This window comes from Protopterus annectens, chromosome 3.part0 (genome assembly GCF_019279795.1).
Source record: "Protopterus annectens isolate FY-2018-M chromosome 3.part0, PAN1.0, whole genome shotgun sequence".
NCBI lineage: Eukaryota > Metazoa > Chordata > Ceratodontiformes > Protopteridae > Protopterus > Protopterus annectens.
In genome coordinates, this window is record NC_056731.1 from 189,298,425 (window position 1) to 189,442,603 (window position 144,179).

A 144,179-nucleotide genomic window follows, 5' to 3' on the forward strand; every position below is an offset into this window, starting at 1 on the left:
GGTGGGGTAGACGAGCAGTGCGAACCCAAGCATAGCAAGTGTGAAAAGAGTGGGGCCCAACCACTATATCAGCAAATTAACATCATTAGGAAAAATAATCAGTAAGCTTTGGCTATGATAAAAGCTAAGAAGGTTTCCAGAGATGGGTAACTGTATGAGTTGAACAGTGTGAAATAGAAGATGAGATGGGGAAAGAGAATTACAGGAAGCAAAGGTTCTGACCCTAAATAATCATAAACCGATATCAAAAACATTTCAATCCCGTCCAAAATTGAATAAAAAGTACTTCATATGCTCATACCTAACTCTCCTCTAGCTTTAAATTACCTGGGATATCCAACTATATCCTGGTCTAACCATTACACACCCCATCTTTCCTTCAACTTGTGCATTAACTGCATTGTAGCAAGCTCTCCCTTCCAACCAAACAAGGACAGGACTTTGAATAGCTGTCTAGAAATATCAGACAATCAAAGGCAAATTGGTATTCTTGAAGCCTAAAAAATACTCAACTCTGATATATTAGCAAAACAGAAACATGGCTAATAGAAAATGTATACTCCTTATCTGTGTTCACCAATAATTATACCCAATACTTAAACAACCAACCAAGTCCTACAATTAGAGGAAGAACAATGATGCTTAATAAAAGTGACATAAAACTATCGAACAGATGAGGAGAATTTTTTGAAGGTGGCAGGTAGTCACATGCTTGAAGGGTTGAGATACTTTTCAGACAAAAGTGAAATGTTACAGATAAACATTACAGATTTCACTATACAGGCTGAAGCCAATGTTAGGTAGGCAGGATGGATGAGGGATTCTTTTTCTGCCTAGAGTATATATATATAATTTCCTAAGAAATTACAGGCTGTATGCAAATAGATGCCACTGAAATGGAAAGGGGTATTGTAACTAGGGTTTATTGAAAATTCAAACATTATAAACATTGACAGAAAATATACAGCAGAAAAGCAACAAGATAAATATAAATAGAAATATAATATATATGCAGCATGAAAATAAAACAACTAATCACAAATCAAGAAACAAACAAATGGGAAAAAAAGAATGGCAATGTATCACCATTGTGACCTCCCCTCACCCTTTGAACCACAAACATTGTTTAATATTTTGTAAAACATCTGGCAAAGCCAACTTCTTTTTAAAAAAACACAAAAGCACATCTGGCTTTCCAAATGTGCCACATTTTTAAGCACAGCAGTCCATGGACATGAATATAACCCATAAAACAATTTACTTAAAATCAAGGTAAAAAATAAGGAAGTTAATATTGAGTGGCTAATGCCTGCCATGTAGGTGCAACCTCAGAACATACAAAAATATGGTCCTCATCATCAGTACAAGAACAATTTGCCTTAAGACAAAACTGAGGACCAGACTCGATATGCTTATAAATATTAACTGGAAGACGATGTTGACACAGTTGCAAAAGAAAATCAAGAAGTTCTGGTAATTTTGATATCACAGATTGACTTCCTTGCAGGACTTTCTTTTCTACTTCTGAATGGGAAGCATAACCATTGAAAATAATAAAACTTGCCATAATTTGTTGATAAAAATCTTTCTTGTAACAAGACAAATCAGAAAAAATAACTTTGGAAGGAAAAAAAGTCTATATCTAATACGATACTTTTCAGGAGACAAAACTCTGAGTCCTTATTGCTAAAGGAACATTCTGCCAAAAATAAGAACAACAAGAAAAAAAATCACTTTCCAAATGGGGAGGGGACTCCATTCTTTACATGAGACAAAATAGGAAACAAAATAGAGATGACAAAAAAAAACCAAGATGCGATGAATTCATACCACCATATTCAGGAGAGTTATTTAAAATGCCCCTATGTACAGGATTCAAATGAGTGCTCCCCCCAAAACATTAAAGCATATGATGCATCAAAACAGTGTCCATAGAACGGGGCAGCAAATAATCTCTTGCTACATAAGAAAATAAAGGGCAGTGTATGATCAACAAGGGGGTGATGGTATAAGAACTGGTTAGAAGGAGGCAGTAGAAGTGATATAACTAAGATGAGAAAGACATCATTAGAAATTAGGCTAGACAGTATTTAGGTTTACAAAAGTTAGTAGACAGCTCCTTGGTTATTTTTCAAAACACTTTGGCTGCTTGACAAGATGTGATTGTTTACCTCTGATAAATCCAGGCTTGGCTATGTTGGATTGCTTACCTCTACTTAAAAAAAAAGACTTGGCAGTGTTGGTCTCCATTACACACTCTTTTTCTTCTTCTTCTTTCGGCTTTTCCTGATTAGGGGTCGTCACAGTGGATCACCTGTCTGCTCATGATTGGCAGTAGAATTTTATGATGTAGAGTTGCCAGCCCAGCACCCAACCTTCTACAGAAGGCACACACACATGCATGCACTCATGCCTAGTGCCAATTTAGAGTGTCCAATCAACCTTTAGCATGTCTTTGGGATGTGGTAGGAAACCCACCTGGAGGAAACCCATGCGACCATGGGGAGGACATGCAGAATCCACACAGAAGGCACCCCAGCCGAGGATCGAACCGGAGAACCTCTTGCTGTGAGGCGACAATGCTAACCACTGCACCACGAGACAGAGAGAAATAATTCTGGTAATTATTACAGTCTTTTAAGTAATTCCAACTTGATACTTACTTAAGCTTTAATACCAGAGGTGATCCATGAACAATTGTAAGCTTTTAGCCTCTTAAGTTTACAGGGGAATAATCTGTCCTAGACTATGGCTAATTGAGGATAAAGCCAAGTGCTGCAGACAAGCCATTCTCTCTGTAAAAGAAGTTTCAGTCAGTGTTTTCTAATTCAAAGACTAGCTCCTTTCCTTAATTCCTGGAACAGATCTGCAGCTAACATATAACAACAGGGACCAAGAATGCTTGAAGGACCAATAAAAGATAACAGGGCAGTGATCACTTATTGGATTTACAAGTAAGGACATAGCATATGAGACAGGTGCATTGGCAAAGATTTTTCCAAATAGGATCAGTAGTTATTTGAGACAGGTTGTGAAATGCATGTTAAAATTAGCCTTATTAAGCCCAGACCAGCTAGGGTAAAGTCCCCTAGCATAATGACCTTACTACTTGAACCACATACCTCAATATCTTTCTACATATCTTTAGGTAGCTTATGGAGGAGGGACAGGGAGAGGGACAGGAAATATATATATATATATATATATATATATATATATATATATACATACATATATATATATATATATATATATATATATATATATATATATGGCATTCTGTGGTAGGTTGCATAACTAGCCATATATGTGCAGTTTCATAAAGACTGGTACTATTTTATGTAATAAGAGCTTGAATAATATGTTTTTTTTTTTCACAAGGAGGACTCCTCTCTTACTCTTTCGTCTTATTGACTCAGTCTATAATTCTTATGGAAATACCTGAAAAACAAAGATCATCTTTAAGCTAATACCTTGTTATGTATAAAATAACAGGGCTCTCAGACAAAACCCAGTGTTTTATTGTTTATATTACTGATGTTTATCCTCCCATTTAAGTACCTGAGTAAGGCTGGTAGAAGGACTATGACTGGGGTTTAGACTGACAACACTATATCTAATCAGTTTTAGGAATGGGAGATAAGACTTCTATGGTCTTTTTAAAGGTCCTGTAGGGGGAGCATTCATTGATTAGTAGAGATAATATAATACAGAACTGCTTTCATGAAATCCAAATCCCTTTATTAACTCAGCCAAACCACCATTTACATAGTGAAATATGCCATTTTCATGGGGGGTGGGGTGGTGTAATCATGTATCTGTCTAGTATAATTTAAATAAAATATTCTAAGAACAGTTATAAGACAACTATGTACAGATCCATGAGAGGGTTAATGGAGGAAATCATTATTGTCAGTGTCTTCTCCTTAAAGATCTAAAGATACAGTTGTGTCTTACACAACTGTAATACCTTCCTCAGGGAGGGTTACTGTAACATTAAACTGTAATACTTGTGTAGTTTCCCCAGCACTATAATACATTCTTGACAGGTAGATATTTATAGAATCCTCTGTAGCATAGTCATGCCAAAACCCATCCAAACTCAAGAATGTACTTGTAACTTGTAGTTTTTGGTAAATATGTGGACTGTAGTCCATGTGGAAACTTCCAAAATATCTTGTGCAGATTCAGCCTTAACAAATGCTTTTCATGTTACTTCTGATGCCGCCCAAGTAGAACATGCATTGACTGTGCTTTGCAAAGGTTTGTTATATTTGTCAAAGCAAAAATAATAGAGTGGGTCAGCCATTTAGACAGAGTTTGTTTATTGACATGCAAACCTTCTTTTCTTCCTTTAAATCAAACAAAAATGCTGATTAATTTTTAGTTCTGGTATAATATCCAAGTTGTCTTTTTACACTGAACATATGCAGATGTTTTCATTCATTTTAGTAGTTTGGGTAAATGTCTGATAGTTGTATAGACTAATTAGCATCACTGCTGGTACAGGCTTTGACATGAACATTGGATTTGTCTGCAACGAAGCTCTTTCTTTATGAATGATTGTGAAATGCAGTTTATAAGTGAGACCTTGTAACTCTGAAATCCTACTGACTGAAATAACAGCAATAAGAAAAAGTGTTTTCCATTACAGGTATTTTATATCTACTTTATATGTTGATTCAAAGAAAGAGAAAGTTAAGTTCTCTCCAACATAAGGTTCATATCCCAGTGTATACATCTTCCTGATGTTTTTAAGTAATATTTTATTTTAGAAAAGCGTTAACAAAGTGTACTACTGCTATAATTGAAAAAGGTGGTACATGAGATTGCACTAGCAAGAAATTTTATTGAAGAGATAAGCTAAACCTGAATCCAATAAGTGAACTAAATAATAGAACCTTAGTATAAAACTATGTGAAGAGTCTATATGTAGTGAATCAGTCCATGTAATAAACCAATTTTACATTTGTAGGTAAGATTTTCTTGTATATAGTCTCTTGACTTCCTTTAAGATGTTCAGGATCTGTGTAGAAAAAAAAAACGCTGTTAAGAATTAACACTCTGTCATCTAGGCTGATAGAATCAAAGTTTTGAGACTGGGACTTAATAACTTAACCTTATTATTGTGCTATGAAGAGCCTTTATATGGGCAAGGGCCATGGTGGACAAGTGGTCAGGTTAATTGAAACAGAAAATATTGTTGTCTCAAGCAAGACAATGCTGTCACTATTAAGTTGATTTGTTTTGTTTTTCTTGGCAAAATGGAGGGAAAGCATATATTAAAATCTGGGTCAATGGAAAGGAGAAAATATCTGTCCTTCAAATTGTCTCGTAAAGAATGAGGGAGCAAACAATTTTGTCTTGATTAATGAGGTGTGACATATTGAATATTTTTTTTTTTTTTTGAGATCCACGCATCTGCAAAATGTCTTGAGAATAATGTTTCTCTAGTTACCATTCATGAACTAAACCTATCTTCTTGCTTAAAACGTCTACTGACTGATTCTGTAAAACTGGAATATGAACTGAGAGCTGATAGCTGTATTGCTAGACTTATTTCTTAACCTAAATTATCTGTCTGTACAGTTGAAAAGATCTGGTGATTCTTGCTTGTTTATTTACTGTTACTGTAGTATTGATTTGGGGTGTCCTGGTTGAATATTATATCGAAAGGCTGTCAGGGACTTTTAAAATGCTTTTGTCTCATTCAGGCTGAAGTGAAGTGATCTTTCTTGCTGGGATAAGTTGCCCTGTAATGATACGTTATTGAAAGGGATTCCACAAGTGAAAACCTAAAGAGTCAGTTTTTAGATACAGAACTCTTGTTAGAGGAAGTAAGGTCATTCTTGTGAATATATTTGCCATATCTCTTCACAACAGGAATTCTTTCTCCGTGTATCATATGTCCACTGGATCTATAGACTGGTTCCAGAGATTACTAGGGCAGCGTTGTGTCTTTTTCATGGGTTGCCTTACATGAGAGAATATGAAGATATAAGATAACATATATGCAGAGCTCTCAGAAGCTGACTTGCTGTGATGGCTTTTTTTTGCTGAGAGATAATTCTTGTCCTGAAATGGAAAAAAATTGCCTTAAGTATTTACTCTTTGGCTGCTCCTAGAAAGTTACTAAGGATGAGGAATTAACTTCTTTCTTTCTCTCCACTGGCTTTCAATAGCAAAACAATGCTGTGAATTTTTTTTTTTAATTTGCACTGCCTTTCCAAAGAAAAGGAACGCTGTGTTTTATGTTAAAGATAAATTTTTCACAATATGTAACGTAATTGCATAGCATTTAATTTTTCAGCACTTCTTTTCAAAATACAGTGGTACTGAGTTAGAGCACCAGTCAGTATCAATTTAAGAATAAAGCAGTACCACCTGAGTAGATTAAATGAGAAAGCGTCACAATGAAATAACTTAGTACACAGTATCACTTTAAAATATAACTCAGTGGTTAGCTGAATTTATGAATAACTATGCAATGACACATCACCATTACTTATGAAGAGAAATGCATTAACATGTCACAAGTAAAATGATACAATATCAACGAAAAAAAATCAATCAAGTGTGCAAATTTAGTAATTCATTACAAAAGTATGTTATAACAATCATCTTAAAACCTGCACTCTCTATAATCGACTACTCAGAGAATACATCAGATAAAATACTATAACAATAAATTCCTGTTAGCACAGATATGGAGTGCAGGCTACAGTTTACCTAGATCTGACTCATTCTCAAATGCTGATTACAAGTGGTTGTTGTATGTGTGTGGGTGGGAAGAGAGGGTATTTAGGCTAAGTGAACATTAGGCAGAGCCATCTTTCATGTTGGAAGAGGAAGATAAGATGGCAGGGTACTTTCTTCAATCTCTTGGTTATGTAAAGTGCACATTTCAGTAATGGGGCTACTTCATGTACATAATAACCCTAGTCGCTTGAGGTGGGGTGGGGGGGGATACAGTAAAGCAGGGAGACCCAAGGGCTTCCCACAGATATTATATTCAGTGGCTTTCCTAAGACTTTCTGCTTCAGAGTGGATCTATTCTACACTGCCTACGTTAGCTGTATTGTACAGTGCCTAGAGAAGAGTAACTCTACGCAAGACTGCAATGTTTTTTTTATCAAGAAAGATAGTGTTTCTCCTCAATGGTATGGGGGCAAGACTGTTCAGCAGGTAATAGGAATAAAAGGGCAGGGCAACTAGCATATTTTAGCTAGCAAATACTGGAGCTGATGGTTTTGCAAACAGGTAACAAATAATATCCTTAAACAGTGAGCTGAGGTGTGTTTTTGGCAAACATCTGGGAAGTATTATAATTAATTGACCATTCACTCTTATAAGCTCTGATGGAGTGTACTTCTCTTTGTCCCTTTGGTCGTCAAATGTATTTGTGCTTCATTGTTCCCCGTCCTCTAGTTATTACTGCAATATTTAAAGTAAAACTAAAAATACATTGTTCTACTACTTCTGGTATGTATCTGTTTTTGCTTATAGGCTAAATTTCATGTGGGTTTAGCAATTTCTGCCTTCTTCCATTAAGGTAAGCATAATTTGAAACAGTTAATCTCTGCTGTGTCACTTCTGAGAGGAGAGACATATTTACAACCCATACTTTCCACAAATTTTATATATATCTGTGTAACACTGCATGTGCCCTCCACCTGTTTGCCATCTATCTTTGTGAGAAAGCTATTCAAGCTAGCAATTTATATTCATTTGTGATGCATTCCCAAGTTCACTGCTACTCTTGTGAGATTTTTTTTTGAATCTTCAACCTGTGAACATTTGCTATAAAGTACAATACTGCCAAAAACTTACCATTGTGGTCACCTCCTATTTCAGTTTTAAATGTTTTCTCGTCCCTGTTTCACTCTCTTTGTAAGGGAGCTGCTTATACTATGCTACAATATGTACTTGATGATGCACATTCACTTCAAGCAAAATAACCTGTTTTTAGACTACATAGTTTGCTGTTTGCCCAACACAAATTCAGACTAAAAATATGCAACGTTATGTCAGCTGACATGTTTGCTAAAGTAAAACCTGGTGAGAGACTTGATTCAGCAAATTGTGCAAAACTAGTTGCTTATGGTTGTAAAGATTCAAACTAAAGGCACAATAGTTCTTTCATGCTATTCTGCTAGAAACAGCTATGATTTGCAGTTTTACATAGTCAAAAGACACGTGAAGTCAGGCCTTAAAGACAGTTTGAGAATGGGACTGATTTAATTTTCTAAAGAGGTCCACCATATAAGCATGAGTAACAATGATAGTTTTACACAGAATATTTTTAGTGAATATGCTTATATTTTTAAAGATGAGGTTGTTAAATTCCCAGTCATATATTCCATGAAGTTAAGCCATGAAGTAAGTCCAGTTATCAGACCACCATGGAAGATTCCAGTAGCAATGCAGAGTAAAGTAAAAGCAGAACTAGACAAATGGTGGATTTAGGTGTAATTACTCCAGTAGAAGAACCAATTGAATGGGTATCCTTCATGGTCGTAGCTCATAATGAAAGCTCAGATGATACTTAGATATGCAGTGCTCTATGAGACATAAACAAAGGATTTAAGCGTCTTCATCATCCAATGCGTACAGTAGAAGAAGTAGTCGCTCTCATGCCAAATGCCACTATTTTTTGTCTTAGATGCAAAAAGTTCCTTATGGCAAATTTTGCTGGATCGCAAATCTTCATTGTTAACCACATTCAGTAAACCATTTGGCAGATACACATTTTTGAGAATGCCATTTGGAATCAATTCTGTTAGTGAAGTTTTTCAATGTGCAATGAAGCAAATTTTTTCTGGTTATCATTGTGCTATTATAGTAGACGACATTATTGTAGGAGGCAATGGTGAAGACGAATATGATAGAAACCTCAGGAAAATTTTAGACCATGCAAGTGAAGTAAATCTTAAAATGAATCCTCAGAAATGTAAATTCAGGCTGAAAGAAGTTACTTATGTGGGATATTTGTTAAACAGCTCTGGCTTACAACCAGATCTGTCCAAGCAAACAGTAATTCTTGAAATGCCAGTTCCAGAGAACGTTACATCTTTACAATGTTTTCTTGGTATGGACAACTATTTATAAAAGTTCATCCCGGACTTGAGTGAGCTTTCTGCACTGTTACATGAGTTGACAAAAATATACACTGGTCCTGGCTGGGACAACATCAAAGAGCATTTGATATTCTGAAGAAGAAAATTGCCAGTCCACCAACATTGAGATATTATGATGTTCACAAACCAGTAACTCTTTCTTATGATGCTTCAAAGTATGGCCTTGGTGCACCATGTCTTCAAAAAGGCATAGCAGTAGGCTATGCATAAAGAATTTTAACCCAAACTGAGATACATTATGCACAAATAAATAAAAGATTTTGGCAGTTGTGTTTGCATGTTCGAAGTTCCATGATTATATTTATGAAAGACCTATCCAAATAGAGACTGATCATCAACCTCTAGTGACAATGTTGAAAAAGCCAATGCATATAGCCCTAGCACACTTGCAACACATGATGTTAAAAATTGTAAAAGTACAATTTCAATATTGTTTATAGAAAAAGGCAAATATCTTTCCCTTGCTGATGCTTTGTCACAAGCACCTAGACAAATAACTGAACAGCATGAAAACAAGAAAGCAGACTTTGAAGTCATGGAAGTCAGAAATTTTTCATCATCACATCTTGATGAGCTCAGAAATCACACAGCTAAAAAATGCTATAAGTTAAAGAAAGCCAGCAAGTCAAACCAGTTTAGCACTAGACATGCAGCAGTATTTTCCTTACCCTTACCGAAACAATCTCATGATGGAAGATGGAATCATCATGAAAGGTTCAAAAGTGATAATTCCTAAATCCCTATAACATGAATATATCAAAATCTTGCATTGTTGTCACTCAGAAACTGATTCAACCAAAAGAATGACAAGTGATATTGTATTCTGGCTTTCTATGTCAAAAGATATAGAGAAGGAAATTCTAGCTTCTTCAATTTGCAACAGCATTAAACCGCATCAACAAAAAGAACCACTTCCGCTAAACCAGATTCCTGAATTAGCATGGTCGACAGTTGCTACAGATATTTTCAAATGGAATGGTCATTGTTACCTCATATTAGTAGACTCTTACTCAAATTGGTTTGAAATTGACCTACTTCCTAACTTGATGTCCAGTACTGACATTACAAAATTGAAGAGACATTTTTCTGTCCATGGTAGTCCGTACAAAGTCATTTCTGACAATGGTGTACAGTTTACAAGTCAGCAGTTCAAAAGATTTGCTGAGACATCTGACTTTGTTCATGTTACTAGTAGCCCTGAGTATCCACAGTCCAATGGGTTGGATGAAAGTGCAGTTCAAAGTGCAAAACGTTTGTTGGAGAAATCCAAGAGAGATGGTACCAATGTTTTCATTAACTTACTCAATCTCAGAAACATTCCTCAAGATAACTTACTTGGTTCACCCGCTCAGAGATTGATGTCCAGACAAACTAGTACTCTCCCAATCAGTAAGCAGTTTGTAGTACCAAACACAAAAAACAACAGAGCGGTCAAAGCTCAACTTTCGAGAAAACCTCATTCACAAAAGTTGTACTATGATAACACCAGTAAACCTCTTAGACCATTAAGATAAGGAGAAGTTGTGATAATGCAAACATCTAAAGGATATAACTGTGGGAATCATCAAAAATATTTGTGAAGAACCAACAGCTTAACATTATTCAATCAGAGGGAATGGATTTCAGAAGGAATCGGAAACATTTACTTCCAGTCTCTGAAAAAATGATGCAGCAGATTGTCTGTGGCAAAGAGTGTAGTTCTCAGCGCTATTCTACACCTGTCCCAGTTCCTGAGGACAATGTACTTTCCTCAAATAATCCTGATGTAATCCCCGAAGTTCCAGTTATAAAAGAATCCCCAGAGACTGCCCCTGTTGCTAAACCCGGTAAGAATTTTTATATTACCAGATTGGGCAGAATCTCCAGACCCAGCCAGAAATGCACAGCAATTTGAACTTGAGTTCCTATGTTAAAATGTTATCTAGGTTGTAAAATGCCTTTGTTCTTTATTGCATGCTGAACAAATTAAAGAGGGAGGATGTAGATCAGTGTGTATGTTGAACCTAGTCAACCGCTGTAGCTAGACAGCACGTGCATATAAGTTAATGAGCACATGGAAGATCAGTGCCATTTTGTATAGTCAGTCAGAGGAGTGCAGGCATGGATGGAGATGCACATGTGAGAGTGTTTGAAGTAACAAGTCAGTTAGTTCAAAGTATAAATCCTAGTTACAACTCCTGATGTGTTTATGTACAATAAACGACTTGAACGCATACCCAGCTTCATTGTCTCATTTGAATGCACGAGACATAACATACAGGTCAGGAATATTTTTATCAACTAGAGGACAAGTTGTGGACAGTAATTAATAAAGAGTTCAAGGAATTTATCTGGGAGGGGAATAGGGCAAGGGTCAAGAGGGATAAGATGATCCTTCCAACATAACAAAGTGGTTTAGAATTACTAGATTTGAAGGGATATTTTAAAGCTACACAGTTAAGGCTCATATACACAACACAAGCAGAAAGCTATACTTCATAGTGGAAAAGGATGGTGATAAAGTAGAGGAAATTCAAGAAATAAGGAAATAGATGAATTTTTGGATGCAGATCCTTAAAGAGAATAACTACAGCCATAGAGTATATTATAATATTAATACTAATTTTATGAACTTTAATCGTACTTTGACTTAGGAATGGGGTCCGTTCCCGTCATGGTATTAGAAACCCAAAAGACTTGGAGAAATTAAAAATATTATATTCATAAAGCAGCATAAAATATTCTGAGAACTAAGCCAGTATGAGAATGGACAAAGGAGAGTTTGCCAATAGGAGTAACTGCAATTAAGAGTTCACCGAATAGGCAAGAGGGGAGCTGGAATTTATTGGAGAAAACAGGCAAAGGAACAAAGGTATTGGGAGCAAATACTAGACAGGAGAAGGTAATAGAATGAGGAGAGGCCAGGAAGATGTTTGGATTGCAAACTAGAGACTGTCTTCCCTGACAGGGACTATATCAGGGTACAGGCAAAGAGAAAATAATAGGGGGATCCTAAGTGAAATGCCTGCTCTGGTAGAGTTTTTAGATGACTCTAAAACAGAAACTGCTGCTAAAATAGGGATAATTAGTATGGCATTTAAAATATTGTGTAATAACTATAGGAATCAATCTCAGGACGTTAGAAAAGACTGGGAAGAGAACTTGGATAAACAAGGAGAAAATGGAAGTACAAATATATGCCTCCCAAATATGCAACAAAGTCAAGAAGATTTAGGATTTTTGATTGAAAGTGTTTGCACAAGTATTTTTATACCCCAAGCAAACTCCAAATCATTTTTCCTCAGGAATATGGCAAATGTTGGAGCTGTGATGGGGAAGAAAGAGGTAACTAGGTACATATGTTTTAGGAATGTAATGAGTTAGCAGACTTCAGAAATTCCATACAGAATACTCTGTCAGAAATATTGGGTGAGCAAATGGATGTAACTTGTTTGTTTGTTTCTTTCGGCTTTACCCAGTTAGGGGTTGCCACAGCGGAACTCCGGTCCTCTAATGATTGGCAGTCGATTTTGACGTTCTGGCTTGCCGGGCCTAAAGCACAACCTTCAACGAAGGAATGCCCATTCACGCATGTCGCCACACAGCAGATGCTCTAACTGAGAATCGAACAGGCACCGTCTAACTGTGAGGCGACAACGCTACCGCAGCACCATCAAATGGATGTAACTAAGAAAAAAAATTGTTTTGAGCTAAGATACAAGATCTGAATTGCCTAGACATAGTAAGGTCTTGTTAAGTTTCATTCTGGTGGCTGTTAAAAAAACAATTACTTGCAAATGGAAATCAAAGTCTAAACCAACTATAATTGAAGTACTGACTAATGTAACAGAGGTAAAAGAACTAGAAGTGGGATCTTTAAAAAGGTACAAGCAAATTAAATAAAAAAATATAAATTGCAGGTGCAATACATCCAGTATAACATTTTGGGGTAGGAGTGAGATTTAAGGGAAGACATACATTGACCAATTTTGTTGGATCGATGAAAGCTATGCAAAAAAAAAAAGAGTCGAGGATAAAGCCAAAAAATAATGATGGACTAAGGCCCAAAACCAGGGACAGATTTTTAACTATTGGTCTTATATACTTAGAAAGTTGATAGAATAACAAATTGCCATGTATTCTCTGAAACTCATATTCTCAATGCCTAGCTAGAAAAACAAATTCTGTGAGGTACAGACCTAAAATATGAGGTAAAATCAGGAACAGTGCCAGTCCACATCTACTCACAACTGGTAGCCTGTTTAAGCAGGAGCAATCCCCTCCAAATCAAAATCACTAGCATGCTACTGCCCAGCTGTTCACAAAACTTTTTTTTTTCTTCTAAGAAATGTACTAATTGCCAAATCACTACCCTATGACCTGCTTTTTCTGTTATCTCTCTCCGCCCTATGGTATCTCTTGACTTGCTTTCCAACTTTAAATGCAATATTAACTCAAGTGAAGTTGTGGCTGTCTCTCTACAGAGTACTTGTTAGAATTTCTGTGTAGCCATTGATAGCAGTGTGTGTGTGTGTGTGTGTGTGTGTGTGTGTGTGTGTGTGGGGGGGGGGTAGTTTCACCTCATCAGTGATATTCTGTCCTGCCTTATATAAGTGGTACATTTTGAATTATCTCTGCTTAAAATCTGAGCTTTGGCCGGCTAACATCTACCTGAAATCAGCTGGACGTATAAGTGAATTTAAGTACACTTTTATCTGCTCTTTTTCATATAGTACTGTATTTAATTTATTTATTTGTGTTTTTCACTGAATATTAACTCATTCTGAAGTTGTGACTGTCTCTCTACAGAGTACTTGTTAGAATTTCTGTGTAGCTATTGATAGCAGTGTGTGTGTGTGTGGGGGTAGTTTCACCTCATCACTGATATTCTGTCCTGCCTTATATAAGTGGTACATTTTGAGTTATCTCTGCTTAATATCTGAGCTTTGTCCGGCTAATATCTACCTGAAATCAACTGGACGTATAAGTGAATTTAAGTACACTTTTATCTGCTCTTTTCCATATAGTACTGTATTTAATTTATTTATTTGTGTTTTTCACTGAATATTAACTCAACTGAAGTTGTGGTTGTCTCTCTACAGTTAGTTCCTCTCCCACCCTCCCTGTTCTTGTTTTGGTGTTAATGTTGGTGGCTTTGAAATTGCCCGCCCCTCTTGTAGATTTGTATTTGGATACTCCTTCTGGGCCCATCTCATTTGCTCACTCACCTGAGTGGAGTGAGATCATATTCTGATTTCAGGCACTCCTAATGTGTACAAAGAGAGCATTTGGGAAGGACAACCCCTGTAGCCTCTTAATCCTGCTCTGTTCCCTCCCTCAAAAAATATATATATATATATATATATATATATATATATATTTATTTTTTATTGAGCTGCTCTTACTGTAACTGTCCTAGTTGCTCTTCTGCATGTTATCTGTTCAGTCGCTCTTGCTTGTTAGTAGCCTTCTAATTTACTGCCTTCTGCACTTGTTTTTTAGTCATTTGTTAATTTAATTGCATTTATTTGAACTGTATTTGCCGTAGTGTTGCTACACACTCGGGTGTGCTGGCCTCCACTGCAGTTTGAATTGTATTTACTGCTGTTTTAGCTGCTTTTCTGTATAAAAAAAAAAAAAAATTCTAAGCTTGTTTACCGCCTTTCCTATAACTAGTGTAGTCCATGTACAGATTTGCTGTATCCAGGACTGTTGGTAAGCTTCTGAGCCCCACAAGCCTTTCTGTGTTGGAGGGAAGCCTTCTAGCTTATCAGTGGGACTGGTAAGCACTAGGTAACCTATCTACCAAAGGAGGAGTGGTTTCTGGCCCAGAAATTGTAGTTTATTGGCCGCTTTGGCAGTTTTTCCATCTTTTTCTACTTTCTGGTTAAAAGCCTGTGTTTGTGCTTGTTTCCTGCCTTTCCTGTTACTAGTCTAGTGCAGGTACAGATTTGTTGTATCCAGGACTCTTTGTAAGCTTCTGAGGCCCCCAAGCCTTTCCGTGTTGGAGGGAAGCCATGAATCAGTCTTTGGTTAGACACCTCTGCCTCCTATCTTAACAGCCAACTGGTGGTAATCTGTTCCAGGACTGCATGCAAGCAGACCTGGAAGACAGATGCCACGTCTTTTCTCTGGACAGGAATGTTCCTGCACACCTTTCCATCTGAATCTTCCAATCTACTCTGGATATTGGTGGAATCCCCCAAGATCATTGGGGTGACTCCCCTGTGGCCCAATCAGCCATAGTTCTCCCTTTTGTGAACAGCACGGGGCAGTTACTACAAGCTTCTTCACAGATTGGATCTACTTGCACAAGTAATATGGGTGTTAAACTCAACATCAGCCGTCTTCACTTGACTGCCAGATGATAGGGTCTTAATTCCTTTTAGGCACCTCCTTTTTCTGAGCACATGCCGGGCACTAATGGGAGAAAAGACTTGTACTAGAAAATTAAGTGAGAAAGATTTTCTAGTTGGTGCCAACATCATAACCAGTACCCATTCAGGTTGTTTAGTCACACGTTACTTGTGGGGTTACTGTCCCATTGGTTTTCTTAAACAGTCATTTCAGCATGTCTGCCCACAGCACCTGTTTCAATCCAGCCTCCTTTCAGAATGTTCTAAAACGGGTTTTTGCATAAGAGGTCACCATGAAAACTGGTGGCCTGTTTTTGTTTGCTTACACTTCCTCCATTTGAACCAGCTAATCTGTCTGACTTTAGGTTCTTAACATGGGAAACAGTTTTACTGATGTACTCTAAGTTGCAAGCTCTTACAGGGTTGATTATCTTCATTTTCTATAGGGACAGGATTTCTTTGAGAACCTTTGTCTTGTATGTCGGTGGTATAAGAGGTTACTTTTAAGCCGAACTATCCATTCCCCAGTGCAGTAGTGATCCATTATGAACATGGTACAGTTGTGAAACTTAAACCTTACATAACTGTAGCTGTTCGAATATCTGAACACTGCTACAGTAGCCTCTCTTAGTCCTCTTCTTTTTTGGTGTGTTTATGCCAGGGTGCCGGTATTTTATTTTTCTATTCTAACATTGTTCTTTTAGGGTCTCCGTCAGCAGGAATGCTCTCAAGGGCATTGTTTCCAGACACGTGTTTTAGTCTGCTTAGCTTGACAGTTTTGGTGTATGGAAGGTGTCCCAATACTCTCATGCTATTTTATCTTTAGCATAATAACCCACGTAGTGAAGGCGGCAGCAGCAGTGATTTATAAATTTATTTACATAACAGCACTTTCATCTTGTGCACAAATGAGGGGAAAGATTGTATACCAAGCAAGTAATTTGTAATAAATTACCAGCTTCATAGTTTGCCATCATGCATTATACTGCCCAGCAAAAGTGCTTTATAAAATGTTACTCCTTACTAAAGGAATGGTTGCTCACTTTACTAAGCATCTTCATCACCACCACAGCTAAAGGAGCCTAGCTTTCTTTGTATGCAGTAAAGTTAAGGATGTTCACTGTTTGATACCGTGTGTACTTCAGATTGAATACTGCTGGCTGTAGTAATTTGAGAAATGCCAGTACGCAATATTGGGGTTCAAGATGGAGTTATAGAAGTGACATTTCCTTCCCTCCTAACTGTAATGCATTTGCAGCATGCTTTCCTGGTAAGCAAGTATAGTTTACAAGCTAATGAGAATTTTCATTGGTTTGAAAACTGCCTGAGAAATGGATAACATTTTAGGTAATCTAAGGCACCAAGGGAGGGGACTCAAGTAATTGTAGACTAGTACTGCATAGTATTACGGTCTGCTTAAGTGATGTTACTAAAGTAGTTTGCTGTGTAAATTAAAGTTTTAAGTGGATTGCCTCTTTGATCCCCACCACTGGGCTAGAGCCTTAAGTTAGAACAGCCTTGTTTTGCTGCTTCATAACTTTAGCTTATAGCTCACACATGATGGAAATTTATATAAATGCCACGTAACTATATTTTTGTAGCAGTTTAACCAAATCCTTGGTAAAGGCTGCGGCTGCTGCTGCTGTCTCCCCCCCCCCCACATTCAAAATGTCTGAACTCAAGTTAAGTCCTGAATTATTGTCTTCAGAGCGGTTGACTCATTGCTTGCTATGACCAGTCTATCTGATCTATAGCCATGGCAAAGGTCCTGCTTTTATGACATATCTGACATCTGGCCCATAATTAAGTATAATAACCTGTTAAGCATGTACTGTACAAAGCACCTACAGGAATTGGAGAGACCCGAGAGGTTTCTAACAAAGAAGATCGAGGGACTCCAGCATGTGCCATACACAGACAAAATAAAGTCCCTGTTACTACACTGTGTATCATACAGACTTGGGGCCGACTTACAGAGCAATCTCAGACCTAAACCTAATGAACTTGCTGCATATCCATAAATCAAGCAGTACTAGGGCTCACCATTCCAGGGACCTAAATATGGCCTGTGACTTAAACAGGACATGCTAGAGGAACAGATTGATCTACCAGCAACTGCTGCATCTTTGGAGTAGGCTATCTCCATGTGAAACAGTATCTCAGTGCCACTGTTCAAGAGGAACCTGGACGAGTGGATGGGTCACCGTAAATTCTTACCAAGAATGGCACCCACACCCCTCCTGGACATGGGCAGCTATTACTAAAAATCTTGGGTATTGGCTAACATTTCTATAGTATTACATTGGGATGAAATGGCTAGGCTTGAAATGATCTCCGGGTCAGTAGCCTAGTAACCTCCTATGATCCTATGATCAGGTAGCCTATCTACCACAAGAGGAGTGGTCCCTGGCTCAGAAATTGTAGCTATTGGCTGTTTGAGCAGTTTTTTTCCATCTCTTTCAACTTTCTATTTGAAAGCCGCACTTGCACCTGTTTCCCGCCTTTCCTATAACTAGCCTAGTCCGGTTACAGAGTTGCTGTATCAAGGATTGTTAGTAAGCTTCTGAGCCCCCCCAAGCCTTTCTGTGCTGGTGGGAAGCCTTCTAGCTTATCAGTGGGAGTGGTAAGCACTAGATAGCCTATCCTCCACTGGAAGAGTGAGTTTTGGCTGTGAAATTGTAATTTATTTGGCTGTTTGGGCAGTTTTCCATCTCTTTCAACTTGCTGGCTTAAAAGCCTGCATTTGTACTTGTTCCCCGCCTTTCCTGTAACTAGTCTAGTCCAGGTACAGATTTGCTGTATCCAGGACTCTTTGTAAGCTTCTGAGCCCCCTAAGCCTTTCTGTGTTGGAGGAAAGCCTTCTAGCTTATCAGTGGGAGTGATAAGCATTAGGTAGCCTATCTGCCACAAGAGGAGTGGTTCCTGGCCCAGAAATTGTAGCTACTGGCCGTTTGGGCAGTTTTTTTCCATCTCTTTCAACGTTTTGGTTTAAAAACTGCACTTGCGCATGTTTCCCACCTTTCCTGTAACTAGCCTAGTCCAGCTACAGAGTTGCTGTATCCAGGACTGTTGGTAAGCTTCTGAGCCCCACAAGCCTTTCTGTGTTGGAGGAAAGCCTTCTAGCTTATCAGTGGGAGTGGTAAGCACTAGGTAGCCTGTCTACCATGAGAGGAGAGATTCTTGGCCCAGAAATTGTAGTTTATTGACCATTTGGACAGTTTGTCCATCTCTTTCAATTTTCTGGTTTAAAAGACCACATCTGCCTTGTTTCCCATCTTTCCTGTAACTAACCTACTGGGTAGCACTAGAAAGCTTTAAACTGATACAAGCCTTCTAGCTTAGAAGAGAGACTTTGGAGTGATTAAGTATCAGTTTTCTGTACTTTCTTGCTGTACTTAACTGTTTTCCGCCTAAATGCAGATTTTCCAGCATTTATTGTGATTTAAAAGCTTGTTTTTTTCACATATTGCACTTACTTGACTGCCTGCACTTTTAGAAAGTTGTTTTTTTGTTTAAATAATTTGTTTAACTGTTGTAGGCTACACACTAAAGTGCAATAGCCTTTTCTGATCATTTGTAGTTGTTTAAAACTGTTTTAAGTGTATTGTTTATGTTTTTGCTTTATCTTTTCAAAAAAAAAAAAAACCCCAAAAAAATCCTTGTTTCCCGACTTTCTAAGCTAGTATAGTCCAGTTTTCAGTCTAGTGCTGAATTCAGGGCTGTGATACTAGTTTCTGAGTTGCCTATACCTTACTTGGATAGAAGGAAGTTTCTCTGTTCACCTGTGAAAGAGGGGAGCTTTGAGCAGCCTATCTGTCCCTGGAGGAGTGGTTCCAGCCCAGATGTTAGTAGTTTAAAAACCACGTTTGCACAGTTTTGTGCACCAGGCAGCATTGGTTAGCTACGGTGAAATTATTCCTGGCTCCACTAAGTCTAACTCTCAACCTAAAAACTCAAAAAGCATCCTACAGCCCAGCACTTGCTCAGACCTAATAGCAAGCACTAATATACCCTGACACTGGCAAGGTTCTTTATTCACCCCTCACCAACCAAGCAGCTAAGCAGCTCACCCTACTATTCAGGCATGACCAAAGGGCAATTTCAGGTGTACTCTCCAGTCCAGCTGGTGAATCTGGGTATCCTGAGGCAATACTACAACTGCCTCATGTACACAGACAACCCTCTCCTCCTACCACAAAACACTATCATATGCAAGAGGTGAAATTATACAGCCAAACTGGAAGATAAGCTGTCTCCACCTAAGACTGGAACAGACAGTCAAGAGGAGAAGGTTAACACTTGCACCACACCTCCAGTCGCACACAGACCTACTAAAACAGCACTGGCAAAAAATACACATAAATACACAAAATCATACTCGGAGGCTCTAAATAAAAACCTGCAAAAGCAGTAGAGACCTCCAAAGCAGACACCCTAACAACCTGCACCTCCGGTCACAAACCAGACAACACATAAAACACAAAATCAGTGTGCCGCACAATCACGGCCCTTAAGGCGAAATAACATACCTAACACACTAGTAATAGGTGACTCTAGTCAGGCACACTGATGTCCCACTCACTAGGCTGGACAAGCAGAAGGTTACTGTTAGCTGCTCGTTGGGAGCCAGATTCCACCACATACCACAAGCACTCAGGTCACTCCAGAACAAGTACAAATATGACTCTGTCATCGTTCATGTTGGTGTGAATGACCTGAGATGTACCTCCCTGGACTACATGGAAAGAGACATGGAAGAGCTCTCCGATCATGTAATCCAGGCTGGTATAGTCCAGTTTTCAGGCTAGTTCTGAATTCAGGGCTGTGATACTAGTTTCTGAGTTGCCCATAGCTTACTTGGATAGAAAGAAGTTTCTCTGTTTACCTGTGAAAGAGGGGAGCTTTGAGCAACCTATCTGTCCCTAAAGGAGTGGTTCCAGCCAAGAAGTTAGTAGTTTATTGGCCATTTTGGGCTAATTTCTATCTCTTTAATTTCCTTACTATAAAAACCACTTTTGCACGGTTTTGCACACTGGGCAGTGCCGGTTAGCTACGGTTAAATTATTCCTGGCTCCACTAAGTCTCCTCTTCACTTTTTCCCTTGAAACTAGTCTAACTCTCAACCTAAGCACTCAAAAAGCATCCTACAGCCCAGCACTTGCTCAGATCTAATAGCAAGCACTAATATACCCCGACACTGGCAAGGTTCTTTATTCACCCCTCACCAACCAAGCGGCTAAGCAGCTCACCCTACTATTCAGGCATGACCAAAGGGCAATTTCAGGTATACTCTCCAGTCCAGCTGGTGAATCTGGGTATCCTGAGGCAATGCTACAACTGCCTCATGTACACAGACAACCCTCTCCTCCTACCACAAAACACTATCATATGCAAGAGATGCAATTATACAGCCAAACTGGAAGCTAAGCTGTCTCCACCCAAGACTGGAACAGACAGTCAAGAGGAGAAGGTTAGCACTTGCACCACACCTCCAGTCGCACACAGACCTACTAAAACAGCACTGGCAAAAAATACACATAAATACACAAAATCTTACTTGGAGGCTCTAAATAAAAACCTGCAAAAGCAGTAGAGACCTCCAAAGCAGATACCCTAACAACCTGCACCTCCGGTCACAAACCAGGCAACACATAAAACACAAAATCAGTGTGCCGCACAATCACAGCCCTTAAAGCGAAATAACATACCTAACACACTAGTAATAGGTGACTCTAGTCAGGCACACTGATGTCCCACTCACTAGGCTGGACAAGCAGAAGGTTACTGTTAGCTGCTTGTTGGGAGCCAGAATCCACTACATACCACAAGCACTCAGGTCACTCCAGAACAAGTACAAATATGACTCTGTCATCGTTCATGTTGGTGTGAATGACCTGAGATGTACCTCCCTGGACTACATGAAAAGAGACATGGAAGAGCTCTCCGATCATGTAACCCAGGCTGGTATGACCCTGACCCTGAGTAGCATCCTGCCCTCACCAAGACTGATACCTAAGTATAAAGAAAAAATGATCAATTTCAACAATTGGCTAAGCTTCTGGTGTCATTCAAAGGGGATCCAGTGTCTGTCAGCCTGGGACGACATGCTCGACAAGCCACGTTGCTTTGCAAGATATGGCTTGCACCTGTCACCTCTAGGCTTTTCAATACTGGCCAAGGCTTTCATTGTCCCCATAGTGCCTTTTTTAGGCAAGGCTCAAGAGTCAAACCCACCTCCATAAACAGCACAATTAACAAAAAACTGAGGGTTATGCTACTCAACACCAGGAGTTTAAATCTCAAAATGCATGGGCTCGAAGCACTCCTCATTATGGAAAACGTCGACATCTATGCAGTAACTAAAACCTGGTTCAAGGCTCCACAGAGCACACCAGCACTACTGGGCTACAACTCATACCACACGTTTCGGCCACAGAACATGGACCAAAACACAAAAGGAGGGGGTGTATCCATATTCATCAAGGATACCTACACCTCCAGGTTAGTGGCGCAGCATGATACCTCTGAGATCATCCATGTGCAACTAACATCAGGCAAATCTGCAATGGCCTGCTACTGATCACCCTGCATGACCCTGGACCACCACTCCACCTTTCTGGAGACACTGGAAAACATGAAGGTCCTACCAAACACCCTGATATTGGGCAATTTCAATTACCCTACCATTCACTGGGAAAACTACTTGAGTACAAACTCCCAGGCCCAACGCTTCCTGGAATTCATCAACTCAAATGCCCTGGATCAGCTGGTAAACTTCCCTACCAGAGGTGAAAACATATTGGACCAGGTCATCACCGACATGGGCAACATGTGTTCCACACTGGAGGTCAGCCCATCACTGGTTAGATCAAACCATAAACTAATCACTCTGGACGTCCACACTCCACCACCACCCCCAACTAAGGAAACCACAGTAAAAAAACTTTTCTAAAGCAAACTTCACCTCACTTAAGACAGAGGTGGTAAGTTTCACAGCCCCCACGCTAAAGGATAATGCTGCCCAAGATGCAGAAACCTTTACAAATACACTCTATGAGCACCTACAAGGATGCATGGATCATGCCATCCCTAGCAAAACCAAGACTCACTCCTCTAAAAGAAGGAAACCAGTTTGGTGGACCCCTGCCATAACCAAGCTATACAATAGAAGGAGGAAACTAGTTCAGAAAAAAGCAAATCCTAAGAAGGAAAGACATCCCTGATCAGTATCAGTAAGAAACTAAGGTCCTTCATGAAATCATCAAAGGCTAACTTCGAAAGAAAAATAGCCAAGGATTCAAAAGATAACCACAAAGCCTTCTTTAGCTATGTTAAGAATATAAGTGGCAAATCGCAGATATGCACTGAACTAGTGCAAAACAGAACAATATACTGAACCTGCTGATATTGCCAACATCCTGGCAGATAGATTTAGTGCAAACTTCACCCCCCTCTCACCTCCAAAAGGGCCCACAACAATACCACAAAAGTGTAGTGTCCCAAAAATCACAGACGCACAGGTGAAAACAGCCCTTTCAAAAGCCAAAAACACAGTGTCAGTGGGACCAGATGGTGTCCCAGGCTGCGTCTTGCACGAACTACAGGATAAACTAACCCCCCACCTAAACACGCTGTTCAACCTCAGCCTCTCCACAGGCTATGTGCCCATATAATGGTGCACAGCAACAGTTATTCCTCTCCACAAAGGAGGAGCCACAACTGACCCTGGTAACTATCGCCCCATAAGCTTGACTAGCCTGGTCTGCAAGGCTATGGAGTGCATCATTGTGGAACTCATTAACAAAGACATTAGGAACCTCCAAACACATGACCCGACCCAGTTCGGCTTTGTTAAGGGCAGATCAAGCCTACTAAACCTGGTTGATTTCTTCAAGACAGTCACCAAGGCCATAGAAGAGGAATAGGTGGTTCACGCAGCCTACCTTGACCTTGTCAAGGCTTTCAACACCATTTCCCACTTGGGTATTACAGAAAACTCACCAGCCTGAACAAAACCCCCTTTGTCACGAGATGGGTTGCCATCTGGCTTACAGACAGAACTCACACGGTAAGAACAGCAGGCTCCAGGTCTGACTCTAAACCAGTCACAAGTGGTGTCCCGCTGTTCGGCATATACCTCTCAGAAGTACAGGCAAACACAGGACTATGGCTAACCAAGTATGCCAATGACTGCAAACTGGGAGCCATAATTGACTCTCCGGCTGACATGGACATCCTCCAAAAGGGCCTTACTGAGATGGACACCTGGTGTCAAAGTCATGACCTCAAGCTAAATGCCAAAAAATGCATAGTCATCCCGTTTGAGAAACACAAAACACCCACGAATTACCACATAGGTGGCAGCCCCCTTAATACAGAAGAGGTAATAAGAGATCTGGGGACCCAGGTAGATAGTAATCTCTCCTTTGACAATCATATTTCCAAAGAAGTTAGGAAATCCTTCTATCTGACCCATCTAATTACTAAAGGGTTTGCATCTAGAAATAAGGAGGTTATAGTGCCCCTCTACTCATCACTCATTAGACCAATCATATAGTACAAAGCCCCATTTGGGATGTACCTCACAAGACTCTTCCAACAGCTGGAAAGACCACAAAAGTACCTCACCAAGAGGATTACTGGCCTCAAACATATGTCCTATGTAGCCCGACTGAGAAAACTCTGGCTGTACTCAGCGGCATATCACTTACTCAGAGGTGATCTCTGCCTGACTTACAAAGCCATGTCCAAATCAGAATTGATGGACATGCTCCACCTAAAGAAATCCAAGTCACTGTGAGCCACGTGCTCTAGTGAGCTAAACCTTGCCACAACAATAAATAGAACATGCTGGAGGGATAGATTCCTGTCACAGAGACTCCCCATGCTTTGGAACAAAATTCCAAACTACATTAGGCAAAGCCCCTCACTAACACTCTTCAACAGCAACCTTGACGAGTGGATGGTTAACAGAAAATACCACCCTGGGATCACTTCATTGGCTCTGCCTGACAGAGGATCAGTTAATTAATCAATGGGGTGGCGAAAGCCGACACACTCTGGCTAGGCTTATAAATGCCCTCAGGCAGATAGCCTAGTACCTACCTATGAACCTATAAGAATACAAGTAGAAATGAGTGTATGACAGTCTGCTACTTGCTTTCAAAGTGCTCATGCAACAATAGTGGCATAAAAGTTGTAACCATTTGTTTTTAACGCTAAAGAGAAATGAAAGTATGGTGTCAGACAACCATATCAAAAATATCAACTTTAAAAAACAACTAATAAGGTTGGGAATAACAGACTTAACCCAGTATATTTCAACAGGCAGGCCAATCAACAGATGTTTCTCAGATTATCAAAAGATATTATTAAAGTACTTTTGGACATGTAACAAAGAAGTCATATTGAAGCGTGGGTCACAGTGCACAAACTAGACATAATTTCTATCTTAGATATTTAGCTCAGTGATGAGGCCACTTTCTCAAGTCCTTTACTTGAGCTCTATCAGCAATTTAGAAGTAAAAGAACAACTTTTCATGCAAGAGGTGGGCCCCTGCTATTTCTACTCAAAGACATTTACACCACATTGCTAACCAAAGATAAACATCATTCTAGTTATGGCGCTAGACAAGTTCTAGTTCATCTCCAGTGGGGTGGCTGCACTAATTTACATATTTTACCTTTAAATATCTCTCTGTCTTTATATAGTATACCTAAAAACAATCTCAATTGGGTAAAGACAACAAATTAAAATACAAGTAACTCCATTTCCAACTAATATGAATAAGCAGCTCTAGTTCTATCACCTTGCAAATTAATTGGATAATATTTAGGCAAGGCTCAAAAGACAAACCCACCTCCTTAGACAACACAAGGAAAAAGAAACTAAGGGTAATGCTGCTCAATGCCAGAAGTCTAAACCTCAAGATGCACGCACTCGAGGCTCTCCTCAGTATGGAGAATATCGATATCTGTGCAGTAACAGAAACCTGGTTCAAGGCTCCCGAGAGCACCCCAGCACTACCAGGCTATACCTCATACCATGCTTTTTGGCCCCAAAACTCAGACCGAACCACAAGAGGAGGGGGAGTATCCATATTCATCAAAGATACCCATACCTCCAGGCTAGTGGCACTGCACAAAGCATCTGAGACCATCCATGTGCAACTAACAGTGGGCAAAACTGCCTTCCAGTTTGTAGCCTGCTACAGACCACCCTCCCAAACTCAGGAACCCAACTCGGCTTTCCTGAAGACACTGGAGAATATGAAGGTCTCTCCAAACACCATTATATTGGGTGACTTTAACTACCCAAACATAGACTGGGAGCACTACTCAAGCCCCAACACTCTAGCCCAATGGTTCCTAGAATTTATAAACTCAAATGCTATGGAACAACTGGTCACCACTCCCACAAGAGAGGAAAACATATTGGACCTGATCATCACCAACATGGGGACTCTATGTTCCATACCAGAGGTATACCCCTCATTGGTAAGATCTGACCATAAATTAATCACTATGGACATCCATATCCCGTCCCCACCCCCAGCAAAGGAAACCACGGTCAAAAACTTCTCAAAAGCAAACTTCCCACTTCTCAAAACCGAGGTGGAATCCTTCAAAGCCCCAGGGCCAGTGGAAAATATGGCCCAAACTGCAGAATCCTTTACAAACACATTCTATGGGTACCTACAGGAATGCATGGATCGTGCTATCCCAAACAAAACCAAGACACACTCCTCCAAAGGCAGGAGACCTGTCTGGTGGACCCCAGCCATAAATAAGCTGTACAACAGAAGAAGGAAGCTACTACATGATAGAGCAAAATCCCTGAAAGGGAAGGCAACTCTGATCAGTACTAGCAAGAAACTACAATCTCTCATAAAAATCATCTAAGGCTAGCTTCGAAAGAAAAATTGCACAAGACGCTAAAGATAATCACAAGGCTTTCTTTAGTTATGTCAGAAACCTGGGTGGAAACTCCCAGATATGCTCTGAGTTAGTGCAAAATGACAAAAAAATACACTGAACCCACAGACATTGCCAACATCCGGGCAGGCAGGTTCAGTGCAAACTTCTCCCCTCCCCAAATGAGCAAATGACTATCCCAACAGAGTGTAGCCTCCCTGACATCACAGATGCACAGGTGAGAGCTGCCCTCTCCAAAGCATAAAACACAGCATCAATGGAACTAGACGGTGTCCCGGGCTGCATTTTGCATGAGCTCCAAGAAGAACTGAACCCTCACTTAAAATCACTGTTCAGTCTCAGCCTTACAACAGGATATGTACCCAAAGAATGGTGTTCAGCAACAGTGGTCCCACTCCATAAAGGTGGTGCCACAACGGACCCCGGAAACTATCACCCTATAAGCCTAACTAGCCTGGTCTGCAAAGCTATGGAGCGTATCATCATGGAACTCATAAACAAAGACATTGGGAACCTCCAAACACTGGATCCTACCCAATTCAGCTTTGTTAAGGGCAGATCTTGTTTCTTGAACCTGGTCAATTTTTTTGAAACAGTCACCAAGGCTATAGACGAAGGGAAGGTAGTCCACACAGCCTACCTTGACCTTGCAAAAGCCTTCGCCACAATACCCCACTCGGGCATCATAAATAAGCTCACCAGCTTAAATATCAACCCCTATGTCACAAGATGGGTTGCAAACTGGCTTAGGGATAGAACTCACATGGTCAGAATTGCAGGTGTCATGTCAGGCTCAAAACCAGTTACAAGTGGCATCCCACAAGGCTCAGTCCTGGGACCTCTCTTGTTCGGTATATATTTCTTTGAGGTACAGGCCAACACAGGATGACTATGTCTGACAAAGTTTGCAGATGACTGCAAACTGGGGGCCATAATCGACTCGCCGGCTGACACAAGCATCCTCCAAAAAGTGCATAGTCATCCCCTTTGGGAAAAACAAAGTGCCCACAAATTACCACATAGGTGGTAATCCATTAAGTACGGAAGAAGTAATTAGGGATTTGGGGACCCAAGTAGATTGCAATCTCTCCTTTGACAATCACATTGCCAAAGTGGTTAGAAAGACATTCTATATAGCCCACCTTATCACGAAGGGGTTCACATCTAGATCAAGAGAGGTCATTGTGCCCCTCTACTCATCAATCATCAGGCCCATAATTGAATACAATGCCCCATTTGGGATGTACCTTACCCGACACCTGCTACAACTAGAAAGACCCCAAAAGTACCTCACTCAGATGCCCTACGCAATTAGGCTAAAGAAACTCCAGCTCTACTCAGTTGCTTACCGCCTACTCAGAGGCAATCTGTGCCTGACGTATAACGCCATGTCCAACCCAGAATTAATGGACATGCTCCACCTCAAGAAATCCAAATCCATCAGAACTACACGCTCCAGTGACTTAAACCACAGCACAGAAATAAATAGAACATGCTGGAGGGACAGATTCATATCCCAGAGGCTCCCCTCACTCTGGAACAAAATACCAATCCATGTCAGACAGAGCCCCTCAATGACCCTCTTCAAGAAGAATCTTGATGTTTGGATGGGATATTGTAAATTTACCCCTGGGATCTCTTCTGTGTCACTGCTAGATAGAGGCACTGTAAACTAACCTTAAATGGGCTATCTTCTGTGACCTACTATACAGAGGCACAGTCAACTAATCTAAGAAGGGTGGTGAAAGCCAAACACACTCTGGCTAGGCTTGTAAATGCCCTAGGGCAGATAGCCTAGTATCAACCTATGAACCTATGAACCTATGATAATAACATTATTCCTGACTGCATCTTACCAGCATTCCAGAGAGATGATCTCAAATTATCTTTCCAGACTATGTAAATGACCACAGCCCAGATATCTTGCAATGGTCCTTCAATAAATGAGGACTCTGCTCTGTCCTTACTATAGAAAGATTTGCTCATTCCTCAAAAGAGCTAACTGTCATCACAGCACTTGTTGCAGCTGACTGACCAACAGTCTTAATATCAACAGCCAATGTATTGTTCTGAATTAATGCTGTTCATTTCAGCATATATCAAAATCTGTTTCCTGCTGCTGTGAGAGGAATTAAAGATGAAGTCACATGGCTTATTACTGACTTTTTTTGTAAATTAAGTGAAAAACAAATACTTTGAGGCCATGAAACTCCAATGGTTTTGTTAATTTGCTTACCCATTACGGAAAGCCAAAATGCAGGGCTGGGACAGATATCAAGATTGTCTAGTTAAGGAACATAAAAGAGAAGTGTCAAACAATAAAACAAATTCAGGAGAGGTTAAAAGAACATGGAATATACCTCTATCACTGATTCTCTATTAACATCCAAAATACTGGTAACAAATACCTTATCCACAACTTCCTTTATTTCTGCTCACTAAAGACAGTTTTTTTCATAGATTCATAGATTAGTACTAGGCTAACTGCCCTTGTGGGCCATTTTGAGCCTAGCCAATTACCCCATGTGAGAATCAAACCCTGCACCTTGTGTTTGTACGGTAAACACCTTAACCATTATTAACCCACCTTCGAAGACTCTGAGAGTTCTGAACAAATAATTCTATAGAGTCTAAAATTTTACTTGAAAGAAACCAGTGCATATTATCTTAATAAGCTAATACCATAACACAGGGCAATGTTAAAGGGGCTTCAAAAGAAATTCATCATCTGAAAGTTTAAATGCAGTACAGAGGACATCACTGTTCCCTTAGCACAAACCTTTAACCTCTCTCTCTCTCTCTCCAGTGGAATAGCATCTTTAGTACTGAAATGTGCCATAGTCTTTCCTTTAACCCTGTTAGCATTAAATACTATCATTCTCACATCTGCCTTACAGCTTATTGCATATAAACAATTGTTAGGATACAGTACCATATAAGGGTTACTTCACAAGGATCTAGGTTTTTCAGAAGGGGACATCACTTCCTCAATACCCTGCTTGAAGTTACTGACCCTATTCTTAACAGGACTAATAATGATCTACTCTTAGCAGCTCTCTTTCATGATTAAAGAGACATTTTGATAACGCTGACCACTGGTGATCCAGCTTGTTCACCTTTTATTTGAAAAGAGTCCTTTACTGTATAATCTGTCGTTTTTAATTTCTCCAAGGCTTTTGGGTTTCTAATACCATGATGGGAATGGACCCCATTCCTATGTCCAAGTAAGATTAAAGTTCATGGAATTAGTATTGTTTCACTCTTTGATGTCAGGGAAAAGTACTCTTCGCAGCACCCGCAATGTTCCCAGTAATGACTCCTTCTGCAATTCATACGATGTTACATGAATCAATATGTCAAAAGTCTGTCCTTAAAACTATGTTTTGTAAAAAAAAATTGTTCTCTTGGAGCTTTTCTCCCCGCACCTCCACTGAAAATGGACTTGTAATCCAGTTGGACTCTCCCGGTCAACAAATGTAAAATAAATAAAAAATAAATAAATTGGTAACATATCTAAATACGATTGTAAATTATTTTTATAAGACCAGTTGCTCCTACTACTATTGGTACTTTCTGGGTATCTTTCTTCCAAGTGGCTCTCGTTTCTGCCTGTAGATCAAGGTATTTTATGACTTTGTGTCTCTCTGTATGCAAGACACTGTAGTCACTAGGTGTGGCGATTTCAATGATGAATGCTACTTTTGTCTTCTTTTCTTGGACAACTATATCTGGTTTTCTAGCATCTATCTTTTGAACTGTTGGTATTGTGTGATCCCATGTGATATAAACTTCATCATTTTCTATTATTCTTGGTGGCTGATGTTTCCAGTGTTTTTCAGCCACTTCAATACCATAATGTTTGCACAATCTCCAATGTAACAATCTCACCACATTATTATGCCTTTCAGTATACAGTCCCTCTGCCATTAGTGCATCACAACCAGCAACAAGGTGTGTGATTGTTTCCAGTTCAGTTTTACAAAACCTACATATGTCTGTTTCTCCCACATGTTCACTGGATGTTGTAAACCAGCGTGTACATAGCCTACTATCTTGGGCTGTCAATATTAACCTTTAATTTCTTGATGTGAATTCACCTCTCCTTAACCATTCCTACATTTGTTCTTGATTGACATGATACTCTTCTTCCAGAAGTTTTCTATACTTGCAACTCTATTTATATTTTTTTCACATTTCTTGCCTTCTCATCTGGCCCTTCACCCTATATTCTTTCTTTTGATTTTTAGCACATTCAGTTGCTGCCTGGTTTTTATCTACTTCTGGTTTGATTTCCATTCCTGCTTGACATCAATATGCTTCTGCTAAATTAAGCAGAGAAGTCATCTTAGATTGATTCTCCTCATGTTTCAAAACTTTCACTACATTTGGATCCTGTGAGGTCAGCAGATATATGTGGAGTCCCACGATTGCAGATCTATACATGTAGTCAATTTCCAGGAGGCCCATCCCTCCTTCGGAATGGGGAATATATAATCTTGGTATACAGTGACTTTTATAAATCATTTGGTGAGCATGAAGCATCCTTCTTGTTTTAATATCCAATCTATCCAACACTTTTTGGGGCCAGTCAATCTATCCAAAACTATAAGTTAGGACGGGAAGAGCAAATTGATTTATGGCTTGGATCTTGTTCCTTGATGTCAATGCGGTTTTCAGGATTAATTTAAGTCTTCTAAAAATGCTCCTTACTGAGCTTCATTCTCATTTGTTCATGTTTTATTGCTGATCCTTCATCAATTCCCAAGTATTTATACACTCCTTCTTGCTCAAGTTCTTTTATATCACATTCTTGCCCCAAACTGATGTTTTCTTGGTGCTGCAGTTTTCCTGCTTTAAAGGTTGCTTTTGCACATTTATCAAGGCCAAATGACATTCCAATATCATCTGAAAACGTTTTGACAACCTACAGCTGTGCTTTCAGTTCCTTGTCTGATGAGCTATTTAGTTTTAAATCATCGACAAAGAGAAGATGAGAAGTCATTAAACTTTGTCGTTTTCTAGAAGCCAAACTGTAGCCATGGCCTAAGCTGTTAAGTAAACAGCTTAATGGATTAATGACAAGGCAGAATAGCAATGGTGACAGAGTCACCCTGGAATATCCCCCTTTGGATTTTTATCCCTGGGATAATTATCTGTCCTGTATCATGGCTTAATTGCAAAGTGGTCTGCTACTGTTTCATGGTTACTGTAATGTAGTCAGTCAGTGTAGGGTGTATCTTATACATTTTTAAGCACTCTTTTATCCATGAATGTAAGATATTATCAAATGCTTTTCTGTAGTCAATCCCTGCCATACTTAGATTCTTCCCCTTCTTGCAGTTCCCCACTATAACTTTGTTTAACAACAAATGATTATTTGTTCCATATGACTATCTTTTATTGCCCTTTTGTTCTACTGCCATAATTGAGTTTTTTTCTAAATGACTATAAACTCTGTCGGCGTCAATTCCCGTGTATAATTTATACATTGTCGGAAGACAAGTTATTGGTCTATAATTTTTAGGGTAGCTTGCAGGTTCACTCTTAAGTAAGAGCACTGTTTTTGTGTTGTTAACCAGTGTGGTGTCTGTTCGGGGTGTGCATATAAATAGTTCTTACTCATGGCAAGATCCTCGTGCAAAGAAGTTAATACTTTAAGCCAAAAGTTAGGTACTGCATCTGGTCCTGGGGTTTTCCAGTTAGAGGCTTTTCTTAACTTTGTTTCAATCTGTCTAGCTGTTATTTCATTCCATTTCATATCCTGTACCTTTAAACTTCTTATTCTTTCTTTTACTTCTTCTATCCATTTAGGATCTTTGTTATGTTCCACAGGATCTTCATAGATATTTCTCCAAAATGTATCTACTTCCTCTTTTTTGGCAGTCTTTCAATTCCTTTTACCTTATTTCCCAATTCTCTATAAAACTTTTTTGGGGTCATCATAAATTGCTTATTTTGTGCTTTTCCCTTATATTTATCTTCGTATCTTCTAATTCTTTCCGCCTGTTTTGTAATTTTTAGTTTGTTATCTCCAATAGTGCATAATATATCCTGGTCTGTTCTAATACTGCACATTGCTTTTATCACATCTATCTTTCTTAGTATTTTTGTTGATCTGTTCCCTCTTCTATAATCTTCTAACAATGACACGTCTTGTCTTAGCTGCTTTATAGTTTTCTCTATTCGATATTTCTATGATGTTATTCGCTTTCACCCCCTCTTTTCCCTCACAACCCTATGTTCCTGTGGTAGAACTTTATCAGTTATTAATTTAGCAGCACAGTAATATATTCTGTTTACTTCTGTTATATCGCATGGGTCTCTATGGACAGCCCTAATTACTGTATTCATTTGTTTTATCAAGCTTCTGACTTTTGGGGTTTTATTAACCTTCTGCAGACTATTTCTCTCATTGATCTTGATATATCTGTCTTTGTCTATTAAATCAAGCAACTCTTCTCTTAACTAATTTTCTTCCATACTGAGGGCACATCCATTGTTTTCCATTTCCTGCGGGCATTCTATAGAAAGTTCTATAGCATCTTTCTGTGGCACATTCTTTTCAAATTCATCCTGTGTCATCTGTTTTTCCGTCATATGGGAACTCACTGGCCTATCACTCCTCAATATTGACTGCATTAGAGTTTCCACAGTTTCCTGTTCCTTTCCTTGCTGTTTAGCTTCAAATCAATATTTATACTGGTTTCCTGTGGAAGGCTCCAGAATATCTTGATATGGAACCTGACCAATTTGTTCCTGTTCCACTGGTTTCCCCTTAATTTGGATATCCATTGTGGTGCTTTCTGTATTTGATTTTCTACACTGAATCCTTCTCTTTGCAACTGTTCCATTACCTCAATTTATGTTTCTTTGACTTCTCTATTACTAATCTCTTTTTCTAATTTTCCTCTTAGTCTTCTTATTTTTTGTATTGTAAAGTTTTTCATATCCGTTCAAATATCTTTGGTGTTGCTCTTTTTGTATTGGTTTTGCTTTCTCCGTTACATAAATATTACACCATATTAAATCTCTTTTCCTTTCCCCTGTCCATATTTCTTCTTCACATGTCTCCTGATCTTCTTACTTTTCCTTATTCTGGGGACTCACTCCATCATGCTGTGATGTAGTCTGTTTTAGACCTTCTACATTAAATTCTTCACTTCACAGGCACTCCATAACTTCAGCTTCTGCTTTACTAATCATCTTTTATACATTACATCTTTGTTCTATTAATCTTTTTATTGTGAAATTTTCCATATCTGGATCCCTTTGCCTGTATTTCTCTTCTAATATCTTTGAGACTGCCTTCTCTATATTAGTTAACTTGGCTTGCTCCTTTGCATAAATATTGCACCATATCAAATGTCTCTTTCTTTCCCATGTCCATATTTCTTTTCTATATTTTTCAAATATCTCTAGGTTTTCTTATTTATATTTTCTGACTTCCTCAGAGGCTTCTTTTTCCAAAGAGATCAAAGTTTCTTGATTTACATACTGTTTTTCAAAAGTCTGTTGTATTAATGAACACAAATTTTTATTTGAAGGTTGTGACAGTTTTTCCTGCAGAAGTATTTTTCTTTCCTCTAATTTCTCTCTTAATCATTTTGTATATCTTGTGTCTGGAAATTCTGGGCTTTTTACATAATAGTAACAATACATCATTTCTTTCTTATCATCAATAATCTGTATGATGGGACTGTTAATGTTAAGACAGAGTTGAAAAATTTCTCAGGTTGCTCTCTTTAATCAATCTTCCAATCTCTTTCAGACCATACCCCTTATTTCAGCTGTTTTACTAATCTGATATCCCACAAAATCCTTGTATAAATGAAAAAAAAGCCTGCACAGTAATAACAGTGCTTACCATCAAAGCTTAAGAAGTTACTAAATGGCAACATGGTACTCACCAGGCTAGAATATGCCCTTCTTGTCTTTACTTTAGGCTCACTCTCTGACTCCAAGAACATCTAGCTGAAGGTTACTATCCCTCTTTAGCAGTTGAGAACATTACTGCCATTCCCTCAGCAAGGCTGCATAGTTGCTTACTCATCTTCGAAAATAACCCCTACTTAACTTCCTCACATGCATACTACTTTATAGCCACTACCCTGGCCTTAATAACACCCTTCCTGTAAGGAACTTCCAGCATTCCCTAATGATCTCAAGCAGATGGTACAAAAATCCTTCTAGGACGTCCAATGTATGTAGAGGTGACAAGGCACTTTCTAAAGGTTTCTACTCCCCGCATCAAAATAGTGCTACATAACAACGCATTTATCATGCAAAATGGTCCTTTATAATTATTACAAATTCTGACTCTTGTAAATTTTAGCTTGGTTAAACACAATTTAAGATATCTTTTAGATGCTTACTGTTATTTATCTGTTATTTATGTTTATGAGATTTGTTCAATGATTATATAACATTCTAAGCTCTGTTTTGTTCACTGATTGCATTCTGCATAAAGTTTACTACTAAATTAATTGTCTACATATCCCCATTCTGGTTCAATGCTACAAAGAGTCTGTTAGTAATGAGCATTTGCCCTTTTTTTTTCCTGGTCCAAACAAAGTACTCTGCTATGTGTTCCTACAGACTTGTAATATTTTGATCCACTTTCTAGTTGCAACCAGCATACCTGTTATTGATTGAGATCTATTTGGGTAATTTTCTACAGGTCCCTTTGTATAATTCTCACTTTCTTAAGTGCATATTCTGTAACAGCTGGAGTTCTGTACCTTTCCACCCTGGGTTTCCTTAGGCCTATATTTGGACACATATTTATGGTAACTTTTCACTGATAACTAAGCTCTTGAAAGGTCCATAAGGTAGCAGAGCATTAAGCTCATACTATGACTATGTTAAATAATCTGCATGTATCACTTTGAAGACAAGGGATGTGTAGATGTTACTATGATGAAAAAAAAAAAATATATATATATATATATATATATATATCCCTATCAAATGATAGAAAGCTCATTTGATAGAAACTCATTTCACTGACACCATAAGATAGAAAGCTCAAAACAGTGAAAACTCATTTGACTGAAACTCAAAACACTGAAAATGCTATATGCCCTTTTCCCTTTTCCCCACTGTAGTGCGATCCTGGAGTTAGTATATATAGTTAGGGGGGGTGGGGGGCACAGCCCCCCACAATAGGGGTGTGGGGGGCTACGCCACCCCCACATAGTTTATGTAAGTATTGTTTTCTCCAAACAGTTATTCATTGTAGTTATAAGTATCCATGTGTAGGGTTTAAAATGTATGAAGTATATATATATATATATATATATATATATATATATATAAATAGGGTCTATATTAGAACACCAAAGTTTTAAAACATCGAATGCGCTAATATAGACCCTAAAACAGTGAACGCTGAAAATAGCGAAGAATTCGGTTGGCCATTTCTGTGGCTTCTCTATTTTTAGCACTGTGGTGGAAAGTGACGGGTCGGGTTCAGGTAAGTGTGCAATTGTGCGGATGTTAGGGTTAGGGCACGGGTTAGGTGAGTTAGGGTTAGGGTGCGGGTCAGGTGAGTGTGCGACAGTGATGGACCTTAGGGTTAGGGTTTGGGTTAAGGTAAGTGGATAGATAGTAGTGTATGTACAGTTTAGTGTAGGGTTAGATGTAGGATTTTAAGTGTATGTGTGTGGATTGCTGTTTTTTTGGTGTGCTTGTGTTGTGTGTGTGTTTTTCGGAACAGCAAATTTTTTCCCAGGCAAAAAATTTGCTATTCCGGGTGTTTGAGATTTTAAGCCTTCACTTAAAAGGGGTTGATGAATTAGTATTCGCTTTTGTAAGGTTTCGCTAATTCAATATAGACCCATATAAATACACACACACACACATATACACACACACACACGGTATAGAATGCTGAATATGAGGTAAATATTGTAAAAAATGCTATATCTCTAAGAATGTTGGCTTTAGACCATTGCTGATGCCATCATGTGGTATAAATGCTATATAAATAGTGTTGTTTCTATAAGAGTAGTCAAGTAATTCTATGTTCTGGCTAGAGAAGCAATTCATGTTGGGTTAATGAGTTAGTATAAGGCAAAGTATGTGATTTATTCATCTGGAGCCTGCAAGAATGCTGTCTTAGCTGAATCAGTAGTTTGCTGTATATATGTGGATCTTTTCTGTAAATAATCTGTATTTTTTTCCAAATTTGTTGTGCAACTTTAAATACAGCAACTTGTGAGATGAATAAAAGCAATATTTCACTTACATCTTAAGATTATCAAAAGTCAGACTGCATTGTTTGCTTTATTAAACATTATATCTATTTATCTAATGCCATTTTTTTGATATTGGAAAAAAGAAACCAACATGAAATATGTGTCTGTTTATTTATCCTGGGAGGCGGTGCTAATGGACTTCATCCTGGGAGGTGGTGGGGGTTCCTTCATGTTTCACTAGCCTAATGTGTGGCTCTGAGTAAGACATTTAACAAAAAAGTGTTTCTGGGTCACCTCTCAAAAAAGGCTTGTGCCTAGTGGGTTTACCACCTTAACAAATGAAAAACCATATAAGTAAATAATATACTTCACATTTTGTATGCTGTCTAGGCTAAGTAACATCTGCTTTCGTAATAATTACTACTTGCTTTTATTTATCATTACTCTGATATGTTTGTTTAAAACTTAAATTTACTATTTTGTTGTTGTTGGTTTTTATCCAATCAACTAATGACAAGTTACTTGTTAAAACACCAGTCACTTTGTAGATGATGATATGACAAATGACTCTTGCTCAGCAAAATCTGCTGCTCCCTTTTGTTTTAAAATTATTCACATTTTCTTGTCTAGAAATTGGGACATTGATTTTGTCTGTCTATGTTTCTTTACTTCCAGTAAATCAAACAATAAACAAGAATAAAAAGTAAATCATTTTATATATACTTTATGGAATAATGTTAACACTCAAGAGTATCCTGATGTTGTTTTTCTCATTTGTTTAAAAAAAATTGAAAGGCTTTTACACTCTTCTTTGCCATGTTAAAGTATCTGCAAAGCTATGCAATATGATTTATATATCGCTCACTTTGTGTTAGTTGGCATGCTGGTGACAGCATGCCTCACCCACTTTCACAGTTCTGAACTCTACTGTTCAAAGGTTTGTTACTGTCAGAGAAACTGATATGTTAGCTGTTAAGATGCTGAGTCTGAATTGAAGCTGACAGAAATGTCAGAATATTGACAGTTTTCTGTTAACAACTGCTACTGGGTACATCATCATCAGAAAATATTGTCTAAGAAATGCTTTTGTGGTGACCCCATGGTGATGAGCTACATGACTCCTGTCTGACAAGGTACTGTGAAACTAAGTTATGGATTTCCATTACTGAAAATAACTTGCTTGTTTCATTCCAAGTGGTAAAGGCATTAAAATACGTAGATACACAACTTATACATGCTGATATAAAGTTACTGACAGAGAGATAGAGAAATAGACATCTCTATCTGCTATCCAAGATAATGGTAGTTTGGCTACCAATGCCAGCTGACTCTGTATATCCATATGTGTGTATATATATTACTTCCAAGATTTAAAATTGTAATCTAACTAAATTATATTTTATTATTATGTGTTGCATACCAGTTTCTTATGAATATAATTTTTGTGTCCCTGACCTGGACTGTGGCTAAAAGGGTCCATGGATCAGTCCACCTACTTATTAAACAAACAAAGAAATAAATAAATACTAGGTTTTGGTAATAAAATGTATCACTTATTGTGAATTTCAAATAACCTTAGATTTATTGCATTTATTTTTTGTTTATAGCGCATGGAGCCCCAAGAATTTGCTCCACTATCAGAGAAAAAGATGAGCAGCAGCCCTGTTACAGCTAGGTCTTGTTCTAGTGATATTTCCAACCGGGGGGGGGGGGGGGGCATTGCCAGTTGGCAAAGAACAGTGGCAGAAGGCAAAACAGATTTTAAAAGCTTGGAGGACTTCACTCTGCCACACTTACAAACAGGAAGTGTGGCAGAATAAATGTCTAACAGCTTTTAAAGTTCTTTGTATTTACCTTCAGTGTCCTTAATAGCACTAAAGTATTTTACCAGCTTTCAAAGGCTTTGAAAGCTGGTAAAACACTTCCCATTCCTGCACTTTTTTCCTGTAACTGGTACATAAACCAGATAAAACACCACGCCCTACAAAGAATTATGATCATATCTCTTATCATAACCAATTTTACTCTCGATAATGAATGACAAAATTCACATCTCAAACTCCACCCTTGAGATGAATTTCATGGCATCCATGTTTTGATCCATGATAAGCTGTTTATAAATGGAAACCCTGTCATAATCTCTATTTATTATGTAATTTTCTAATAAGAGTGAGTTTGGTATATTGTCATCTGTTTCAGTGCATTTTATTTAAATTAACTTATTTTTGCAATGCTGTGTCATGGTTTGGTGCCATTGATTTGCTTTATCTACTCCATTTGTTACTGTCTTGCTTTGCCTGGATATTGTGTTCACCTGGCTACTACTTTATACTCATTTCCACTTAAACAGTCTGGATTGACTGACTTTTGACTTTTAAGCCCTGATGTTATTCTCCTGATTGCAGTTTTACTCCACTTTTGAAATATTTCACTGGTCATTTTAACTTTTCAAACTTTTTCTGACTTTCTCTCTCTGTTTGGATTCTATATAATCTGTTACAACTTGAAGAATGAGCAGTTAATTGTTTTATTGCACATTTTAACTCTTTGGAATGGTATGCAGTCATTACATAATTATATGTAACTGTGGATTTTTTCTGCCAGGTTTTTAACCACATGTAACATCCCCAAGCTGGGCCAGTAATCAAGAGGCCTGAATCCTCACCACTGACATTGGAGAGGGATGTTCACTTGGAATACAAATGGATTCACTCAGTATTTCCCATATTTGCCAACCTAGTTATGCTCGAATGGGAAACCAAATTTTTGTTTAAATGTGAATACTTTCACCATATTGTCTATTACACGAGATTTTTAGATGACTTGTTTTTGTTCTGGAAAGGCCCCTTTGATAAGATAAATTATTTCATTAATTACATCAATCACACAACTGACTTTTTAAAATTCACTTATAATATCAATGACAGTGGCATAGCATATTTAGATATGTATATTAGTCATAGCGAAGGAGGGTTTGTATCACGTATCCATAGAAAGGAGACCTTTTCCAATGACTATTTGGAATTTAGTAGCAATCATCCGCAACACGTATTTAAAGGTGTCTTTAAGGGGCAGTGTATTAGGGCAGCCCGTATGTCATCGACCATGGAAAATGTACATAAAGAATTAGACTTTATTAAGTCAATGTTCACAGATAGGGGGTATCCTGGCTCCCTGTTGCGTGACGTAGTTAACTACGTAAGCAATGAATGGGGTAGAAAGTATGTACCTTTACTTGGAAATTCAATGTGCAACACCTTTAATAAAGACAGGAATACAAATTTAGATCACAGTAATAGAGTTTGTGTGTTGATGTATTCTACGGTGGTACAATACATCAAAAATATTATTAAGGAACATTGGAATTTGATAACTGTGGATGAAGTAACAAGTAGGACATTGGGTGCATATCCGAATTTTGTATATAAAACCGGACCCAATATTAAGAGATTATTGGAATCTATGACCTATACATTTGATAAGAATGGGAATATAACAGGAACTAGAAAATGTGGAGCATGTAACCAATGTCATGCAGTTAACAAAGCTGAAGGATGTAAATTGGATAATTTCAACAAGACATATATAAAGTGCAGGGTAGGTAATTGCAACACCAAATTTGTGGTTTATTTAGCAACATGTACATCATGCTCCGCATTTTATATAGGAAAAACGGAAAGACAGTTTAAGAGACGTATATACGATCATTTATATAGTATTAGGGTCAATGACAAAAATAATGCCTTATACTGGCATATACTTAAAAGTGGTGACATACACCATTTTAAATTTGCTATCATTGACCATGTCTGTATACCTTCTTTTGGAGGGAATATTAAGGCCCTTTTAGCTATGAAGGAAAGTAGATGGCAAATTTTAACAGATGCAACTAGACCACCGGGAATTAACGATCACATTAGTATTAAACCATTTTTGATTATGGCATAAATTTTTCATACCCAGACATGAATATGCATCATTAGCATTATTATTATCATATTTATTTTTTATTATTTTTTATTAATGTCATTGTTGTATATATTGATTATGTTGGCATGCACCAATGTTTTGGTGAGCATTTACATGCATTATATGCATTACATGCACCACATGACTTAGGTACTTTAGGTTTTTGGTTAAGATCTAGTACATGCTTATATTTATTATTTATTATTTTTTACTTATATACATATTATATATTATATATTATATATCACATGCATATATAATTTTGTATTCATACAGATTTGAATTCATATAGTCTACATAGAGGTTCATATACATCTTGTTGGCCAGTATAGGTGTAGGATCCATAAGTTGTAAGAGAAATCTTGAATACGAGCTATGTTTTTAAATGTATAATAAGCACTGTCTTTTTAAATATGAAGAGCTGTGTTTTTAAATAATATTTGGCGCCTAAAAGTGTATTTGAATGACTCAGAACCACCTATACGTTGTTCTGATGAAGTCTGCTTTGCCAGATGAAAGTGCTTAACCTGGAGCTTTTGGTGGATTTTTTATTTGTTTTGTATATGTTTCGTATTCGACAATAAATCTTTTTACCTGTTCGAGCCGAGGAGTTATTGTGTTCAGCTTTCGGGTACCAGGCTTTTGGTGTTTTTGGACTTTTTACATTGTCGCTTGTGTTGTTTTATTATGTAATTTTCTAATAAGAGTGAGTTTGGTATATTGTCATCTGTTTCAGTGCATTTTATTTAAATTAACTTATTTTTGCAATGCTGTGTCGTGGTTTGGTGTCATTGATTTGCTTTATCTACTCCATTTGTTACTGTCTTGCTTTGCCTGGATATTGTGTTCACTTGGCTACTACTTTATACTCATTTCCACTTAAACAGTCTGGATTGACTGACTTTTAAGCCCTGATGTTATTCTCCTGATGGCAGTTTTACTCCACTTTTGAAATATTTCACTGTTCATTTTAACTTTTCAAACTTTTTCTGACTTTCTCTCTCTGTTTGGATTCTATATAGTCTGTTACAACTTGAAGAATGAGCAGTTAATTGTTTTATTGCACATTTTAACTCTTTGGAATGGTATGCAGTCATTACATAATTATATGTAACTGTGGATTTTTTCTGCCAGGATTTTAACCACATGTAACATCCCCAAGCTGGGCCAGTAATCAAGAAGCCTGAATCATCACCACTGACACTGGAGAGGTATGTTCACTTGGAATACAAATGGATACACTCAGTATTTCTAGATGCAGACCTCTCTGCATAAAGCACAATTTCCCTTAAGAGCACACTGGGAACACACTCAGCCCAGGGTCTGGGTTTCTATATCTGTTTCCCTCCAGGTTCCCAGTAAGACTTCCCACTGGTACAGCTGTAGAGTTAAGTCCTCAGCTGAGTGCCCAATCCAAGTCCTCCACCACTCTCTCTGTGAAACCAGTGCTTTGTGTCCCTGCTCCAAGTAGCTCACATACAGACAGTCTGAGATTTGATTTACACACACACACACACACACACACACACACACACACACACACACACACACACACACACACACACACCTGGGAAAGGCTGATACAGGTTTACTAGCTATGCCCCTTCTGCCCAGACTGTAAAGTAGTTATCACTGCCACCAAGGACTACAAAGCCAGCTACCTAAGGCTCTTGCAAGGGTACCCAGTTATACCAAGTGAAATTAACATTGATATAAATGGTAATGTTGATCAAACAGCGAGACTTTCAGTGGCCAAAGTTATCACCAAATAAATACATGCAAACACTCTCAACACTTAAATATTTTGTAAAAAGGACCAGCCACAACGAAAAGTTTAACTATATTTAATAAATAATACAAGAACAAGAAAATACTAAATATATATTTACAGTAAACACAAGAGTTTTAGTCACAGGAGATATTAAAAATAACACAGATGAAAAGTTCCACACAGTTATAATAAAACAGTATTTCTAATCTCACTATCTTTTCTAACTAATTTAAAATAATTACTGTTCCCTAGTCAAGTTACTTACTACCGCAAGGGAAGATAATGTGGGTGAGTGGTCCTTGTTGTCAGATCCAAGACAGAATGCAGACTGCTGAGAGCAAACTCCTACTAATATCTAAATGTTATTTTTGCCTTACAGAATGACACCACACACACCTGGCCATCTGACTCTGTTTCCCATGCTATCATTAACACTAGAAGCTGACAGGATATTAGCAGCTATGTGTTACCATACACACAGACAGAGCTTTGCTCAGATCTCCTGAAAGTCATAAAAAACATAGAACACTTTTACTCTTTCTACAGGAGCTACCAACTATTATCTAGCCCAGACATTGCACCTCTGGCTTCATTCAAAACTGTGGGATAACATCTTTTTTGGCTTAACCCATAAAGTAATTTAATTTCAGATATAGTTTGCAAATTCAGGTGGATTAAGATTAACCTCTTCACTCCCAGTATATGCTGTTACAATGTATACATTTAAACAGTTACAATAATGCATCTATATCTCTTTCCTTCCAGCAGGGCATACTATTGATACATTTTAACACAAGCAAACCTCACAAATACATTTTCAGCACAAGCATCTGTACAAATCAGTTTGATATACAAATGGCTCATAATTATTTACAAAATTCCAGCTAGCTGTGCTGGCATATGTTACAAATCCACTGCCCTATTTCTACTGGAATGGCTGACAGTACCTCCTATCGTCACACCACAGTTAAGTGCTATCTAACTTTTCTGAAACTTGAGCACATTGAGCTAATGGCTACCTGGGTCTCTGAAGGATGGGCCCTGTGATGCAAAGTTCTTTGTTTCCGATTGCTGAGTGGTATAGATGGAGAGTTTGAATTTGGTAAAACTCTAGATTGCATTAATTCAGCTGAGTTTTGACTGGATTTCCCGTGTACTGCTTACTGTTATGTAGCTCTCTTGCACTGATTACTGGCATTTATCTCATTATTATTCTCTGGTCACTCCATTTCTTAGTGACATTTTTAATTTCTGCTCATTGTAGTTGGTGACTGGAAATCATTTAAATAATAATTTCATGTCTTTTTGCTAACTGGATCTTTTTACTTGGAATGCAAGTTGCATTGCATAATGTTACATATTTCCATCTTTCTTCGTTAAAAGTAAGCAGATTTGGGTTTTAAAAAATGAAGAGTGCAACAAAGCTAATTCCATTCTTAAAGCTACAAGTTATCATACCATTGAACATCATGCTGGTAAAATAGCTCCTAGGTACACATTAAAGGGTGTGGGTAAATGTATTTTGTAGATAGACAGTTGTTCTGTGCTTCAAGATGGAATATTCTCAACAAGAGCTGCTGAATGCTCTAAAAGAACTAACTGAACTAGAATTAAAACAGCTTACTGTAGTGTAGGCAAGCTTTAAGTAAATTAATTCAAACTGGATTAGTTTATATAATACATGGCTGCTGAGATTTATTTCAGCCAAGAACTGTGTCACTGAACCTGAACCTGGGGACCCCATCTGCAAACAGAAAGTAAAATGACATGTGTAAGGCTGAGAGATATATATAGAGAGAAGAAAGGTTTGCTTGTAGTTATTTTTAATTTACAAAAAAGAAAGAAAGGAAGAAAAGAAAACAAGATCCTGTTTATTCATTCATTTGTTTTCTGATATCCACTTTGCCATATCCAAAATTGCATGGGAAATGGAGTCTATCCCATCAAGGATATATATCCATACATCATAACATCATCATGTTGAATGTCAAATGATTGAACACAACTAGTCGATCACTAGCTGATTGAAAACAGGGAAAAACAAAGTTAAACATGCTTTAGCAGGAGGACAAGCCCCCTGCACTCCCACACCCCTGTTAATTATATATATCAACTCTAAGATTGCAATACAGTGGGGAAAAGGTACATTTCCCAATCCCCATTGTACTGTGATCTTACACTGAAAAAAGCCAGTACATATGATCAGCTGGCTTTTTTCTCTGCGAGAATTGGAACTCGCAACCAGTTGTCAGCAACCCCCATCAAGCAGCAGTCGGAAGCATAGAACCAGTCCTGGACTAGCTGGTAGTAATATTTCCAACTTATGACATAATGTCTGAATTTGTAAATAGGCAGCTGAAATGTCTGACTATATGACCCCCTGCTCTGTGATGTACAGTTATAAAGCCCTAACTACAATCTAGGTTATTTGAGTTCATTTAGTGACTTGGATACTGAAAGAACCACGCAGCTGAGGGTAGGAGTGAATGGCTGATGTTGGCTCATCCATACTAGGGGAGAGAGACATGGCTTCTGGTTTGCTGCTCACCATTGTGCAAACGTGGGCTAGAGTGGCACTGAAGTCTTAAGGAAAGTACAGCTGTGCAAATAGCAGTTGCCCATAACAGTAGATATTCCAATTCCTCACTGTTGCAGTAGCCCTTAGGCTATATGGGTTGTTTCCTGCCCAGGAAACAACAGCTGTCCAGCTTCAAAAAGCTCTGCCCTCCTCCGAACTCCTTAACTCTGACTGATGATCGGCTAATCCCATTGAGGGAAATCAGCAGCGTGAAACTTTCTTCAGGACTTTCTTAGCTATACAATGAGAGAATAGCCTAACATCTTGAAATAACTAATCAATATTAACCATAGAACATATAAAGTAGAAACCAAACACAACCCTACTTCATGTCCCAATTTCAGCTATATACAAGAATAGGGGGATGGATGGTGGGTGTGGCTACTGCAGCAGTGACGAATTTGAACATCTCCTGTTATGTGTAGGTGCAGTTTCCATAGCTACACTATTTTCATCATTCCCACTGCTGCAGAAGCCCTTAAGCATTATGGGTTGAATACCAAAACCCATCCATCCTGAAAGGAAGATGGATATTGATTCAGGAGTCCCTGGAGGCTGATCTTAGCAAAGTTTGACCTGGACCTGGAAAAGGACAGTGGACTATGTAGCTGTCTCTAGAATACTTCTAGAGTCCACCTCTTTACACTATGCCATTGAAGAAGAAAAGGCTCCACTGGGATGTGTCTTGATACTGCCTGTAAGGATTTGCCATGGTGGGAATAAAGAAAAACAGCTGAGAACAAACATCAGGAAATTGTCTATTTCGACCCAGGGTGTCCCTTTTTGTCCCTTGAAAAGAAATACATTTCTGATAAGCTTTTTAAAGGGCTTAGTTCTGTCAATATAGTGTCTGATCTGTTTATGCATGTCCAGAGTATGCAAACTCTAGGGCCCTTACAAGCCTAGCCAAGTTTTACCCTTATTTCCACACTCAGCACCTATCACCCCTGTCCAAGAGGAACATAGGTGGCACCCCTGGGGTGAACTTATGGTTACACATCCAATCGTCCAGATTGCGTTTGAAGATAGCCAAAGAGGTGCTGTGCTTGACATTTAGGCTTTGGCTAGAAAACTGGAAGACTGGTGACTTCATTCAAAGTAAGCTGTGAAACCAATATGGGCATGAATGTATAGGTTTGTTCTTAAAGATACCTTGTCCCTATGGAAATCTGATAGGGTTCATCCACCATGAGAGCTTACAATTTAGATACTCTATTTGCAGATGTCAGAGCAATGATGAGTACAGTTTTTCAAGTCAAAAACCTTAACCCATCTTGATGGGCATGTTCACAAGGTGACATAGTCAATTTCTTCAGCATATAGTTGAGATTCCAGAGGTCCAACCTGTTTACAGAGAGGTTCAGGTGTAAAACTCCTTTCAGAAACTTGTTTCACATCAGAGAAGAAAGAGGAGACTCCATGGGCAGACATGCTGAAATGGCCACAAGATGAACCTTTATAGAGGAATAAGTGAGGTCAGAAACAAGTAACTCACACAAATATTTGAATACCATTGGTACAACGTACTTGATGTGCCCCTGGTTATTGGTTAGGCACCAACTAAAAAAAACACTTCCACTTACCAACACAGGATTTTCTAGTAACAGGTTTTATTGCCTTGTTTAGTACCTGCTGGACATCCTTATGAAATGACAACCTAAAAAGTATTAAAACTGAATCATCCAGGACGTCAGTTGATGTTTATTGATATTAGGGTATATCAAACTTCCCCTTCTTTTCTGAGTAGCCCCAGTTTGTGAGGAAGCTTGCAGTAATTGTCCTTGACCATTTTCATAAGAAGAACCAATGTTGCCTTGCCCAAAAGGGGCTCACCATAATTATTTATGGGTATCCATTTAAATATACAGAATTATACTTGATATCAATGGAAAAGGTGAAAACACATAAAGGAACATTCACATCCAAGGGAATGAAAAAGCATCTATTTTTCAAGCTTGTTTGCAAGGAACCCTGAAACAAAACTTGTTTAGTCGTCCCTTTTGAAAGGAGGTGAACAGATCTATTTGAAGTGTTTTCAACAACTAGATCAATTCCTGAAAGACCTCCTCATTCAATTTCCATTTTGAGGGTCTGTCCTGGTCCTGCTCAACTAGTCTGGCACTATGTTTTGCTCTGATGGAATGAAAGATGCCCAAAGATCAACTGTGGAAAAAAACAAGGTCAAAAGACAGACTGTCGAAAACCTGGTGGCATATATGGCTGAAGCATAAACTATTCGGTATGTCAGTGTGTAAACATATTGAAACACTTAGACATCAGCAGCATCAGTCTGTTACCTTGCAACACAATAAAACTTGACAACATGAGAATGTAATATCAGCCAGTGTCCCTACACTTGGTCATGTGCCAGGGTTTAATCCTATCAAGTACACTGCTGTCAGTCACTGGTTTCTGTTTTCTAAGAATTACTGCCAATGCAGTTTGTATTAGTGCAAAAGCAGTGATTCAGAGCTTCTGGGATTTTCAATCTTCTCTGAGATTGTGCAATCCTGGAGTTCATAGACATAAGTAGAAAGAGTGTGGGAGGCAAATCCTCCACATGGAGGTTGTAGGGGCTCTTTTCCCATGCAAAAATATATTTTTTTCATGTGGTTAAAGCATCTTCATATGGTTTGTTTTGTCCAGGTGAAACTATAGCCAATGAGGGCTTGTCCAGATGTAATGGAACTTTGCCAAAAGAGGATTGTAATTATGTCATAAACAAGGAGTATAAAAGTGAATTAATTATGCATCCAGAAAGTTGCATGAATTGTAGAAAACACTGTCAAACAAAGACAATGAAAAAAATGTATGTAGACTGTGTGATTCAGAAAATATATGAAAAGGGAAATATTATGCAGGTGTACAGAAAAAATGGAGCAAATAAAAGAAAGAGAAACCACTGTGAAGCCAGATGAGTTAATGCATATAGCTGTAAATTAGCACAGCAAAGTGGCAACACCAACTGACAGTACTGTATTTTAGACAGCATGTAGAAGAAGCAGTATTACTGTGAGTTAGTACCCATGAATTATTCAAAATGAACAGAATGTAAGTATTGAAGTTGCCCAAATATTTCCAAATAAGCAGTGAAACCCACAACACAGGAAAAAAAACATTGTACTTTACAGCATTTGAAGAATACTCATTGATATCCAAACAACTCCAGTTGAATCATGGAACACTCAACTGAAAATGTGCACAAAGATGCCATCATACTGATAGATGCAACAGCAAATACTGATGGCATATTTAATCTCTTAAGTGCCGAGTATTTTCAGAAGGTTCATCTCTAAAATATGTTTCTAGGCAACTTTTATTCTTTTTCTTTAAAAGTCATTATCTCCAAAATAGTTCACCATTTACTTATGAAACTTCCAGGGAATATTGATAGCATAACCATCTATAGAAACTAATATTTTCTGCCCTGCTCAAAAATATTTCTTTATTCCTCCTTTTGCCTATTTATTTGTTAACTGAATTCTTACACCTGTCCATAAGTCAAGTTCCCATCACTGGCATGGTGTTATCTTCTATCAGCTCTGTTTTGTTACCTCTTTCTTCAAACTACCTCAGGGGAGTGCTGTCAGACTTTCCTGACAATCCAAGGTGGCTGGAATACAATGCTATTCTTCAAGAAGTTGATACCCGCTTTGAAGGCCAGCTGCAGGCAGGGTCAAGATATACCAAAGAAAGCTCAGATGCCAGATCGCACAAACACACCCTGCAATGATATTAGAGAAAAGAAAGGTGTGTGGCAAAGTGCTAGTTCTTAAACTCTACCACATGATACAGACAAAAGCAACTGTGGCGAATGCAGTCAGTCAAACGTTAGAATGGGGGGAGTGGGTATGGCAAGGATGTGGTCTGTTTAGAAGCAGTTTTCTCCTACTCTGCTACTTTATATATTTCTGACAGGAAATTATATTTCTAAGCAATTCTAATTGATCCAACTAAGTGGATATTGATGTTTTAAGGTGTCCTCTGGGGTTTTATCAAATAATTTAAATTTTCATATCATAGTATTTTTGCTGTCAAATCTTTATATGACATATATTCATCATTGTATCCAGTTTGATAATGGGGCACATGAAAACTAATTCACAGGACTCTTTGTTCAGAAAAGAGTTTCAGTCTACCATAACTAATACACAGGAACTGTCATTAAAATTGGAAAGAATGGAGACTAATCTTGACAGTTTTAAAGAAAAATGCTCTAAGCAAGTGGAACAAATTCATGAAGCTCTACAGCTGCAGAAAACTCAAATATCTGACACTGAGGACTCTTTAAATGATATAGAAGGAAGACTAAATGAAGATGAAAATAATGTTGAATTCCTTTTAAAACAAAACACTCTCCTGATGAATAAGATTGATGATCTGGAAAATAGATCTTGTAGAAATAATATACATATATTTTGTCTACCTGAAAATATAGAAGTTAGCAATATGGTAAACGTCTTGAATTTATGGCTACCTAAGACTTTAGATTTACTGGAGGCATTGTCATATGGTATTAAGATGGCACATAGATCTCTGGTTACATCTTCAACTAAGAAAAACTCTTCTCTGAGACCTACAATAGTAAGATTATTTTCTTCTCAAGATAAAGAATTAGTTCTTAAAACTGTCTAGACTAAGTGACCTCTTAAAATAAATGAAAATATAATTTGTTTTGACAATGACTATTCAGCAGCTATTTCCAAAAGAAAATATTTCCTTCCTTTAATAAGAGAACTTAATAAGAAACAGATAAAAGTTCACTTATTGTTCCCAGCCATACTAAAAATATTCCTTCCAGACGAAATAACATTTTTGAGGATTTGGACACTGCTATGTATTTTCTAAAAACTAATAAAATCTTGGAACAAGTAGAAAGTATGGATTTGAGCAACATATCCTTGAAGAGACAAGCAGAGAGAAATGGATGGAAAGTAAATGAAAAGAAAAAGAAACTAAAAGAGAAATGATTTATCTGATAAAGAACTTATACCAGTTATTTTTATTTTGGAAATATAAATAATTCCCTTTTTTAAGTTTTGCCATAGGAACTTTTGTGTCCACTTAATGGTCTAACAAGAAATTATGAGGTTTGGATACTCTCTGTCATAAGGTAACCTAATCCTTTCATGGTGCATTTATCTTTTTTTAATATTAAATATTTTTATTTTATTTAACTTTTTTATAATACAATAGTATTTATACATAAATATTTAGTTAGTTGTGGTAACAGTACAAACTTCTTTATTGTCTAAACAGTATAGTATATATACAATATACCAGTCTCCATAATTCATCTTCCTTTTTCTTAATTCTCTTTTTGTTTATTTTATACCTGGTAAATTCTAGCAATGATTCTAAACTGTAGTAAAAGTTATATTAGTTTACATTTCAAAAGTTATATATGACTGCTTGTCTTTCGTTTATAGCAAACTAATTTTGCAGAGTTTATCTTCTGGCTGGCTTGTCTTGATTTAGAAGCTTCCATCATGCTTGAGCAATAATGTGAGATCTCTTAATTAAAAGAAATGCAGAAATGTATGCTCTTGCACTTGTGGATGCAGTCTTGTTTTGGTATGAATCATTGTGGCATTGGTGTGAACCCTTGGATGTGAGTGGGCTGTTTGTATGAATGCAACACAGTCTTTTGGTTTGTGAAGCTTGATGGTAGTGAATGACACTAGATGTTATGCTATCCGGTCTTTTTTTTTTTTGTGACGTATGCCTGTGAAAGGCTTTCCTTGTTAAATGCAGATGTTGCGGTTTGTCTTGGCAGTGAGATATGGTGACTGTTTGACTTTTGTTGGGCTGGATTTTTCCTTTCTGGTCTGGTGTCTGTGGCAGTTGTGTGTTAAAATGGGAGATGGAGAAGAGAGAGGGCTTGACAGTTGTTCATTGAGTGTTATGTTGGTTGGTGTATGAAAGCTTTATTTCTTTTTTTTCCTTTTTGCTCAAGCTTTCCTCTTTAGTGTAAAAGCTTGTTTTTACAGTTCTAGTAGCTCATGTTTAGTCAAACTTCCCACTCCTAGGTGAACTAGAACTGTTCCCAGTTGACCAATTTGATTGGTTGATGGTTTCAATATGCTAACTGGAAAATAAGGTGGACCTAATGAATATGTATTAACTTAATGGGGAATCCTTCTATGAACATTCGCATGAAACGAACATTTTGGAATAAGGGGGTACAGATTGAGGATTCTTTTACTGAAATACTTATATTTGGAATTGAAAAACAAAGTTTTCATAATATTTAGTATCTTTAGATGTTATTGTCATTTTGCTAACTTCATGATCTAGCTTCTTCACATTATAAAATATTTCCTCTTTATTTGATCAGAAGATATCTCATTTCTGAATGATAAACTGATGTATAAAGACATTATTAAATATGTTAAAGTTATTATTTTCTTATAGTAGAGATAACTTGTTATATATAAATGGGACAAAAAGAAGGGAAAAAGAGGCAAGAGAGGAAGTGGGAGAGAGATGATTTGGTTATGTGGCATTGCGAAACTGAGTTGTTTTGGGGTTCTTTTTTTAAATATACAATTTTCTGCTGTCTTGTTAATTGTAGTTGGGAAGAAATCTTGATGTTAAAATTATTTCTTTTGGTTTTTGCATGGGTATTTACATGGGAATCTTTTAAATGTGCATACTCTGTTTTTTTTTTTTTTAAGACAGCATAAAGCTGCCGGACTGCAGCCCCCTCAACAAAAAGAATTAAAAACAAATTAAAAAAAAAAGAAAAAAGTTTTTAAAAATTCGCAGACTTTGCGCATGCTCAGTAGTCCAGACTACTGTGAGTCTATGTGCATGCTCCAGGCAGTCCGGCAGTCCCAATAGGGGAACAGAGGAGACGTCTGTGCACTTTTAAAGTGCACAGACTCACTGGGAAAACGCGTCGGGGCCGGACTGCTGGTGTTGCAGTCAGGAATTGCTGCAGTAGTCTCGTCGGGAAGGGGTTTGGATCTCGGGGGTCTTGGATTATTGTGCGGGGATATTATGGAGAATGGACAGCCGGGACAGGTAAGTGTGTTGGTGGTGTGTGTGAGAAAGTATGGTACTTTGAATAGGTGTGTGAGAAAGTACGGTACTTTGAATAGGTGTGTGAGAAAGTACGGTACTTTGAATAGGTGTGTGAGAAAGTACGGTACTTTGAATAGGTGTGTGAGAAAGTACGGTACTTTGAATAGGTGTGTGAGAAAGTACGGTACTTTGAATAGGTGTGTGAGAAAGTACGGTACTTTGAATAGGTGTGTGAGAAAGTATGTTACTTTGAATAGGTGTGTGAGAAAGTATGGTACTTTGAATAGGTGTGTGAAAAAGTATGGTACTTTGAATAGGTGTGTGAGAAAGTATGGTACTTTGAATAGGTGTGTGAGAAAGTACGGTACTTTGAATAGGTGTGTGAGAAAGTACGGTACTTTGAATAGGTGTGTGAGAAAGTATGGTACTTTGAATAGGTGTGTGAGAAAGTATGGTACTTTGAATAGGTGTGTGAGAAAGTATGGTACTTTGAATAGGTGTGTGAGAAAGTATGTTACTTTGAATAGGGGTGTGTGTGTGTGAAAATGCCCCAGGTGCTCATGGTGGTGTGGTAGGGAATACCTCAGGCTTGAACCCTGTACCCTGTATGCAGGTGTTAAAGACTTAAGTTCCCTACCCACCACCATTTGTAAAAAAAAATGCAGATTTTTGCCTCATATTTGATCTGATCTGTTCCTCATAATATCTGTGGTTTGTAAATGTTGCAATGCTTGATATTTGATGGTGTAGTAGTAGCATTGTTGCCTCACAGCTGCAGGTTCTCAGGTTTGATTCTTGGCTGGGGTTCCTTCTTTGTGGGGTCTGTTGTCTTCTCCCTGTGTTTGTGTGGGTTTGCTTTTGTGTCCTCCCATGTTACAAAAACATGTCTGCATTATTTCTTCCTGGGCCTCTGCTGAAAATTGTTTTTTTGTTCCAAGTCAGACTGTCCTGATTAACAAATGTTAAATAAAATGGACAGGCATTTGAATTTCAGACTTCAGGTTTCTGAATGTTTAATTTCTTACATATTTGATGGTGCAGTGGCAGTATTGTTGCCTCATAGCTACAGGATTTGTGGTTTGATTCTTGGCTGGGGTGCCTTCTTTGTGGAGTCTGCATCTTATCTCTGTGTTTGTGTGGATTTGCTTTGGTGTCCTGCCATTTTACAAAGACGTGTCTACAGTATTTCTCCCTGGGCCTCGTCTGAAAATTGTTTTTGTTCCATGAGAAATAAAATTTACAGGCATTTGAATTTCAGACTTCATAGTCTTCAGAAAATACATGGTAAAACAACTTTTTATTCTAGCAATAATATATAGTAACACAACCTTTTATTATAGCAATATTTTAAGTTTATAAGATGACTATTTGAAAATTTTCCTTATTTTTGGGACTGTAATACCCTGTTAGTGGCTTTGTCCAGGTTTTTTGTGCTAAGGTTGACAGCTATGGCAAGAACTGAATTCACTGAATATGTTTGAGGGCTGTATTCCCTCATTACTGGGTTTGTCCAGGTGTTTTGTGCTAAGAGGTTGACAGCTATGGTGAGAATTGAATTCATTAAATGATAGCCATTTAAGTTTCAGTCTTCCTCTCATTCACAAAACAGCTGATTTGGCGTAGTGGTATGTTGCTCTTGACTGTTTTGCACAGGGACCTTATCTGTAAAATGTACGGTTGTAACACAGCATTTTTCTTTCACAAAGCAGGTGATTTGGCATAGTGGTATGTTGTTCTGACTCTTTTTAGCACAGGGACTTTGGCAGTAAAATGTGTGGTGGTAACACAGCATTTTATTCTAGCAGCTTTCCAAGATTATACAAGCAATGTTTGACCCACCCCAATAAATTTGGCTTTTTCCAGACTTCTTGTGCTGCGAAGTTGAGATGCAGTTGAGTATTGAGTAGATTTTAGAAGGAGCTGAGAGCTGCAGGGGAAGAGAAGTTTAGTGCTAATAGCACAACAGGCTGTGTACTTGCTTTTGATGCAGAAGGTTGTTGGTTCTACTCCCATAAGGGGTGAATGCTGCCATACTGAAAGTTAAGATACTAATTATGAGCCTGTTATCAGTTTGCCATCCATTTCCTATTGTAATATTATTAGCTTATTTTTAATGTAATTTAGGCAATTTATTCCTCAGGGGTATCAGACACTTTATTGTTCGATGAAACCATGAAATATAAAGGTGACTGCTAGCAGCAACCTCTTCATTACAGATTTATTTAACGTGGAATTATTTAGATTACTTTTTTACTACTTCAGAGATTGTGCATATTTACTGATAATGGTGGACTGTAGAATTGTGCATATTTACTGATAATAGTTGACTGTAGAAGTTTGAGTAGACTTTTATGATGGAAATTTTCTGAATTGGGCAGTTTTGTTTCATTGTTTACTGGAAAAATGTTCAAAGCAATAGGAAGGTGTATCAAAGAGCACATGTATGTTTCATATGCAAGGGGCCTATGATTTGAAAACAGCCCAAAATTAATTTTTATCTGTCACAGGTAAAATGTATTTTCTTTGAATGTGGGTTTTAATGTTGTTTCAATGAGAGTTTCAAGGGCAGAGAAGTTTTAATGCCAAGTTTGTTTAGCAGATGTCTTAGTGTTTGTGCTGTAAAATGCAAAATAAAACTTTCAAATGAAGTTCAAATCATCATAGAAGTAAATCAGTATGCACATTAGTGTTTATGGTAAATGGAGTGAAATAGCAAAGTAATGAATCATTGGAATGGCTGCAGGGGGAGGCTCCATTCGACCATGGTTTTGTGAGGGGGAAGGGCAGCAAACTTAGACAGCCCCAGCTGAACTATACCTCCCAACTGTCCAGATTTTCAAAGAATGAATAGGTTTGCTTCTTATTTTTGGTTTGTTCCTCATAAAATTTGTTGTATTCTGGCAAATCATTTAGGAATTAAGTCACTAAATAATGACACACTAGTTTCAGACTTCATAACCTACAGAAAAATGCATGCTAAAGTAAGACCTGTTCTATCAACTGTCCCAGTTTATACAAGAGCAATTTTTAGTACTGTTTATATGTTCCCCCAATATATTTGGCCTTGTCCAGATTTATTACATTAACAGGTTGAGAGGTACATGCAAATTGCTTTATAGAATTAGGCATAGCCAAACCTCTCAACTGTCCCGGAATTTGGCTCAAAATGTTGCTCTTCCCCTAATAATCCCTCTGCAAAATAGCAATTTTGGAAGAAAACATGGAGGGTTTACAATTAAGAAATAACTGTAATAATCAGAGTTATAGATTACTTTTATTTCAGAAATGCATGTAGACTCTTTTATTTTGTCAGCTGCTCAAGTTAGCATTACTATTGTACTAATATTAAAGTGTCCCTTCTTTGACAGGTTCCCAGCTGTATTGTGTGACTATTTTATATTGTTGCATCACATTTTTGGTTCATTTTTCATAAAATTGTGTTTTTTTTGGCAAATTATTGGTAAATCATTAAAGACTGAAGTTAGAAAATAATGACAGGCATTTGAGTTTCAGATTTCATATCCTTCAAAAAATTCATACTAATGCAAGATCTATTCTATTATTTTTCTAAGTTTATAAGAACAATATTTAAAAATTGTCCTTATTTTTGAGCCTTTGTCCCACTTCTATGTATGGCTTTGCCCAGATTTCTTGCCCTGAGGGTGAGAGGTATGACAAATGTGTTAGGGCCAATCACCGTCAGCCAGAGACATTTCAAATTGTGACATACTTGTTGCACCCCACTCCCCCATGTAGTGAGTCTAGATGTGTCCAAGCAAAGCAAGGATCAGTTATGCAGTGTAAATGTGCAGCGTATCCCCCCATACAAGGTAGACACAAGTACTACAGTGGCTTTTCATCTGTTCGATTTTACAGAATGGTCTGGTTTCTGTCATATTTTTGTACTGTTGATTTATGCTTATTACTCAAAGTGCCTGTTGCTCTGTGTTTTAAGTAGCAATGCTTTAATGACCATCAAGTAAGCTTGTCTGAGATCATAACATGCAAGTAAGCTTTAATAAGCATACTGTTAAAGAATTGCCAGCATTGAAGCCTTTCTGTTGTTGCCATGCAGAGAATACTTAACTAGATAATGTATAAACATTGGATATTGAAATGCATATGACAGTATTTGTAGTAAAGGACAGGATTACATTATTTTAAGAAGCTCATTACACTTGTTTGAGACTTCTAGTGATCTCTGAGGGTTTTACCAGTAATCTAAACAGAATACCATTCATGTGTGGTCCATAACCTGTACAGTAATAATTTAAGCAATGTATCTTGAGCTTGTTTCTTGTTTGCTTTTCATTTTTACTTTGATCGTGTTTTCCCCATGAAACAAGTAGATAGTTGTCAGGCAGCAGGTCTGTTTTGGATAAGAAACATTTTTACAAGTGGGGGCATCACAGAGATTGCTACTTTCAGCATGTTACTTGGTGCTTTAATAAAGCTGAATATAAATTATAATTAGAACTGCAGTGCAAGGTGCTTTAATAAAGCTGAATATAAATTATAATTAGAACTGCAGTGCAAGGAGAAGTAGTTTGAGTTGAGTGCTCCTTGTTTTTCTTATACTTGATTTTGACTGGCATTCCCGTAATGTATTTAAAAAGTAATTCATTTTTTCATGCCTCACAGCATTTTTGCTACCATCTAGATATTAAGTAAGCTGTCATGCAGCCAATGCATTTAAATATTTTTATTCTTTTACACTTCATTTGTCTTGATTGGACTCTCATAATGAGGGTTTGGCACCCAGGGCAGCATATTTAATTAAAGTTAGTTTTTGTGGTTTTGAGCATAGCTCCTCCCCTTTCTAGTTGGCTGCACCTCTTCCTATTGACCCCACACATTCAGCTATCCACTGCAGCCCCCCTTTGATTTGAAGTCACCAGCCGCCACTGGCCATGGGTAGTATGGATTTTTTAGATGCCTATAGCTATGAGCCTACATTGTAACTAATGGTTAAAGCCACATTTATGTTTCGTATGTGTTTGAAACTTATTAATCACATCATGTAATAAAAAATAAATAAAAATGTAGCTTCTGTATTAAGTTAGTTTGTTTTGGGTGACACTGCTATACTATAGCTGCATCTTATTGAATATGTAAAATGACTAATCTCTGTTAAATTGTTGTAAGTCATTTAATAGATGCTGTTATTATTATCACACTGAATGGCAAGAGATGATTATATGGTGAAACTGATTTGTTTTTAGGGCACATAGTGTATCTTTATATGTCACAATCATATTACTTAGAGTTTTTTTCCTTTAGTTAAAGATCTAGTAAGTGTTCCACCATCCTGGAAATATACCCTTATTTCTCCAATCTTAAAAGTTGATAAAGATCCTACCACATCTTCTTCTTATAGACCAATCTCTCTTTAAAGTATAGATTATAAAATATTCATGGTGATGCATGCTAACACATTAACTCACTATCTACCTTCTTTGATAAATGAGGACCGAGCTGGTTTTATATTAAATAGAAATTTGTATGATAATATTAAAAGAATAATAACAATAATTGATTGTGAAAATAAAACAAAAGATAATTTACCATTAATCCCCTTAGATACAGATGGTGCCTTTGATCCTGTTAATTTGAAATATCTCTTATTAGTATTAGAGGAATGCACATTTTCTAGTAATTTTACACATCTTATTAATCTTCTTTATGATAGTTGTTATGCTTATGTTAAAATAGGTATATATACTTCAGATTCAATCCAAATTTCCAAAGCAACAAAACAAGGGTGTCCTCCATCACCTCTACTTTTTACACTAGCTATAGAACCATTTGCTAACCTTATAAGATCAAATCCAAATACTAAAGGTATAAAGATAAATGTAAATTTGATATCTAAAAATCCAATTATTTGCTGATGATATTCTTTTGACCTTAAATGGAAAAAATAGATTGCTTTCTACTGTATTTGAAGCAATGGAATTGTTTCAGAAAAAAATCTGGTCTCTCTTTCAATGATAACAAAACAAAATATTACCCATAAATTCTAGTATTGATAACATAAGTGATATGTTCATTAAAAATGTAGTCCAAGATAAAAAATAAAATACTTAGGGATGATTATAACTGATAATATTAATGCTATAATAAACCTTAACTATGATAATAGTCTAACCATTATAAAAAATCTAGTCAATAAATAGAATACACTTTTTCTACTAAAAATTGTATATGTAATACAATAACTCTCTTTACCTCCTCCAAGAAATTATATAAAAGAAATCAGTTCATTAATCCTGAAATTGTTTGGTATCCCAACAAACCGTGAATAGCTTTAAATCATCATATTAGAGACTGGTCTTCTGGAGGAATTGGTCTACCTGATTTAGAACTTTACTCCCCATCACCAATTATTGAAACAACATCTCTGTGGATGAATACCTATTACACTGCTAAATGGAAAGAATTTCAAGTAACTCTTTGGTTAAAATCTAACCATTCCTTATATCCTAATCATTATTCAATATCAAATAACTTTTCTCTCTAGTTGTTGATAGAAACCACCAAACAATAAATTATTATTACATTTCTACTATATTAAGTACTTTTATGGATTTTGTTTATAGAAATCCATCATACAAAGCATGGATTTTTTGGATTTTTTTTTCCTTCCCATAGTGTATACCCAAAACAATATTTCAACTTCAAATTTGTCAACAATGATTACATTTAAAGAAATAATCAGATATATTGGTTTCAATTGTTGATGAATGAAAAACTGCATTATTTTGATTATATAATAAATAAATATGATTTAGGTAATATCATGTGGTTAGATATGCAAAATAGCAGACTATTTGTGTAAAGTAAAATTCACTAATACAAAACACACACTGTCAGCAGTCAGGAAATCTTGAAAAGGTTTTCTTGTGTAGTCGAACACAAATAGCAGCAACCAAAGAATTCAGCAATAAAATCCACTTTAATAGTCTGATGAAGTCTTGTGGATTTGTATTTGAGATGCAAGGGGTTTTATTTCTTTTATTTTACAATGAATCATTTGCAAAGCCTGGCTCAATAACGGTTCAAATGAAATGAGTGTTGATTCTGATGAAATCCCCGATCAGGGGATGAAAGTGCTCAATCCGATGGTTTTCCAGTTTTACTATTAAAGTGGATTTTATTGCTGAATTCTTTGGTTGCTGCTATTTGTGTTCAACTGCACAAGAAAACCTTTTCAAGATTACCTGACTGCTGACAGTGTTTGTTTTGTATTAGTGGATTTGGTCAACACTGGTCACTCCATTTTGTACATTTATAAAGTAAAATTTAATTAATGCAGCCAAAGGTAAGAAATTCTTTACCTAAATTAATTGAAATTCTTAAGTTTATGATACAGTAAAAATTGTTTGAAAATGTCTTTTATCCAAATTATATAAAGTGGTCAAAAAAGAAACAAAAAATTACAATGACACTTACTGGGACTATTTCAATCTTATTAATAAAAAAATCTCCACATGAAGAGGACAAGAAAACAATTTTATTATCTTCAAAATAAACAACTTTTTCTGTTAAATGGGGAATTTTTCTTGAAATTTTTTGCATAGATCTTTATACATCTCATAGAATTGAACTAATGTATAGAAAAAAAGTTAGTTTGTTTGAGATGTATGTTGGAGGTTAAAGCGGACTGGCAACATATGTTTATTGATTGTGTTGTACTTAAACTATATTGGAATAAAATTAATCTTTTTTACAGGAATTATTTAGTGACAATTTTTCTTTAACTAAGCCATTAATTCTATTTAATACTCATTTACCTGATTGTGTTAAAAGACTAAAATATCCACTTTTATGGCCCATCTTATCAATTGCAAGGAAAGCTGTAACTATGAATTGGAAAAGTGAAACTTCTCCCTCTTTCAAGGAATTTACAAGTATTGCAACCAAGGTATGTCACTTGGAACTAATTACCATCAAAACAAGATACATCAGAATCACTTCTTCCTACATGTGGATGAAATTTAAGAACTACTAAACAAATATCTCAGATAATAATTGTTAATCATTGATAAACTTTAGAAAGATGATTAAGTAGACACTCTGGTAAATTATTGTTTTTGATGGTTGTGGTTCATTATTTTTTTTACAAGTTTTTATATTCAAATGGATGCTGTAATTAATTTGTTTATTTAAAACTTAAAATTAATTTGTTTATTTAAAACTTAAAATATTTTAATAAAAAAGCAGCTGTGGCCAGTAAAAAAAAATGAATGACTATTTAAGAAAAAAAGACAGCTCTGACATGAAGAAAAAAATATATAAGCAAGCAATACATCAGCCCTAGCAAGGAAACCAAAATGTTTCAAATCCCATCAGTGCCACTCCCAAAAACTGCAGTTCTTAAAAAGCAATACTTAGCTTAAAAAAATAGCAGAACATTGCTACATGTGAATTTACTACCACAGCCAACACAGTCTAAAAACTAAAAAAAAAAAAAAAAAAAAGTTTCATGGCCACCTTTTTTAAATTAATTTGTAAAGAAGTAAATCAAGTATTTCCAACCACAATCCAGGGCCAGAAGTGAAGAAGTAAAATACATGTATTTCTGATTCCCCTTCTCTTTTGGCAGTGCCTTGAAGAAATGTATCTCAAAGACAAAGGTCTAATGAGTTGACTTAACTATTTGGTCTAAAAGTACAGGTCAAACAATAAACTTTTACTAGTTTTCCCAGAAGTCACCAAACTAACATGGAGTTATACCACTACTGGCACTAAAAACGTGTACCTTCTTCTTACAAACAGGTATTAGCTGTTTCCTTTCTGTCCTCTCATAGAGGCACACCTCTCAGCTGTTGAGAATTTCACACAATGTCCAGAGTTTTGCATCAAATTTTTAGTCTGTTCCTCAAAAACTGTGGTTCTGTTGCAGATCACTAAAGCTTCCAATCACCAGACAGACATTTGAGTTTCAGACTTTACATCCTTCAGAAAATGCATGCAAATCATTGTTGTTATCACAACTTTCTAAAGTTAAAGATAAAATAGAATTAATAAAATCTGTCCCTGCTTTTGGCCCTTTGCCCCACCATTATGTTTTGGCTCTGTCCACAATTCTTGGGTAAAGAAGTTGAGAATCACAGTTGCAGTTCTTCTGCCATCATGTAGTTCTGCCTATGCGGCTAACCTAACAGGATAGCAGGTAAGGAGTCAAGCCCTAACAAAATGTAATTTAAAGGCACCACAAAGAATTTTGTAGCATCTTGTTTTTTTAATAGTTAATTTTTTTTCAGCAAATACCAAGACCATTGAGATACACTTTCAGCAATCCCTGATTTTGCCATACATTTTTACCCTTTCCTCATTGCTTGCTTGACTTTTCAAGTAAAGCACTGATGTTATATATAGCAGGTTCCAGTACAGTCTCCAAAAATGAAAGAAGTAGGTAAATGACGTATGCATCTTTTCCTTTACAGCAAACAGCAACGTGGTAAGTTAGTTAGCCAAAATGATGTAGAGTAGTGGGGGAGGCATTTGGTGTATTTTTTATTTTAATTTGCATTCTTTGAGCCAGGTAGGGCACATTCATGTATCTGTTTAAAGTGGAGGGGCACTCACCCCCCCCATCCTATGGTTCCGGCACCCATAGTACCATCTGTAGCCATCCTGCACCACTTTTAACACCCAGGAGTATGAAACAATCTTATGCCAAAGGGGAATGTTAAGGACCAGTTTTTTGGGGACAGCTCTCTAAGATATTTTCTAGTTGTGGGGAGAGGGTAAGGAATGCTGACATAGTCAGTATGTACTGTTGAGCTGTCCCTTTTTCTGAAATAGCTCCTTTTTTGTTACCCTCCAGCCATCTTTTTTTTTTTTTTACATTTTGTTTACTAGAAAATGACCAAACAATACTTCATTATCTAAAGCTGAATCCAAGATTTTAGATTTTGCCTCATCAGCAAACTTTGAGCTATGTACCCAAACATATCTTCTCAACACTGTAGCAGTAGCAGTGGCCATAGACACAGTATCTGCACACTCATACACACTCTTCAAAGCATGTTTAGATACCTGAGAAAGTGTAGAAACATTTTGGTTCACAAAAGAGCTTTCTTTAGGAAGAGTGGAAGCCAATTCCTCAGACTTTTCATATGACAGAGCATATATATTTCCACATACAGGCCTATATTACATTACATAGCTTTTCTGCTTTTTAAGGACTGACAGCTGGGCATCAAGGTAAGTACAGGCATCATTCAACACATCATCTAGTGCTGGCAATGTTCAAGGGATTGGGAGAGGAGTAAGGTTTATCCATTTGTAATGTTGTTATGTCTTCTCAGTTCGGGGGGGGACATTTATTTGTTCTCATAAAATACCTCATTTATCCTGGCAAAAATCTGATTAAAAGAAAGTTCCTCCAAATGAGAATAATAATTAAAGTTGTCACCCCCCCCCCATCAGAGACTTTGGGCTTGGGAATCTACAGAAGGAGAAGAAGCCCTTTCTCTGTAAAAATCAGAATCATCCACAGGAATAATTTTACAAAGAATGCCCATTTGTAAAGTATTCTGTGTACAATTAATTCTCCAATGCCTGTACTAAGCACTAGAACAGCCAAAGAGGACACAAATGACCCCTGGTTCAAATTGGCCAAAAGGACTGCAATAGAAAAAGTCAGAGAAGTAAGTGAGAGGTCTGAGAAACAAACAATGGCCACTGCATATTCATTCACTTTTGGCTGAAGCCTATTTTGAGTCCCAGCAATGCCAAGGACTCCTTGGTAAGTAATTTTTTCTAAGTACTACCAGAAAAGAGCCAGCCAGAATAGAATAAGTATCCATGCTGTAACCAGGGAAGAAGCACCAAAAGTGGTAAGTATAGCCAGAGAGAGTCTGTAGAAAGGTAAGTTATCACTGAGTGCTAGCAAGCAGCACACTTAATTGTAACACTTTCCTCAGTTCTTTAGATTATAAAATATAAAAGCAGAATGGAATTCTTGTCAGTAGTAGTCAGATACTCACACGCACACACACACACACACACACACACACACACACACACACACACACACACACACACACACACACACACACACACACACACATACTGACAGAATTAAAATTACAGGTAGGTTGTCACAAAGTGAGCAATGAACATAAGCATTACACTGACACACAATTCTTCACCAGTTTCTATATAAACTTTCCTGTTCCACAACGCATAAAGTTTAGATAAGCAAGAAAATATGTCAATATGGTTTGATTTCATTTATATACAGCGGATATAAAAAGTGTACACACCCCTGTTAAAATGCCAGGTTTTTGTGATATATAAAAATTAGACCACAATAAATCATTTCAAAACGTTTTCCACCATTAATGTGACCTATAACCTGTACAATTCAATTGAAAAACAAACAAATCTGTCAGGGGAAAAACTACAAAAAGAAAAGTACAATAAGCTAGTTGCATAAGTGTGCACACCCTTAAACTAATACTTTGTTGATGCACCTTTAATTTAATTACAGCATTCAGTTTTCTTTGGTGGGAGTCTATCAGCATGGCACATCTTGACTTGGCAATATTTTCCCACTCATCCTTGCAAAAGTGCTCCAAATCTGTCAGATTGTGAGGGCATCTCTTGTGCACAGCCCTCTTCAGGTCACCCCACAGATATTCTATTAGATTTAGGTCTGGACTCTGGCTGGGCCATTTCAGAACTTTAATTTTCTTCTGGTGAAGGCATTCTTTTGTTGATTTGGATGTATGCTTGGGGTCATTGTCATGCTGAAAGGTGAAATTCCTCTTCATCTTCAGATTTTTAGCCGATACCTGAAGTTTTTGGGCCAAAAGTGACTGTTATTTGGAACTGTTCATAATTCCCTCCATCTTGATGAAAGCCCCATTTCCAGCTGAAGAAAAGCAACCCCAAAGCATGATACTGCCCCACCATGCTTCACCATGGGGATGGTGTTCTTTTGGTATGCGAAGTGCTGTTTTTATGCCAAACGCACCTTCTTGAATTGTGACCAAAAAGTTCAACCTTTGTCTCATCAGGCCATAATACATTTTCCCACATGCTTTTGGAAGACCTGATGTATTGTTTTGCAAATTTTAGCAGGGTCTGGATGTTTATCTGTGTAAGAAAAGGCTTCCGCCTTGCAACCCTACCCCATAGTCCAGACATATTGAGAATATGGGAGATTGTTGTCACATGTAGTACACAACCAATACTTGCCAGAAATTTCTGCAGCTCCTTCAGTGTTGCTGTAGGTCTATTTACAGCCTCCCTGACTGGTTTTCATCTTGTCTTTTCATCAGTTTTGGAGGGACATCCAGTTCTTTGCAACGTCACTGTTGTCCCATATTTTTTCCACTTTTTGATGACTGTCTTCACTGTGTTCCATGGTATATCCAATGCTGTAGAAATTTTTTTGTACCCTTCCTACTGACTGATACCTTTCAACAATGAGATCCCTTTGATGCTTTGTAAGCTCTCTGCGAACCATAGCTTTTGCTGTAGCAGATAACTGAGTAAATGTCAGGAAAATCCTACTAGGACACCTGAACTTTATTTGGGCTTAATCAGAGTCTATTTAATTGATGGCAGGCGTGTACCCAAGAAGACTGAATGCTGTAATTAAATCTAAAGGTGCTTCAACAAAGTATTAGTTTAAGGGTGTGCACCCTTATGCAGCCAGCTCATTTTATGTTTTTTATTTTTTATATTTTCCCCCTAACAGATTTTTTTTGTTTTTCAATTGAATTGTACAGGCTATAGGTCACATTAAAGGTGGGAAAAGTTTTGAAATGATTTATTGTGGTCTAATTTTTTTATATCCATAAACTTTCCTGTTCCACAAAATTCAAAGTTTACACAAACAATACACAATTTTTCACAAAACTAGTCCCAAATACCTTAATAAGCACACTAAGCTACAAAATAGTCCATGACAGGAAATTTCCAATACTGAGAAAAATACTGGGTCTCTTAAAGGAGAAATACATTTTTTAGTTAAAAATTTGATAAAATGTTATTTTTTATAAAATTGCAATAATTTCCAAGTGGAGGGACTCCCCAATAGGGACTTATCCACCAGAAATTAAGCTCTTAGCTTATTGCTGCTCCTCTGAAGTCTGAGATATGCTTCTTCTTGAGGCTGCAAGAAGGTATTGAAGAAAGTTTCACGCTGACTGCTGATTTCCCTCCTTGGGATTAGCCAATCAGCAGGCAGAGTGAAGGAGTGGGAGAGCCAGAGCTTTTTGAAGGTGGCCAGACATTGTTTCCTGGGCAGAAACAACCCATATAGCCTAAGGGCTATAGCAGCAGTGGGAATGATGAACATCAAGGATATGGGCTTGGTGATCCCAAGCTGGTGATGGTGGCCTTTATTCACGTCTCTTGTGGCGTGCACATGCATGGCAGGACATAGATGCCCTATGCTGAAGTTACCAGAACTTAAAAAAAAATGTATGAATTATTGAGAGATTGCTGTGGGGCTTTACCCAAGGACATAGCCTTGTGGCTATGTAAGATAGAATAAGGAAAATTCTAAAAAATTGGCTCATTGATGTTTGATCTGAAAATATAAGCCTGGTGATGAACTGTTGGTAATACAAATGTTGGTTATGTATTCTATACACAGTTTGGAAAAAAGGAAAACAATTTCTAATGAAATGTCTGTTTTTGTATTTGATACACCAGAGAAATCACTTTTTCAAGACCACTGAAGCAAAAAACAGGCACAGGTGTTTCAGAGTAATTTGTAGTTTAAGAAACAGTGTGAAGAACACATAATTTATTACTGAACCCCCAGCTAACCCACCGAGACTCATGCTGTAATTAAACTGTCTGAAAACATGGATTTAATGACTTCAGATTCAGAAAGAAACTCTGTAGTTAATGAAACACAAACAAAACTACCTTTACAGAAAACAAATAATATAATAAATACAGTAGTACATCAGAGCTGTGTATAGGAAGCAATGGAGAAAGGAAGATCTCCGTTGCTTTTTTTTAAGATATCTCGCTATGTTAAACGTATAACATAGCGAGATTACAGCAATGGAGATCTTCCATTCTCCGTTGCTACCTAACAAAAACAAAAAAAATCAAGACTTATACTAATGGAAAAAGTCCGGGTGACCAGACCTTTTCCCATTAGTATATGTCGGATTTACAATGGGCACACTGGTTGGGCTGGCCAGTCAGCGTGCACGTTTTGGAATACTAATCAGCAGTCATTGTATAATATGAAGTCTGTAATTGTTAAGGTTGGTATAATGCTTAAGGCACTTACTTCCCAGACGCACAGGATTTCATCTTTACCTCTAAAAGAAAACTGGCTAGGCTTAAAATGGCCTACAAGGATAGCTAGTCTAGTACTTAACTATGAACCAACTTATAACCTGCAATAGAAGTCTAGTATTGAAGAAACTGTTTCAAAAAACTGTAAAACAAAGGAAGACTTTTTTTCCTAAAGTGACTGTTTCAAATGCAGAGTGTGAAAGCTCAAATGTAGAACACTGGAGTTCAAGTGAGAGAGACAAAGATATTCACGGCCTGCACCTCATTAAAATTTGAATTGTAATGGCAATATGAATTCTACTAACAAAAGCAAAACTAACAAAGATGGGAAACTGTTTCATAATATGCCTAAACACGTCAGCACCTCAGAATATCATAGTCAAGCCTGATAAAGTAAAGTTGTTTGAAAACATGCCTACACTAAAACAGAAATTTATTTTTCAATTTTGCTTTCATTTTCAGTCAACCCCATTCACACCCACTCACCACAACCATCCAAGTATCTTCTTAGTTCCTCCATTTATCCACATCAACCCAGCAGTTCATTTCCATGGATCCTGGATGTCTTCTCAACACTGTAGCAGCAGCAGTGGTCCTAGACACAGTATCTGCACAATCATACACACTCTTCAAAGCATGTTTAGATAAAAAAATGGGGTGGAGTAAGAAGATGAAACTCCATTTGTGCTGGACTCTGGAAGGATGATTCTGCAGTTGGAAGCTTGCAATAAATCTGCAAACTGAATCATTGTTATGTTATACAGTGTCAGATACTGTATGCAAAGGACTCCATGGGGAAAATGCCAGAAGTCGTGTGACAATAGTGGATGTTTTCAGAAATTGGAGATGGAGCATGACATCAGTCATACTACAGTGAATGCACTTGTACATTGTGCTCTGGGTGTCCTTGTCAGTCTTCCTACCTTCATGTCATGATAGACTAGCACAGACTCCCTGCCTTTCACCAGAGGTTACCCAGGGTGCAGATGTACCCACAGCCTTTAGCTGACAAGGGTCTACTTTATCCTTCCCTCCCTGGCTGATCCCTTCAATAGGGCATGCTTCTTCCCAAAAAAATGGGTCACTGCTGGTACAGATAGATATCCTGTCTCTGTGCTCTGAATTCTTTCCTGAAGAATTGTTAGAGAAACTCTAAATATAGTGTCTACAATTTCTGACAATCAGCAAAGTACTGCAGTGGTGCAGGTTTACACAGATAGCAAAGATGCTAGAGTGTAGGTAAAGGGTGAAAACTGGAAATCAAATGCAGTCATTGCAGTAAGGAATTTTAAGTTTAAATTCTCTGTGGTTTGACAAAAACAAGGCATTGTGGAATTAAAACAAAAATCTCTTTAATGCCGCAGACTGGGACACTGCAAGGAGTATTGCCAGAAGATGATAAACATATGAGTAGTAAACCTATCTTATGCAGTGAATGTTTACATATGATAAGGTTAGACTTGTAGTTGCAGGCATGGTGCAGCAAAGAACAAAAGAGACTGCAGAAGCACAAAGAGGTAAATCCAGAAAACAGAACAGCACTCCGATAAACTATGTCATTAAATAAGCACCCTGGGAAGTGATTCCACAGTTGGAAAGAGCTAAAAGTGCAGCTAACAATGAGCACTCTAAAATGGACACTGCTTGTATGTATGGAAAATGCAGACTGAGTTGGTAGGATCAGACATACAATACAAAAAGGAAAGGAAAGAATCCAAAACCTGCTGTGTATTCTTGTACAGGTCTGCTTTTGAAGAAGTGACTTAGCAGCATGACCCTTTATAGTCCCACACTTCTCAAATGTGAAGAGCGAACATGTGAGTAACACTGCTACACATGTATGTAAATAAATAAAGTGTGAACAATCAGCACTGTTTGGAAGTTCTCAGATGTGTAGTGGAGCACCCAGTACAATGTGACATATCTGAAGCTGTGTAAGCTCATTACTAGTGAATTGTTTGTTTGTGCCTTTCGGCTTTTAGGGGTCGCCACAGTGGAATTCCAGTCCGCTAATGATTGGCAGTAGATTTTTTACGTGCCAAGTTTGCCAGCCCTGACGCACAACCTTCAATGAAGGTACGCCCATTCACGCATGTCTCCACACAGAAGACGCTCTAACTGAGAATCGATCGGCACAACATCTTGCTGTGAGGCGACAATGCTACCGCAGCACCACCACCGCAGTAGTCAAGCTCGTGAATGTAAGTATGTAGAAAACAAGCCAAATACTGTACATATTGTACACATGCTCATAACAGAAATCAAATACTCCACTTTTTAAGAAAAATAAAAGCAAGCAGTTTGCATTTCTCTGAAAAGAGAGTTTGAAAAATCCATCAAGGAGCTTCAGCAAAACACTGATGGTGATTAAAGTAAAGTGGAAATTGCAAAGCTAATAAATGAAGACAAGGAGAAGGAAATGATGCCACTGGAGAAAAGGGCTCCACCATCTTGACTGTAGAAGAATACTTGATGAGCAGACCTGGAATAAATCAAAACCAGTTCACAGAACTACCAAATGAGTGCAGTTTGGTTGGATTCGCTTCCAAAAATCTATGCAATGAGCAAGATTGTGATTGTGAGCTTGTGGCAGGTTTGCGAAAAAATGGAGAATGAATTCTTTAAGGCTGCTAACAGGTCTGTGCTAGTGGAGAGGAAAAATTTGTCCAGAGGTATGGAACCGTTATGGTATTTGAGAGAGGCTACCTCTAAGATAGCCATCTGCAGAGTGCAAGAGAAGAAATTAAACCAGATGAGGACTGTACGTTAACAGACCAGGAGAGGAAAGGGCTTAACTGACCAAAGCAGACAGAAACACAAAGACTAGATGCAAAGAAGAATGATATTTTTTTTCAAAACTTGTTAGTGTAAAACTAAAGACCTTTTAAAACTGCAAGTTTGTGTATCGTTCATAAGGTATGTAAGGTCCAGAGATTCCTGTTCTGAATCATACTTCTCAAACTGCAGATACTGAAAATGGTTACAAAGACCCTCGAAAAGTAGGAACATTTAGCCAAAAATCTAGACATTTAATTAGCACAAAATTTGAATGCCAAACAGTATATACTTCTTCTACTTCTAGTAGTAATGAGTGATACTACTCAAAAAAAATGTTAAAAAATATAAAAAGAATGATAAAAATGATGGAAAAATATAATCAAATTATCAAAGAGACAGTGTAAAATCTGTAGATATTATTTAACTGTATTGCAAACCTCTACCACACAAGGTAATTTACTTTTGCTTATAAAAAAGGGAGATGTAAGATGTGTGCTCTTTTTTTCAATTATTGGTGTCACTAGTATGTTGGTGGGCAGCCATGGTGGTGCAGCGGTTAGTGTTGCCACCTCACAGCAAGACTTTCTCTGGTTCGATCCTCAGCTGGGGTGCCTTCTGTGTGGAATCTGCATGTCCTCCCTGTGGTTGAGTGGGTTTCCTCCGGGTGCTCCGGTTTCCTCCCACATCCCAAAGACATGCTGTAGGTGGATTGGACACTCTAAACTGGCCCTAGGTGTGAGTGTGTGTGTGTACTTTCTGTGGAAGGTTGGGCACAGGGCTGGCAAATCATCACCGTAAACCTCCACTGCCAATCATGAGCGGACAGGTGATCCGCTGTGGCGACCCCTAACCGGGAAAAAGCCGAATGACGAAGAAGAAGGTGTCACTAGTATGTTGGTCATGTAGTTTGGTTTTCTGTGTACTAGACATCTTCAAAAAATCACGTGATGAAGAGGATTACGAAAATGGTGTGCAGGGGTAAATCAGTCCCGAAAATAGGAACGTTTCTCCAAATTGATCCAGTTAAGAGATCTGTTCTGAGTTAAATCCTGGATAAGAAAAGAATCCCAATGCAATGTCCTATTTACTCTAAACACTCTTTCTCTCGGTAATACTAGTTCTTCACACAAACCAGATCACATCTCACCTTTCAGCATACTTCTACCCATTCTTATTACAATCTACAGCATGTATTCAAGGGCTATAATAAAACCGTTCTCCTTAAGTTGCAATTATATTTCAATATCTATGCTGTACTGTATCTCCTCCTACTACAGGCTAACAGTCAATGTAGTATATCTATGAAAACTGCTCACCCAGTGATTGTTATTAGTAATACCTGATTTACATTCTATAACTCACTCATTTTCCTGATAGACTTCTTCATTTTGTATTTTTTTTTAATATTTGTCTCTCTTTTCCTGTACTAGACTATGCAACAGTGCCATTAATAAGAATAGCTACATGAATGAATTCTTACCCAGTGTTACATGCCTTAAGATAAATGTCAGTTTGTGTATATGTAAAACTTGTATTTGTAATTATAATCATTGTTACATGTTAAAGGTGGAGCATTTCTCCCCGGGCCTCCACTGAAAAAGGATTTTTGTCCAGTAGGACTTTCCCGGTAATCAAATGTAAAATAAATAAAATAAAAAATAAATTAATATTAAATAAATTTGTGTTTTGAAAACCTAAGTATCTGAATCTTATTTTCACCTCACATAAAATGAAAATTCATTATAAAGCTAATTCCCAAGACACAGACACAAGTCATAGGAATGTATACACTTATAGAATAGATGAAGTCCAGGTGTTCTGATTTCAGCTTATAGTTTTAGTGTTATAAAGAAACTGGATGACAAGTTGTATTAGCACCCTGAGAGCTTTGTGAATATTTTGAAATACTGCCTGTGTTGTCAAGAACAATTGCTGAAAGATCTAATTATTTCATTAATGTGTACTGTTTTCTGCCTCTGTTCAGGCTATTGCATAAAAAAAATATTATTTCAAATACCCGACAGGATTCAGAAACAACTAGCACATAGCATGATTTGCAGTAGTGTAGTGAGCAGTGGGACTCAGAGTAGGGCACATTCAGATATATGTAGCATGATCTCACTTCCTGGGAAAAAATATGTTCAGCATCATATGCAAATGACCCTATAATGGTGTGCAGATGTGTCTCATTATGGAAATGAGAGCAATTGTGAATGCAGATGAGGATAAACAACATGGTGCCATGATTCAGAAGCTAAAAATAGTATAGTGAGACACTTCAGTCAGCAAATTTTGTACATCATCATTTCTCATTGAAAAGATAAACAGGCTGCATTAAGATGTTTTGAGTAATATATGCATTAACCAAACAGCATTTGTTGGGGGCTGTTCTTGCAGCTAAAGTCTACAATGGTGCATATAGCCACCCTTCACATAGCAGGTGGATCCAACCAGACTTAACTTAACATCACCTCCATGACAGGAACATAGTTGATTGGTATCATGTAGACAGAGACACTATATGAGAACTTATAGACATGTGCTGCCCCTACATGGAATCTTATGAGATGCAAGGAATACCAATCTGTCTGGACAGTAAGGTATGTGTAATATTGACCATCCTTGCTATAGGACCTTTCAGCAGATATCAAGGGATATAGAGGATGTTTTACATTTATCTGCCTCATGAATCCTACACCAATTCCTCGATGTCATGCTACAGCATGTGGAGGAGCACATATGGTTTTGAGGAATACAGAGGACAGAACAATTGCTATGTGAGTGTTCTTACAAACTGCACATTTCCCTGAGGTTCTAGGAGCCACTCACTGCACCCATATTACCATCAAGACCACAACTGGCCCATATGGTTATCAGTGTATCAACAGGAAATGTGTCCATTTCATCAACTCCCAGGTAGTGTGCAATCCACGGAGTATTATTAAAAATGTGTCTGTGCTATATCCAGGCAGTTCCTGAGATTCTCACATCTGGCACACATCCAACCTATACTAGCAATTAGTGCAGGGTGCCAGATGTGAGAATCTGGCACACATTCAATGTACACTAGCAATTAGAGCAGGGAGATTTCCCATGAGGACATCTAATTGGTAAGTGCAGACAACCCTACTACCTGGGTGAACAAACAAGCCATTAGGTGTACTGAATACCATCTACTCGTAAAGGTGTCTATTCTTATGTTTTGCAGGTAATGCCAGATGTACCCTGGAGCCATGGCTCGTGACATCAATACAAATCCCACAAAGCATGGCTGCAATGGCACACAACTCTGCACTGTTGTAGACCCATAAGATCATTGAGCATGTGTTCAGAATGCTGAAGGCCCACTTCTGTTGCCTAGATTCCTCTGGTGGTGCATTGCAGTATACACTGGAGACCTGCAGCAAAATATGTGTTGTCTGTGCAATGCTGCACCACATGGTATTATGTTAGCAGCTAAGGCAGGGGGTTTACCATCAGGGGGTAGATACACTGGAGCCAAAAAAAGAAGATGTGCCAGAAGAGGAAGAGCCATTTGAGAAACCGACTGCAGGGAAACCCCCAGGCAAAGCTGAGGCAAATAGAAAATGCTGCAATACTGGCAAAGAGGTGATGTTTGGTCCACAACTATAGGCCAAAATGAGACAACAAAGATGAAGACTGATGCATTCAATAATACACCAAGTTTGCACAGTACAGTGCACTGACAAGGCATGCTGTGCATCAAGCATTTCCTAATCTGTTTAACACAGAGAGGGTGGACAGAGCACAGCTGTCATTATTTTCACAGATGGCATGAGGCACAGTGACAGGCATCAGCAATGATTACACAGAAGGAAGGGAAAAGGACTAGGAGGTGGAAGGCTTACTGTGTTGCACAGCTGTGTGATGGGGAGAGATGGGTGCACTGTGTAGTGAGGGAGTGGTGCTTCCTGAGAAGAACAGATGAACAAATATTCTGGGCAGTCACACAGTATTGGCACTAGGGGACACAGCTGCAGTATATGGCAGAGCACTATCTGAGTGAGCATGGATGTGACAGGGATTGTGGATTCAGATGGGAATGAAGGAGACTGTGGGCAGTGTCAGCCATTAGGACATTCCCTTCATTGAATGGCAAAGTCACCAACACCTAATGGCAAACATGATGTCGAACTGCAAGATTGTGACTGCATTATTATCTAATAAGGACAACCACCATGGAGGCTATGTCCACAAGAGCAATCCCATCATGTCACTACAGGCTTACTACCAGTAGATGAAGGTGAGGAAGTGACACTATTTGACCTCAAGGAACCTTTCCTATGAGGTGTACCCACAGTAGAGGCAGAGAATAGTAGCCATGGGTAAAGCAACAACCATGGTGGGCAAATCCATGATTCCTAATGCTGGCTGCAGTTGTTACCAAGTGGTCATCCAGTGAACTCAGCAGATGAGTGTGCTCCTGTTCCTAGGATTTATACTGTATGCAGGCATTCCTAGCCATTGAATACCACCAGTCATTCCACACAAGTACACTACTCATGTCTGCCATGACACTGGTGGCATCTCTTTCTGTGTCTGGATCACTGACCTGCACATCTGCTACATTATGCCCACCATGGCACCTAAGTTGTCCACTGGCATGGTACTCCATAGTGCTGTCTTTACTTTCTGGAATGGCATTACTGCCCATTGCTGTTGCATAAGCTGGTAATAACAGTGCAACATACATTGAGCTACCATGGATGGCCTCTTCTTCCATACCCTGTGGAGAAGCCGAGACAGATTCCACAGCCAACACAGCTGTGTCAATTGATGTGGGTGATAAGATGCCCTACACTGTAACTGTTGCTGACAGTAGCACTGTGCTATGTGACTGTTCCATGAATAGGCTGTCATCAATGTCAAGCACCAATACTGCACTGACGTCAGCCATGTCCTCTACCATTATGGCTGACCTGTGTCTATTACACCTGTGTAGGTGGACAGATAAACACCCATGAGTACAACTGAAGATATGTGAGAATGCCAAATGCTAGTGCAACAGCAGTATTTTAGGTAGGATACTATAGACATAATGAAGACATGCTTACCTTGTGTTGTATGCTTCACTGCCTGAATCTCAAAGGTGCCTGTGGAAGAAACATGGTGATGTTTACCATCAGAACACTCATGCATGTAGTGCACCATTAGACAATGCTACTGCCTTATAGTAATACGAGCTTGATACATCCCCAACAGAGACATGCAATATTGCCAGAAGTCTAGCTCCCACATCAAGGCCTCCACCAGGTATCATATCCTCTCACTGTTCCAGCATTGACAACAGGAACTCCTTCTCTGTTTCAGCAGTGATGGCCTGTGATGGTAGACTCCATATATGCCCTTTTTCTCCTATGCAATGGCTTGGTCTTTCATGCAGGCATGCAGTGTCATGTTGGTGACATCTGTGGTTGGCCTGGTGTCTTGATCTTTGGTGCCACCAACAACATTCGCATCCATTATGATTTCCTGCCATAACACACTTCTAGAAGGCCCTACTAGCCTTGTCTGTGCTTAGAATGTGCATTCTGTGATCACAGAGCCTGCTGTATTACCTCTCTGTCTCTGCTGGGAACAATTTTTATAGACACTGTCACCATTTTAGTGTCATTTAAGTATCTGTATGGGGCATATACCTGTAGTCAGTGCCTGAGCACAGATATTTCTTCCATCAGCTCTACCAGTCCTCTACTGTAGCTGTGACTACAAGTGGTGTGTCAACTATACTGTGCTTTCATAGGCCATGGCCCCACCACAACCAATTTTGGACAGATTGGAGGTGGAATGTGGTGTAACATGCACCCTGCAATCTGTCTATACAGACCTATGCCCCTCCACATAATACTATCATGTGTTCTATGAAACATATCCACAGCCTGAAGCATGTAGTAGGTGTGCCTCTCCCACCTCACTCCTTCTCTATGTATGTTAGATGAACTCCTGAACAGATGGTGTGCCTTCTAACAAATCTTTCTTTGACTGGGTTGACAACTGACATGGCTACTCCAGCAATCCTCATAATTTAGCAGTCCCACTGATTGGTGGGAATGGATGGACTTGTGCCATTTATGCTCTCAGTTCCCTTTCTAATGCTCCCCCCATTTTGTCCGTCCTGCTGTTTGCAAGCTGCTGTTGAGCAACCCCCCCCCCCATACATTAAGTATATCTAATCTGCATCCCCAGCCTGCTGCTGGCCTATGTCCCCTTATTACAGTTGTAGAACATTTTTTGTTGTGTAAAACACTCTAGTATTTTCATTTTTAATATATGCTTGCTATGCTATTGCAGTATTAATAGCGCACTGAGCACCACAATGGTGACCACTCTTTTTTGTACTACTACTGCTCTTGTTGCACAGCAAGTAGGATAATGAGGCAGATTTGCAATTTTGGTGAATCCTTTTTGGTTTTTTTTTGTTTTTTGCTAGTGCTGCACCCTCCAGAGATGGCCATCAGCTACCACCAATGCCTGTTCTCATTCACTGCATCAACCAGGCACTCCAAACTGCCACTGAATTTAAGCTATCCCATGCTCAGGGGCAGTGAAGAGATTGGCGAATCCTAGCTCTATGTTTAACTCTTAACCCCTGTACACAAGCCACAATAACACCCACAGTGGAACGTGCAATGAGCTGATCTCACCAAACCACCATCATTTCTGCAAGGGGCTGACATCAGAAGGCTACTCCATGCACTCTTGAGGAGCACATTGTGATGGTTTCCCAAGTATCCAGCAGGGAGATCCAACTTTGTTGGTGTCCCACACATATGCCCCTCCCCCTTCCCTCCCAGGATAGGCAGAACCATCCTCCTTAGCAGTACTTCAGATGCCTGAGCTGTCATTTGAACATGAGTCACCTACAAAAAAAAGCCAGGACTTAATCCTTCAATGCCAAAAGCATTGGTTAATTTAAATTATACAATAAAAGCTTGTTTCTATTCAAAATTGTGCTTGCTGATTGAATAACCCAATCAGTCTTTACATTGTAAATCCATGATATCCCAACAGAAATGAGCTTGGTATGTGAGCTGTTGGACAAGTTCTACAAATCCCTCTACTGAAACTGCAGAATGTCAGAAATCTGTTCAGCAAACAAAGCTGAAGTCAACAGCAGTACAGAGAAACTGCTGTTTTCTCCATTACTTTAAAACAAAGTTCGGTATTTAAAAACATGCACACTCATTCCTCACACCAATCAGCATTCTCCGTGTAGAGTTCCCCACAAAAAACTCCACTTTATCCACATTACTGAATGAAGTTAAACTATGGAGAGAAAAAAAGTGCTTTATCAGCCCAGTTAACTGCATAGTAGAGCAGAATATGTTCTTAAAAATAAAGCTCGTATTTCAATAGCTCCGGTTTGAATAGCAACAAGCAGGATTACACAGCAATGCACTGTGCATGTACAGTACATATATTCAATGCCTAGACTATGAGAAACAGGCGGAAGAGCACTAAGGTCCTTTTATACAATGACGTTATTTTGAAAAGGTAATACTTTTTTTATTAAATAATGTAATGCAGTGTTAGAGAACATTTTGGCTTTAGTAAATGAAAAGTTAACTGGGTATGAAAAAGAACTTATTGAAAGGAAAAAGAACAAATTACACAGGGACATTAGAGATTACGAATGTAATCAGGCATTCATAATCTCAACCAATCAGCGTAAGCAACGTTGGTGTGTGAGGCTTCAACACGAAGAAGGAACACCAATGGCTATATCTCCACAGCGGGGAGTGATTCCTCATTTGTCACAGGGGACAGCAAGGAGGAAAACCATTTTCCTGGGCTACCAGAAGCAAGGAATCCGGAATATTTAAGAGAGACTTTTCAAGAGCTAGGGAGAACAAAATTATAAGAAGAGGTCCAGAAATAACATCTATGGACATGACTACCATGGGGAATTCTACCCCAACTCTCAGACAGTCAAAAGAGGCAAGTGGCATTAGTAAGAATATAAACTGTCAAGGGGACTATGTAGAAATTTGTCTAATTGTGTTTTAACTGCAACTGATTTAGCAGTACTTAATAATTGTTTGAAATATATAACCACGTTTTTTTCCAAGAACATATGAGTTAAAATGCGAAATATTTAAATTTCTTAGAAAATTGAATTTAAAAATGTTTTTTGCTCAGAATGACAATTTTAACAATGATATTAGCAATGAAAATGAATCTACTGTTAGTGAAGATAGTTTCCACTCATGTGCCTCGGATTTTGAAATGGAGGCATATTGTAAATTATATACAGAAAGTATAACATATAAAAGTGATTTTATGCCTGTTTGTAAGGATGACAGTATTCAGCAGTTTTTTTTTTATGCATTACAATTTGCAATGGAAAAGGAATATGAGAAAATGAATAAGTTGAAGTGGGATTTTAAATATAATCTAACTAAAGCGGAATGGTCCAGTTTGCAAAAATTGAGTCAGAATAGAAAGCTTATTTTTAAACCAGCTGGTAAGGGAGGCAAATTAGTATTATTAAACTATATGCAATATTTAAAAATGTGTTATAATCATTTAGAGAATACAGAGGTTTATGCACTAGTAGGGATGGATAGTTATTTAGAAGCGATAGCCATTTATAAAGAGCTATTAATGAAAGGATTAAGATTAAAGTATTTTTCCCACAAGGATGTGTATAAAAAGTTTGCAGTAAAGGAGAACTTGATTGCTTATTTCTTTTGTGTTCCTAAAATTCACAAAGATATGCTGGATCCACCAAGACGACCTATAGTTTCAGTATGTGGATATTTCACACATAATTTTGCCCTATTCCTACATACTTATTTAAGGACAGAGGTAGAGAAACTATCTTCATATATAAGAGATTTGTTTGATTTTCTGGACAGAATTAAGGGGATCGAGTGGAAGCAGAATATGTTCTTCCTGGTCATGGATATGGTTAACTTATACACTTGTATAGAACATGTCCATGGCCTGGAAGCTTTGTTTTACTTTCTAAAGGATACCCTTAAGACACATTATGTTTCAGAATTGATTATTTTTTGCTTAAGATATAATATTTTCAAATTTAATTGAGATTTATATAAGCAGTTAAAGAGAACTGCCATGGGGGCTGGTTTTGTCCCCATGTAGGCCAATCTTTTTATGGGCATGTTTGAGAATAAATGTATTTATGATAAAATCTTTTTCAGGAAATATGTCTGACAATATTATACATTTGTTGATGATTTGATCTTTATATGTGAAGGGGGTGGAATGAAGTAGAAACTTTTCTACAAGGAATACCGAATAATTGTTATAACATCAGATTTAATGGAATTCAAAAGGGGGCAAAAGTCCATTTTCGGGATATAGAATTAAAAGGGTTTAAGAATAGTAAAATTTAAACAGGTACACATTGAAAATATGAAGAGAATAATCATATTTTATATGGTGATAGTTGTCACCCCCCCCTCCACACACACACACACACACACACACACACACACACACACACACACACACACACACACACACACACACACACACACACACGATTAAATCTATTCCCTATGGGGAATTTTTAAGAATCAAGATGTTGTGCAGTGACAAGCAGGAGAGCGAAAAGGAAATAAATAAAGCAGTAAATGTTTATGGATAGGGGTTATGATGCAAGGCTAGTGGAAGAAAGTAAAGAAAAAGTAAATAAGGGCAAAAGGGTGTGTAAAAATTCATGTATATTTGAAAAAGTTTTGAAAGGCAAATGTTTATTTTTGTAACTAAATATACATTTTTGTCTGAAAAATTCAGCCAACTAGTGAAATATCATTAGAATATCTTGGAAAAAAAGTAGATATCTTAATATAAAAGAAAGTGTGTTTCCTATGTGTTCACGTACTAAAGGAAGAAGTTTAAAAGACTTTATAGTACATGGGAGATTTCAGTTTCCTGCAACGGATGTAATTTCAGAGATATCTATACAGGGCACCTTCCCTTGTGGAAGGTGCTGTTGTTGTAAGTATGCTGTACAAAATTTTGATAAGATCAGTGGTAAGAAGTTTATTACCAAGGGTGATCGTACAGGTGTCCCTGTGGCAAAGTATACATAGGAGAAAGTAAAAGAACTTTTGGGGACAGACTGAAAGAACATCTAAGGGATATTAGAAAAAATAGGGATGAGAGACCTGTAGCTGTACATTTTAAAGAAGTACATAATGGTGACACAAGAGATTTGGAAACAACAGTTTTAGGACAGGTTAAGTCAGTCCAGGGTTTGAACATAAAAAGTAAATTATGGAGAATGGAGTCGGCTATAATTCTAAAATTTAATACCCTAGCACCAGTAGGGTTAGATAGAGAATGCCACTGGAAGTGCTTCCTTTAATTAGAGACAGAACTAATTGGACCTAATTTAATTGGTGTTTACTGAATGCGGGATACAAGGTAAGCAATGGTGACAAGAAGCATACTCTGTAAAGGCTTTTAAGCCGAGGCGCTAGACAGGATTATTGTGTACTGTGACAAGGTGTCTGTTTTATTTGGATTACAGTTTTTATATCAAGGCAGAAGAATTTGCTGAAGTTTTACCTACTGGATTTTTCATTGTGTCGTGTTGGACGTGTGTTTTAATAAAAGTACTAAAGGTAATCACTAGCTTTTTTCCTTTGGACTGTGGTTATACATTTGTTCAGTTTTGAACTGGTGGTTATACAAATGTCAGAAATCTGTTCAGCAAACAAAGCTGAACTCAACAGCAGTACAGAGAAACTGCTGTTTTCTCCATTACTTTAAAAAAAAAAGTTCAGTATTTAAAAACATGCACACTCATTCCTCACACCAGTCAGCATTCTCCGTGTAGAGTTCCCCACAAAAAACTCCACTTTATCCACATTACTGAATGAAGTTAAACTATGGAGAGAAAAAAAGTGCTTTATCAGCCCAGTTAACTGCATAGTAGAGCAGAATATGTTCTTAAAAATAAAGCTCATATTTCAATAGCTCCAGTTTGAATAGCAACAAACAGGATTACACAGCAATGCACTGTGCATGTACAGTACATATATTCAATGCCTAGACTATGAGAAACGGACGGAAGAGCACTAAGGCCCTTTTATACAATGACGTTATTTTGAAAAGGTAACACTTAACATGACAAAATGTCATTGTATAATACCAATAATCTACTGCTGTGTGTGGATAATGCAGGATTTACCCACAGTTGGCTCTCTTTAATCATTCAGGCTTCACTGTCATGATCAAACCACATCAGCCATGGGTAAATCCTGCATTACCCACATCCAGTTGTGGATTTTTGCTTAATGAAATGTTTCTGAATCTCACACAGAGTGCAGTGTGATATCAGTTATGTATTATGCTATGGGGACCAGTGCCTATTCATACATATGCATGCTAAGCCATGGTACAATCCACATATGCCTGAGCAGCCCCATTACAACCACATGACAGCTGGCTTTTGCAACCCCGCAAGTGGTGTATAGGGTCATGGTGGTATATCATTGCTATGGATAGCAGCTCATTGTCCTGCTACCATACTGTTTATATGCTGGCAGAGGTGTGCTACCATGTCTGATGGATGTGCATCAGACCCTCCTCATGCTAGTCTGTTGAGGTCCCACTACTGCACATTGGCATTGGGATGCCTCATGCTTTCATGCTGTCCGTCAATGTCACATGGTTTCTGCAACATGCATCAGCATGACTCTGCTACAGTTTTACTGCTGATATCAACCATCCAAGTGGCTAAAGCTTCTAGAAGGGCTAAATTTGGAAGGGATCCTATGTGGTACAGTAGGAAAACAATGATCTTTCTTCACCTGTTGCATTTGCACCACTGGGAATGCCTGCCAGGAGACTCATATTAGGGTCCCCAGCACAAGGTGATGTCTGACACTCACTTGCCAGGGCAGTGAGTGATGCCAAGGGTGTCATATGCTATGGCGGGTAGTACAACATTTTTACAGTGACCTGGAGAGATGCCACCCTGACCTTCTCTACCAGTGGGAAGCAGAAGTAAGGGAAAGTAAGCCTCATTACAGTTAAGGGCGACTTCCTACTGACTGTTTTTACAAAATTAACATTAAGTGTAGTGGCAGTTAATGATGTCCATGGGTATGCTGTGCTCATGTTTTTTTCCCCTAATTTGTCTTGTTAGCACCTAACAAGATTCAAGAGAATAGACTCACCTGCCACTGGAGGCACACCAGACAGTCCAGGCTTCAGGGTATTTATATTGTATTGCCATCATACCAGTATATCTCTGCTTCAACTGCTAAGCATAACACAGGATGGCCTCTTCATTGTGACAAAGGTCATCCAGTGGAAGGTAACCTGAAGAGTTTACTGATGGCCTTGGTTGCTGCTTCTCCATTGTGAGATATAGGCTCCTCACAGGGGATTGGCAAGGGGAGATGGGTTCCAATGGATCACACAATTCGAGCTGGACAGCATGGTGTGGACTGTGGTGGACCTGCAGCTATGCAACCAGATTGCCACCTGGGAGTGCATCTTTATCATCATATAGTCATATTTTCTAGTTCTATACAGTTACACTAAGGCTTGCAAGGAACACTGTTTCTCTAAATGATGAATCATATCCCCAGTCATATACCCAATCCTTATCCATTCATCAAGTTTATTTTTAAATACCTTTAATGGAGGAGACATGCATAAAACATGGTAACTTGCTCCAGATTAGATGCACAAAAAGAAAAACGCTGTAATAACAATAAAATCCCAAAACAGCAAACCAGTCCAGAAGCCACCACCGCTCAATACAAACTCAGCTCACAATAAGGTAGCTAAAATCCAACAGATTTATTGACTCCACGAAAAACCAATGAAATAGCACTAACGCCACAATAAGTTGTACAAACACGTATTCATCGATAAAACGACTTCATCAGATCGTGTTTGTGCAACTTATTGTGGCGTTAGTGCTATTTCATTGCTTTTTCGTGGAGTCAATAAATCTGTTGGATTTTGCTCCAGATTATCAGAATATTCTGGGTAAACTATATGATCCCCTTTATGTACGTTAATACTTTGATACCTTATACTTTAAATTAAAATGTTTGATTTCTAGTACTCCTATTAAACATTAAGTTCAATATCCTTTGCATAGTATCATTCCCTAACGCATTTTAGGCCGGAATTAATTTCCCTCCGAACAGACTATAATGAATTGTAAAATGGCCTAATTGTCTACGTCTGTTTTCATAACTTAAGTTGGTTAAAGATTTTTTTCTTATAAACATTCTTTGTACTGACTTAAGTCTATTCAATTGATCTCCGATATAAAAATAAAAAGCACCGTTACATTCTAGTATTGATCTAATAAATAATTTATATAGCTCTGTCCATGTCTCAAGGTAATATTTCTAATTAGTAATCCCAATTGTCTCATACACTACTGGTTCAACATGCCTGGAAAAAGAAAAACTTGGAGTAATTATTATGTCCAAATCATTGTATTCTTTTACTTGCGACAACATGGCACTATACAATAATTCTTTCGAAATATATTTGCTAAAAAAAAAAGAAGGAAAAACAAAGTATTGCATTTATTTAAACTAAAATGAATGCCAAAACTAACAGGTCAATAGACTATTTCAGCCAAATAATTATTAATATCTATAAAATCCTTTTTGAAATTGTTTGTATATTTATTTAGCCAACAGTTTTTACTTTTAGGAAATGTCGCAAAACATTAAACAATAAGTGAACCAGTTTGTTCTTTTAATTTTATCTGGGCATTCTTCCCAATCTTTTTTAAGATATGGGGGGGCGCCTATTTTTTATTTTTATTTCCTTGAGTCTTCCTGTTGCTTGATGATTGCATGTGATTTGCAGAGCTGCATGGCTGCATGGCCCTAACAACCCTAACCACCAGGCCCAGCCATGAGGGCAGTCACAAAGGTGACTGACTTCTAGTTGGTTTCAATACTGTACAGCAGGGCAGGTTGTCTCAACCCCATACTATCTGCAACCATGGTGCTTCACTTCCTTTTGTGTCCTTCCCTTCCTTAATTTGTTGCCCAGTCCTTCCTATCCCCATTTACCCACCCAGTGTCTGCCTGCATTTCTCCTGCATTGCCCCCAGTTTTGTACAGCACCTCCCAGTAAGTCTTTCTAGATGTTATATGTTTGTGTAAATGCCCCTCCTGCTATCCTACCCACAACTTCCCCATGCTTTCTTCACCAGCTAACGTTCTTCAAAATAAATAAGAAAGGGTACATGTCCCTCCTCAAAAATACCATTGTCCCCCACCTTGTATCCCTCTGTCAACAAACAATGCCATAAGGCAGGGCTGGGATTTTTATAGGTTCATAGACAAATACTAGGCTAGCTGCCCTTATGGATCATTTTAAGCCTACCCATTTTCCCTTTTGTGATAATCAAACCCTGTACTTTGTGTTTGTGAAAGAAACACCTTAACCATTATACCAACCTCTCAACTAGAAAGTATCTAAACTTGTACCCTTGACTACAGGAAGCAGTTCATTAAAAACAAAGAGCCTTTTTCCTCTGCACTAACCACCAGACCTTGCTGCTATACTTCGCACTTAATGTTTATGAATTGTGCATATAATATGTAACTGTGCACCAAAGTGGAATTATGCCCTCACAACACATGGTAGGTAATATACATAATTCATGATAACTGTTGTGTAATGTGATGTAACCTTAGCATGTGTGTATGGTTCAAACTCAATGTGTAGCACTCGTGCAAGACTATGTACTCAGTGATGTCCTAATGTGGCAAGATAGTTTATGCACAATACTCTTGAAGAGTGCATATGATAAGGTTATACGTACAAGGCATGGTGCACATAATAAATGCTACTGATAATACTACCAATGGCTAATAGTGTCCAAGTGGTACTTTAACCCACACCAAGTGTCATAGTGTACAGAAACATGGACACATAGACACACACACACACACACACACACACACACACACAAAAAAAAAAAAAAAAACAGAAACATAAATTGATATGCAAGTCATGGTAACCAACAGCAAGAATTTCTTCCATGCAATCCACTGAAAGTGAGATAAATATGAAAGAATAATGAGCACAAGTTACCACTAATGTATGAAAGTTTGAAACAAAATACATATTTACATAAAAGTATAATAAATTATGGACACCATACACAACTCAATAACCAATTAAAAATATACAGATATATATAGAAATATAAACATATTTGATCTGCCATCCATGGTATCAGGGAGAGTGCCAACTCCCTGCCTTGATGTGGAGAGTGGCCATAACTGGTGGCAGGGGAAACATTAAATGCCCTGGAGAGATGTTGCTAGAGCCACCATTGCCTAAGCCAATTTAGGGCTCATAGCCCCAGATGTCTATAAACAGTCAAGCAGGATGTACTAGGCTGGCTGTAAGTATTCCAGCTATAGAAGGAATATTCTATATGACTCATCTAGGAGGTACAGTTCCCATGGATGAAAAAGATCATGCAGATCTTAATACTTTATATATATGTATAAATAGGTCCATGACAGAAGAACGAAATGCCGGATCACTGACGACCACATCGCCGAGACAACATCTCCGACAGCAGATATCCCCGACAATGGTGAGTAGTGCAGAATGGGAGTTAGTCTCATTCCTTCACTGTAGTGTGATCTCAGAGTTGGTATATTTAAGTAGGGGGAGTAGCCTCCCTGCTATACACATTTTAATGTGTTTTTTGTGTGTATTACGGGAACGGAAATGTATTCCATTCCGTAATATCTTGACTTACCGTTGTCAGGGATGTCTGCTGTAGGCGATGTCATCTCAGCGATGTGGTCATCGGTGATCGGGTGTTTTGTTCTTCTGTCGTGGACCTATATATATATATATATATATATATATATATATATATATATATATATATATATATATATAAAAATGGCATAAGAAAGCATTAAAAAGTTGTGTATTTCAAAATACAGGGCTGCATGGACTCCCAAGTTTATGTGGAACCTAGAGAAGGAACTGACAATGACTGTTTTATTGACAAATGGATTGCTATCAAGCAGGTAGCTTCTGCTATGTTTGAGCAGTGTGTTATTAAACTTTACAAGGCTAACAAAGACTGTCTTAATAGGTTCATAAGTTCATAGGTAAGTACTAGGCTATCTGCCCAAGGACATTTATAAGCCTACAAAAACAAATAGTAACTTGTGGAGGAAATAAGGCACCAAAAGATGATTTTACCAATTGCAAGCTCATGTGATTCAAAGATTTGAGTCTGAAACTGAATCACTCAAGGTAGGAAACGGACTGCAGGTTGAAAGAGATGCAGAGTCCTTGTGCGACAAATGGGAGAACAGAGCAGTGCTGTGGAGAGCACAGACAGAGACTGGACTTCTTCTGTTAGGAAGATGAAACCTTTATCTGTGTCCTGTGTGTTCCCAAACTTTCCAGCCATAATTTTGTGTTTCTGCATGAGGCAGTGTGTATGAGGTTATGTATAAATACTGAAGAATATGACCTGATTGATTATTGAACTGCATTTGAGGAAGTGACCTAAACGAAAACGCAGTGGCCAGATTTTGCGTTAGTGCTGTGAACCTTGGTGTAAATTTCGTTGGAAAGCTGTTTGCATGCTGTGGATTATTAAAACCTTGGTAAAATCATCTTTTGGTGCCTTATTTCCTCCACAAGTTACTATTTGTTTTTGTGGAGTCTGACTTTTGGAACTTGTCTCCATTTACATTTATAAGCCTAGCCAGAATGTGTTGGCTTTAGCCACCCCCTTAGATTAATTCCCTGTGCCTCTATCCAGCAGAGCCATTAGTTCCCTGTGCCACTGTCCAGCAGAGCCACTGCAGTGATCCCCGGGATAAATTTTCTGTTTCCCATCCACCCGTCAAGGTTTCCCTTGAAGAGTGTTAGTGAGGGGCTCTGCCTGATGTATATTGGAATCCTGTTCCAAAGCATGGGGAGACTCTGGGACAGGAATCTATCCCTCCAGCATGTCCTATTTATCATTGTGGTGAGGTTTATATCTCTAGAGAGTGTGGCTCTCTGGGATTTGTTTTCTTTTAGGTGGAGCATGTCCATCAATTCTGGGTTGGACATGGCCTTGTATGTCAGGCAGAGCCCACCTCTGAGTAAGTGGTATGCAATCGAGTACAGCTGGAGTTTCTTGAGTCGGGCTGCATAGGGCATCTGTTTGAGGCCAGTAATCCTCTTGGTGAGGTACTTTCGTGGTCTTTCCAGATGTTGCAGGTGTCTTGTAAGGTACATCCCAAATGGGGCATTGTATTCTATGATGGGTCTAAAGAGTGATGAGTAGAGAGGCACAATAACCTCTTTGGTTCTAGATATGAGCCCTTTTGTGATTAGGTGGGCCACATAGAAGGATTTTCTAACCACCTTGGCAATATGATTATCAAAGAAGAGATTACTATCTACTTGGGTCCCCAGATCCCTTATTACATTTTCTGTATTTAGGGGACTACCACCTATGTGGTAGTTCACGGGTACATTATATTTTCCAAAGGGGATGACTATTCACTTTTTGGCATTTAGCTTGAGACCATGATTTTGACACCAGGTATCCGTCTCAGTGAGACCCTTCTGGAGGGTGTCTGTATCAGCTGGAGAATCAGTTATGGCCCCTAGTTTGCAGTCGTCTGCAAACTTGTTTAGCCATAGTCCTCCTATGCTTGCCTGTACCTCTGAGAAGTATATACCGAACAGGAGGGGTCCTAGGACTGAGTCCTGGGGGACGCCACTTGTAACCGGTTTAGAGTCGGACATAGAGCCTGCAACTCTCACCATGTGGGTTCTATTCATGAGCCAGTTGGCAACTCATCTCATGACATAGGGGTTTATGTTCAAGCTGGTGAGCTTGTCTATAATGCTAGAATGGGCAATGGTGTCAAAAGCCTTTGCGCGGTCTAGGTAGGCTGTGTGGACATCCTTTCCCTCATCTAATGCCTTGGTAACTGTCACAAAGAAGTCCACCAGGTTTAGGAGGTATGATCTGCCCTTAGCAAAGCCAAACTAGGTAGGGTCCAAGGTTTGGAGGTTCCCAATGTCTCTGTTAATGAGTTCCATGATGATGCGCTCCATAGCCTTGCAGACCAGGCTAGTCAGGCTTATAAGGTGATAGTTCCCAGGGTCCATTGTGGCTCCACCTTTGTGGAGTGGGATAACTGTTGCTGTGTGCCACTCTGTGGGTATATCGCCTGTAGAGAGGCTGAGTTTGAACAGTGTGTTTAGGTGAGGGGTTAGTTCATTTTGGAGCTCTTGTAAGACACAGCCTGGGACACCGTCTGGTCCCATTGAAGCTGTGTTTTTGGCTTTGGATAGGGCTGTTTTAACCTGTGTGTCAGTGATTGATGGGGCCCTACATTCTTCTGGTATGGTTATGGGCCCTTTAGGTGGTGAGAGGGGGGTGAAGTTTGCACTAAACCTGTCTGCCAGAATGTTGGCAATATTAGTTGGTTCAGTGTATTTTGTGCCATTCTGCACTAACTCAGAGCAGATCTGAGAGTTTCCACTTAGGTTCTTGACATAGCTAAAGAACATTTTGTGGTTATCTTTGGAGTCATTGGCAAGTTTTGTTTTGAAACTAGCCTTGGATGATTTAATGAGGGATCGTAGTTTCTTGCTGATACTGATCAGGGGTGTCTTTCCTTCTTGGGATTTTACTCTTTTCCGTAGTAGTTTCTTCCTTCTGTTGTATAGCTTGTTTATGGCAGAGGTCCACGAGACTGGTTTCCTTTTCTTGGAGGAATGAGTCTTGGTTTTACTTGGGATAGCACAATCCATTCATTTCTGCAGATGCTCATAGAGTGCCTTTGTAAAGGTTTCAGCAGCCTGGACAGTATTGTCCTTTAGCATGGGGGCTGTGAACCTTTCCACCTCAGTCTTAAGTAATGTGAAGTTTGCTTTTGAAAAGTTTTTCATGGTGGTTTCCTTGATTGGGGGTGGGGGCAGAATGTGGCTATCCAGAGTGATTAGTCTATGGTCTGATCTAACCAGTGAGGGGCTGACCTCCGGTGTGAAACACCGGTCGCCCATGTTAGTGATGACCAGGTCCAATATGCTGTCATCTCTGGTGGGGATGTTGACCAGTTGATCCAGGGCATTTGAGTTTATAAATTCTAGGAAGCGTTGGGGAAGGGAGTTAGTACTTGAGTAGTTCTCCAAGTTTATGTTTGGGTAATTGAAATCACCCAGTATTAGGGTGTTTGGTAGGACCTTCATATTTTTCAGTGTCTCCAGCAATGCAGAATGGGGATCCTGGGTCATGGTGGGTGATCTGTAGCAAGCGACAATTTGTATTGCAGTTTTGCCCATTGTTAGTTGCACATGGATGATCTCTGATGCATTGTGCTGCACCACTAACCTGGAGGTGAGGGTATCCTTGATGAATATGGATACACCCCTGCCTTTTGTGTTTCGGTCCTGGTTCTGTGGCCGAAAGGTATCGTTTGAGTTATAGCCTAGTAGTGCTGGGGTGCTCTGAGGAGCCTTAAACCAGGTTTCTGTTACTGCACAGATATCGATGTTCTCTATACTGAGGAGTGCCTCAAGTGCATGCATTCTGAGGTTTAGACTTCTGGCATTGAGTAGCATTACCAAGCAGTCCCAAATAGGAAGGCGGATGTGACCAAAATATTAATTGATTTAAAGCTATTCCTGAGGAAGAAAAATTTGGAGCTTATATTTCAAGATTAAGATGATGTTAAAAGAAACAGCGATTTAAAAAGAAAAAGTACATTTAACCCCCCCTTCATCCCCAACTCAAGAACTTTGAATTAATGATGGAAAGGAAAATTAGGGATGAATTATCTAAAGATAAATTAGGCTTTAATTTAACAAAGGAAGAAAATATGTTGCTTTATAGGTTGAGTAATGACCCTAATATTAAAGTTTGCAAACCTGATAAAGGTGAAGGAACTGTGATTATTGACCAGGTCATATATGATGCTAAAATGTTGGAATTATTAAATGATGAAACTAAATATGTAAGGGCATCTTTAAATGAGGTAAACATAGGTAATAGGAAGGTTAATATGGCCCTTTATGACCTATTAATTGAAGGTTCTATTGATAGTAAATTGTATAAATATTTAGAAGTGGAAAAACCTTTGACACCGATTATTTTTGGTGTTCCCAAAGTACATAAGTGTGTTTCCAATCCACCTATGAGACCAATTGTGGCTTCAGGTCAATCAATCACAGCTCCCATAGCAAAGTGGTTGGATATGAAATTGAAAGAGTTATCGATATCAGGAAATGGTGTGGTGATGGATTCATGGTCATTGCTGACTAACCTTACCCCTGAACTCTTTGATAAAGACATCACTTTTATAACTATTGATGTTGTTGATTTATTCTCATCAATCCCTCATGAGGAGGGTATGAGGTGGTTTGAGGAAGCCTTAGTTAGCTATGGCAAGTTTAATAATAATGAGTTCTACCTCATTCTCACCTTAATGGACATAGTATTATCAAATAATTTTATTTTCTATGAAGGAGAATTCTTTAAACAGATTCAAGGAATCGCAATGGGAGCCAGATGTGCCCCAACTTATACTAATATAATTTTGTCCGCCTGGGAAGAAAAATATATTATTAATTCTCCCTATAGACATTGTTGGAAATTATATAAACGTTTTTTTGGACGACATGTGTTTTTTGTGGATTGGCTCTGACGATGAATTTACAAATTTCTTTTCTTATATTTCTCAATCTACAGATTTTTTGAAATTTACTTTTCAAATAGATAAAATTGCCCTTAAGTATTTAGATTTATATGTTGGAAAAGATGACAGAGGTTTCTTTTCAAAAGAATTTAGGAAAGAAACCTTTTCAAACTCTTATTTGTCATTTAAAAGTGCCCACCCATACCATCAGAAAAAGGGAGTTATTAAGGGCCAGTTAGTGAGAGCCAGCCGTATGATTTCAAGAGATAAAGATTTTGAGGATGAATGTCTGTTGTTACAAAAAATGTTTTTGGAAAGAAACTACCCAAAATTCAAGAAGAAGTTAAAGCAGGCAGAGTGCATAAATTCAAACCCATTTTGGGTTTGGGTAGCGGTTATGAAGTAAAACCCGTTCAATATAAGAATGAGATGGATGGGAACTTAGTGATGGATTATAGTACACAAGCGGTAAAAATTAGAAGAATCCTGGAAGATGAATGGGCAAGATTCGGTGACATATCCGATCTGACAAGACTTTTTAAGCAACCACTTAAATGCACATACAGGAAAGGGAGATGTTTGAAAGCATTCTTTGAAACTAAAAATCATATACCAAAGGACAATAATAGGAAAGTAGGTACTTTTAAATGTGGCAGATGTCCACAATGCACATATATTCAAAATAAAAATGCAATTTACATAAGTAGCAGGGATATGTTCATTGAGAGTAAATGTTTTGCCAACTGTGAGACGAATGGCATAGTATATATTGCCTTGTGTAAAGTTTGCGAATCCTTTTATGTTGGCAAATCAGAAAGGAAACTTAAAAACAGAGTATATGAGCATTATTATGATATTAGAACGAATTGTGTGAATAATGCTCCATACAGGCATAAGGTGAATTGTCCAGAAGCAATTTTTAATTTCTTTGTATCGGAAGTAGTTAAAAAGGACATTAGAGGAGGACTATGGGAGACTTCTATAGAATATAGAGAGTTGGTATGGCAGCTAATACTTGAAGCAAGTAAAGATCCAGGCCTTAATGACCATATATCAATTGTGCCTGTTTTGAAGATGAGAGCAGCTAAATTATAGCTGACATAGTCCTCCAAAATATAGAGACTATTTGTATTAATAAATTTTATTTACACATATTATATACATGCTAGTTAGAATAGATTTTTTGTGTTTATTCTTGCGTTATATGTTTTATTTTCATATGCATATTTCCCAATTGGATTCCAAAATGTATTTTTGTAAGTTTCCATATTATGTATATATTCTTGTAAGTTTCCATATAAGGTATATATTTAAAAAAAATTTTAGCATTTTTTGCTAATTAATTAATCAATTTTTTATGACAATATTTATTATATATAAAATTTAAATTATTTATATATTTATTTCTAAGATATGTTTTTTATATGATCAAATATCGTGAATATTTATATGTAGTTAGGTTTTAATATATATATAGTATTATTTTTATTAACTTTTTATTAGCTGTATTGCACTTTCACTTACACCAGATGGCGCTGCTTGTACTGACTTATATATAGTTTCTTAAGTTTTTATAAGCTCCTTGAAAGTTTTCATAATGTATATGTATAGATGGCTTTTCGAAAAACATTAATATAAATGTAAATCTGGATAGATTTATTGGTTTTAAACATACACTCTGAAATTTTGAAAGGCCTTATAGGTGTATGATTATTTTTTTGTTGATAGAACAAATAAGCTATTTTTATACATTTTTTTCTGTGTATGTAAGAGGTTAAACTGCTGCCTATTTCATTCCAATTATTCAATTAATTGAAAGATAATTAATGCCTACGGCATATAAAAGGAGGGAGTTGAATGTGTTATGTGTGTTTTCTTGCTTTCTGAGGAAGACATTTAATCGAAAACGTACTGGTTTTTATATGCGTTAAGAGCGTTATTTCTGTGGATCAAATAAATCTTTTTGTATCGTGAGCTGAGCCTGATTTCCTCAAGTGTATTGCTTTTTGGTTAATTGAGTAGCATTACCCTCAGTTTTTGGTTACTTGTGCTATTTATGGTGGTGGGTTTATCTTTTGAGCCTTGCCTAAAAAAGGCACTATGAGGGCGGCAAGAGCCTTGGCTAGTATTCGAAAGCCTAAGGTTGACAGGTGCAAGCCATCTCTTGTGAAGCAACGTGGCTTGTCGAGCATGTCATCCCAGGTGGACAGATACTGGATCCCCTTTGAATGACACCAGAAACTTAGCCAATTGTTGAAATTGATAATTTTATCTTTATACTGTGGCATCATTCTTGGTGAGGGCAGGATGTTACTCAGAGTCAGGGTCATACCGGCCTGGGCTATGTGATCAGAGAGCTCTTCCATGTCTCTTTTCATGTAGTCCAGGGAGGTACGTCTGAGGTCATTCACACCAACATGGACAATGACAGAGTCATATTTGTACTGGAGTGACCTGAGTGCTTGTGTTATGTGGTGGATCCTGGCACCCGACAGGCAGCTAACTGTAACCTTCTCCTTGTCCAGCCTAGTTAGTGAGACATCAGTGTGCCTGACTATAGAGTTGCCTATTACTAGTGTGTTGGGTATGTTATTTTGCCATAAGGACTGTGATTGCATGACACACTGATTATGTGAAGTATGTGTTTCATGGTTGGTGAAGGGGTGTGGAGGTTGCTTGGATGTCTGCTTTGGAGGTCTCTGTTGCTTTTGCAGATTTTTATTTAGAGCCTCCGAGTATGTTTTCATGTATTCATGTGTGTTATTTGCCGGTGCTGGTTTATTAGGTCTATGTGAGACTGGTGGTGTGTTGCAAGTATTACCCTTCTCCTCTTGACTGTCAGTTCCAGTCTTGGGTTGAGAGAGCTTTGCCTCCAGTTTGGCTGTATAATTGCATCTCTCTCATATATTAGTGTTTGGTGGTAGGAGGAGAGGGCTGTCTGTGTACATGAGGCAGTTGTAACATTGCCTCAAAATGCCCAGATTCACCAGCTGGACTGGAGAGTACACTGGAAACTGCCCTTTGGAACATGCCTGAATAGGTAGAGTAAGCTGTTTTTTATGATTGGCTGGTGGGGACGAATAGAGAGCCTTGTCCTTCTGGACAGTATAGGGGGGTCTAGTGCTACGGTTAATTAGTGCTTGCTATGAGTTTTAAGCAAGTGCTTGACTGTGAAATGAATAGTTTGAGTGCTAAAGTTGAAGGTTTGTCTAGTTCCAAGGGAAAATTTACAGAGTAGACTTTGTGGAGCCGAGAATAGTATAACTCTAGCTAACCGCCACTGCCCAGTGTGCAAAACCGCACAAATGCAGTTTTTATAGCAGGGAAGTGAAAGAGAGAGAAATTAGGCCAAAATAGCCAATAAACTACTAACTTCTCGGCTGAAACCACTCCTCCAGGGACAGATAGGCTGCTCAAAGCTCCCCTCTCTTACAGGTGAACAGAGAAACGTCCTTCTATCCAAGTAAGGTATGGGCAACACAGAAACTTTTTTTTTCTCAAAAAATTTTTTATTAATTATATGAATAGCAAGACAATTAAAAGATTATACATAACAAGAAGGCATAAATGAACATATAACAATTTATCTAGTGATAACAACCTTCATGAGATTTTGATAAGTTATTTAGAAATAAAGCATACACCATATGTACACTATATACAAGTTAGGCAACCTGAGAGAAAAAAAAATATATATATATTTACCATTAACTATTTAATATGTTTAGAACCTTTTCTAACACAACCTTTCTAATAGCTTTTTTTTTTGGACTTCCACCTAAGTATCTTTGAGCATCAATAAATTTGAAAGCCATTTTCTGGAAAGTAACCCATTTTAATTTAGAACGATCAATCCAATTTTGTATTATATAAAGTTTTAGTAATGAGCAAATAAAAATGATAACATGAATATCAACTTTTGAAAGATGAATCAATGGAATATGTAGAATAGCAAATTCCCGTCACGTGGATTTTGATATCCCATTTTCTGCAGTCTGACTTTCAAAGATGTCCACAATCTGTGAGAAAAATGACAATACCATAGAATATGAAGGAGGTCTGCTTGGGGATGAGAACAGCATGAACACGAAGGGGACTTATTTGGGTTAAATTTGTTTAATTTGATTGGGGTAAAGTAGGCATCATTATTAATCATTAATTGTGTGTATGCTAATTTTTAAAAGGGATAAATTCCTTAGTGTGTCTAATAGCCAGGACTTTCTGAGATTCTGACAATTGGGAATTATAATTCAACCAAACATTAGATAAAAGACAGTTGTGGTCCATCATTAAAGAATTAATTAATTTATATGAGTTTGAGAGCATTTTATCAGATGATGAAAGTATTTTGATAATCGTGTTAAGGTTTTTCAATTGTGAGTCTATGGGGACCAGAGATACACATTTGTTTTTAATTATTGCTCTTAGTTGTGTAAGAATTGGTGAGTAATTCCAGTTTACTTTCAATAACTTACGCCAGTCAGATAAAGGCAAGTCAAGAGATTTCAAAACATCTCCTACTTTTAGATTTTTAATTAAAGGATAGTTTGTTAAGTTCAAAAGTTTATTGTCCAATAATATATTTGGGTTTAGATGAATTGGCTGAACATGGTGCGAGATCTTTTCTAGTTTACACATTTTGAGTAAGGTTTGGAAATCTCTAATCTTTTGTTTAAATACTGTAGATATATTTTTAATAAATAAACTATCCAGAGATAAAGGGAATAGCTTCAGGATTTAAATTATTAGAAATGACATAATTATACCATAATTTTATCCATAAAGAGTGATTTGGATAAGAAGTGTTATTGAATTTAGAGATAGTAAGAAGTTTATTGGATGAGACAATCAAATAATAGAGATAAAGATTAGGTAAACCCAAACCTCCCTTGTCCTTGAAAATGCCAATCTAGAATAGGAAATTCTAACAGATTTAGGGAACCATATGAATTTTGCCAAAGCTTTATTTACAGACTCAAAAAATTTTTGAAATTATCTGATCAGATGATGAGAATTGGTAAAAAATTTAGGCAGAATATTCATTTTAATAATGGCCACCCTTGAAAGAAATGAAAGGTTTAGATGCTTCCATCTGTCCATATCAGACAATATAGAGTTCCATAATTTATTAATATTATTTTGAAAGGAAGATTTATTATTGTGTTCTAAATTGATTCCTAAATATTTTATATTATAAGTAAACTGAAAATGATCGTCTGGAAACAAAAAAGATTTGTGTGCTAAATGATTTAAGGGAAAAATATGAGTTTTTGTAGAATTTAAAAGATAGTTGGAAACCAAAGAAAAATAATCAATAGAATTCATTATTTTTCTGTAATCAGATAATGGAGTTTGAAAGTAGATTACTAAATCATCCCCAAAAGCAGAGAAATGAATATTAGTATTAAGAATTCTAGGGATGTTATGAAAAGTATTTTGAGTAATAAACAATAGCAAAGGTTCTAAGTAAATGTTGAAAAGAAAAGGGGACAATGGACAACCCTGTCTTGTTCCTTTAGTGATCTTTATCGTAGCAGAAAATTGACCATTAATGAATAGTGTAGTAAACATATTCTTGTATAAAACTTTTAAAAATTTATAAAGAATAAGGGAATATTAAAACATAACATAGTTTGAAATAGAAAGTTCCAACATACTCTGTCAAAGGCATTTGATGCATCTATAATCAAAGCATATATAGGGTTTGGGTTTTTCTTAATGAGATGAAGTATAGTCTCTAAAGATAGAGTATTATCCCAAGCATGTCTCTGAGACATAAAACCTGATTGATCTGAGAGATAATTGAGGGTAAAATCCATTTCAATCTGTTAGCCAGAATAGATGACAGAATCTTAATATCCACGTTAATTAAAGAAATGGGTCTATAATTTACTGGGTCAGATTTATCCTTATTATTTTTTAGAATTAGAATGGTTTTGGATGTGTTCCAATGAATATCTGAGATATCATTAACTCTTATATGATTGTAAACTTTAAATAGAAAGGGAAGAACTACCAATTTGAAAGTTTTGAAAAATTCTGGAGTAAAACCATCAGGTCCCGGAGATTTACCCAATTTAAGATTATCTATTGAATCCGAGATTTCTTGTACCGATATAGGGTAGAAAGTAGTTTTTGCTGATTATCATTAAGTTTAGGGAACTGCAAAGAGTCTAAAAGAGTTTTGAGTGATTATCTTTAACAGAATTAGAAGAACCTGAATATAACTCAGTGTAAAGAGAGGTGAAAAGTTGAATAATCTCTTCATCAGTATTATATAATCTGTTATTATAAGATAAAGATGTAATATTTGGATTTCTGAAGTTAACTTTAATAATTCTCGCTAACAATTTAGATGGAACCTGGGCCCACTCTGAATATGAAGCAAGTAGCTTTTGTTCAGCTAAGGAGAGGTTATTTTGGTGAAGCAGAATTAAATCTTTCTGACAATCAAAAATTTGTTTTTCTAAAGTAGCATCATAGTTCAGACTAAGATGATTTTCCAACGAAGAAATTCTTGATTTTAAGAATTCCTCTTTCTTAAAGTATTGTTTTTTGAAAAAAGCAGCTTTACTAATAAATAAACCTCTTAGTCTTGCTTTACATGCAGCCCATTGTATGTCATAAGGAATGTCTGATGATTCAAGACTATTCACCATTTCATTTAGGATTTCTGAAGCTTGTTTGCAAATATCTTCATTTGACAATAAGTTATTATTTAAGGTCCACTTATTAAACATAGTTTTATTTTTGATATTGGGTTTTATGTTCAATTTTAGTGAAATTCTTGAGTGATCGAAAAGAATCTGGGTTCTGTAGTAAATTCCACAATATATTTTGAAATATAATCTGAAATTAGAAAGAAGTCTAATCTGGACCACGAATGATAGCACTTAGAATAATAAGTATATATATCATTCTTGTTTATATTTTTAACAGTGCGGAGGGGATCTATTAAATTATATTCTGTCATCAAATCATTTATAGCCAGAGTAGATTGAAGATTATAGGTGACAGTGGAGCGGGAACGATCAATTACAGGGTTTATAACTGCATTCCAGTCACCACCCACTATAATATGATGATCCTTATAGGATACAAGAATATTGTAAATTTTTAAAATGAAAGGCTGGAGAAGTTGTTTGACCGCAACTGAGCTACAAAATATAAGTATTTTTTGATTATTTTAACAGATTACTGTTTTTATAATTTAATATATATAAAGCACTTTGTCTATTCAGAATCTTCAGAAATCTTTTTCTGTTTAAAAACTTTCATAGCTTGTTGTCTTAGGCTATTTTGTCCCACCCTCCCTCCCTGTTGGTGTCTTGCTCTTATACTTGGTGGCTTTGCAGTTGCCGCCTACTGTGACACACCTCCCAGTCTAGTGTCATTAGCTCATTCTTCTTAATACAGAGAGAACATTTGATAAGGCCTTCTGTTCCTCCTTTTTCCCTTTCAAAAGTAAAACAAAACTTTTTTTTCTTCTTAGCCTGAACCTTCTTGTGTTCTGACTGTCCTTCTCAAACATATTGGAAATATACAGTATATTTCAGAGCATTTGTTATAACTGTATTTGCTATAACTGATTTAAGTATTTTTTTTCTGGCTTTTTGAATATTTACTGCTTAGCCTGTTTATACAGCTCTGCATTCTATTTAAACTGTTTTTGTGTTGATTAACTGTTTTGCACTCTTAAAAAAAGTTATTTGTTGCTTAATTTTACCTGTAGGCTAACACACTCAAGTGTGCTAGCCACTTAAAAGCATTTATAGCATTTACTGTCTGTTTTTTTCCTTGTCTCTGTAAAAAAAAAAAAAAAAAAAAAAAAAATCTCTTGTTTTCCCACCTTACTGAACTAGAGTAGTCCAGTTTCAGAGTTGCTGATCCCTGGGCTTTGTTTTTAGTTCCTGTTACTGCTCCATTGCCTTATTAGGAAGGAGTGAAGTTTCTTTGCTTACCAGTGGGAGTGGGAAGCACTGATCAGCCTTTTGTCCGAATTGGTGAAGTTTCAGCCAGAAACTAGTAGTCTATTGGTCGTTTTGGGCCAATTCCTAGCTCCTTTCAGCCCCTTTGCTATAAAACACGCTAAACACGTGTTTTCCAGCTTGTACCAACTCTGCACAGATCCTCGTGGTGGCCTGCAGAGTGATCCAAGCAGCAGAGAGCTAAAAGAGTGACTTTCTACCAGATATAAGTATTTTTTGTGGCTTTCCCACTGTTATTAAGCTAGCGACTGCATTTCGCCTGTTTTACTGCTACTTTAAGTGATTTCTGCATTTTACACTGTTTATTGCACTTTAAGTTACTAATTGTTGCAAATTGTTTCTGTAGGCTACACACTAAAGTGCGCTAGCCGATTTACAGCATTTATAGCATTTACTGTCTGTTTTTCCTTATCTCTGTAATAAAACAAAAAATTCTCTTGTTTTCCCACTTTACTGAACTAGAGTAGTCCAGTTTCAGAGTTGCTGATCCCTGGGCTTTGTTTTTAGTTCCTGTTACTGATCCATTGCCTTATTAGGAAGGAGGAAGTTTCTTTGCTTACCAGTGGGAGTGGGAAGCACTGAGCGGCCTTTTGTCCGATTTGGTGAAGTTTCAGCCAGAAACTAGTAGTCCATTGGTCGTTTTGGGCCAATTCCTAGCTCCCTTCAGCCCCCTGCTATAAAACACGCTAAACTGTACTGCTGATCTAACCAGCATATCCTATAACTGAAAAGTTCATCTCTACTTGATTCCCAAGTAGACTATTCTCTATCTGTAAAGCCTAGCACTTACTCCTACAGTACTTGCACCTTGATAAAGCACTCTTATTATAGATAGTACCCCACCAGCCCAAAACCCACTTCCCCCAGAGTCCTTTGAAAGTTCTTTATCTACTACTTCTAGTATGTCGAGGATCAGTTGCTAGTGTCCTCTCCAGCTCAACTGGTGAACCTGGGAATATTGAGGCAATGTTACAATTGCCTCATGTACACAGACAATCCTCTCCTTCTCCCACAAAACACAAATACATGCGAGAGATGCAACTATACGGCCAAACTGGAGGCTGAGCTCTCTCAACATAGGACTGGCAAGACCAGACAGGAGGAGAAGGCAACCACACACAATACATACCCAGTCACAAATGGTACCATCACAACTTCAAATCATACACATACTCACACAAAGACATACTTGGAGGCTCTGGTCAAAAATTTACCAAAACAGCAGAGGCCACCAAAGCAGACACCCAAACAACTACCACCTCACGACCCAACACATGCAACACATAGACCACACAGTCAGAGTGTCAAACAGTCACAGCCCTTAAGGCCAAACAAAATGCCAGACACACTTGTCATTGGTGATTCCATAGTCAGACACACTGGCGTCCGCTCACCAGACTGAGTAAGGAGAAGGTCACAGTAAGCTGCCTGTCGGGCTAGAATCCGCCACATAACGCAAGCACTCAGGTCTCTCAACAGCAGGTACAAGTACGACTCAGTCATTGTCCACGCTGGTGTCAACGACCTGAGACGTACCTCCTTGGACTACATGAAAAGGGACGTCGAGGAGCTCTCTGATTATGTAGCCCAGGCAGGTATGACCCTGACCTTGAGCAGTATCCTACCTTCACCTAGAATGATGCCACAATACAGTGATAAGATGATCAGCTTTAATAATTGGCTTAAATTCTGGTGTCATTCAAAGGGGATCCAATGTCTGTCTGCCTGGGATGACATGCTGGACAAGCCACGCTGCAAGGGACGGCTTGCACCTGTCACCCTGGGCTTCCGGATATTGGCAAAGGCTCTTGCCACCCCATAGTGCCTTTTTTAGGCAAGGCTCAAATTCTAAACCTACCACCCTAGAACACCAAAAAGGAAAAAAAACTAAGGGTAATGCTGCTCAATGCCAGAAGTCTCAATCTCAAGATGCACGCACTCGAGGCCCTTCTCAATATGGAGAACATCGATGTCTGTGCTGTGACAGAAACCTGGTTCAAGGCTCCTGAGAGCACCCCAGCACTAACAGGATTCACCTCATATCATACGTTCCGGCCCCAAAATCCGGACAACACCAAGAAAGGAGGGGGGGTGTCCATATTCATAAAGGACACCCACACCTCAAGGTTGGTGGCAACGCACGATGCATCGGAGACCATCCAGATGCAATTAACCATAAACAAGACTGCTCTGCAATTTGTAGCATGTTACAGGCCACCCTCTCAAACTCAGGAACCTCACATGGCCTTCCTGAAAACATTGGAGGGGATAAATGTATCTCCAAACACCATCATACTAGGTGACTTCAACTACCCTAATATAGACTGGGAACACTACTCAAGCCCGAACACTCTAACCCAAAGATTCCTGGAGTTCATAAACTCAAATGCCATGGAACAACTAGTCACCATCCCCACAAGAGGTGAAAACATACTTGATCTCATCATCACGAACATGGGATCAAAATGTTCAACACCGAAGTATACCCCTCACTGGTGAGATCAGATCATAAACTAATCTCGCTGGAGGTCCTCATCCCGCCCCACCTGAAACAAAAAGACCACAGTGAAAAACTTCTCAAAAGCCGATTTCACACTTCTAAAAACTAGTGTGGTCTCCTTTAAGGCCCCTGAGCCAGTGGTAAACATTACTCAAACCGCTGAATCACTTACAAATGCCTTCTACCAGCACCTACAGGACTGCATGGATCAGGCAATCCCAAACAAAACTAAGACTCTCTGTACCAAAGGCAAGCGTCCAGTCTGGTGGACCCCAGCCATAAACAAGCTCTATAACAAAAGGAGGAAGCTACTACAAGATAGAGCAAAATCCTTGAAAGGTAAGACACCTTTGATCATTATAAGTAAAAAACTAAGAGCTCTCATAAAATCATCCAAGGCAAATTTTGAGAGAAAAATCGCCAAGGACTCTAAAGACAATCATAAGGCCTTCTTTAGCTATGTTAGAAACCTAGGAGGAAACTCCCAGATATGCTCAGAATTAGTTCAAAATGATGTGAAAATTACTGAACCTACACACATTGCTAACATACTGACTGACAGGTTCAGTGCAAACTTCTCCCCTCCCCAAAAGGAGAGATATCTATTCCAGAGGATTGTAGCCCCAAACATCTCCAACGCCCAGGTGAGAACTGCCCTCACTAAGGCAAAAACACAGCATCCATGGGACGGATGGTGTCCCGGCTGTGTGCTTCATGAACTCAACGAGGAATTAAACCCACAGTTAGGACAGCTGTTTAAGCTTAGCCTCACCTCAGGATACGTGCCCAAGGAGTGGCGCACGGCGACTGTGGACCCACTTCATAAGGACGGTGCCTCCACAGACCCTGGAAATTACCGCCCATTAGCTTGACAAGCCTTATCTGCAAAGCCATGGAGAGGATCATAATGGAACTCATAAATAAAGACATAGGGAACTTGCAGACTTTGGATCCAACCCAGTTTGGCTTTGTCAAAGGCAGATCCTGCCTCTTAAACTTGGTTGACCTTTTCGAGACAGTCACCAAGGCCATTGATGAGGAAAGGCAGTCCATACAGCCTACCTCGACCTGGCAAAGGCCTTCACACAATACCCCACTCAGGTATCATCGAAAAACTCATCAGCTTGAATGTAAACCCATACATCACAAGATGGGTTGCAAACTGGCTAAGCGACAGAACCCACAGGGTCAGAGTTGCTGGAGCCATGTCAGACTCAAAGCCTGTCACAAGTGGTGTCCCACAGGGCTCAGTCCTGGGTCCACTCTTGTTCGGCATCTACTTTCTGAAGTACAAGCAAACACAGGAGGGTTATGGCTGACAAAGTTTGCAGATGACTGCAAACTGGGCGCCATAGTCGAAAACACATCTGACACAGATATCCTCCAGAAGGGCCTCACAGAAACGGATAACTGGTGCCAGAGCCATGGCCTGAAGTTAAACGCCAAAAAATGCATAGTCATACCCTTGGGAAAAACAAGGTTACCCCTAGCTACCATATAGGTGACAATCCACTGAGCACAGAAAAAGTCATCAGGGATCTGGGGACCCAAGTTGACAGTAGTCTTTCGTTTGACACTCATGTTGCTAAAGTAGTTAGGAAAACCTTCTATATCGCCCACCTGATCATGAAGGGATTCACATCTAGATCAAGGGAGGTCATAGTCTCCCTGTACTCATCACTCATTAGACCTATGATTGAGTACAATGCCCCGTTCGGAATGTATCTGACCAGACACCTGATGCAGCTTGAAAGGCCCCAAAAGTTCCTCACCAAAAGGATAAAGGGTCTCAAAAATATGTCTTATGCTGCCCGACTGAAAGAACTCCAGCTTTATTCAGTCTCATACCGCTTGCTCAGAGGTGACCTGTGCCTGACATATAAGGCCATGTCAAACCCAGATTTGATGAATATGCTTCAACTCAAAAAATCTAGATCCCTCAGAACCACAAGGGTGGGAGACTTAAACCTTGACACGGTTATAAATAGAACGTGCTGGAGGGACAGATTCATCACCCAGAGACTCCCTATGCTGTGGAACAAAATCCCGGTACATGTGAGGCAGAGCACCTCGCTGGCCTTGTTCAAGAGGAATCTTGACCAATGGATGGGAGATCGCAGATATACCCCAGGGATTACTTCAGTGTCACTGCTTGACAGAGGCACAGAAAAATGATAGGCATAGTTTTTATTCAAACTAAAGGGGTGGAGAAAGCCACATAACTATGGGCTAGGCTTATAAATGCCCTTGGGCAGATAGCCTAGTATGAACCTATGAACCTATGAACCTATGAATTACATGGGCCATATAGATTTAAAATTAATAAGGGTTTGTCCAAACCAGCAATAGAAGCGGTAAATAAGCACCACCTCCCCTCATCATCAAATTTCTCATCAATAATATTCCCAATGAATTTTTGTTTAATGATTATAGCTACACCTCTGGAGTTAGATGAGTCACCTGAAGCTATAATCTTTTTGATCCATTTTTTTAACTCTTTATTCCAATCAATACGTGAAATATGGGTCTCTTGAATAAAACAAATGTTAGCCTGTGATTTAAAGATCATATGAAATAATAGTGACTTTTTCGCTTTATCTTGAATGCCTCTAACATTCCAAGAATCTAAAATTATGTCAACAGGCATATTCTACAAGTATAATCATTACTGATGCTATAAAAGTGAACTCAAGGTGCAAATCCAACACAACATTAAAAAGAAGAAGAAAAAATAAAAGAAAAACAGTCTTTAAGTATTCAAGCAAGTCATCAAATAACATTTGTTGAAAAAAAGAAAAAGTTTTTAAGAACCATGAAATGTATAATAATAACCTTTATCCTAACCCTAGTGCCTACCCACCAATCCCCTGTGATAAAGGAAGAGCAGAAGAACATGAAAAAACATTGTAATTATAGATAATAATAACCTCAAGTTAGAATACAAATTACTCAAAGGAAGCCTAACATAACATAAAGTCCGAGTAATACTACTAAAATATATACAAAATTAACTAATTTCAAGGCGTCCAACATGCTTAATCCCTACTTCTAATACTAATCTAAAGCTCCTATCCTTAAATTGAAATTTATAGTGATTAAATGTATTTCCTCAAGTATTTCAAGAGAAAGAGAAACAAGTAAATATTAAATAAATCACACTCTGCTTAACTAGAACACTCTATCATAAGAAGTAATACAATTAAAACTGAAAGATATGTAAGATAACATATATAAGTATAACAAAACCAACTGGTAACATTATAATATAAGTAAATAAGCATAGCATTACTAAACTAAAGATAATAGTCATGCACTATCTACTGAACCTTCTTTAGTACTTTAGTGATAATTTATGGGCAACACAGAAACTTGTAACACAGCCATGGATTCAGCAATAGCCTGAAAACTGGACTATAGTAGTTCAGAAAGGTGGGAAAAAGTATATATATATATATATATATATATATATATATATATATATATATATATATATATATATTTTTTTTTTTTTTCAGAAAATAGAGCAGATACAATCAAAACAACACTTTAAATGCACAGAAAAGGCTATCGCACTTTTGTGTGTAGCCTACAACAGTTAAACAGATTATTTAAACACAAAAATGACTTAATCCAAGTGCAGGCAGCAAATAAGTACAATATGTAGCAATAACAAACTTTTTAAATCACAGATTTGCTAAAAAAACTGGCATTTTAGGTGGAATTAGTTAAGACAGCAAGAAAAGCAGAAAAATGATACTTAATCACTCCAAAGTCTCTCTTTTGTCTCTCTGCTGCTGTAGACTATGCAGAACACCTGGAAGGCACTTGCTGAGCGGAATACAAGCCCAAAAAACTGTGTAAATGTGTTTTTTATAGCAGGGAAGTGAAAGAGATAGAAATTAGGCCAAAATGGCCAATAAACTACTAACTTGTGGGCTGAAACCACTCCTCCAGGGACAGATAGGCTGCTCAAAGCTCCCCTCTCTCACGGGTGAACAGAGAAACTTCCTTCTATCCAAGTAAGGTATGGGCAACACAGAAACTTGTAACGCAGCCCTGGATTCAGCAATAACCTGAAAACTGAACTATACTAGTTCAGAAAGGTGGGAAACAAGTATTTTTTTTTTTTTTGTTTTTTTTTCAGAAAATAGAGCAGATACAATCAAAATTAGCCCAAAATGGCCAATAAACTACTAACTTCTGGGCTGAAACCACTCCTCCAGGGACAGATAGGCTGCTCAAAGCTCCCTCTCTCACAGGTGAACAATGAAACTTCCTTCTATCCAAGTAAGGTATGGGCAACACAGAAACTTGTAACACAGCCCTGGATTCAGCAGTGACCTGAAAACTGGACTATACTAGTTCAGAAAGGTGGAAAACAAGTATATATATATTTTTTTTTTTTCTGAAAATAGAGCAGATACAATCAAAACAACACTTTACCCAATTAACCAGTTAAAAAGCTCAAAATTGAGCCCTGTTCCAGCAGTCTTCAATCAGACAAGTTCTAACTGCAGACTCCTGCCACTAGGGTGCAGAGAAACCTTCTCCAAAAAAGACGGCCTGGATCAGTGCACAAGTTTTACAAACAAAGCTAGATCCAGCAGGCCTGAATCTAGTCTATGCTACAGCAAACAAGGCGTACTGATTTCATAAAGAAACAGTTCAAGTAAGCATGCACAATAAGCCTTTAACCAGAAATTCCCAGCTCAGAAGGACAGAATCTAGCCTCTCCTCCCACAAGAGTGCAGACCACAAACCTTCTTAATGTAAAATAACTGGCCTGAAGCCCAAGTGCTTAACCCAGAACTAATACACTTTTAGAATAACAGACACTGAGCCTTCAATCAGCAGTTCCCAACTTAGAAGGATGTACGCTACCTGTCCTGCCACAACAGTGCAGACCACAAACCTTCTTAATGTAAAACAACTGTTTGAAGCCCAAGTGCTTAAACCAAAGGCCTCAGAAAAACAGTTACAATTTAATCAGGCTACTAACAAGCAGTAATAAAGGCAGAAGAATAAATTCAACTGAGTATTTTTAAGAAGAGGCAAAAGCAAAATAGGGTAATAAAGTAGGAAGAAACACAAATACAGTAAAGCAGATGAAGTGGAATTTTTTTTTTTTTTTTTTTTTTAGAGGGAGGAAACAGAACAGATTAAGATACTATAGGGGAATGTCCTTTTCAAGTGCTCTCTCTGTACACAGCAAAGGAGATGGGACTGGTAGGAGTATCTGAAATCAAAATATGATCTCATTGTACTCAGCTGAGTGAGCAAATGAGATGGGTCCAGGAGGAGTGTTCAAAAACAGATTTACAGCAGAGGCGGGCAATTCCAAAGCCACCAAGATTAACACCACAACAGGAAACAAGGAGGGGGGGTGGGGAAATAACTGTAGATAGACAGAGACACACAATATTTACTGAAACAAATCTTAAATAAGTGCAGAGAAAAGTATACTTATGTCAGCTTGTGTCCAGTTGATATATGCAGACAAGTCTCAGTAGCCAGCAACTCCGATTAATGAACAAGTCAAGCGATATCTGAATGATGTCCATTCCATTAGTGGTGACTCAGCCTTGCCAGGATTATATATTATAGGTTCATAGGTTGGTACTAGGCTACTGGGCCTATACAAGCCTAGCCTTAACAATTCCCTGGCTATTTCTTCCCACATTATTTACTTTCCTGGACCCCTGTCTAGCAGGGTGACTGACGTGATCCCTGGGGTGAATTTCCTTTCTCCCATCCAATCGTCAAGGTTCCTCTTGAAGAGGTCCAAAGAGGCACTCTGCTTGACATGTATGGGCAATCTATTCCAGAGTCTGGGCAGTCTCTGGGTCAGGAACCTATCCCTCCAGCATGTTTTGTTTATTGTGATGACAAGGTTTAGATCCCTGGAGCATGTAGCTCTGAGGGATTGGGATTTCTTTAAGTGTAGCATGTCCAACAGCTCTGGATTTGACATGGCCTTGTATGTTAAGCAGAGATCGCCTCTGAGTAGACGATATGTGACAGAGTATAGCTGGAGTTTTTTAAGGCAGTCAGCATAGGGCATCTGTTTTAGGCCTGAGATTCTTTTAGTGAGGTATTTCTGAGGCCTTTCCAGTTGTTGCAGATGTCTTGAGAGGTACATACCAAATGGGGCATTGTATTCTATAATGGGTCTAATGAGGGATGAGTACAGTGGGACAATGACCTCCTTTTTTCTGGATGAAAAGCCCTTTGTGATGAGGTGTGCCACATAGAAGGATTTCGTGACTGTTGTGGCGATGTGGTTATCGAAGGTGAGACCACTGTCCACCTGTGTCCCTAAGTCTCTTATCACACTTTCTGTGTTTAGTGTACTGCCACCTATATGGTAATTCATGGATACATGTTTTTCCCAAAGGGATAACAATACATTTCTTGGCATTGAGCTTGAGCCCATGGCACTGGCACCAAGCATCTGTTTCTGTAAGGCCCTTTTGTAGAGTATCCACATCATTTGGGGATTCAATAATGGCTCCCAGTTTGCAGTCATCTGCAAACTTTGTTAGCCAGAGTCCCTTAGTGTTGACCTGTACTTCAGAGAAGTAGATGCCAAACAAGAGCGCCCCAGGACTGAACCCTGAGGTACTCCACTTGTCACTTGTCTGGAGCTGGATTTGGAGTCGGCTACTTTTACAGTGTGGGTTCTATCAGTAAGCCATTTAGCAACCCATTGGGTGACATAGGGATTAATGCCCAACTTAGTAAGTTTATCTATGATTCCAGAGTGGGGATGGTGTCAAAGGCCTTGGCAAGGTCTAGATAGGCTGTGTGGACCAGCTTACCCTTATCCATGGCTCTGGAGACTGATTCAAAGAAGTCAATCAGGTTCAGGAGACAAGATCGGCCCTTCACAAACCCAAACTGGGTGGGGTCCAGTGTTTGAAGGTTGCCAATGTCTTTGTTTATAAGTTCCATGATAATACGCTCCATGGCCTTGCAGATAAGGCTTGTCAGACTGATGGGATGGTAGTTTCCGGGATCCAAGGTGGATCCCCCCTTGTGGATTGGGATAACTGTAGCTCTGCGCCACTCAGTGGGCACGAAACCTGAGGTGAGGCTATGATTAAACATGACACTTAGGTGAGGTGCCAGTTCATATTGTAGTTCATGTAGTACACAGCCCGGGATGTCATCTGGTCCCATGGATGCTGTATTTTTGGCTTTAGAGAGTGCGTTTTGTACCTGTGTAGCCATTATTACTGGAATTTGGCAATCTTCCGGTATTGAGATGGGCCATTTAGGGGGTGAGAGGGGGGTGAAGTTGGCACTGAATCGATCTGCCAGGATATTGGCAATATCCTTCGGATCAGTATATTTAATGCCATTCTGTTTTAGCTCAGAGCAGATCTGAGCATTGCCATTTAGATTATAAGAAAACAGTTTTTGAGTTTGATACAGAAATGGGAACACAAAAGGTAAGGGAATTCAGAAGTGATTTATATGACCCAGAAAAGAAAGTGCCTTTTACATGTTAAAGGTTGAAACATTGTGCTCATTTTGCTTCAGAGAGCTCAGCCCTGGTGAGGGTGAAGCAATGACACAAAGCCAAGATGATAATGTTGAATTTAGGTAATGTTTCTCCTTTTCCCTTTCCCTCTTTGTTTTTTGGATACATCTGAGTTTTCTTCCATTATGATCACTGACTTAAATATACATGAACTGCCTACTGACTCTAAACGTCAAAATCATGTGCCTCTTGTTAAAGCCCCTTTAAGTACAAATGAGATGGAAGAAAACATTGGCATAGCCAGAAAAATGAAGGATATGATTCAAGCAATGTAGACCTAATACATAATCTGGACTCTGACTTAGTTTTAAATATTTCTCTTAAGGTTCAAAACGTCAGTGAACTTAATGTTTTTTTTTTGGGGGGGAGGTTGTTTCTCTTCATATCAACCTATAGTTCCCTACCTAGTGCCCTACATTCATTGTTGGATCTACCAACCTTTGCCAATACTCTACAGACTTTACTCCATATGTGCGGGGCTGGTGAAGAACCTAAGGGTGTCCTGTGGAGTCCAGCCATCTCACAGTCTTCTAGGAGGATTTTTCAGTTATGACCTACCCTGTTTCCTTCCTCCTCTTCAGCCTCTTGGTAACATCCAGAGGGCGGGCACAATGGGGATGTGCTGATGTACTGCCCCACATCAGCAGCAGCTAAGTCAAGGACCCAGCTCTAGTCCGTCTATTGGGGTATGCCCTCCTTCTTCACACGTCACTGGCTTCCACCAGAAGTCATGTGGAGAATGCCCTTGAGACCACCCTCCCCCAGTGATGGTAACACTCATCCCTCCTCTGCCACTCCATCAGGCCATCCAGGCCACTAACTGAATCCAGATCAGCTAGGCTGTAGTTAGGGTTTTATCCCTATATACCACCAGAGTGTCAGTTCAGTGAACATAGTGTGTTTAATGTTGCTCCACCTTTTTTCTGTTTCTCAAAATAATGTTATTAATGATGTCAATAATTTTTCTTGGCTTTTGAATTTAAAGTACTAGTACAGTCAAAAAACAAAACAAGTCGAAGTAGGGGAGAGTCATTCTAATTTCAGGTTAAGAAATCTATTTTTTATCCTACCTACCTAGACCCTACATTAAGACTGTTTGAGCAACAGGTTATTAATAACTTGTTCAAAAAATCTAATTTTTATTTAAAAAACATTGTGATAACTTGATCAAGGAAAGAAGAATAGAAAGCCTTAAATGACCTTAAACAAGATGCAGGTATTTTGATCTGTAAGGTGGATAAGGATTGAGCAGTGGTGGTACTGGGGCCATAGTAGTCAAGAGCAGGAACCATATTTACAAATATCCAATATTTTATTTTATAATAAATTAAGTTTGGATTTTACCTGCCATCCTAAGAAACAAATAAATATTTTTTTAGATCTAATAGTTCAGAAATGATTTTTTAGAACTACTACTTCATAAATCTTCCATTACATCATCTCTTCTATATTAGCTTATGGTGGATGATCTGGCATAGCAACATTTTTATCTGCTGCCTAAAATTCATAAGCAGAAGCAGATTCATCTACGTCCTGGTTGACCTTTTGTTTTAGGTATTAACTCACTGACTGGGCCTCCTGTCTCTCCACTTCTGAATTTCTAGAATCTTGTTTAAAATCCTAACTTTCTATGAATCCTTTCAACATAGCAGACATCACTGAGTTTCGTCAACTAATGAAGAATTTGCATATTGATAATGGTACAGATATACTAGTATCCCACATAGCCAAGGGCTAGAAGCAATAGGTTATTTTTTTATTACCTTGAATTTATACAGCTCTGATTTTTTTCTGATGTTTTTCTTTTTTGTTAGAACTTCTTGGTACGGTCTTGACAAAATATTTTTTTAGTTTTAATAATGGGTGTCATTTACAACAAAGAGGTAGCATTATGGGGGGTACTTTTGCCCTAATTTATGCAGATTTATTTATGAGATATTTTGTGAAGATGTTTATATATGACCATTTGAACAACAGCTGTCTTAGTTATATTGAGCTCTGGAGCCGATATTTGGATGATTGTTGGCTATTGAAGAAAAGGGACTACTTCTGCTTTGCATGACTTTGTCACTTTTATGAATAACATCTATAGTATATCTTTTACCTGTACATATGATCACTTTGTGAGTAATAACCTTGATCTTTGGGTCACAAATCTGCTGGATGGCATTGTTTCCACCTTCATTTAATGTTTCCTTTCAGGAAACATTTTTATTGCAATACTTTTCTGCATGGTTCTAGCTGTCACCCCTCCTCATGTAATTAGGAATTTAGCTAACTCTGTTTTTGAGGCTTCATAGAACTTGTAGTAATTAAGATGGTTTCCAACATGAAATAAATATTTTACACACATGCTTCTTGACCAGGGGATACAAGCAATAATGTGTTGAACAAACTTTTGATACCTCTAAGTCCATGCCCAAGGTTCATGCACTTCAGTATCAAAAACTGGGAAGGTGGTATCCTCATGTTAGGTGATCAACCACTTAAAATGTGTTACCATTTATGGCTCCAATAGTTCTATATTTTGACAAGTGTAAGAAATCAGAGTTCTGTTGCCATGGACTGCTTAAGGATAGTTTATTGTAGTGAGTAACATATATAATAACAGCAGATATAAATGTCACAGCAGCAGCATAATTTAATGGTATATAGTAGCATAATATATCAAATAACTGAAAGCATGAAAGTAGTACAATAACTATATCTGAACAAGTCTTGTACCAGATTTCAACTGAACTTCATGTCCTAAATATACGCATTATATTACTTCAGTCCAGTAACTTTTCTCTGGGATCCATATCCACTCCCATTAACCTTGATTCTCAGGCCTTGTAGGTGTCTGGCATAGCCTAATTGCCTATTCTTTATCTAGCATTCCATTGCAAGTACATATATATTTCCTGTGAGAAAGCAGCATTCTGTAGCATTCCTCTGAGTACTGTTAATTCTGCATATCTCATGCTTAGCCAGCAAGATTATCTATTCCCTTCTACTGAACTGTCTTTCCCTGAACTTTATGCATAAATGAAATGCAAGTCTGACACTATTTTTACGCCTATTCTACAATTTATTCTAACTTATGCCTAACAGCTACTTTAAAGTAAAACCCATCAGTCTAACAACTTCCCCTGAGGTCCCTGATGAAAGCTTACAGGCACCTTCTTTTGTAGCTACCTCACAAATGTATCATATCTGTATTACTAACTACTGTAATCTGGTTTGAATAAATGGGCTTTATGCCACCTTCCACTAATTTTTGTAATGCACAGTCTGCAAAGCAACACTATAATAGTTAATGCTACCAAAATCAATATAACTACTAGAAGATATTTTAAAACTGTCCCACCCCAGCCCTGGAATAAGCTTGCAATCCAGTCTGTCCATGAGTTGTCACCAGTGGCTTGCACCTTGGTCATTATCTCCCTCATAATCTGCAAATGTGTCCTGATAGATTTGCTTTTATCTGGTATATAACTACAGCATTCCGTTCCAATCAACCCACGAGTCCCATAATGAGAAGCCAGCAGATAATTAAGGGCCATAAGATTCTGGACAACCACCATATGTATCTTGGTCATTTCCAAAGTGATGTCCTTTATGGTCTCAACAGTACTATTATTTAATACCTCCAGTAACTTGAATAATTTGTGCAATTCCCAGATAGCTTTAACAGCTCCATATGCAGGAGCACCTGCTCCAGGGATTACCCCATCACATAGATCCATAGCTTTTAGAATCTTTAAGTCTGAGTTCTGATGTATGATGTATGTGTGATGTATCTAAAACCTGCACATTATCCTGAAAGTCGGTGTTCAAGTCTCTTAATTTTATGGTTTCTGAAACTTATTGGACCATGTAATTTTTTAAAATGGCTGGTATTACATATCCTATATAACACGAGCCATACCAGTTTGATGCTAGGCATTTATAGGCTCTGTTTCCACACACAAAATACATGTACTTTAAGGCATAGTTAGAATACCAAATCTGCTATTCCAGAAACAGCATGAAGAAAATGCCATACACAGTCTCAACTTGTTTCTGTGAGTCTTCAACCAAGTTGGACAGAGTACAAACTGTTAACCCCATGTATTTTCCTTCCCTATCTCTTTATGCTGTAATGGTAAAATTACAATGACTATTGCCTATGTTTTCTACTTTATGAACTGGTATCTCCTTGTACCACAATGCCTCTCTCTTATATCAAATGAAACTTTTCTCTGTTGTCCATAGAGTCAAATATTGGGTGTTATTAACATTAATTTCCTCAAATATTGTACTGTTTATCCCATTCCCTTCTTCAGTATATAGCCTGTCAAGCATGATGGCTATTTTCTGAAGACTAAATGAAACTGGCACTAGAGGGATACCTTTCCCTGTCACTAGCACATGAACACAAATCTAGCATTGAGACAAATTAAAAGCATTTGCATAGGTAAACTGAAACTTGATAAATGCATTATAAGGTGGATACCAGTCTTCCCATTTTAGCACTTCCCTTTTTACCAGGTGATGCTCTGTAAATAGAACCTGAACTTGAAACCCAGCTTGTAGTAATTGATATTGTGACATCACTACCCAAAAATACACAATCAAGCAAAGCAGAGTCAGCCCTACACTCCATCATCCCAAGTCACTGCTGAGGTATTGGAGAGTCCTCTACAGTTCCAAAGTCCCTTGCCTGTGCCTTTGTACAATGAGGCCTTCCACCCCTCCACCCCCCCATCTCCTGTGCAAGGCTGGATGGCTGATGTCGAAAAGTATGCATTAAAAAATAAAAACTGTCAAAATATTCACAAATCCAAAGTTGGCAATGTATTCTGCGTCATGGCCTGCAAAGTACAAAAAAGTATGACTTTCTTGAATTTACATCTGTATTTTAACAAGCTTTAATTGCTCAACATGCACAGTTTTAAATTTCCTTTCTCTGTGATTCTTATCACTTCTCTTGATTTGATATACCAGTGGCCCCACCTGTTTGATTATGGTGTATGGTCCTTCCCAATTTGAGGCAAAACAGCCCACCACCCACTTGGTAAAAGTATCTACTGCTACCAACAAGAAGCGGTACTCCCTTTTTGCTGGTGGAAGTGGTCCTGCAAAATCTATCTATATATTTACCATGCTCCCTCTGAAACTAGCACTCTTTGCAACTGAGGTTTCTTTAATGTAGGGTTTGTCTGCAGGCATATTATGCATTCCTCTTGTGTTTCTTTACATAGTGCTTTTACCTGAGGATTCCAAAACTTATGCTTTATGATAGGCCGCATTTTCTGGAAGCCTAAATGGCCCAGCAACTGATGGTTGTACTTGATTAATTGCTTAGCCAATGATTTTGGTTTGTAGGGCAAAAGTGCCCCTTGCTCTGTTTTGTACATATGAAACTTTGTTCCAGGAAATGGACTGGCAACTTCACATTATGCTATCTCATCAGCATCCTTTCTACATTTCCTGGATCTTTACCAAATCTGCCTCAACTGTTGAGCTTTCTTGGCTCACCTCTGTGATACCGCCTACTTTGTTCTTTTCCCACTACTCTGAATATAAAGGAACCCCCTCTTTACCAGCCTTTTTGGCTGCTGCATCAGCTATGGAATTGCCAAAAAAAAATGAACATTACTATATTTTACTTGATGTGCCTTTACCTTACAGATGCTCCATCTATTTCTGTTTTTCCACCCTAGATCATTTAATTCCTTCAGAATTGCTGCATGTTGTAAAGGTTTACATTTACTACCTACAAATCTCCTCCTAGCCCAAATTTCCAAACATATGATGAGGGCTGTTGCCACATAGGAGCTGTCACTAATAATGTTCAACTGACTGTCTCCATGCTGTTTTATAGCATATAAAACAGGATGCAGCTCCACTCATTGGGCTGACAGATGCCCCGGAAGCTTGATTACATGGGTCTCTGGTTTTGTAGTGTTAGTGTAAACTACAAATCCTGTATAATATGTGCCTTGTTCATAAAATCTTGAACCATCTACATAAACACACCTCAATAAACGCTGGGATCTTTTGAAGAATGTTACGTTTTTTAATTGTGCAGTACCCAACACTATTTGTTTTTCATATAGGAATGGTAAGAGCCTTCACAATATTTTGGGAGTTACAAAAAAATTATCTAAATAAATCACATCAGATTTTATTTTGGGGTGATCCCCACCCCGGGCTACTTCCCTTGTGGATACTATGTACATTGTAAAAGTGTCATACACATTTTATTTCTAGGAATACTTCTAGAAGTTCTGAAATTTGCCATCTGATCATGTATCAGATTGGGTGGGTGATCTATCTTGTCTGATGTAACTGTGGTTCATTTTATGCAGGGCAAACCTCTCAGTCTTAGAAGCAGTGGGTGTCTTTGCACTTTAGTGATATAACACGCCATCATGAGAGTAGTGCTTTATATAGACTTACAGTACAGTATACTACAGTTATTTTTTCATTTATTGATATTGATAGAGTAACAATATTTTTATAGTGATCAGGCAACACATGCTATTGAAGATAAAAAGGAACATCGGTGGACTGTAATCTGAAGAGTATGTTCACACCAAGACTGAATAAATTATTGTAAGTTTGAATATTTCTAGATATATGGTTGTAATGCATTTGTTAAATGGTTATCTGCTGTGAAGTTATTTGTTCATTCTATAATTTTTATGTTAGGTAATATACCTAAAATACATTTCTTCATTAAAATGTATAGCACTGTTCTTTATTCACCTGGTGAAGGGTTAGTTGTTATGAATTTAATTATTTATTCTATATGTAATATATTTCATATGTATTTTTACATTATAAGGTATGGCTCTGATGAGTATTTAACTTGTTTTCTCTAGAAAATGGCAGTATTATATTTGCTTTATTACTTTTGTCTGTATATGGAAGCCATGGTGGTGTAGCAGTTAGCATTGTCACCTCACAGCAAGAGGTTCTTCTGTTCGATTCTCGGCTGGAACACCTTCTGTGTGGAGTCTGCATGTCCTCCCCGGCTGAGTGATGTTAAAGACATGCAGGTAGGTGCGAGTGTGAATGGGTGTGCCTTCTTTGAAGGTTGGGCATCAGGCTGGCAACTCGGCACCGTAAAGATCCACTGCCAGTCATGAGTGGACCGGAGTTCCGCTGTGGTGACCCCTAACCGGGAAAAGCTGAAAGTCTTTACTTTTGTCTGTATGTACCTATTTTTCTTGAATGCACAATTTCTTCTTTAAAAGTATTTTTCATGGAGCCTCTTTAGATTGCATAGGTTTTAGGGGAATAATTATGACAGCTTGATATATTTGATTCTGAAAATAGGTGTAGCAGCATCTACATGTAATAGTTCATATACAACATTGTTTAAAAGTATTTTTGTTTATAAATTTCCCTTTCTATTTTTCCAGGTCTCCCATGCATGTCTGCAATTGAATGATTAATGTATTTGATTACTGTACACTGTTGACTGTGTGTTTTTTTTAATATGACCATGTGGTATTGGGCAAATATTTAAACAGGAAGTGAATTTTTATGTTTTAGTTCCACATTGAGGAAACTGGTGAAACCGTGGTCTGCAGTATACCATGACGTATTCCACGGTTCCTGATACTTGCTGCTTTTGTCTTTATTTTTGGTGCTGGCATGCCTTTTGTAGTTTGGCATACATACACAAACACACACATCCACGCACAGAAACACACACACGCACACACACACACACACACACACACACACACTAGATATATGCTTGTAAGTTGTGTGTGTGTGTGTCTATATGTAGATGTGCGTAGAAATCATCTGTATCTTTCATCTATATGATGTTACAAACTGCTCTGTAATTCTGAGTTACCCAGTTTGTAAATGTACATATATTGGTATATCTACAGTCAACAATACATAACCATGATTCACATAACTTTATTTGTAGAGCAGTATGTCACAGACATGACAAAAGTTATCATATATGTATGTACATTTCCACTTTAGCTATAATATCAGAAGGCTATACAGCCAGCTGCCATCACTCACAGTATTGTCACTGACAAAGTACATTAAGCTGCAGGCAGTTTCTTATGGATAATATGGGTGTCAGCCACACATGTCATCATACAAAGTACAGGTAGTGTACTAAAGAGTAGGTACTTACCTGTGTATTATCGGTATGTTTACCATACCTGTCATCTTGCAATGTATAGGTATTGCAGAAGTACAGTGAGGTGTGGACAGTTAGGTGTGTTAGGTAGGAACTCTGTATGTGTCAGTCTCGCCTAGTCTCATAAAGCTTTGGCAGTGTGGATATGCATTAAGGTGTAGGCAGTTAGATACGAACTGTACTAGTATTGACTGCACCTGGCATTGTGCAGTGATGCAGTTCAGATATACAATAAAGTGTAGGCCATCAATTATGAAATGTACATGTCAACCACGTTTGTCATCATGCACTTAATTGGCACTAAGGATGGGCTGCAGCTTGATAACAACTACGTCATGAATACCAATATAGTGTTTATTTAACTAACAGTATGATATAGCACCACATGTCCAAAGCTGGTGTTCATATAGCATTACCAAATTTGTGATGGCTTTCTATGAACATGCACAGCACCATTTTACAAGTGCAGTACTCACAGTGTTGCTGTCTGAGGTACTGCTCTTGCCTCTGGAATACTCTTCTGTTACTCTAACAATACCCTCATGTCCCTCATGCTGTAAGAGGAATATATTTGTTAGTGTGACTCCAGGGAAATACTGCCAGTCCAGCTATCTGGAATTTTGTAAATAATTGTATGTCACTTAAAAATATTAATATGATTTGTATAGAGATGTGACACTGCCAGCCCAGCTGGCTGGAATTTTGTAAATAATCATATGTAATTTATGAATATTAATATGATCCATAGGCTTGTCTTACAAATGTAAGAGAATTATATATTATGTGGATATTAAACTACTGGTGCAGAAGTGTGTGTTGAACTGTATGTTAGGTACTGAGCTTCAAGAATGTAACCACAGTGTACCCTGCTGGAAAAGAACAGAAATGGATGCAAACTATATGCCTATGCAAATGTATATTTTAATGGTAGAAGCTAGAACATACAGAGTTAACTTGCAAATCCTCAAGAAAATAAGTGGAAATTGTTTTATTATTCTATCTCTTTTTCATCTCAGAGCAGACACAATGTCTAGAATTAGAGTTTTCCTATTGTCTTGAAACAGAAATAATTACTAGGTTTAAAGTGTAAAAGTGTTTAACTGATTTACGACTTCCAGTTCTAGACAAACATCTGAGAGATAAGTATTTTTCACAGAGAAATGTTAAATTCTGTTGGTAGTTGTTAGCCTGGGAACTGATTGCAGGTGACAAATAGTGATGTCATTCAGCTGACCAAGCAGTAATGTTTTGATATTAATTTGAGAACTCTCTCAGAGGCTGTGCATTTTGTATTTGTCTTTGGACCTAGAAACATCCCACTCATTAGCACTTCTTCCTGCATCTTGCTAATAGTAAGTAACCAGGGTACAGTAATCTATCTTAGATATAGATAGGAATATAGTAAAGATTAGTTCAGACGTTTTCTGTATTTATTTGAGACTGTCTTGCAATGTTGTTTTAAAATATTTCCTGTGATTCTGAACTCTGTAGTCACTGTGCTGAGTTATTGAATATTGTCTTGTTCTTTTATATTAAATATTTTAAACATTTTAATTGTGGCTGGTTTGTTTAGAGATATTTAAGTTCTCAGGGTACTTGGATATGTATTTCATGACAGTGTATAGGCCATTCCTAAATAGCCTTGGCGTTGGTCATACTTACCATTTGGATAATAGTAACATCACACAGTAGGGTTGGTCACCCTTTGGGAAGGGCCTTAAAGTAGCTGATAAGGGGTTCTGGTGGCAGTGATAACTACTTTATGGTCTGGGCAGAAGGGGGCATAGCTAGTAAACCTGTGCCAGCCTTTCCCATGTGTGTGTGTATCAATCAAATCTCAAAGTGTGTGTGTGTGTGTGTGTGTGTGTGTGTGTGTGTGTGTGTGTGTGTGTGTGTGTGTGTGTGTGTGCGCGTGCGCTCGTGTGTGTGATTGGACAGAGAGAGTGCTGCGAAGACTTGGCTTGGAGCCCTGGCTAAGATCTTAACTCTATAGTTGTGCCATTGGGGAGTCTTATTGGGGATCTGGAGAAAGAGGGAGAAACCAACCCCAGACTGACTGTGATCTCTGTGTGCTCTTAAGGGAAATTGTACTTTACTGTGTGTGTACTTGTCATCCTCCCAATGTGGACATCCCTCACTGGTGCTAGTGGTGAGGATTAAGGCTCCTTGATTACTGGGCCAGTGCAGGGGCATCACATATTAATTGTTTGGCAGTGGTGGGATAGCCACATCACATATTAATTGGTTGATAGTTGTGAGTTAGCCACATCACGTATTAATTGGCATGTAGTGGTGTGGCTATTGAATTCCTGTAGCCTGTGTACAGTGGTCACTGAAGGTGTTTGTACACTCAATCAGCCACACAGTGAACATTCAGAGTTCATATCCCAACTGTTTTATTTTTTTTGTTAGCTTAGTTAGTCAGGGAGAGCAGGCAAGAATGTCAGCAGAGGAGTATGGCAAGCTGACAAGAAGCCAGTTGACTGAGATGTGCTAAGCTAAAGGACTGGTGCATGCCAACCTGACTAAGGCAGAAATGATTGCAGCTTTAGTCACAGCTGCATCAGAGAATAGCAACCAGGAGGACAATCAGACTGGCTGCGGAGATGTACAACTCTCAGGAAATGGACAGATCAGCCATTCCACAGAGGACTTAAAAATCCATCTGGAGTTAAAGAGACTTGAGTTGGAGGCCAAGTGTTTGGAAATAAAAGCAGCAGAGAGACTGAGACATCTGGTAGCTGAGGAGAAGGAGAGGCAGAGGCAACATGAAAAGGAGATGCTGACTCTTCACCAGAGTCATGGAGGTAATTGGGAAGGGAGTAACCGAACCCCAGAAGCAACAAAGGGCAGTAAATTTCTTCCACAATTTACAGAGGTGGGTAATGTTGATAGTTTCATTCATATGTTTGAGATGGTATGTAAACAGTATAATGTTGACCAAGGGCTCTGGATATGGTTCCTGACCCCCTCACTCCATGGTAAAGCTGTAACTGTTCTTTCCAAATTGTCTGATATTGACTGTTTAAATTATAATGCTGTAAAGAGCCGTTTGCTAGAATTTTTTAAGTTAACACCTAAAGCATACAGGAAAAAATTTCATGAGCATAGACGCAATGCTGATGAAAGTGTGTGTGAATATGTTGCTGAACTAAGCACTTATTTTCATAGGTGGGTGAGCGGATGTCAGGTCACCACTTTTCAAGGGCTGGCAGACCTTTTGGTGAGGGAACAAGCCCTTAGCACTTTGCCTGAGGACATGAGAATCTGATTAGCTGATAGACAATGCACTACTGCAGATGACCTGGGGAAGAAGGGAGACCTATACCTAGCAAGCAGAGCATCATTGCACAGGAAAGGGGCACCCAGTGCTGCTCATGGGTCTAAGGGAGCTCATGATGGGCATCCCAGACTGCCCAAACAGAGTCCACCAGTAGCAGGGGAAAGCCACTAGTTCAGGTGCATGTCCAGGATCAAGAGTGAAATGTTTTAAATGCAACCAGTGTGGCTATATAGCATATAGATGTCCACACAGGCAAGGTGGGGAACAAAAGGTGGGAGAGCCAGTAAGTGGGAAGGACAAAATGCCGATAGTAGATTGTCTCGAGACAACAAGAGTACCAAACTACCACAAGAGGTTTTATCCTATCTTAGTGAATGGGAAAGATGCCATGGCTAAGGGAGACACAGGATCTGACCTAACTATTGTGAAGCCTGCAATGGTTACAGAGGAGCACTACTTGCTTGGGCAGTCTACTCCAGTCAGAGGTTTAGGAGGGATCCCATTCCAAATACCTTTGGTTAGGGTTCACCTTCACTGGGAGGGTGGAAAAGAAAAGGAAGCCAGCAAGTAGGTGTGTTTGAGAATATCTCTGCAGATGTCCTGATAGGTAATTATTTTGATAATGCAGTGCCATGTGTACATTCAGTTACACGCAATCAGGCTTGGAGATAAGCATGTGGGTCTGGTAGCCTGGGGAGACCCAGACAGACCACACACTTGCAGCCAGGACTGGTGAGGTGGTTACTTCAGGGAGGGAGCTACCCTGTAGCAGTGAGACTGAAGGTGAGCCACAGCTGCTTGTGAGTACTGAGCTGGGAAGAAAGAGTTGAGACAGGCTCAGCTCTCAGACCCTACATTACAAGGCCTGAAGGAGGTAGCTAGTGAGACACCTGATTCTCAAGGGAAGGGAGAATCTGTATACTGGGACAAAGGGTTACTGTATAGAGAGTGGACCCCTGAGGGAAGGCTAGAAGGTGAGAGAATACAGCAGTTGGTAGTGCCCAGAGGCTAACATCTGGCACTTCTAGCCATAGCCCATGATATTCCCTTTGCAGGTCATATGAGCATAAAATGTACAAAGAGACGTATTATGCAGAACTTCTATTGGCCTAGGATTTCCAGAGACGTAACAGGGTACTGCAGGACCTGTGAGAAGTGCCAAAAGGTAGGCATGACAGGAGACAAGCTAAAAGTTCCTTTGATGTCTTTGTCTGTGATTGAGGATCCATTTTCGAGGGTAGCTATGGATATTGTGGGGGCTCTGAGTACCCCAGGTTCCACAGGGAAAAAGGATATCCTAGTGGTAATAGATTATGCTACCAGATAACCTGAGACAGTGGCTCTGTCCTCCATTGAGGCAGTAAAGGTGGCAAATGCTTTGTTACAGATTTTCGGCAGGGTAGGTTTTCCAAAAAAAATACTGAAAGACAGAGTGCCAATTTCACATCAGACCTGCTGGCTTGTCTGTGGAAGTACTGTGGGGTGAAGCACCTAAATACCACCCCCTACCATCCCCAGACTAATGGTCTTTTTGAGAGGTTAAACTCTACACTCAAGACCCTGCTATGGGCATTTGTAGACCAGTTTAAGAGTGACTGGGACAAATATTTGCCCCCTCTGTTGTTTACTTACAGAGAGGTGCCCTGGAAATCCACATGTTTTTCACCCTTTGAGTTGCTGTATGGGCATAGGGTGAGGAAACTTCTAGATTTGATTAGAGATGAATGGGAGGGTGAGTGTGAATCCCACAAGGAGTCTGTTGTGGCATGTGCACTAAACCTCAGGACAAGGCTCAGGGAACTCAAGGGCTTGGCCCAGGAGAACCTGGCAGAAGCCCAACAGGAATGGTTGAGCTAGAGAGTATGCTCTAGGGCAGCAGGTAATGGTTCTCATTCCTGTCAGACACAACAAGCTGCAGGCAGCTGAGGAGGGACCTTACAAGGTGGTATGGAAGGTCAGTGGTGTTATCTACATGGTAGAACTGCTAGACAGGAGGCAGGGTCACAAATTCTACCATGTTAACATGATGAAACCTTACCATGACAGGGAAGTCCTTGTGCTAAGTATTAGCAGTATAAAGCAGGAGGAATATAAAAGGAATCTATGGCTATAGGGAACCAGCCAGGAAAATCCCAAATTACTATGGTGGCAGGGTTGCAGGCATATGATGGGACAGTGCAGCACTGTACTGGGGTCAGCAATGCCAAGGCAGCTGGAATCTCAAGACAGGGAATGGGGTAAGGTATTCCCAGATAGGCTCACCCTGCCTGGGAACTGAAGGCAGGTAACAAATAGTGATGTCATCCAGTTGACCCAGCAGTAATGTTTTGATATTAATTTGTGAACTCTCACAGAGGCTGTGCATTTTGTATTTGTCTTTGGACCTAGAAACATCCCATTCATCAGCACTTCTGCCTGCATCTTGCTAATAGTAAGTAACTAAGGTACAGTGATATCTCTTAGTTATAGATAGGAATATAGTAAAGATTAGTTTAGATGATTTCTGTATTTATTTGAGACTGTCCTGCAATGTTGTTTTAAAATTTTTCCTGTGATTCTGAACTCTGTAGTCACTGTGGTGAGTTACTGAATATTGTCTTGTTCTTTTATTATTAAATATTTTAAACCTTTTAATTGTGGCTGGTTTGTTTAGAGATATTTAAGCTCTTAGAGTACTTGGATATGTATTTCATGACATTGTATAGGCCATTCCTAAATAGCCTTGACGTTGGTCAAACTTACCATTTGGATAATAGTAATATTACACAGTAGAATTGGTCACCCTTTGGGAAGGGTCTTAAAGTAGCTGATAAGTGGTTCTGGTGGCAATGATAACTACCTTATGGTCCGGGCAGAAGGGGGCATAGCTGTAAACCTGTGCCAGCCTTTCCCAGGTGTGTGTTTGTGTATAAACCAAATGTTGAAGTGTGTGTGTGTGTGTGTGTGTGTGTGTGTGTGTGTGTGTGTGTGTGTGTGTGTGTGTGTGTGTGTGTGTGTGTGTGTGTGTGTGTGTGTGTCATCTACTTGGGCAGGGACACAAACCACTGGTTGGACAGAGAGAGTGCTGGGAGGACATGGCTTGGAACCCTGGCTAAGATCTTAACTCTATAATTGTGCCAGTGGAGAATCATATTGGGGATCTGGAGAAAGAGGGAGAAACCAGCCCCAGACTGATTGTGATCTCTGTGTGCTCTTACAGGAAATTGTACTTTACTGTGTGTGTACTTGTCATCCTCCCAATTTGCACTTCCCTCACTGTTGCCAGTGGTGAGTATTGAGGCTCTTTGATTACTGGGCAAGTGCAGGAACATCACAGTTATTACCATTAAAGGTCATCTACAGTGGATATAAAAAGTATACACACCCCTGTTAAAATGCCAGGTTTTGTGATATAAAAAATGAGACCACAATAAATAATTTCAAAACTTTTCTCACCTTTAATGTGACCTATAACCTGTACAATTCAATTGAAAAACAAACAAATCTGTTAGGAGAAAAATATAAAAAAATAAAAAACATACAATAAGCTGGTTGCATAAATGTGCCAGCCCTTAAACTAATACTTTTTTGAAGCACATTTTGATTTGAGAGCAAATCCCTCATTATAACACTTACTCAGTGCCAGTGTAAGATGCCTCTGTTTAGCCATAGTGAGTTTTTGTAAACATTCTGTTTATTTGGTTGCTGCCACAGTTCACCCCAATTGTCCCTCTTCCTGGATCTGTTAACTATGGCATTCCTTCAATGTAATTCTTCACCAGGATGGTCTCCAGAAAGAGGCCCCAACAGACACAGTCTGACTCAATCATAAGCCAATCAATTCTTCATAAGTGCAAACACTAGGGCATTAAGACTGGAACAGGCTCAAGTGAGGCACCATCATACTTGCAGTGGTCTCTAGAGCCCTAGAATCCATATCACTCAGTGTGCTGATGTCACTATTTGGACTGGTCAGCAATGTGTAGTTGCTTGTGTATATGTCCCCTCCCTGGGTCCACAAGGTCATTATGCCTTCTTTGTCCTCCTACCCAGCATCCCAGCAACATCCTCTCATGCGCTCTGGCCTCTGCCAAAGCTCTGCTCTTTAAAGAATATCCAGCACACTCTTACCCCTCCATATAAGCACATCCATCCTCCCTGCTTCATCATCAAGCACTTGAGATGCTATTCAAACTTAGACCTCCTGGACCGCAATAAGGGTTTCATTCCTCTGTGCCACTACTGGCGTTTATGTATTGCAGTCACCCTGTTTTTGTCTGCTTTGTGTTTTTTGTGTTTCCCTGATGTGTGGTGTCCTAGTAATCACTTGTTTGCTTATCAGTGATTGCCCAAGACTGTTATGCACTGCCTGCAGGAGTTTCTCCATTCCACAACGTTTTGCTACCATACCCTCATATACAGATGTGACGTGGGGTATTGCCAGCTGTACCAGCAGAAATGGGACAGTGCATGTGTGGCATATGCCAGCAAGGCTGGCTGACATTTTGCAAACAATCCTATGACATCTGACTATCACATTGATTTGTACAGATGTTTGTATTAAAATGTATTTGTAAAAGTTGCTTATGTTAAAAATGCTGCAACAGAATCTTAACAGAGTTCTGAAGGGTAATTGTACCAGAGTCAGAGGACTAGATGTGATGTCATTCTAGAACCAGCTGAAGGATGGAACTCTGGAAGCAGAAGTTTGTTCTTTGTTTTTGTTTTTCTTTGGAATCTGATATAAAAGATCTATGTCACAGTTTAGTTGTTCAGTTGTTACTTGTACAGTTCAGTCGCTAAGTGAGTTAACTAAGGACAGTCTTTCTTTAATTAATTTAGGAAAAATACAGTGAGCTCCATTTAGTATTATTTTTTTGCATCTGTGAGATTCTATCCAACTGTGTTATTTTAATATTTCCTGTGACTGAAAACTCTGATGTTTATTGTAACTAAATTTTAAGCATTCTCCTGTTTTCTATTTTATTATCCATTTTTATACCTTTACAATGTGGCTGGTTATTTAGAGAACACTTTTAAAATCTTGAGAGTACTTAAGCTTATTTTAGTGACACTGTGGCCACTCTGATAAGCCTTACTGCTTTGGTCACACTCTACCATTTCTATAAGTATTAATTTGACACAGTATAATTGGTTACCTTTTGTAAGAGCCTTAGAGTATCTGACTGGTGGCAGCAATCTACCTTATAGTCTGGAGAGAAGGGACACAGCTGGTGAATATGTGCCAGCCTTTCCCAGGTGTGTGTGTGCATGTGTGTGCGTGTGTGTGTGTGTGTGTGTGTGTGTGTGTGTGTGTGTGTGTGTGTGTGTGTGTGTGTGTGTGTGTGTGTGTGTGTGTGTGTGTAAAAATCAGATATTCAAGTGTGTGTGTCAGATACTAGGAACTGGGGCACAGTGCTCCAAGGTGAGTCTTGTTTGGGATCTGGAGAGAGAGAGTCCAGTCCTAGTGGAACGTGTTCCCTGTGTGCCATTGAGGAAAATTGTGTCTGATACAGGGAGCTGCATTTGCAATACTGTGTAAATTCATTCCTGTTTTAGTGATGGTCTCTCACCAGTGTCAGTGGTGAGGATTGAGGCTCCTTGATTACTGTCCCAGGTAAAAAGGGCTTGTCAAATATTGGTGTCAGAGCAGTGAGATATTAATTGAACTTCAGTAGTCTGTAAGCAGTTGTTACTGAAGGTGTGTGTACTTTTGACAGCCACAAGGAAAACATTCAGAGTTTCCATTTCACAACAGTTTTATTTATTTTTGTTAGTTTAGTCAGAGAAAGCATGCAAAGATGTCAGCAGAGGATTATAGCAAGCTGACAAAAAAACAGTTGGCCAAAGTGTGCAAAGCCAAAGGACCGGTGCATGCCACCTGACTAAAGAGGATATGATTTCAGCCTTAATCATAGCTGCGGCATGGTCTAGCAACCAGAGAGATAGCCAGTCCAGTGATGGAGATGTGCAGCCTTTGGTCACAGAACAGTTCAACTTTGCCTCAGAGGACTTAAAATCCATCTAGAGTTAAAGAGACTTGAACTGGAAGCTAAACGTTTGGAGACCAAAGAGAGACTGCAACTGGAAGTCAAACATTTGGAGGCAGAAGAAAAGAAGAAGCAGCAACAACATGAGAGAGATTTTGACTCTTCATCAGAGTCATAGAGGTAATGGGGTAGAGAATAACTGGACCCCAGAAGCAATAAAGGTCAGTAAATTTCTTCCACAATTTTCAGAGGAGGATGACTTTGATATTTTTATTCATATAGTTGAAAGAGTACGTAAGCAGTATAATGTTGACCAAGAGCTCTGGTCACAGTTCCTGACCCCCTTACTCCATGGTAAAACTGCTGTTTCTAAATTGTCTGATACTGATTGTTTAAACTATACTAGAGTAAAACAATGTTTACTAGACTGTTTTAAGTTAAAACCTGAAGCTTACAGAAAAAAGTTTTGTGAGCATAGACGCAAGGCAGATGAAAGTGTATGTGATTATATTGCTGAGTTAAGCACTTGCTTTCATAGGTGCATGAGTTGGTGTCAGGTCACCACTTATGAAAGGCTGGCAGACTTTTTGATGAGGGATTAAGCCCTTAGCACTTTGCCTGAGGAGATGAGAATGTGGTTGGCAGACTGAGAATGTAACTCTGCAGATGAGCTGGAGAGAAAAAGGGATCTCTAGTTAGCAACCAGGACATCATGGGATCATAGGAAGTTAATAGGCTATTGGCCCTGAGGCTCTTATAAGCCTAGCCAAGAATTTAGCCCATACATAAATAAATCAGCACCCAATGCCCCTGTCCAACAGGGACAAGGGTGGAATCCCAGGGATCTATTTTCTATTTCCCATCCAGTTATCCAGATTGTGCTTAAGAAGGGGTAAAGAGGTACTCTGCATTACGTGGAGGGGGAGTCTATTCCATAGATGGGGAGTCTCTGGGACACAAATGTGTCCCTGCAACAAGTCCTATTGGTCACAGACCAGGTTGAGGCCATGTGTGTGGGTTACTCGAGTGGAGCTTGACTTGGGGATATACAGCAGTTCCATCAAGGAGGGGTCTGAGATTGCCTTGTATGCCAGACAGAGGTCACCTCTGAGGAGTCCATATGAAACATAGTAGAGGGATAGGGCTTTTAGCCTATCTGTGTATGGTAGATTTTTGAGGCCCTGAATTTTCCTGGTGAGGAACCTCTGTGGTCTCTCCAGCTGCTGCATGTGCTTTGTGAGGTACATGCCAAATGTGGCATTGTACTCAATAATGGGCCTTATAAGTAAAAAATACAGGGATGTTATGACCTCCTTGTCCCTGGATGAGATACTCTTACTTATGAGGTGCTCTGTGTAGAAAGCAACATGGTGGTCAAAAGTCAGGTTGCTATCAATCTGGGTGCCCAAATCCATCATGACTGACTGCATGCTTAGGACATTGTTATAAATGTGATAATTTGTGGGGACATCACTCTTCCCAAAGGGATGATGATGCATTTTTTTGTATTTAGCTTGAGGCCATGTTTCTGGCATCAGTCATTTGTTTGGATAAGACCTTCTTGGAGGATGTCCACATCACTAGGGGAGTTGATGAGAGCTCCCAGCTTGCAGTCATCTGCAAACTTGGTCAGCCATAGCCCACTGGTTTTGGCCTGCACCTCAGTAAAGTATATCTCAAATAACAGAGGCCCCAAGACCAAACCCTGTGGTATGCCACTCGATAATGGGTCTACTGCTTGAGTTGGCTTCTCCTATTTTGACTAGGTGGGTTCTATCAGTGAGCCAGTTAGCTACCATCTGGTAACATACAGATTGATGTTGAGTTGAGAGAATTTATCTGTTATGCCTGAGTGGGAAATAATGTCAAAGGCTCTGGCCAGAGCAAGGTAGGCAGTGTGCACTGTCTTCCACTCATACATGGTTTTGGTGACTGTCTCAAAAAAGTCGACCAAATTTAACAGACATGACCTACCCTTGATGAAGCCAAACTGTGTGGGATCGAGTGTTTGGAGGTTGTCAATGTCCTTGTTAATGAGGTCCATAATAATCCTTTCCATGGCCTTGCAGATCAGGCTAGTTAGGATGATGGGTCTATAATTTCCTGGATTGGTGGACGCTCCACCTTTGTGTAACAGGATGACAGTGGCTGTGCTCTACTCAGTTGGGACAAAGCCAGTACTCAGGCTTTGGTTGAATAGGGCACCTAATGGTGCTGCAAGTTCCTGCCTGAGTTCATGTCGGATGCAGCCTGGGATGTTATAGGGCCCCATAGAGGCTGCATTCTTTGCCTTTGAGAGAGCAGGTGTGACCTGATCCCTAGATATAACCAGAAGGGGTCAGGTACTGGGAATGTCCTGATTTACTGATGGGGGGGACAGAGAGGTGAAAATTTCAGTGAATCTGTCAGCCAGCAAGTTTGCTATATCTATGACATTTGTATATGTGGTGCCCTTGATCACCAGTTCTGAACAGATCTGGGTGCTACCTTTGAGATTACAGACATATGTGAAGAAGGCCTTATGATTGTCTCTACTAGATGTGGCCAATTTGGACTCAAAGTTTGCTTTGGAGGATTTCACTAGTGCTGTTATTTTGCCTGTTTAGGCTAAGGAGATATTGCTTCCAGTTGGTCACCTACTCCTTCTTGATCCTGGACAGCAATATTTTCTTTTGTTATACAGTTTATTTATTGCAGATGTCCACCAGACAGATTTACTCTTCCTTGTGGAGGATGATTTAGTCCTGTCAGGTATTCCTGATTCCATGCATCTATATAAATGTTCGTATAGTAATTTGGTATAGTTTTGGATCATTGCTTAAGAAGGGGATACACAGTGCTATACATGGATATAAGGAAACCCATGGTATGCAGCTTAAATCACCACAACAGAGTCAACATTAACAGGGGAAGCCACTAGTTCAGGTACACATCCAGGATCAGTGGTTAGATGCTTTAAATGTAACCAGAGGGGGCATGCAGCATACAAATGTCCACTGAAGCAAGATGGGGAACAAAGGTGTGGGAGCCAGTAAGTGGGAATAACTGCCTGCCAGTGGTAAGTTGTCTGGAGACAGCAGAGGTACCAAACTATCACCGGAGTTTATATCCTATCTTAGTAGATGGAAGACAGGCCATTGCTAAGAGAGACACAGCCTCTGACATAACCATTGTAAAGCCTGCAGTGATTAAAAAAGAGCAGCACTTGCTTGGGCAGTCCACACCTGTTACAGCTTTAGGAGGGACCCCATTCTAAATACCTTTGGCTAGGGTTCGCCTTGACTGGCAGGGTCGAAGAGGGAACAAGCAGGTAGGTGTGTTTCTGGATATCCCTGCAGATGTCTTAATAAGGAATGATTCTGATAATGTAGTACCTTGTGTGCATGCAATTGCATACAATTAGGCTTGGAGATAGGCAGGTAGGTCTGGTAGCATGGGGGATCCAGACAGACTCCATGCCTGAAGCTGGGCTGGTGATGTGGTTATTTCAGGGAGGGAGTTACATTGTAGCAGTAAGCCTGAAAGTGAACCACAGCTGCTGGTAGGTACTGATGCTCCCATGGACAAGGTGACTGCAAGGACAGAGGTGAGTGGTAGTACCCAGGCTGACAGGGAGGCACCATTGTCAGAAGATACTAGGCTTAAGTGGAAGGGGAGCTGGGAAGGGTCAGACAGGCACAGATTTTGGACCCTACCACTTTTAACATCTTGAGAGTACTTGTGCTTATTTTAGTGACACTGTGGCCACTCCGATAAGACTTACTGCTTTGGTCACACTCTACCATTTATATTAGTATTAACCTTTGTAAGAGTGTTGGAGTATCTGACTGGTGGCAGCAATCTACCTTATAGTCTGGAGAGAGGGGACACAGCTGGTGAATCTGTGCCAGCCTTTCCCAGATGTGTGTGTGTGTGTGTGTGTGTGTGTGTGTGTGTGTGTGTGTGTGTGTGTGTGTGTGTGTGTGTGTGTGTGTGTGTGTGAGCTACATGGGCAGGGAAAAAAAGCAGTGATTGGACAGAGAGAGTGCAGGAAGGACTTGGCTTGGAAGTGTGTGTGTCAGATACATGGAAATGGGGCACAGTACTCCAAGGTGAGTCTTGTTTGGGATCTGAAGAGAGAGCAAGTCTAGTCCCATTGGAACATGTTCCCTGTGTACTGTTAGGGAAAACTGTGTTTGATGCAGAGAGCTGCATTTGAAATACTGTGTAAATCCACTCCTGTTTTAGTGACAGTCTCTTACCACTGTCAGTGGTGAGGACTGAGGCTCCTTAATTACTGGTACAGGTAAAGAAGACTCATCACACAAACACACACACACACACACACACATACACACATATATATATATATATATATATATATATATATATATATATATATATATATATATATATATATATATATATATATATATATATATATATATGTGGAGATAGATGGGAGTTAGCCCCCTCCTATAAATGCCTTTTTGATCTATCCCATTGGTTAGTGCAGAAGTTATATGTGAGTTTTGAGCAGTTGTGATCACAAAATTATTTTCAAGAAACTGACTATCAGTCTTACATTGTGTCAGCCTGGCTATTTCTGGGATAGTTTGGCCCACTTACTCAAAAGACTGTTCCACACTCCCAGGGATGCCACTATCAGTTGTCAGGACCCAACATATTCCTTCCCATATGTATATAGTTATCCCACTTGATGTGAGAGCTCACTGGCTTGCTGCTTTATTACTGCAAGAAGAAAAACTGAAGTACTCTGATATTAGGAAGACATTTTGGAAACAGTTTTACAGCACAATGTCTACTTTCCAGGATGGAGTGTATCAACAACATAAGGGTGTGGCAATGGGTACCAAAATGCCCCCAAGTAACACTAATCTTGTGCTAAGATTTTTGAGAGGAAATGTGCTATACATAGCTTCAAACTTTGTTATGGTTAAATAGCATTGTCACTTTACTAACTTTTACTGGCTTTTTAAACAGTCATTTCTATTTTTAATGTTTACAGCAGAATGGAGTTTCAGCAAAACTGTTTTCTTAGTGGTATGTAACTTTACAAATACTGAGGAAGAAGTGGTGAGTACTAAGGAGTACTAAGATTTCATGTAAGAATACTGAGGAAGGAGGGGTGAGTACTAAGGAGTACTAAGATTTCATGTAAGAATACAGAGGAAAGAGTGGTGAGTATTAAGCATGAATCCTATTTATCATGAGAAGAATATTATAAAAGTCCAGCCATCACAGACTTAACAGATTCATATCTGATACTGAACTGAAATAGTCTGAATTTGAGAAAATGGAGAAAAGGTTGTGTGTGGGGGACATTCAGAGGTACTAGTACAACATAATGCATTTGACATTAACACTAGGGAGGGAGTGTGTAAAGCAAAGGTTGCAACCAGTGAGAACTAGAATATGGATAGCTGTGGCACCAAGAAAACCATACCCAACAACTGGAGATGTTTCTGTGTAGACCCTTGGTTTATTAACAAGTTGAGTAATAGTCCAACATTTATTAATGAAAAAAATCAATATTTTAAACAGATTTTAGAAAGGTCTGTATTGTTAGCGGAGGAATTACCATACTAGAGGATATTCAAATATGAACCTTATAGCCTGTGTAGGTATGCTTCTAATGGTTCCAACTATTATAATCCAATTAGAAAAAAAAGTCTTATGCATCTCCAAGAATGTTTACTTGTTCCTTAGTATTTGTTGCTTACATTGCAGCGTCATCTGGCTCTGAAGTATTTTATATGGGGAAAAGCAAAAAAGAGCTTAAAGCAAGAATTTATAGAAATAGTGTTCAAAACAAAAATGTATTCATCGCATTATACAAACACTATATTAATTGTAGTGTTTGCAAGAAGTTATTTTCTTCACATTATTGACTACAAAACTACTACAGTTAGAAGTGGTGACAGAAGAATTTATTAAACCTTTGTGAACATAAATGGCATGTCTTATTTAGTGTGTGTGTTTTTCCATACATCAATGAATACATCACTTTTAAGAGTGTTTTAAAAATCAGAAATTAAAATGTTTTTATAGTATGCCTTGTTAAAAGATAGGCCCAGTTTATCATATGTTTAATTTATGGATATGACTTTTTAGATGTCGTTATGAAATGTGACATTTTTAAAAAGTAACATGGGTATACATGCAGTAACAGAAAAGAAAACAAACCATAATAACATTTCTACTGTAATTTTCATAAATCAACTTATCCTATTTAACTCTTGTCATCTCCCTCTCCCAAATAAATGCCTTCATTCCTTTATTAATCACCATCTACAAATTCTCCTTTGGTTGATAAAAATATGCCTCACCTGGATATAAAACTAAAGGGATGAAAATATTTTTGCTGCTTGCATCTTACTATCCATAACCATAACCAAGAGCTTCCAGATTCTTACTTTGGTATTATCTTTAATTTGGTCTTTTCTCAAATATCTGTAGCTGCCATAACAGAATACTTTTCAAGCCACACATCTAAGTACTTCATCTTATCATGTCTCTCATAAATATGGGTTTTGTTGAACCAATTCATATGTGAGGTACATAGTTAACCATTATAGCCTTTGTTTTATCTTTATTTATTTATATCTGAAAAAAAGAGTTGTTATTGCCTCAAAATTATCCACAACACCAAAATGTCCTTTTCTGGATTTATTAAGTACAAAATAATATAATCTACAAATAAAGTTGTCTTGATTACAGTACCAGTTATATCCCTGAATCCGAGTCCCTAATTTCTTTGTCATTGTTTGTAAATATGAAGTAAGCAACAAAGGGTAAAGAGGACATCACTGCCTGTTTCATCTGTTCAAAGTTTGCCAGAGAGAAAAATTCCCACTTTAATTCTTGCCTCCAACCCTTCATTTAACCTCCTTATTAACCATGCTATTGTATTAGGGAATACAAATGTTATTAAACTCTCAGCTGCTTTCTCTGCATCAAGACCCATCAACAATAACAACATTTTCTTATGCTCTGCTTCCTGTAGGATCATCACTATTCTATTAATATTGTCAAGTGTTTGCCTCTCCACCACAAAATAACATTAACCATATCTATCACTTTTCATAATACATTTTCCATTCCCTTAGCAAGTATAGCCATAAACCCTTTATAATAATGGTTTAAAACTGAGATTAAACTCTATGATGCTGGATCAGAAGGGTCTTCACATCCTTGGGTAATAAAATGACAACAGCTTTCTTCAAGGATGCTGGTACTGCCCCCATTAATTATTGTCAACAAAACTTTCCAGATCTTTTTCACTTTCTTCGCTCCAAACTTCCAAAGGAATACTCCTGGATACTTCCTTGTTGACTGATTCTGCAGCACCATCTTTATCTAATCACTTCTAATCTTAGTTATTAATCCTTGTACCTCACATTCCTCAAACCTTGGCATATTTAAGTCTTCCATAAATATTTCCATTTATGCATTTTCTTGGCTTCCCATTCCTCTGCTTTATACAAATTTTCATAGAATTTCCAAAATATAACTAACATCTCTATAGGATCTCTGGTTATTTTTCTTATTTGATTGCCTCTAAGTTTGGTAACAACCCCTTATATCTGTTGCCTAAGTCATTGTGCTAACAGTTTTTATGCTCTGGAGCTGCTATCAAAATACATTCTTAACAGCAACCTTTCTAAATTACTGCATATTTCCACTTTAGCAATTGCTCCTGTTCTTGTTCTGTGAGATTTTTCCCTTCTTCTGCAATACTTTAACCACTATCAACCCGTTAAAATAATTCCTTTAAATGTATTCCCATACTTCTTTCTGTTTTATTTATATCATATTTTAACTGCATTTTTATTTTATCACACTCTCTAGCTAACCCTTCTGAAGAAATGCATATCTTCCATAATAACTCTCAAATAATTTCCATAACCATTCCATGAATTCCTCTATTTTTAAGAGATAAGGAGGGAAGCACCAGTGTCTCATTTTTTTTACTTAGTTACCCTGGATCTTTATCAAATTCTTTATTGGTGCATGATCTGAAATAGTTATTGGATGTGTTTCAAAGCTTTCAGTTAAATACCCACTATGTTCCCTTGAAATCTAATTTATATCCAGTATTGCCTGGTTATGTTATCTTGGTGAGTAATATGTAAATTTCCCGAGTTCCTCCTTGTAAATTCTCAAATTCCATTCCAAATATCTTCATCTATTTTAGAGATCTACCCCCTTTAGTTATCTTTTCTCTTCTAGGCCTCCCTAATACAGCCTCACTATTGAAAACCAGGTTCCAGTCCCTATCCACTAATAATATTCCCTGCTGAAAGCTTACTATTTCTCCCAATATTCCCTTAAACTCTATAATAGTGGTTTTAGGTGAAATATTAACACATGCTAGTATAATCCTCCTTCCCTGCCAATAACCACTTGTTATCACAAATCTACCACTATTGTCTTTTACACCTTTTCTATTATTATTGAAGCCCTTTTTTGTTATCGGTATATTTACTCCCATTTACCCTTTTCCCCTAATACTCTGTTGAATTCCATTCTAAAATTCTTTCTTTGACGAATTCACATGCACATTTCTATACAAATGTATCTCCAGTAACATTGCTATTTATACATACACGTCTTGTTATAATTCAGTACTCTTTGATTTTTGCCTATGTAAGTGCAATGCCATTTACATTCTGTGCTAATATTGATCACACAGCCATTGTGATAAAAAGCTATTACTTTCAAATATTCTGCATGACAGTTCTTTCAAATATATGTTGTTAACTTGCAACTTATATACACACACCAATGCTTGGCAGGTTGATCTTGTATGCAATTGTTGCTTCTCATCTCTGTTTGGACCCGTCACATTTTCCAAGACTTTTCATTTCAAGAAAAACACTGAAGAAACAAAAACAAACAAAAAAAAAAAACATTTTAAACCCCAACCCCTTTTAATTTACAGCAAACGCACAAAACTATAAAAACTTTCCAAACAGGGAAGTTACCCCTCACTATAATGACAGTTGCCCCAGATAGATAACTGCACCCACTCACTGGCTTTACCTATTCTAAATTTAGGTTTAAACATGCTGGAGTACATGCTAGAGTCTGTGTTCGCCTCTTACACAGCTATCATATGTCCTTGTCTTGTCTCTAGTTCCATGCCGAATGTGAAAATGTTTGCATGTTCTCAGTAAACTAACATTTAGCCTTAAGAAAATATGCACTATATACCCTTAAATAAATAAACTAAGTTGTGTAGTGTTATATCTAATGCACTGACGTACTAAGGCTGGGAGGGATGCAACCACTTGCAAAAATATTAATTTCCCATAGTTTCAAACTTCATTTATTTTCACTGAACTGCTTGCCAGCTTCCCCTTTAGACACTAATTATGTTTCTAACACAAGTGACTCAGAACACATCATTCAGTCTTTTACTGGTTAATTGCTTGCACTTGCAGACTCGTTATTTCCAAATGAAAATACCTGCTAATGGAAAAGAAAGCATTAATAACTTTACAAAAGCAAGAACGGACTTTAGTAGAGATTACGCAGACCACAGTAGTCAAACATTTCATAACTAATTGCTTGCACCTGTTTTGTTACTTGTCTTCAGCAAAAAAGCAGATGCTAATGGAAAAATAAATAGCTCTTGTCAAATGCTAGAAAAGTGCTTTCCATTTCCTAGCCTGTTTCCTTGAAAACAGAAATTTCCCCTATCTATCCAGTGAGAAAATCTCCACAAAATAAAATAGCAATATGATACATCATCATATTATAATAGTCTAGGATAAATACATCTTAAAACATATTTGTAATGGAAACACAAACAATGAATTTTTTAGCAACAGAAATTGCAATGTAATTTAATATAATACATTTGTGCATAGGGTGTAGTCAATTGAGTAGCACAGTATTACACAGCATCATTAAAAATTACACCATCTGAGAGTGAGGAAGCATGGTTACATACCAAAATTTTCTAGGAGAAAGAGCAGAGGTGGGTTATCTTATAAGAGGGAAATGTATCAGGTAACAGAGGATATTATGCAGGTGAACAGAGATGGATAGTTGTAGAAGTAGTGAGGTAAAATGAGGTTGATTATGATATAGAGCTAGAGTATACCTCATAAGATAGAAGAATACAGCGGTGGTAAATTCTATTCATATAGTAGTATAGGCTTCTTTATGAGTAGTACATTTAGCATGGGGTGGTGCAGGTGCATAGTCAAGTCTCCTGCAGAAATTGCTTCAGTTGTGACTTGTGTGACTTTATATTATTAGGTAACTTCATGTGGGCTGGAAGAGAGTTCCATTTTTTACCTACACAATTAGAATATAGGGAGTCCCTTTCAGTATTTTTTAATTTGGTTATGGAAAGTAGGGATTTGTCAGTAGAGCATAGAATTCTTTTAGGTAAGTAGGCTGGATGACATTGCTTAGGGCTGGGTATTTGTCAGGGGGAATAAAGTAATCTGATTTTAGTATAGTGTTGACGTTATATTACTGTGTGTGTGTGTGTGTGTGTGTGTGTGTGTGTGTGTGTGTGTGTGTGTGTGTGTGTGTGTGTGTGTGTGTGTGTGTGTGTTAGTTCAAGACAACTTAGTTCCTTTAGAGGGATGCAGTGGTGACCTTTAGGTTGGTGATTGGTGGTAACTTTGATAACTTTATTGTAATATTTCTTCTAGTTTAGTAGATAAGGAGGAATTAAGGTTAGCAAAAACTGAGAAGGCTCATAAGAGTGTGGAAATGAGTGGGTAGTGACTATAGTTTTCCAGCTATATTAATGAGGAAATGTTTGACTCTATACAAGGAGCCTAGTTTTTATATGTTTTCTTAATTACTTGCTTTATGAGGTAGTCAGACTTTTTGGTCATTAGTGATCACTATCAGTAGTCTTGTTTGTGAGAAACAGCTTCAGTTTTGTATTGTTACATGACACTATTGAGAAGAGTTTTGTCAATCAGTACTGTAATTTTGAGGTAAATAATATGAGTTTGGTCTTTTGGGGATTTAAGAGTAGTTGAGGGTTGTCTAATCATGACTGTGGAGGAGAAGTCTGAGTGAGTTCTTGCACAATAAGAGGAATCTTTACTGATTTACTTCAGAAAGTTTATCGTACAAATATTACTAAGAAAAAAAAACTTTTTTACTTCCAGTTACATTTTCAGTCTCCTAATTGTCCTTCTAAAACATTAATGACAAAGTGGGACTTATGCTTTAGAGTCTTCACACCAATTTAACACAGTCCACAAACTTCCAGTCTTTCTCAGCTACTTATTCTCACACAGTTATCATGTATAAACTGTATCTAATGGGAATGACAATTTACAAATCTTCCATTCATTCACTAATTTCACATTACTGGTCTTCTTTTTCATTTTAATCTCAAAATCTCAACAATGGTCTCTGGTTCAAGTCCAAGGTACTGCTAATTTTTTCTAGTCAGCTCCTGAGATTTTTTCTGGTTACTCATTTAGTTTCCTTTAGCACAATAGAAAACTCTTCTCACGCAAATTATCTTTATGTGCTTTGTTATTGTCAAAAGAATAAGAGACAAAGTCCCCTTTAGCTTGTTGGCTCAATCTTTGTTTGCTATACTTTTTTTTATTTCCTGCTTAGTCTGTTCTACATCCAGAAATGTTTTTCATCCTCCAGAAAAAATATTCAAAAGACAACTGGATATAACACCTTGAGTTTCACATCTGCCTCTCAAAATCCCCTAATTGCAGGGATAAACTTGCTTTCCTTCTGCCTGATGTACAGAGAATAATCATTTTTCACACTCTGTAGTGCACTTTGTTTAATAGGTTTCCCTTCTGCCACAGTTTTGTCAGGAACAGCTCATGACTATATCTTTACTATTATAGAGCTTGGCTGCTTTCTCATGGCCTCATTTGGAACATACACAATATGCCCTTTAAATTAACAAATCCTGTTGTGGAATGCCATTCACTGAAATCATATGAAATACAAGGCAACTGAGTCTTGTGGGCCTTTTCAGCACACACTCACTCTTGGACTGTATCTCTGTTCTAAAGGAGGAGTAGGCCAGTCAAGCTTGGGGGCGAAATTGTGAATACTCATCCAATCATCTAGTTCCCATCTGAAGGAAAATAATGTATCACGCTGCTTGATTTGCAGTGGAAGTCTGTTCTATAGATGGAGAAGGTGCTACATAATGAACCAATCCCTGCACTGTGTTTTATTTATTTATTGAGGCAAGTTTAGTCCCTAGTTCTGCTATTTGTAAACTATTCAATTTATGGAGAAACAAGAGATCCAGGACTACTGGATCCCTAATGAAGACATAGATCTGCCCTCAGAAGTCCATAACATTTTTTTAAGATAGTGATCTTAGTGAGGAACCTTTGGGAGTCTTTATAGTTATTTGATATGTCTAGTAAGGTACATCCCAGAGGGAGCATTGTATTCAATAATTAGAATAATAATTACTGAATATAATGGGACAATGACCTCTTTTGATCTGAATGATATTCCATTGGCAATTAGCTGCAAAAAGTAGAAGGACTTTCTGACTTCTGTCATTGGATAACAGAATAAATAGGACAATAGATAAATAGAACCTGCTGGAGAGATAGGTATGTATCCCAGAGACTACCCCGTCTATGGAACAGGCTCCCCATCCACGTGAAGCAGAGTTCCTCCCTAACCCAATTCAAGTGCAACTTGGACAATTGGATGGGAAACCGGAAATTCATCCCTGGATTGGCACCTATGTCTCTAATACAACCAGGTAACCTGTAAATGGTTCATCTCCCAGGCCTATACTTACACTTATCAAGGGTGTCAGAACTTGTCAGAGATTCGGGATACATGGCTAGGCTTAAAAAGGCCCTTGTGGTCATTAGCCTAGTAAACACCTAGGAACCTATGAACTATGATTATCAAAGGAGGAGGAATTATCAATCCATGTTCCAAGGTGTTTAACAACATTCCCATTTTTGAGCTGGGTGATGTCTATGTTGTATATTGGAGATGTTCACCAGCTATGACAATATTACACTTTTTAGTATTTGAGCTAAGCCAGTACTTACTACACCAGGTATTGATGAGTGTAACGTCTTGCTGAAGGGCTTTGGCATTAGGGGAACTTACCAATGGCTTCCAGCTTATGGTTATCTGCAAACATGTTTAGCCAGAAGTCTTGGTTCATGTAATATAGATCATAAAAGTAAATGCCAAACAAGAGATTCCAGCACTCAGCCCAGTAGGACACCTTCATATACTCTGATGAGGTACCTGCTACCTGTACTGTGTGGTTTCTGTCTTTTAACCAGTTGCTATCCATCTTGTTACATAGGGATTTTATTTGTAATGCAGTAAACTTACTAGCTATACTAACATAAGGGATTGTGTTAACTGTCTTGACCAGGTCAAGGCATGGTACGTGGGCAGCATGACAGTTGTCAACAGACTGTGTTACCCTTTTCAAAAAGTTTACCAGATTCAGCAGACAACATATGCCCTTGACAAAGCCAAATTACTGTGTGCCTAGCCTGAAGAAATTTTTCATATCATAGTTTATCAGGTCAATTATAATATGTGCTATGGCTTTGCAAATAAGACTTGTCAGGCTGTTGGGTCTATAATTCCCAATGTCAGTTATGAAGCCATCCTTATGGAGTGGCATCACTACTGCTGTGCACCAAACCTCAGGAACAAAGCCAGTGGCTATTCTATGGTTAAATAATTTAAGGAGTGACTCTGCCAGGGACTGTTTAGTACTGTTTATTAAACAGACAAATATATTGTCATGTCTTGGAGAGCACCTTTAGGACATTTTTATTTTTAGTGTTAGCTTAGCTTCTGGTGTAATTTAAAGGCAGTACAATATATATCAGTCTGGGAACAGATCACAGACAGTCCTAACTGTTTTGCCAGGGATGGTCTACATCTCTCTCCCAAAGCTTCTGTATGTTATCCAAAACCTTGTCTACCCCTATAGTGCCTTGTCTAGGTAATGTCAGTTTTCTAAAGCCTCCATCATAACTAAATAGAATCTGAACAGCATTAAGTTATTGCTGCTCAAAAACACACTCTGCAGGCATAACTTACCCTTGAAAAAGTCAGCATATGCGTCGTCGCAGACACCTAGTACAAGATAAGTGGAAGCACTTCATCAATACAGGGTTTGAATGCTTGCCACTCATACAGACCCAGCACAATACAATAATGCACTGGTATCTTTATATTCTTAAAAAAATCTAATTTTCTGACTTATTAGACAAGATGACGACCAGGAGCTCCTACATGTCCAACTTACTATGAATAAAATTCCTTATCACATCACATCATAGCTAACTACAGGACCCACTCGATGTCCCCCCTTGGCCCATACAGCCTCTCTAACCAGTATTTAATTCCTGTGTATTAAGCCAAACACCATTCTAATAGGAGAAGTCAACCATCCCGCCTTAAAATGGAAGACTTATATATCTTCTAACATGTATGCTCACAGATTTCTGTACTTTACCAATAAAATCTTTCTGGACCAGTTAGTCCACATCCCAGCTAAGTTGATACAGTTCTGGACTTGGTTCTTACCAGTATTGGGCAGCTCTGCTCCCTACCAATTGTTACCTCTTCTCTGGTCAGAAAGGACCACAACTCAGTCACATTCACCATAAGAATGAAGCATCCTCCAATACATCAGTATTCAGTGTTTTTGCAAAGGTTAATTTATAACAGCTGCATGATGACCTGCCTAAATTCAAAAGTGTCCTCTACTTCGACAACCCCACTGCTTATGTGGAATTTTTTACTGTCAAATTCTATTTGCATGCAATTAGCTGTATAGATGCATCTCACCCTTTCAGAAATAAGTACAAAGCCAAATTCAAAAATAAATATCTGTGGTGGAACCCTAATATAAACAGTCAGTATTATAAAAGAAAAAAACTCATTGCATTAAAAAGTAAATCTAACTCTGAACAAGCCAAAAACATTCTTGCAAAACTAAACAAAGAACTCAGGATCTTGATCAAATCAATCAAAGCCACATATGAAGTAAAAATAACCATCCAGGTGAAAGATAGCCAGAAAATTGTCTTTAGTTATCTTAGAAACCTCAGAAACAATGCTCAGTACAGCTCAGAGCTAATAAATGATATCACATACTTGGACCCAGAGACAAATTTAGCTCTAACTTCTCCATCCCCTCCCTTCCATTACTCTAAGATCAAGTGCCTGCATCTATACCCCCTTCAAATTTCTCAAGAACAAGTTCTCAAGGCACTATTTAAGGCAAAGAACACTATGTTTTTGGGGCCAGAAAACATACTAGGCTGCCTACTAGTTAATCTGAAACATGATTTGTCAGACTCCCTACAGATGCTATTTAATATTAGCCTCAAAAAAGGCTTTATGCCAGATGAATGGAAGACAGCAACAGTAATTTCTTTTCACAAATATGGGGATTCATTGGACCCAGGTAAGTATAGACTCATATGCCTGACCAGTCTCATCTGTAATGCTATGGAAAGGATCATTATGCAACTAATATTTGGGATATAGATAACTTACAGATTCTGAACCCAGCCCACTTCAGAGTCATTAAGGGCACATTATGCCTACTTAACCTGGTTGATTTATTTGAAGAAGTCACTGAGGCAACGGATAAGGATAAATCAGAGCACACTTCATATCCGGGCCTCACAAAGGTATTCAACATCATCCCACATTCAGGCAACATAGATAAACTGTCCTAACTAAATACTAACCCCATGCAGTGCATTTGATAGCAAAATGGCTCAAAAATAGAAACCAGGAAGTAAAGGTGAGTGATTCTGTCTCTTCCAAAAGACCTCTCATTAGCAGACTGCCCCAGGTTTCATTCCTCTTTGGCACTTACTCCTTGCAGGTCAAAACTAATGTTAAGGTTCTGCAGCTTACCAAGTCATAAACTCCCAGAAGACAGCAGGATCCTATAAGACTGCCATTCCCAAACAACAAGTTGGTATCAAAATTATAAGGTAAAACTTAATGCCAATAAATGTATATTCATCTATTTCAGCAAGCATGACTCCCCTTGTAACTATCATATTAACAAAACCAATATGAAAACTGAGCCCATACTTAGAGACCTCTGGAAACCTATATCAACGATGAGCTATCCTTTATGACAAGAAACAACTATATGAAAGTTCAACCTGCCAAACAGTGCATGCATGTAACACAAAAGCTGGAGCAAGACATTTAACAAAAAAGGTGTTATACATAAAAGATGGGAATAATAACTTTTTAATACACTGATGCTTTCTGTAATGTTTATAAATGCCAATGGTCTCACAGATAAAGACAAAAAAAGAAAGAATAGTGAACTATATTAAAAAATGTAGAGTGCAAATACTTGGAAAGAACTGAACATGTGAACTTGATAAAGGTTTTCAGGATGGTTATTTGGTGAAATATCTGGGACAAAGGAAAAGAGGAGTACTTATATTAATTGCAAGAGGATCTCCAATAGTGATAGAAGAGGATAAAAAGATAATAATGGTAAATCTGTAGTGCTAATGGGCTATTGGCAATGGAGGAGGATTACAATGGCATGTATTTATATTCGACATAAAACTGCTATAATGGAACTTAAGAAAATTCTGGGAGAAATAATCAGTTTTCAGCAAGGTATATTACTTATAGGTGGGACTGGAATTTGATTTACAATAGTGAAGATGGGTCTGGGGGACCCAGAAGGGAAAGTTTAACAAAGGAGGGTAGGTTTTTGAAGACATTTATGAAAATATTTGGCATGGAAGATATGAATTCAGTAATAGGAGTTTGGAGTGAATTTACATATTATTCCCCAAGATATAAAAACTGGCCTAGGCTAGACAGAATTTACAGTTCACAGGAACATGTGCATTTAATTGAAGGTATTAATGCACGGCCAGTAACTATTTCAGATCATGAACCAATAATAACTAAAATAAAAACACAGGGTAAAAAAAATAAAAATGAGACACTGGTATTTTCCCACCTATCTACCGAAAAGACAGGAATTTAAGAAATGGGTAGTGGAGATTATTCAGGAGCTATTCAAGAGGATAGCAATTACTTCTGAAAAATAAAGCTAGGGAGTGGGATAAAATTAAGGTGGAGTTTAAAAATAGGGTGGAAATAAAAGAAAGGGAGCTATGGTTAAGAAGTAGCAAGAATTATTTACAGGGACTGACAAATGCTAAAGTGTTGCAGAATAGGGGGACTCTCACAGAACAAGAGGATCAACTGCAGAATGCTAAGTAGAAAATAATGGCTTATCTTGATAATATACATGGGTTTAGAAAGATTGCTGTTAAGCAACTGTTTTTTGATAATACTGGAGCACAAAAACTTTTAGCACTATGACTCAGGCAACAGAAAGTAGAAAGGGCTGTCACCAAGCTTAGGAGCCTATAACAAGGAAGGTAACAAGAGATCCTGTAGAGGTATTAGAAGTATTTCAGAAATTCTATGAAAGTCTGTATAAAGCAGAGAAATATGGAAGTCAAGAAAAATACAACTGGAAATATTTATAGATCTATTAAATATGCCAAGGTTAGAGGTAGATAATGCTCAATTACTAACAGGATAGGAGGAGATTGGATAAAAATTGTGATGTATACCCAATCTACAGGAAAATCCCCAGGAACAGATGGTATTCCTTTGGAAATTTGGAAGCTAGGAGGGGAAAATGATAAGATCTGGAAGGTTTTAACAGTATTTTAAGAGGAGGAGAAGTACCAACATTCTGGAAGAAAGCAGTGGTAGCTGTAATATCTAAAGAGGGTAAAGATCTATCAGATCCAGCTTAATACAGACCCATTTCAATACTAAACCATGATTATAAAGTATTCATTTCTATAATAGCTAAAAGAATGACAAAAGTAATGCCAAAATTGATAGATATGGATCAATGTGGTTTTGTGGAGGGGAGGCAAACATCTGATAACATTAACAGAATATTTGTGATCCAAAGGGAAGCAGAATGAAAGAAAATATCATTGTTGTCGGTGCGTCTTGATGTACAGAAAGCATTTGACAGAGTAAGCTGGGACTTTATGAGCAGGCAATTGAAGCATTTGCATTTCCTGAAAAAATATAAGGAGAATATATCTGGGATTGAAGGTAAAAATTAAAGTGGGTGAGGTCCTCTCTGAAAATTTCTGCTTAAGCAGAGGAACCAGGCAGGCATGTCCTCTTTTCCCTTTGTTATTTGTATTATATTTAGAACCATTGGCAAAGAAAATAAGGGACTCAGAAATTCAAGGATATAATTGGCATGGTAGTCAAGAAAAGTTGGCACTGTTTGCAGATTATATAATTTTATACTGGACAAAAACATAAAGAGGCATTACAGTGTTGTGGAACATTTTGAGACAGTTTCCAATCTTTTTAGGATACCAAATTAATGAACCTAAAACAAAGGCAATAGCGGTAAATTATGTACCCACATATGAATTGCTTCAGCAATATCCATATTTATGGGGACATGATAAAATGAAGTATTTAGGAGTATGGATTAAAACTGATTCTGATTTGGCAGCTAAGGATATGTGGGAAGAGACTAAACAAAAGATAATACAAAAACTGAGAAAATGGAAGCTTTTTTGTATGGATATGGATAGTAAGATACAAGCAGTTAAAATGTTTTTAGTCCCATTAGTCTTATACACAGGTCAAGGGCGGCAGCGGTGGTGCAGCGGTTAGTGTTGCTGCCTCACAGCAAGAGGTTCTCTGGTTCGATCCTTGGTTGGGGTGCCTTCTGTGCGGAGTCTGTTTGTCCTCCCTGTGGTCTTGTGAGTTTCCTCCAGGTGCCAGTTTCCTCCGACATCCGAAAGACATGCTGTAGGTGGATTGGACACTCTAAATTGGCCCTAGGTGTGAGTATGTGCATTTGTGTGTCTTCTGTGGAAGGTTGGACACCCAGCTGGCAACTAGACACCTTAAAACTCCACTGCCAATCATGAACGGACAGGTGATCCGCTGTGGCGACCCCTAACTGGGAAAAGCCGAAAGAAGAAGAAGAAGTCTTATACACAGGTCAGGCATATTTTTATCAACCAGAAGAGAAGCTGTGGATAGCAATTAAT